This window comes from Elgaria multicarinata, chromosome 1 (genome assembly GCF_023053635.1).
Source record: "Elgaria multicarinata webbii isolate HBS135686 ecotype San Diego chromosome 1, rElgMul1.1.pri, whole genome shotgun sequence".
Taxonomy (NCBI): domain Eukaryota; kingdom Metazoa; phylum Chordata; class Lepidosauria; order Squamata; family Anguidae; genus Elgaria; species Elgaria multicarinata.
Genome location: NC_086171.1, coordinates 122757027 through 122901205, shown reverse-complemented (window position 1 = coordinate 122901205; position 144179 = coordinate 122757027). Strand labels below are relative to the sequence as shown.

General features: G+C 40.5%; 2 protein-coding genes across 4 annotated transcripts; one reads left to right on the top strand and one right to left on the bottom strand.

Annotated features, from left to right (window-relative positions):
- The first annotated feature begins 54018 nt into the window (after positions 1–54018).
- F3 (coagulation factor III, tissue factor) lies at positions 54019–62724 on the top strand. Its single transcript, XM_063132686.1, has 6 exons — positions 54019–54124; positions 55898–56012; positions 57753–57934; positions 58998–59179; positions 59978–60137; positions 62203–62724. Exons 1-6 carry the CDS (start codon positions 54019–54021, stop codon positions 62349–62351), a joined length of 894 nt encoding a protein of 297 aa, XP_062988756.1. The 3' UTR covers positions 62352–62724.
- A 19898-nt stretch (positions 62725–82622) lies between these two features.
- Positions 82623–123123, bottom strand: ABCD3 (ATP binding cassette subfamily D member 3). Of its 3 annotated transcripts, none has more exons than XM_063136029.1 (23): positions 122933–123123; positions 112245–112278; positions 109827–109925; positions 107719–107807; positions 106704–106773; positions 102330–102427; positions 102027–102150; positions 99535–99591; positions 97790–97932; positions 96902–96971; positions 95726–95795; positions 94986–95083; positions 94795–94886; positions 93967–94055; positions 93808–93880; positions 92546–92609; positions 91071–91148; positions 90250–90315; positions 90077–90166; positions 88102–88221; positions 87327–87431; positions 86035–86091; positions 82623–85463 (listed from the first exon to the last, which is right to left on the bottom strand). In XM_063136029.1, the coding sequence occupies exons 1-23, from the start codon at positions 123049–123051 to the stop codon at positions 85386–85388; spliced, it is 1983 nt and encodes a 660-aa protein (XP_062992099.1). In that variant the 5' UTR covers positions 123052–123123; the 3' UTR covers positions 82623–85385. The 3 variants fall into 3 exon arrangements, with proteins under 3 accessions (XP_062992099.1, XP_062992096.1, XP_062992108.1); XM_063136026.1 differs by lacking the exon at positions 106704–106773 and adding an exon at positions 105068–105137; XM_063136038.1 differs by lacking the exon at positions 106704–106773 and adding an exon at positions 105068–105137 and having other exon boundaries at positions 93808–93874.
- Positions 123124–144179: the final 21056 nt, after the last annotated feature.

Below are 144179 nucleotides of genomic sequence, written 5' to 3'. Positions count from 1 at the left end.
GAGGCCTGCCTTGTGCGAACATTGTCATCTTTTTGGTGCCAGATGAAAACTGCTCTCTACTCCCAAGGATTTAGCAGCATATAATGAGTTTTAATTACATCTTGGCTTGTGTTTGGCTGATTGTTTAAAAAATGGTTTTTAGGTATATGTTGTCCATGTTTGTTATCTACGTTTAAATATTTATACAAAATATTAAATATTTTTGTACTTTGTGTAATGTATTTAATGGTTTTTAATTTTTGTGAACCTCCCACAGAGCTTTGGCTATGTGGTGGTATAGAAATATCATAAATGAAATTAAATTAAATGTCATATGTGTGCCATTCATAAAAGACACTGATCATTTTGGACACAAAGACTAATTTGAGCACAAAAAAACAACATAAGAAGTGTTCTGGAAAGAAAGTGTTCAGAACAAACACTCGGAGTACAACGAACCAAACAATGCTGCAATGGACAAGTAAATGTGTGTGGGTTCTTTTGCAAAATATATAACACTGGATGGTACAATCAAACTGAATTATTTCTCAGAACAGTCATATCAATAATGAACAATCAATAGGTTTTCACACACAACAATATCAGTAAATGTCTGGCAAACAAACAATCACAACAAAAAGTTACATCTGGCAGTTTACAGTTGTATCTGACAGTCTACAAAACAAATATAATTGCAGTCTACTACAGACCACCGGTGAAATTCCATTCAGGTAAACATAAATTCATAACAATTTACATCTGCTGACAATTTGCAAAGACTGATAATGTTCGAAAGCATTTTTTTTTGTATACAGGAAAGAAAAAGCCCATTCAGCTGGAGTCAGAAGATGGACGGTTGAGGCAGTTTCACCTCTTCTCCTACCCACCAATTGTTCCTCTTCTCACCACTGCTTTGCCTCAGAGAAGCAATAACCATACTTCCCAGACATGCAAAGGCTTCTGTTCATAGACAGTCTTTCAGAGATGTTCACTCAAGAATTCTAAGAGGAGAACGATCAGAAATTGACAATGAGTGCTGTGGGATGGTTTGGGGGCAGGGGATTCAGATGGCACTAGAAGACCTAGCAAAATTAGGCTTGCCATGAATGGTTCCTTTTTCATCAGTAGGAAGTAATGCTTAGGAGACAGGCTCCTGATACTTGGGAGAACCTCTCTATGATTTTGAATGAGATACCCACAAGGGCTTGGAGAATGGGACACCCTTCCAGTTGAGGGGAGGGTACAGATCAGTGTGTGGGTGTGTAAGTAAAAGAGTGCAATGGCCATTTTGGAAGAGATGGAGGAAGACCTGACAGTTTCTACCTGAAACTGGGGACACAGCCTGGTGGATTGCCTGAGGCTGTAGTCCTGTACCAACTTACCTAGGAGTAATTTAATGGGATTTACTTCTGAGTAGCCAGCTATAGGATTCCACTCTGAGTTCCTTTGGGGGAGGGGGGGATCTGCTTTGTAGGAGTGCCTCTTTGTCTCCACATGTTTTACTTGTAAACTTGCAAGTAAGGCAAATATTACAGACACCTCGAGTCTCCAGTGCTCTTTAGGTTTACAGTCCACTTTCTTTAGAGATGCCATAGCACTGTGTCTCTCTGAGCAGTCTCTGGATTAACAGATTACCTTGCAAGAAGGACAACGCACCATTTGCCCTGGCTCACAAAGGGTCTCTAAACATAAACGGCACAAATATTTGCAGTTGTATTATTGTACACATTGCCACAGACGCTACAGTAATTTTAACAACCAAAGAATGATCTTAGAATCCCACAGTAATGTTCATCATAAAGCAGTAGGTGAAATGTTTGGGTGTATACAGGGTCCCCAGTCCTAAATATCTCCCAGCCCTTAGTCCCATGCAGGACCATGGCGATATTTACTTTGAAATGCTTTTCAAAGGCAGCCACATCACTCAGCATTATTTTGTTATCTTCTGAGAATCCAAGCTCTCTATACAGCTGCCTCGCACTATTAACTCCCTAAAGTTGGGCTTTTGTGGGGCCATAACAGCCAAGAGACCCCCATCAAAACACAGATTGCTAGCAGTGCTGTTTAGATCCACTAAAAAACACCTTTTCTTCTGCACTAACTGGCTGTGAAGCAGAGTACTTATAACTCTACGGCCCCATCCTCCACTGTTATGGATAACCAATACATTTAGGTGCAAAATTCCATGAAGTTTGATCTCCTCATTGCTCTGCACAAAGTCTGCGAGGTTTTCCATCAGATCTGAAGCAAGCAGGGGGCCCCTGACCGTCCTCATAGTGAAGAGACAGTCATTTAGTCCACCACCATCTAGACGTAATTGAACAAGATCCCCATCATGTAACCTCACATTAAGGTCATCATCAAGCAGGCCCTGGACAGCCTCTCGGATTGCCTCTTGCACCAGCAGCAGATGGTTTAATTGTTCCAGGTTGGCAAACCTGAAGGTTTCCCCATATCGAGAAAGAGGTTGGTGTGGCGAATGCCATTTCCACCTATTCAGCCCCTCCAGATAAACTCTTGGCAATTCATCGGGTGTTGGAGGGCTTTCCTCAAGGGGTTCTAGGGTGCCTAGTCCGGGGTCTGTAGGGGAAGCCTGCACAGAATCATCTGCGCTCAGAATGGATGACCCCACTGCCTCTAAATCAGCCATATGTGTTGCTTGTGGAGATTCCACATTGCAGGAGGTGGTTGGGGCTGCCTTTGGGGCCATAGCGTCATTGATTTTTCTTAAAATTTTTAATATCGATGGGCTTCTTCCCCCCCCCCCCCGCTTCCATGTGTTTAGCATTCCTAACACACTTTGGTATGTACTTGTATTTTAATGCTAGATCTTGTGGGTGTCCTTTGCGTGTACGGCAACGACTCCTCAGCTGAGGTATGGGATCTCAGTAAGCTGGCACTCAAAGAGACCGTAACCTCCTCATCACATTGCTGGTACTTTGCGAGTCAGCTAAATTATAAGAAGCAGAGGAAGTGCCCAGTTTCTGTTTTTTAGATGGCTCTAAAGTGTTCGCAGTGAGATGCTTGAGTTTTCTTTTGGCTTTACCGTGGCCTCCAGATCTGTCGGTCGTCTTTGAAGCTGGGGGGTCCTCATGTGCCTTTGGTGATGGCTCACTCTTTGAATCTTGAGGGTTGGCATTCTCATTGGGTGCAGGGTCGATATTTGAAGGGATGGTGCAGTCTGGTTATTCTGAAAAATAAACATTTAAAATGGTTCTGTGAATCCAATGTATGTGATTCAGCTAAGGCATAAGGACGAACTGAATTTGATTGACATATAAATGGTAATTAAGAAATTAGTTAGCATTTCTGGCATGAAGAGGGCCAAAAAATGTACTTTAACCTTACCCTTAAATGTTTTTATTGTAACTATGGTTGTTTTATGTATACTTTTGTTTGTGTGTATTATATGTGATGTCTGTGTTGGTGATGTTTAAAATAATAAAAAAAGAAAATTAAAAAAAGAAGAAAAATAAACATTAAACATTTACACAATATTTTCATGAGAGACTTTATAACAAAACGATCCTACCCCCAAAACAAAAATAAAATAATAATCATGTTTGTCTTTACCCTGATTTTCAGCAAGGGTAGGCCCAAGAATGGGGCTCTGGCTCACTGGTTGAACGATTTTCTTTTGGGGAGATGTTTCACGATCGCCAGGGATGTCTGTAGCTGAGGAACTACCACAAGGGTTGGGGGTGCAGCTCCGAGTAGATGCTCGAAATGCTGCAAATTTCCGAGAGAGCCTGCTTGGTTTTACAGGAAAACCTACATCAAGAAACATTGCAAAATTTCCAATTATACACCAGATGCAAAAAACCCAAAACCAAACCTAAAACACTTAATCATGTTTGTCTTTACCCTGATTTTCAGCATGGGTAGGTGTGACTTACCAACCTTTACACTAGGCCCATTGCATAAACCCTTCTCAGGCCAAGCACCACCACTTGAAAACCTGAGGGAGGGTTAATGAAAAACTTTCCCCTAGCTATGAGGGAAAAAGGTTTAATACTGGATCTCTGAATATACTGTGGGTATAATCTGGTGTGGGTGTTTAATAACTGTAAGGCAGGTAAATAATGCCAAGCTGACACGTGGTATTTGGTAGCTAAAAAAATAATAATAAGCTTTAAATAAAAATATAAAACTTTCAATCCTGCTTAATCTAAACTCTCCACACACCAACCACCTCACTGTTTTCACACCAATCCTAAATCCCTAGAATCCAAACTCCTCAATAAACCACTCTCTCACTCACTCATTCCCCAAACTCACACACATGCCTCACAAACTCCCAACACTCTCTTTATATACTCCCCCCACACCTATTACATCATAAAATGCACCCACTCAGTTCTAACATTCCATATTTACCAGACATACTAATCTAGACATATACAAGATACTCAATTGTGGAGTAAAGCCACATATTCCCCCCCTTCTTTTAAAACCTGAGTAAGGAACTGGTTTAATGCTGAGTCCTCGATGCAGGGTTTTGGGAATGTAAATGTGTAAACAAAACTCAAACAACAATAATATATATATATATATATATATATATATATATATATATATATATATATACATACATACATACATACATACATACACATACATACACAACCTGTAAAGGAGGAAAAAACATGTTAATCGGTAATGTCCCAAAGTTAAGGTTATTAGCTTCAATTCTAGTCCGATAGCACAATAATGTGACCCAGGAAAAAGTCTCATTTGCCTGCTGTACTTGAGGATTCTCTGTGAGACAGTCCATCTGCCACAATGTTCTCATGACCGGCCACGTGCTGGAGGTCTGCATGGAACTCCTGGAATCGCCACAACCATCGCTGCAACAGTCAGTTGTGGTTCCGCATTGACTGAAGCCACAACAATGCCCAATGATCCGCCTGCAGGATGAATCTCTGGCCCCCACACGTATGGTCTAATCTTGTCCAACGCCCACATGATCACCCAATACTCCTTCCGCACCGACAAATAGTTCTTCTCCCGTTCTGTTAGCTTCCTGCTGAAGTAGGCTACAGGATGCTTAACTCCTTCTAAAGTCTGCATCAAAACAGCTCCAATTCCAACCTCTGAAGCGTCTGAGGCTAGAATGAATTCTTTATCACAGTCTGGTGCTATCAGCACTGAAGTTTTAAAAAATCAAAAGCCCTCCGTCACTTCTCTGACCATTGGGTCTTTTCTGGTCCTTGCTTTTTAAATAGGACAATTGGAAAAGCTTAGGGGCTATTAGATCGTTGAATAACCCCTAGTTGCAACATGTCCTGTACTTCGTTTCTAACTGCCTCCAAAACCATTCTATTCACCCTATATGCAGCTGATCTAATAGGGGAATGAGACCCAGTTTTGATTTCACGTTTTATGAGGTCAGTTCATCCAGGCTTGGCACTAAACAGGTGTGAGTACTGCTGCAGTATTTCCCAAATTACTTCCTTTAATACATGTGTCATTGTCCCAGCTTATGCTCCCAATGCCACCCTCTTCCTTACTTTCCAGCAATAGATCAGACTCGCTCACGTTCTCCTCTTGGAAAGCACATGAGACGTGATAAATGGGTACTGCACATTGGTAATAGGTTTTGAGCATATTGATATGCACCACCTTGCACTTTTCCCCACCTGGCAACCCGATTCGATAAGTGGTTGGGTCTGACTTATCCTAACTATCATGTTCCATCCTGTACTCATGACCTATTTACTCCCCTTCTACATTGGGACAATCAAAAACATGTTCATATTCATCTCCTTCAGATGATTTAACCTGAACCAGATGCTTCCCAGCTCCTGTAGGCTTTCAATTAAGTCCATAGATTTGATGAAGAGCTTCCTTGTGCAAACTGTTATAACTGAAACGAAGTCTTCTTATACGCCTCCTCTCACACTCTCTCCTTGTATCCAAATAAGGACCTGTTGCAAACCGAACAATCTAAATCATTTTGCCAATGGCACAGTCACTTATCCAGTAAAGTTATAAACACATCATTATGTGTCATTAAGCAAGAACAACTATCTCTCGTAGCATTTGATGTTACTAATGCCAAAAGCTTGCAAACTCTTTCTAGTGACACACACACACCCTTGAGTGTCTCACAGAGCTTAACTGTTATGACACAAGCACATGACATAAACATATAACACCTCTGTTATCTAACACATATTGAGGTGTGATTTACCCATCAGTCTTAATCTGAACTCAGATATAATAACCTCTGGATTGTGCCCCATTGGTTTCAACATTTTATCATAATGTTCTATCAGTGAGGGCCAAAGCAGACATCACTCACACAATTAACAGTTGCATGAATGGCTTTTTTTAAAGTTGCAAGGAGTGGGGAGACTGCTCCACATCGAGACATGGCATGGCAGGTAAAGGGACTTTAACCCTCTCCCAATGGGAGCTTTCTCTGACTTACCCACGCAATGAAAATAGCAGATACAGGGCTGGATCCAGACCTCAACATGGCCAAATGGTTAAAGACCCTTAACCCTTTTTCCAAAACCCTGATCTGAATTGGGGTCCCTGCATATGCATTTTCAAAACCCATCCACACAATTGCTAATTGCATGAATAGCATCCAGTTTGGCCATGATATTTCCTACACTCTGGACTAGAAAAGGATGCCAACATTACTTATAGTATGGAGTGGGGCTGGGTCATGGGAGGAAAGAGAGTGAGCGGATGGATGGACAGGGGGGCGAGGAAAGGGGAAGGCGCCTCCCACACCCTGGGAACTCGCAGGGGCCTCTGCCGGCGTGATCGGGTCTCCCTTTGCTGGCTGCAGAGGCGGAAAAAGAAACACTTACAGTATGCACCCATTTTTGTATTACATGATTTCAGTTAACTTCAAGGTGTTTTAATTTCTTTGTTTTAACTTTAAGATTTCTAGAGAAGATTGAATATGTTATTTGAAATGTATAAGGAAAAGAAGCCTCTGATAACGATATTGTCTTGTTGGACCAGTATCTCTTAGGGAAAAACCTGCAAGATTTCAAATTACAGATAAGCTTTTGAGTCTGAATTAAAAGATACTTTATTCTGACTCTGCAATAAGATGGCATAACTAAATTTCTATTGGCTCATTCAAAAGACTTCTCTGTAGCTCAGTAGCTTGCAAATGCTGCTCATGGCTCAAAGTTGGTCCAGTAAAAGGTAGGGCCTTTTCTAAAAATTAAAAGAGTCATTTAGGGCGCAACCCTATGCATGTTTGCATAACTGGCTGGGGAATACTGGGAGTTGTGGGACTTACTTCTGTCTAAACATGCATAGGATTTCACCCTTAAACATATATGTTGTTAAGTGATGGCTACAGAAGTTTAAAATAGAAGGCGCTGAAATAGAGAAAGGATAATGAGATTGATTTTCTATATAGATAACGCCAAGTGCCTGAGAGAGAGACATTCATGGGCAATGAAAAACAGTGATGTTGCAATAGGTATGGAGATTAGAGCAAACCAATCAGCGATAAGCATTGGCAGCGCAAGTTTGAGCAGGCTCTAAGGACATAGAGGCATTAAGTCAACCTGTATATGATGGTTCGGTTGAATTGCTGATTTCTTTTTCAAGGGAATTGTCTATTTCACTGTAACATTTTTTAAATACTCAAAGTGCATATTTACACTGTTTTTTCAAGTTTGGGCAGGTAATTTAGAAAATTAATCCCTTCAACTTTCTTCAACCTTGATATACTGTAAATCTAGCTCAAAGGAAGTTTAAAACAAGTCCCTTATTATCCAATGCCTATCTGCAGCTATACATTTCAGTGAAGATCAACAGCAGTGGGCAAGATGTTAGGGAAGCGTGCCTATTATTATCATCATCATCATCATCATCAATAATAATAATAATAATAATAATAATAATAATAATAATAATCCCTGATGAGCTTAAAAGGAGCCCCAAGGTCCACTGGAACACCAAAACCACTTCACTAGTTCATTGATCTGAAACTGACAGCAGCTGAATTCCCATGTGCATACAACAATGTAGGTAGACACTAAGCATGCTTTTTAAGGGCAGAATCCTGTGCATGTTCAGACTGAAATAAGTCTTGCAACTCCCAGCAATTTCCAGGAAACATGGTTGGCTGGGGGATACTAGGAGTTATAGAACTTAATTCTGTCTAAACATGCACAAATTGCTCCCATAGAAACTTAGGCGGCAATCCTATCGATTGCACCCTCAGTGATCGGAAGTCCCCAAAGTTGGAGGCGTCTCATCATCCAACGCAGGGTGGGAAGAGGAGCAACCTTCACCTCCCCATCCTCTCTCAATGCAGGTTTTCACAGAGGGAAGGAAAGAAGCTGGAAGATGTTCAGGATAACTCGTGTCATAGACTCTTCAGTCTCCTGCCCTCCTCGCCCACCAGAATGCTGCCTTTCCCCCTCCTCTGAGGTCACTTTTCTGAACCCCGGAGGGCAGGCGGTTCTTTCCACGCCAGCTGTAGGTGTTAGGGCAAGGGGGTTGCATTTTTGACTCGCTGTTCCGAATTCACAGCGTTGTCTCTGACCTCGGAGAGAGAATCCAAACAATCCTATGGTCCCTGGAACACTTGTCCAGGGTCCATAGGATTGGTCTCTTTAGTTTTTAGATTTTGTGGCTGTATCTATCCTTGTGCCATTTGTCATTTTGGCAGGATGCTATCAATTGTCCACCCCTCTGGCGTAGCCCCCTCCTCTCTTTCAGCGTGAAATGAAACACTTCCTCACAAGTTCAGAAGTCTGCGTCATTGGAGATCCATCTGCCCACCCCACCCACGCAAGTCAGTTATATCCCCATAAAAGCAACAGTAACGTTTTTCTCATTTGTGTATACACTTCTCTCCTGTGTGTATGTGTGCGTGAAGATTGAACAGAAAATGCTAAAAAAATTCCGGGAGGCACACGCAGAACAGCCCCCATCCCATTGCTAAACGCTGATTCTGCACAAGTTCAGAAGTCTGCATGTTCAGAAGTCTGCATCTTTAGAGGTCCATCTCCCCCAACCAGATATTTTTCAAAATCTGGCATAATCTAATCTAACAGTAGCTAAAAAAATTAGCACTATTTCATGCAGTTTGATAATTGCCACATGTGTACTTAAGTAAACATAATAATGGGGTCTAATGGATTGAAACATTTAGCATATCTAAAATAGTTTGCATTACTATTCTCCAAAAGTTATGAGTTTTCCTTTCAACTCTACCACAGATAGAAGAAATAGTGACTCACTTCACATCATCAAATAACATATCATGTTTGTAAGCATGTGGGAATGAGCGAGCATTCTGGTTCCCACCTATTTCTGCTTTGATAAACAAAAACAGGGTGTTTTTTTTGGTTAGATTAAAATTCTGGGTTGTTTCTGCCTCAGTAAGCCAGAGTTCTGGGTTCACGTGTAACAATGAACAACCCAGGAACTGAAGAACTCAATACTGAATTGAACAACCCAGGAACTGAAGAACTCAACCCAGGAACTGGGTTGCTTAGCAGTGTGGCAGCAGGTGAGGAGGCAGGAGGCAGCACTCTCACTCATTACTGACTGCTTGCAAGCAACCCACAGTTTACAAATGGTGGGTTGTTTAATTGCCAAACTGATCGCTTCCATCTTGTGATTCAAAAATGTCTGCTGCCCTTAGAGTTGTTAGATAACAGCATAGCCATTTTGTAGCAATGGGATTTTACTAAATATTTGTTCTATACTGATTAGTTCTATCATACTGTTCTTATAACCAATCATAAATCCACATCATTTTAATAGCAGTGACTAGGAGCTTCCCCTATCCCATTTCCCTTTCTTTGCAAAGTCTTAAAATTTATTCTAGCCCTTTTTGCTAAATACTGGTGAACATTCTGCAACTAGCACAGTATTTGTTTACCCATGGGGCACTTTTCCCAAGAGAGATAGAACCATGGCTGTAAGATAATTAAAGTCAATCAAGTATTTCCCTGTTTTGGAAATTATTTTTCTCTTTTTAAGGACCTAGAAAACCCCTTAATATATTTCTAATAACAGTAATCATTCTACATTTGAACGTATATCCTTTTGTTTTATATTTTGTTTGGATTACCTCTTCAGATATATGGACTCCTTATAGTAATGCATATATGTAAGACCTGAGTGCTGAATGTGTGTTAATGTAACTATGAATAGACATGGAGCATCATCACTTGGGGGGAAATCACGTTTCCTTACCTTCGCTTCTCCACCCCCACTTTTGTCCCTCATTACTTCTTTCTTCCCAGAGGGGAAAGAGGAAGTAAACAAAGACCACATCGCCCATTCAGAGGTCATTTTTATTGCTCCACTTTTCTAGCACAAAGCAGGAGATTGCGGCACATTCGGTTTTGAAAAAAAGCTGCATTAAAAGGGGTCTATTTTGCAACGGAAAAATGAGCGGAAGGAGCGGGAGGCACGTGGGAGGCAGATGTCATCATCTAAATGTGGGGTTGCCTTTGAAAACGGTCCGGAAGCTTCAGCTAGTACAAAACATGGCAGCCCGTTTACTAACAGGGACTGGCCGGTGAGATCACATTACGCCAGTACTTTTACAACTTCATTGGCTGCCAGTCCAGGTCCGTGCCCAATTCAAAGTGCTGGTATTGACATTTAAATCCCGAAACGGTTTGGGGCAGGTTATTTGAAGGAACGCCTCCTCCCATATGTACCTGCCCGGACCTTAAGATCATCTACAGGGGCCCTTCTCCGTGAGCCCCTGCCAAAGGAAGTAAGGCAGGTGGCTACTAGGAGGAGGGCTTTCTCCGCTGTGGCACCTCGGCTGTGGAATGAGCTCCCCAGAGAGGTCCGCCTGGCGCCTACACTGTACTCCTTTCGTCGCCAGCTGAAGACCTTTTTATTCTCTCAGTATTTTAACACTTAATTTTAACTTAAATTTAAATTTTACTGTTCTAACTCTGTATTTTAATCTTATATCAATTTTGCTGCATGGTTTTTATCCTGGTTGTGCTTTTTATACTGTATTTTGTAATTGTGCTTTTAACATGTTGGTTGTTTTATTATGGTTTTAATTTTTATGAACTGCCCAGAGAGCTTCGGCTATTGGGCGGTATAAAAATGTAATAAATAAATAAATTAAATAAATAAAGAATGCACGAACATCCATAAGTTGGCATGTGATAAAGCACTTGTTTGATGACACCCATGGTCTTTTGTTATTTCTTTGTGTGTGTTCTATTTGCAAACCAAAAACCAAAACCATTACTAATCCTTCTGTGTATGGATGGGTGGCAAGAAGATGCCTAGGTTAAACAAGTTATAACTCGTTTGGGAGCAGCAAGGAGCTTATTTTCATGTAAATATGTTATGTACTTGGAAATAGGATAATTGCCTTAGGTCCAAAGCAAGATACTGCCTTTTTTTTTCTTTATTAATGAGCGATACTGACTATAACTGAAATTGCAAACTTCAGGCATGAGAAAATAATTTGTAATGGATTAAGAGCTACCATGAAGCTACCTTGTATGTTGTTGACTGCTGAAATGTTTCCAAATGTTCCAAGGACATGTCAGGAACAGCCAAAGATCCACAAAGCATCCTAAGTCCCTTCTTTCTCTCAGTACATTCCTCCCTCTTGGATCGTTCTAAGTCAAACACTTTCAAACACATCTGTTACAATTTTGCCCATGTCCTACTCTATTTTTCCTAGACTCTTAGGCCTAAGAACAAAGGAACATACTTCCTCTCATTCAGTATTAGGAGCTAATTCGTTTGCCTTGAGAAGGGGCAAAACAAGCTGATGTAGTTTCTTTCTTTTTACATCCCCCAAAAGCCATATGCCAAAAAGTACTATGCAAAGGAGTGCATAGAACACCAATTATCGTTCACTATAATCCTCTCCCCAGTCATGCAGAACCTGCTTCAGTGCATAAGAAGCCACCTCCTAATGCTAAAGCAAAAGGGCCAAAGTCCTTGGGAGCCCTGCGCCCAATGCTTTGTTCGGCACATGTAGCAGATCATAGAAACCAGCCCTAAATCCAACTTTTAAGTTCGGGTCCAGGAAGAATGCTTGTTCACTTGCTATTATTGGTTACCATATCCTTGCTCACATCAGGAAACAGAGCCACCTTGGCAGAGATGCCTCCCCTCTCCCCACCAGATTTCGAAAGCCTGGCTTTTCAAAGATGCCAAGTTTTTGAAATAACACTTGATTACGTTGAAACAACTTTCCCTTTCCTCCATGAATTATGAAGATTAGAAATTGATCTTCAGAGAACAGTAAGAACCAACCTAAGGTGTTTACTCAGTTGGGTTTTGTTTTGTTTTAGAAAGGAGAACTTTTGAAGTTTAATTCCAACTTGTCTGATTCATTGTATTGGCACAAATCAAGAAGGCAGCAGCATGTTTATTCAGAAGGCCCTCAATGGGAATTACTCTCTAATAAGCAGGTTCAGAATAGCAGCTAATCCTAAGCATTGCTACCATCCTAAACAAGGTCCAACCCAAACTCAGTGAAACGTACTTCTAAGTAATCATACATAGAATTGTGGTGAAGGTTTACCAAACAAAATCATAGTCTGGGGGTACTCCTAGATAAAATCAGTGTCACAGAAGGCCCAAGCGGCTGTGACAGCCCAGAATGCCTTTTGCCAGCTTCGGTGGGCTCACCAGCTATTATTATTATTATTATTATTAGTAGTAGTAGTAGTAGTAGTAGTATCCTGCCTTTTGCCCAATACTGGGCCTCAAGGTGGCCTTACAAAGTTTAAAACATACATTGTAAAACCTAGGAAAAGAAATGTACAATATATATTTTACAGCTATGGCCTCTCCTGGACAGGGATAGGTTGGCTACAAATGGTACAGGCACTAGTAACCCCAAGACTGGATTACTGCAATGTACTCTATATGGGGCTGCCCTTAAGGCTGCTCTGGAAGCTGGAGCTAGTGTAGAATACAGTAGCTCAGCTGTTGTTGGGAGCTATCCTTGGAGGGGATCTACACTAGTATATGAAACGTTGTTTTTACAGTCATTGGACGTTTTGTTTTTGAACAATTTAAAATGTAGCAGTTTTCAAAACGTTTACTTACTTTTCTCTTTCCGTGGGAATGCATTCCTTTTGGCCACACTAAGAAAATAATCCATTTGTTCTATTCTGCCTATTTCTCCTCCCACTTCCTCTTCTCTCCGACACAAATCTCCACCAACAAACAATCCAGCAAGCAGCCTCCCAAAAGTGAAACTGGAAGTGTCTGCAAAAAAAAGGCTTAAAAGAAAAAAAACGGCTCCAACTTCGGGCACGGAAATTACATAAACATGCCCCCAGGAATGCGATTGGCTAACTAAGAACTACAGGAAACCCATTTAATATGATGAAATCGGCCAGATCATAACAAATAGAACAACTTATTTCAGAGAAGTTCAAAATAAAAATGGGAGAACAGACAACAATAAAACGTCACAAACTATACGTCATGTAGCGAAATACTACCAAACGCACACTTAAAAACGGTAAGACACGTTCTAACTTGACTAGTGTAGATCCCCTCCTATTTAGCATGTAACTCCTTTGTGGAAAGAACTGCACTGGCTGCCTATTGGCTACTGGCCAGTTTACGATTTTGGTACTAGTGTATAAAGCCCTAACAAATTGGGCCAAGGATACCTGAGAGAGTACCTTCTCCCTTATCTGCTGGTCACTGAGGACATCAGACAGCATGTTCTGGTGGTTCCGTACGGACGTATGGCCCAACTGGAGTCCACCCAGAGAAGAGCCTTCAGTGTGGTAGCCCCTTTTCTATGGCACTCTCTACTTCTGGAGGTCAGGCAGGAGCAACACTGTGCTGTTTCCTGCACCTCCTGAAAACATCTGACCAGCCACAGTTTTATCAGAATTCTATTTCTTTCTTTTTAAAAAAAAAAAAAAAAAAAAAAAAAGGGGGAAAGGACTTTTATACCTTTATCTTATGTTGTATGTTTTATTGTTTCACTGCTCCAGAATCTGTCCAGATGTGGAGTGGTATATAAGTGTTGTAAATAAATAAATACATTTTCAAAGAGTAACAGAAAGTACAACAGCCATGCAGATTATATTTTCTCAGAAGTTAATTGTTGGTTGACAGAGTCATCATTGGCCAAGGTTTACACAGTTGTCCACAACCATTGTTTCTGGTCAGTTTTGCATTTTATTTGCAATGGTTCAAAACCTTGCTAATCCTCTGGATCAGAGAGAATTGCAGTGTAAAAGAAATGAGTGGTATGGAAAATGGACAGAGAAGAAAACTATAAGAATCTTTGTATCTGCAAATGGCAGACCTGTCATCACATTCTTAGCACCTGTGGAAATACACAAGTTCTGACTTAACAGGACGGCATGAGAATCATCCACTCAGTTATCACCTTTTATTCTTCCCTGGGTTGGACATGTGTTAACAACAAATCCCCATGCCTACATGCAGCTTACCTCAAACTTCCTTCAGCACTCCTGAGTGGAGGACTCCCTTCTATCTTTCAATCTCTTCCTCCGACTCTAGGGAGATGCAATGGGGCTGGTTTTCCTGTGAGAGTTGTCTTCCATCAAACATCTCAAAGGGAGCCTTGCACTTGAAAGTAAGGGCCTTGCTAGACCTACCTGATAATCTGGTGGGGAGTAGGGGCGACGCCGCGCTACAGCTAGCGCGGGCTGTCGCCCTTTTCCACACATAACACGCGACGGGGTAAGGGAAAGCCCCGTCGCATCCTCCATTATTTTTTTTTGCCTTAAAGGGCCATGTGTGCAGGAGCGCACCAACGGAACAGTAAGTGGTTTTTTTTAAAAAATAAATAAATAAAGGGTTCCCCGCTCCCCCTGCCCCAGCCGGGCCGTAAGCAGATCCGGTTATCCTGGGTCAAGGGAGGACTTAGCCTGGCCTGACCCCGGGATCCCCTGTGCGTCATCTGGATGCACAGCAGGGAGCCCGGGCCTCACACCGGGCTAACTCCTCATCTAGCAACGGCCTAAGTTGCTGATTCTCTCTGGGCAAAATCTAACAGGGCACTTCTGCCCCCACTGATTTTCTTCTGGCCACCGATTGCATTGTGCAAGTGGCCTCCACCACTTGTGGAATGGCAATTTCACGCTTCCAGGGCAACCCAAAACTAGTGTAAATGCTCATTTCTGGAAGGAGGCAGGTCGGCAGAGCTCGAAAATGGGCGCTGCATCGACCTACCTCATTCCAGAAATGAGCATGTCTGCTCATTTTGGGGCTTCCCCTACAAAGTGCAAAGTCCCTTGCATAAGCAGTGGAACCTGCTTGTGCAATGCAGTTCATGGAGCCACTATTTGTGGAAGGGAATCGATGGGTCAAAATAGATTCAAGCGGGGTTTAAGCGCCCAGTTGGATTCTACCCAGAATGATTGTCTGATGAACTGTTTGTTTTTTAAGGCTACTTTCCTGTTTCTATAACCCTTATCATCACCCTTAATAAATGCTTTGCTTAGAACTTCCAGATCACCTCTGTCCAGGCTACACACTTGGGAACAGGAGTTGAAGCATCAGATTGGTCTCTGCTAGGCCATGATCAGGGTGCTTCCAGAGAGAAGATTCCTAGTGCTACCAATCAAAAGGCATTGTGCAGCTATTCCACCTTTTCCTCCTTCAACCCTAAATAACCCATGGGTTCTGGGTGGTTTGTTCACCAAGCCAACAATCAACCCTCACTGGGTTTGGATAATACGGGAACCTATGAGCATGGGTTACAGAATGGGCACTTGTGGGCACCTGCAAACCATGATGGCTTATTTAAGCCATTGAGGATCAATTTGATCATGGGAACTGGGCCATTGGTTGATCTTGCCTTAAGTCAGCTCTCCACTTTGCCTCCAGATCCCAACCTATAAAAATGAAAATAGTAACAACCCTGCAGTTGTGAAAGTATACAGTAAGGTAGGCCTTCATGCCTTGTGAACATCCAAGTCAAACAGATACTCACCAACTCAGTAATCCTTCTGTGATCTGCTACTTGCTTGGGAATGCAAAAACAGTAGAAAACAATTGCCCGTCCAGCAATTAGCCTTGTGAAAAGCCTTCCATTGGCTTCATTCAAGGTTGCTTTGAAGCCTAATTGCAACACAAGAGGGTGATCTGAGGTAAGGCAACAGCTAGGGAGGGAAACGTTAATCCTCTCCTCCCCATGCACTGTAAACACCACCACCACCCACCAAAAAAAACCCCTCTCACCTTCACCACTCACTATACTGCAATAAGGCTTGGAAAAAGCCTTCTGTTGAAGCCAATGGAAAGCCTTTATCCATTCTAATTGTCGTGGCAGGACAGGGTGAAGGGTGTAACGTGTGTGAGAGAATGTGTTTATGGTGTGCGTGTGTGTGTGTGTGTGTGTGTGTGTGTGAACAAATGGTTGTGTGTTATGTGTGAAAATGAATGGATGTGCATGTGCCATGGGTGTGAATGAAGGGTCTGTGTTATATGAGAAAATATGTGTGGGTGTCTGCAGTATGAATGAAGTGGGCTGTGTATCAGGCTGAATGCAAGCTTCAAACAGCAAGAAGCATTTGATCTTTTGACCCTGAAATGGGGACACTAAAATAACATTGCTTTCCAGTAAGTGCATGGGTAATCACTATTTGATGTAGGAGTGAAGTACAGGCTCCATCTTGCCAGCCCCTTTTCACTAGCTGCTGAACTATCCTACCATGCCAAATCCCTAATACTACATTGCACTGGTCTATGTCAAGGTAATTTCAACAACGTGCCTGAAGGCACATCGGCTCTGACAACTGATAAAGCTATAACCTTTTTGGATTTTTTACAAGCCGCATCTCCCCCCCAGCTGCTTTCAGCTTTGTGTATTTGCTCAAGCAGAGCATTCTTATGAGGTTTCACGATAACAATGTGAACGTTTAACCTTTCTTACAACAATAAAAACATAACAAAACCATTTTAAACACAAGCCAAACATTTTGTGTGTGTTTTTATGTTATTTCCATTTAAGAAAAAAATTGTCTTCCTCAACAGACAGCTGCACTTGTCCTCACAAAATAGAATCCCTATAGAACAGTGCTTATCACTTTAGTTAAGGGTAGAGGGGAGAATAATTTGAAGGCATGTGGCAACGACCTATTGCCTATGATAAGAGGGTCTAGCAATGTAAGCTGCCTGAATAGGAGATGATCTGGGAGCCATATGTAAGCCATGTCAAGTTTATTGTTTAACCAAAATATCATAACAGGATAAAGACATAAACCAAGAAAAAGGCCTAAGTCAAATGCAAGTGTTACAATCTAGATCATGATTATCCAGAAGTATTTGTCTCAGTTCACATGTAACGACAACCCATGGGTTGTTTAAGCCATAGGTGATCGGAACTGTGAGCAAGGGAATGAGCATGATGACTACCTGTTTTGAATCAGCTTTAATCAACAACCCAGGAATGCCCCATTCCTGAGTTGTTTGGCGTGACATCCAAACATAGAACTGTGGGTTGTTCATGGTTAAACAACTCAAGAGTTTAACCTAATAATCACCCATTTTTTGTTGTTGGGTTAAAACTCCCAGAATTCCAGTTCAGACATCACATCAAACAACCCAAGAATGGAGCATTCCTAGGTTGTTGATTAAAACGGATTGAAAACAGAAGTGACAAGCATGCGGGAGGCTGTGTGCTTGCTCCCTTGGTCATGGCCCTACCAATTCATGGCCAACATAATCCATTAACTGGTGTTACATGAAAACCAGGTCAATCTCTGACTTGGCACAGCAAATGTTACCTGTATGTATATGACAAATTTCTCCCAGTTTGACAAAAGGAAAGCAACGCTTATAAAATCATCAGTTAAGTAAGGCCACATCCTAGGTTCAGCATGAACAGTACACTGATATATGTAATGACAATCATTTTCAGTTCATTTGGCCCCATATACATCAAGATTATTCAACCAGATTTTTCTTATTACTGCTATCACAATATTGGGTCTGATGCAGAGTTTTAGAACTCTGTGAACTGTATGATCTATGAGCAGAAGGGAAAGCTATTTTTCACAATTCCCTTCCTGCCTATGCTCTGGAGGATTGGGGGCTCCAAACAATTATGTTAAGTATTACTAGGGACTGAAAGGAGAAGGAGGCGTTGGCAAATATTGCCATCCCAACCCCTTCCTCCAGTAGAGAGGCTTTGCTGGTTCCCAGTAAGGAACCCTTCCATTGGCAGAGGGTAAAGTCTAGATCCAACCCATAGTGAAGGTGTTATTTGAAGCCCTGACACAAAGAATCCTTTATGAAGGAAAGTGATGGTAGGTCATTCAAATAACTTTCTAAAACTTTTCTAGCTTTGATAAAACACAAATATTGTGAAAATGTTAAAGTTCAGGGTGACTCCTTATCCAAACTGGGAAACTCAGTCTAGTTCTTCACCCACGTTTTGGCTTAGCTAGGCTCCACTATCTTACATTCTGAGAACGCTCATGCCTCCAAATTCTTTTCAGATTGGATTTTCTAATTACTGCTATCACTGGCTTCTTCCAGAAAGCATGTCCACACCATTTTAGAAAACTTTAATTATTTTATGGTATTTCCAGTTGGTCTATCTTCATCAAAGGCACAGATCTCAGCCTTGCATGATAAATCAGAAAGAACTTTCCATCCATACACTCTTAAGGATGTGAAGACCAGTTTACCCATGTTACTTCTAGTAAAGCCAAGTTCGCCTCTTACTAGGGAGCCATGATTTGTGTGGGTGCACTGGCAGACATGAAGGGAGGAAAGGCTGGCGAGCGGTGGCTGCCCAACTACAGTGCTTCCCCAGGGAGAGAGAGTAAGCCAAGTGGCAGACTGATGGGCTTAACAGAGGTGGGGCCAAAGGGACAGACCCAACAGAGTTCTCAGTTCAATCTGAAGCAGGCCTCTGCAACAGCTGCAACATTGCAGTCACTGACTTAGTTACCCACTTTACTTCTAGCAAAGCTAAGGGTAACTTTGGATCTATGCGGGGCAGCTTCCAGAGCAGCTATAAAGGCAGCCCCACATAGAGCGCATTGCAGTAATCCAGTCTTGAGATTACTAGTGTGCGTAGCATTGTAACTAACCTATCCCTGTCCAGGAGAAGCCATAGCTGGCAATCCAGCCAAAGCTAGTAAAAGGCATTCTGAGCTGCCATGGCCACTTGGGCCTTCAGCAATAGAGATGGATCTAAGAGAACCCCCAAACAACAAACCTGATCTTTCAGAGGGAGTGCAACTCCATCCTGAACAGGCAATGAACCTATTTCCCAGACTTGGGAACCACTCACCCACATGGCTTCCATATTGCCAAGACTCAGTTTCAGTTCATTGGCCCTCATCCAGCCTATTACTGAGTCTAGGCACCATTCCCAGACTTCCAGAGCCTCACCTGTTTCAGATTTCACACGGAGATACTGATGGCATTTGGCTCCAAATCCCCTAATGACTGCTCCCAGTGGCTTCATATAGACGACATTGGGGACAAGATGATACCCTGTGGAACTGCATAGCTCAACTGCCAGGGGGCCGAGGAATAGTCACCCAATGTTACTCTCTGAAATCGGCCCCATAGGCAGGACTGGAATCACTGTAACACAGTGCCTCTGATACCCATCCCACAGAATCAATCCAGGAGGATATCATGGTTGATGGTATCCAAAGCCTAGAGAACGAGAAGAATTAACAGGGTTGCACTCCCCTGTTCCTCTCTTGATATAGATCATCCATCAGGGCAACCAAGGCTGATTGAGTCCCATAACCAGGTTGAAACCCAGACTGGAATGGGTCTAGATAATTAGTATCCTTCAAGTGTGCCTGCAGTTTCTCTGCCACAACCCTCTCAAGTACCTTCCCTAGAAACGGAGTGTTTGTGCCTTATTCTTCAAGGACTTTTTCATACAATCTTAATTCCTGAATCACCAAATAACAGGAGAGGTGGTACAAGATGAAATAATCAGTAAGGCTTATCTACAAAGGTATTTGGCAGATATAAGCCTACTTATACCATACCAGACCTTTAAGCCTAGAAAAAAAGGACCATGTAGGCAGGAACAATGAATCGCCTTTGGTTCAATCAGAAAAGAACAACCTAATAGAACAGTAATGTAGACTGGGGCAATGTTGTGTTGCAACTTGCAGACTGCAACTTCAGTACAGTGAGTATGTAACTGAAATAGAATAGATTTGGCAACTGGAATAGTTGTGATCCCTACTTTAATACCAAAACGCATATGGGGATGAAGTTGTCATGATTGACGCATCAAGGTCATCATGAGTCCCAACTACACCAGTCTCAGTATTTGTGGGTGGTTGAATAAACTTCTCAGGATTCTTTTATGTCTAATCCGAAAGAGAGAATATACGTACGTGTACATGTGCATGCACATGGGGATGCACATGTATCCTTAACCATATTACACAAAGTTCTGATCAAATAAAAAATTCCTTGTATCTGAGCTAGTTATATTACACAACACAAGACACTCAAGATAAAGGCAAACAGTGTTCAAAACAAACAATAACATACAATGAGAACATACCCCTTCTACCTCTTATTTCTCCATGTCCTGCTGTAAGTTTGTTTAAGGAGAGGCCATAGCTCAGTGGTGAACAGATTTCCCAGGTTTCCTGGCATGTCTAGTGTTTTTTTTTTGTTTTTGTTTTTAAGGATCAGACAGCAGGCGATTAAAAAGATGTCTGCTTGAGACCCTGGGAAGCTGCCAGTCAGAAATACCAGGCTAGAGGACCAAAGGCTCTAGTATAAACTGACTTATTATGTTTGTAACCAGATACAAAGCCTTGCATAACATATTCTTTATTGCCCCACCCTTTCATCAGACTGGGTCAGGATTTATTCACTGCTTTTTTTTTAAGCAGTATCATTAAAAACTATTATTGGCAACAGAAAGAGATGCTTGTTTTCAATTATTTTTAATACGTTCTTTGATTAATGTGAGAAAATTGAGGTAAGGAGAGAGGAATTTATTTTCAGAGAGCATAAGGATGCCAGTATGAAAGGAGTACAGAGTCTTGCATGCCAACGTGTCATCAAGCTAGATTGAAAAACATTCCACACACACACACTCCCCACTACTGTGCACCTGAAGATCAGCAATTTACAGAATGTTTCTTAATGTGGGTAATTTCTACCATAAACTGTCCAAACACATCTACATTTGTAGATAAATAGGTCAATTCACAAATACATGTACATTCACAGTATTTGATCTCTTGCAGCTGAATGTGTGGTGCTATAAAAAACATCATCATGTTTAAGGTGATGCATACTAATACGGAAAATCTCTATGGTTTGTTTGTTTTTTATCTGTGATGTCTACTTCCTACATTCAAGATGTCACCACATGCTGTAGTGATGTATTTGCATGCATGAAACACACCAGTAATGACATATAAATAAATAGTTGACAACATTTATAGGAAAATAAAACTCTATTGCTGGTGAACTTATTTATTCCTGCACAGAATAACTTAATCATATAAAGGTGTCCAATACTGGGTTCGTAAATGTTGAGCCAGGCTCAAGCCCTGCCCTCTTTTGTATCTGGTCTATACTGCTGCAGCTTTAACTGTTGTGATGAAGAGGGAATTTCACCAGATGCTGCATGCATACAAATGACATCTGCTGAAATCCCTTTTCTATGCAACTGATAAAGATGCAGGAGCCCTGTCCTTCTCTTCATATGGTCACCCCAGGTTAGCATTATATAGCACTTTCAAAACTTCAAAGTATTTCATTAACAAAAGTATTCTTTGCAACATAGGGAAATAAAGGGAAAGGAAAAGGAGGAAATAAATCAGATGTTGTACTTGATGTTTTGTCAATTTGCGGTTCAGGTTTTAAAATGAAAAGGATGGATGACAGTTGTCTCTTGGAACTTTGGACCAGGATAGTTTTTCGTAAAAAGCTGTTAATCTGCTTAAATTGCAAAGGAAAGGCACCAGAACCTTTCAACAGGGACGTTGGCTATAAACAATCCAGCTTACCAAACACAAGACAGCAGTCCTGTCTATAGTGCGTCAATGAATGATTCATTTCTCTAAACACAGCCATTGAAGGTCCATGCTGTGTTCAAAGTATGGGTAAGAAAATGGTAAAGACATAGTTAAGTTGTAAACTAGTGCTGCAGAATCCCCGCCCCCTCCAAATTCATACAATTTACTTGGGGCCAAACAACATTTTACCCAGACCCAGAAATAAAGAGGCAAGAGACAATCTGAGGGTTAAAATAAGCAACCATTTTTATTCAATTACAAAGGAGAGATCTGGATATGCAAGTCAACAATTAGCTAACTGCTTAACTCCATCCTCTCCACCGGGCCCCTAACAACTAAAGAAGAATGCAATGTTCTTCTTCCTCAGCCCTTCATGGGTCTGCTCCCCTGGCTATGACTACCTATCTTCTGGCCATGACCACCACACAGTCCCCACCTTTAAGTGCCTAGGAGTGTCTAGCAGCTCATCCATGGCTTTGGATGCGAGTCAGGCGTACACCAAGTAGCCCATAGAATCATAGAACAGTAGAGTTGGAAGAAGCCTATAAGGCCATCGCATCCAACCCCCTACTGAGTGCAGGAATCCACCTTAAAGCATATCTGACAGATGGCTGTCCAGCTGCCTCTTGAATGCCTCTAGTGTGGGAAAGCCTATGACCTTCCTAGGTAATTGGTTCCATTGCTCTACTGCTCTAACAGTCAGGAAGTTTTTCCTGATGTCCAGCTGGAATCTGGCTTCCTTTAACTTGAGCCCATTATTCTGTGTCCTGCACTCTGGGGTGATTGAGAAGAGATCCTGGCCCTTCTCTGTGTGACAACCTTTCAAGAACTTGAAGAGTGCTATCATGTCTCCCCTCAGTTTTCTCTTCTTAAAGGCTAAATATGCCCAGTTCTTTCAGTCTCTCCCCATAGGGCTTTGTTTCCAGACCCCTGATCATCCACATTCCTCTCCTCTGAACCCCCTCTAGCTTGTCTGCACCCTTCTTGAAGTGTGGTGCCCAGAACTGGACACAATACTCAAGATGAGGCCTCACCAGTGCCGAATAGAGGGGAACCAGTAACTTGTGCAACGTGGAAGCTATATTTCTATTAATGCAGCCCAAAATAGCATTTGCTTTTTTTTTCTTTGCTTTTTTTTTGCAGCCACATCACACTGTTGCCATTGACCCTCTAACCACGCAGCCCTAAAGAAGCCAGTATAAGAACTCTTCATACATCCCAAAAGATGACTCATATTATTCACCAACTGACATTGTTAATGTGCATTGCACTTGCCACAGTGTGTGGGACTAGCCTCTCCTTTGTTACTTACCCTCACCCCTACCAAAAGATCTCTCTCAATCCCACCTGCAGACCCCTCAAAACACATAAAAATAGGTATCTGACAAATGTACCTCATTATCCCAGTACAACTGTGGCAAGGAATGCACAATTTCTGAGTGGTGAATATGTCTTCCGCAAACAGAGACTTACACAGAAATTACTTGGCTTTCCTCCTCACCTATCCATTTGGATTGCCCTCCAATGCAAGGTTTTCAAATAGAAAAGCAAGCAAAACACACCCTAACCTCCCTCACCTGACTGCTTACGTCAATACCTTTCCTAATCCCCCAAATCAATTTCCCCCAGATGGATCACTCTAATCTGAGGTGGGGCATCTGTCTGCAACTGGAAAAACAAAAGTGAAAAAGGTGACCATAAAGCAAACCACACTGCCCACAACATTCAAAACTTGCAAATAAACTGAGCTCAAGCTGGGTTCCAATTGTCAAGACACGTGCCCTGCGGAAGGCCGGAATATAATGCTGTGTCTATAGAATAGATTGGTAGCCACTTGTGTTCACAGCTCTCCTTGAAACCTGCAAGGAAAAGTGCATCAGAAAACCATGTAATACAAACAACAGTAAATGCTAATCACCTCCCAAACTGCCAGTGTGCTTTTTGAAAGAGTATAATATATCATCCTAAAGCTTCAGAGTATAATATACCATCCTACACCACCTCCCTAATTAATGAATGCAAGAATCCCCTAAACAATGGGTGGGCAACAGAAGGCCATAATACTGGCAGATGCTTGGGATTCTTCCACAGGCCACACCCCTTGTCTTCTACCCTCTGGCCTGAAGGCTACCTGTCAGGAAACTTTGAAGGAGGTAAAGGAAAGACTCCCCTTGTTATCTGATGAAGACTGACGGTGAGCATCACACAAGGGAATCTCCTTATCTCCGATCACAGATTGGCAATAACAAGAGAATGGGAGGAGTGGCAGCTGTGCATCCAGCATTTGCAGCAGCTCTTGCAAACACGGATAAGTGAGATTTTCCCATCCTTCAAGCAAAGTCAGGCAAAGCAGCTTTGCTGTCTGTGCGCCTTCTCCAATGCGTGACTCCATGCATTCTGCAAAGTTGTTTTTTGGTTGAAGTGCTGGGACTGAAATGACATCAGAGGTCATGGTCACATCCTTTGATGTCTTTTGGCGATGGAGGGCTGGGTGCAGGTGATTTTGGTTGCCCATGCCTGCCCTAAACAATATGAAAAACCATAGAAGCAGCCTCGATTCTAAATTAATGGGTTTCAAACTCCCTGCATAGCTCCCTGAATAACCCTCCAAAACTGGTAACAACTTAAAGGAGTCAAGTTCTCGTGACTGAACTAAAAACCTTCACCAGAATCCCACTTCTCAACATATGGCTTTAATATTGAAAGAGGACATAACTTTGTATCCTTGCAAGAAACCAATACAGTGGAAGAAATCCTCTTATGCTGTCTGTTATGGATCAATGCAATCAAATAAAAAGGCCTCCCTCCACGGAAGTCACCTCATTAAGTTTCAATGCCCTGACCTATGTATCTGACTTAGAGAATATTACTGTATTTCTTCGATTCTAAGGCGCCATCGAATCTAAGGCGCACCCCATTTTTAGACCTGTTTATTTGGGGGAAAAAGATACACACTAATTTCAGTACCACCAACAGAAAACCCTAGTTGTCACTGAGCAAGCTCCACTTTAAGGACTACGGCATAACCTGGGTGTGAGGAAGTGATTGCAGGCAGAGCAACAGGAGAGACTGCCCAATTCTTATTGGGCAGCTGGATTTTGGCGCCACTGGGCTGAGAGGGGCTTAGGGGTTAGCAAAAACAGGAGCTTACCCTCCCAGCTCCTCGTCCCGGCTCGCGGCTGCTGCAGGAACTTCCTCTTTTGGCTGCCTGCCTGCACGTGGAGGAGAGAGACAATGGAGCTGGAGCTGCCGCGTGACAGCAGCTTCGGTGGAGCAGAACAGGTTTTTCTGCGGGCGTGAGGGGTTCCAGGCGGGACGCGTGCTTCCCAGCGCGGCGGCTGGAGGGGGGACCCGGTGCTGGGGGTGTGTGAGCCTCCTGACTCTTGGAGCCTCTTGTGTCGTCCCGGCGCGGCTGACGAGGGCCAGAGCTGCACGGGGCGCCCTGTAGGCTTCAATCAGCCAGCAAAGCAATTTTACCGTATTTCTTCGATTCTAAGGCGCCATCGAATCTAAGGCGCACCCAATTTTTAGAGCTGTTACTTTAGGGAAAAAAGTGTGTCTTAGAATCAAAGAAATACGGTACTACCTCCCTCACTTGCAGAGCACCAGAAAAAGCCATAAACATTGCCACCCTAATGACCAAGAATTTATAGGGAGAGTAACATGTTCTCCTCCCCCATCTGTTAGACATCTAGTCTTGTGGTAGGGAGCCTTCAGACCTTTCATATCATCACACAATCTATGCAAAAAGTACTTGGAGCTCATACTTTGCAGGAAAAATTGAGATGCCCAATCAGTTTCTGCAAAACCCTCAATGTATTTTTCCTAAGCCTCAATGCTGAGTCTAATTCAATCCCCAAGAAGATCAATTGGGCCAAAGGCCCTTCTGTCTTTTCAGATGCTGATGGAATGCTCAAACTTTTCCATAAGTGAAGTATACACTTTTGAACCAGCAGCACAATTAAAAAATAATAATCCTCAAAATAACATTACAAAATCACTCCCTGTCCTTCTCTTAACTGCCCACTCCAACATAGTGATGAAGATTGCAAATGCTGCACAAGAAATGGAATATCCCATAGGAAAATCAATTTACATAGTATGCACCCTCAAAAGTTGACAACAATGGATCAAAATCCCTAGGCTGCACTGCCAAAAGATGGAAGACAGACAGTATGTTGTATTTCTCCATCAATGCTTCTTGCTCCTACCTTACAGTGATGAACTATGGCCACAACACAGCAAAAGAGGAGTACCTCACCATGCAAAGATGATCCAGGATTGCATTATTCACTGACTTCCAATATGGGTCATGAAAAGTGAATACAGTCATGTTTTATTATGGTTTTAATTTTTGTGAACCACCCAGAGAGCTTTGGCTATTGGGCGGTATAAAAATGTAATAAATAAATAATAAATCTAAATATATAATACAACAGGAACAAGGATTTTAGACTAACCTTCTCCCTGACATGCTAGTTTTAACACCTTCCCCTGTCCATCATAGTCTAAAGTGTTATAAATCTGGGAGATACCTAGTCTTGTGTGGTGGTTAGAGTGCTGGGCTGGAACTTGGGATCTGGATTCTAGCTCTCATTTCGCTATGAAGCTTACAGGGTGACTTTGGGCCTGTCACTGACCCTCAGTCTAACCTACCTCACAGGGTTGTTGCCTTAGGTTCATTGCAAGAGGAAAAAAGAAGGCAAGCTATAAATGTAATAATAAATAAATAAAAGCTTTCTGCTCAATGAATAGTATGAATATTTCAGACAACACCACCACATGACCATAATTAAGGCCTCATGCAGATGTAGCATTCCTGATCTCCTCACTATGGTTAGGAGAATGGGGGCATTACACTATTCCTCCACCCCTGCCTCACCACCATTTCAAAGGATTGTTTCAAACTCTGATTAAAAATAAATATGCACTGCTTAGCATTAGCACTGATGAGACACATGATGCTACACTATGGCCATAGCTAGACCTAAGGTTTATCTCTGGATCGTCCAGGGATCAAACCTGTTCATCTAGGTGACACACAGGGGATCCAGTGCTCAGGCAGGGGCGAACCCTGGATGATCCCAGGATAAACCTTAGGTCTAGCTGTGGCCTATGTCTAAAGTACAAATGATGGATGAGAGGAAGCAATTCACTCAGAAGAGGGGAGAAGGGAGGAAGGGAAATGGTGTAAGTCTGTGGCATATGCCCAAAGTCCTAACCACGGTTAGGAGAGTATGAATGTTACTTATGCACTGGAAGAAAGTATTAAGGTTAGTGTAGTACCGTCTCAGAAAAGTCTGGACTGAAGAATCTGGTATACATTCTGTCCTGCTAGAATGGTGCTTTGAAATTCACACAATTCTGAAAACAAAAATAATACTGTGCATAGTGCTCTCCAGACCGCCTTGCAAAGAGATGAACAATTACATCGGATTCCAGAACAATTACATCAGATCAACAATTAATCATATGCTCTACTGCTAATACTGCTCTCATATATAAAATAAGGGACTGATCATGAGTCACTCCATTTTGGTAAGACATATTCAATTATTTTATAGTTTCACTCCATTTTGGCAAGATGTATTTAATTATTTTAGTTTGACTACAGGCATAGGCTATTCATTTAGCTTTATTAACATAATTCTATGTATATGAAAATTAAAATGAAAGCAAAGTTGTGGTTATTTAGGAGTTTCCTAGTGACCAAATATTTAATTTCGCAACATTAGAAATCTAATTTTGTGCCAAATATGGATGAACATATTGGCAAGAACAGAATGCATCATGTCCCAAAAAAGAGGGGAAACTATAAACTTTTAATAAAAATTGGCAAGATTTTCTGGAGAATTTTTCTGCTTAACATTATTGTCTTCTCAGATATCACCCAGTTCTAACCTTTGTTGGTGTCTCATTCTATATCTTATGGATAGTTCTTCACAATTTAAAAGGGGAATATGTCAAGAATAAGTTCTGCTCTTTTAATGAATGGGAATTTATTGCTTATAGAATCAATGTTATATTATCTTTATCTAAAAAGGATAATCATCTAAATAAACTACTGAAGGGGAAGGAAAGATACTGTAGCAAATACAGAAAAGGGCAAATGTTTTCTTTCATTCACTCCAGCAAAAACGTTTTTGCATCAAAATTCTACTCAGGCTGTCTCTTGACAATTTTATTTATATTTAAAGATTAAGATGCAGTGAGGCATGGAATTTGTGTAATTAAAAAATTTTCTTAAACAGCACTGTGAAACTTGAGAACACTGGAGGAACGTCGCTGTCAGCAAAAGACTCCCTGAAACATGATCAGAGAACCACTCCAAGATAAAGAAAGAATGGCTGAAGAAATAAGCTTTTATGATAAATCAGCAAAGGATGTCAGGGTCACAAGTATTAGCAGAAAGTAAAAGGGTTAGTAGATATAGAAGCAAAACATATTGGTTTAAAAAAAAAAATCAGAGAAATGAATGTACCATTCATTAAGTAATTGCTCCTTGATTTAAACTGACTGGTTTAATATGGCTGATTAAGAGGTAAAATCTGAGCAATGGTTTTCTGAATTTGGTCAGTAGAAAACATCCCATTTTTCAAACCACTTCTCCAGTGCAAAAACCATTGGACTAACTAAGCTGTTCATTTCCAAGAATGCCCAGAAACTTCCATATTATTCAGGATGGAGGGTTAAATTCCCCACCAACCGCCATCATGAAACACATACCATGATAACTGCTTAAAACAAGGACCATGACCCTTACTTTATCCAAAGAGATTCCATTCGGTTCTTTTTCACCATGCCCCAGTTCTCTGTTTTCATTGTTCCTATTTGTGTACTTCAGGCTTTAAATCTTGCATTTCCCAGATTTTGTAGCTTCTTTGGAAATGCTATACAAACAAGCCCTCACCCCAATCACTCTTTGGCTCTTTTATATGAAATGTTTTCTTATCTTGTGTCCACACATTTCCACAGAAAATGGCAAACATTAATCACAAATAGAAAACTCAATAATTTATGCCTGGAAATGGACATCAGAAAAAAGAGGCGGGGTTTGTATGTCATTTTTAAGCCATGGTGGTTTATAAGATACTCATAGTGGCTTATAATCTACTGTATCCCTCACGTGATTGGGCAAATAAACTACTAGGCGTAACTTATTTCCCCCACCCTCACCTCTCCTCCCTCTACAGTCATCCTGCTCTGCAGGTGGCAGCAGTAAACCCTTGGAAGTTTGTGAGATAGGGCGAAAATCTGATGCACAGCTTCCCTGGAGCGGAAGCACCCCATGGTCTGTCAAAAGGGGTGATGCAAATAAACTCTTAAAAGTTTGAAGGATTGAGACAAAACCTGATACACAACTTCCCCAAGAGGGGAGGCACCCAATGATTCATCAAAACCCTGTTAATTCGCATTTTTGCTTTCCACTATACTGCAGTAGCAACGATTCTCTGTTTCGCTACTTCTCAGTGTTTTGCTTCAACCTCAGATTGTAGGTATCAGACAGTTGGCGCTATATAATGTTAATCTGGTGCTAAAAGGGTTAAATTATGCTGCATGGAGAAGGCTACTTCAGGTTAAATATGGGTGATTTGATCTGGAATGGTGGAATGGCTTGAGTGAGGGTTTGGGGGAGATTTACAAGAAGACCCCCTAAAAGACCCCAGACTCATATCTGAAAGACCCCCAGAGGTATATTCCAGACCCCTGAGCCATGGATATGAAGACCTCGAAGTTTCGTGGGGAAGCCAGCGATCTCGCAGGGAAGTCAGCAATCGCGCCTAGGAGGCGATCACATTGGCAAAGAGGAGGCAATGGTGGCGGTGAAGAGGAGGCAATGGTGATGGTGAGGCCCTGGTACATTCAGCCCTCCCATGCACTGGATGTTGGGAGTTGTAGGCTGCATGGGGGCCTACCAGCCTAGGACTGTGCAAGAAAATGGTGGATCCGTCATAAAATTGCCTCCGTGCTTCGGACTTCAGAGTCCGAGGCTTGCACAGCCCTACTATAAACTGCTGTAAAGCAGCAGATGATAAGCTACCATGGTCTAAATAAGACCATGGCTCCAGACCATGGCTTATCAGTGTGGCTTATTTTGGCTTAATAAGCCACCCTGATTGGGGAAAAGCACTCTCAGATGACACAACAAGCCATGGTGATTTATAAGCTACTGTGAGTAGTTTATCAACCATCATGGCTTATCATGATGTGCGAAACCAGCCAGAGAAACTGAGAAGGAGACTGAACATCTGAAATTTCAGCTCATAGCCTGAGACTGGGAAACCCTAATAATAAAATCCAATAATGCATTAAGCATTGGTTTGTCTTATAGGAAAATGTTATTATCAGTCTACGAACACCACTCACTTCAGAAGCCAGTACAAGACAGGCTATTATGGGATCAGATTGCAATGCAGATATGTGTTATAAGGAATGTAACTATGGGTCTCAATCCTTGGTGTGACTGAAATACACATTTTATCTGTGAAATGGTGGGTAGGTAAGCTCTGTATTTGAGAAGCAGATTTGGCAGCTGGCGAAGGTGACAGGTATAGCCTAGGAATGAAGGCAGCAGCAGCAGATATTCCAAAATTGGAGCAGGTCTGACTCAATATAATTATGGAGTGACTTTAGTTGAGTTCTAGGGGTATAACTATAACAAGTAAATCTAAAACCCTAAACAACTTAGGGCCAGCCAGAATACTGAGCTGACCACCTTCCCCTATCTACACCCTGAAAGGCCCTGAGATTTTCTAAGAAGGCCTTATTGGCCATTCCATGACCTTCAGAACGTCACCAAACAACAGCATGTAAGTGAGCCTTCTCGGTAGTCGAAACAACCTTCCGGAACACTCTCCCATGTCTTGTTTGAGTCAGAAGCTGTGGTGGGCGTTAAACACTGTTTGCAGACATATTTGTTTATACAGGCTCTCCCTGACTTGTAATGGACTATGATGCAGCTCCAATTTATTATACTTCCTGTAATGTTTTCATTTATTATTTTATATTGTTCTTACACTATTTTTTACATTGATATTTATTTATTTATATATATTTATTTATTGCATTTTTATACCGCCCAATAGCTGAAGCTCCCTGGGCGGTTCACAAAAATTAAAACCATTCAGCATAAAACACAGTATAAAATCATGATATAAAATACAATATAAAAGCACAATCATAGTTGTCAGGGAACAGTTTCAGCACTTCAGTAGGCCTTGTATTTGTAGTTAAGATTTAATTAGAAATAGTCTGGAAGAATTCAGGCCTATTCAGCCTGTGGAATGTCAGAATCTGTGTGAGCTTATCTCTGTCAGTGTTTCAAAGCAGTACAGGGGGGATGTTGACATTGCGACATTGACAAGAAGGGAGGCTGTCAGGTTCTCATGGCTGATCCATGAGAACCTGACAGAAGTGGAGTAGGGTTGCAGAACGGTCACCCAGATTGAAACATCATCCTGGCGACCTGATCAGTGACACCCTGTTTGGACAGGGGCCTTGCTGAAAGGCCAGAAGTCCTTGACTGTCAAGTGGCCTGGAGAAGGTGTCTTACAGTCACATCTTCCCATTTAAGCTGATGCAAAGGCAAAAAGCCTTTGCTAGGAACATCTTGTCTGCATTGCCCAAAGTGCTCTCTGTTTGGGTCCATCATCTGGGGGCTCTGGAGGCATTGTGTACATGGACTCTCCTATCTGGAACTTTGGAATGCTAAGGACTTGCCATGAAAAGTACTGTAAGACTTTTTATAGACTTGAATTCTTGTTTGCTGTGGATTGTGTGTCTTTATTTGTAGTCAACTCAGTGTACCGTCAGACTGGGTTTGATCTATGGCTTTTGGACTCTCCTCTGCCTGGACTCATGCAGTGTGGAGATGCCAATGTGAAAGTGGTGGCATGGGACTCCTTGATATTGATTTGCCTCAACCATGTAAGCCTGGAGTTACCAAAGAACCATGGAGATGGCAACAAGGAAACCACATTAATCTCAATCATGGTTGTAATGATTAGCTTTTGACTTTTCTGGAATTTCTTACGGCCTACAGCTACTGACCATCAGCTTCTAACCATCACACATTTGTCATGAGATTTTTTTGCAATAAATAAGTCTCACTGATTTTGGTGCCCCGTGTCAGTTTGCTAGAATGTGTGCTTCCCTGAAGACTGGGAATCCTGACAATTCTGCTCTGAACCACTTAAAAGAGATTTTAGAATATTAAAAAGTATAAAAGTAGTATACCGTATTTCTTCGATTGTAAGACCCCATCGATTGTAAGACACACTCTAATTTCAGTACCACCAACAGAAAAAAAACCCTAAGAAACACCCGTGATTCTAAGATGCACCCCGTTTTTAGAGATGTTTATATGGGGGGAAAAGTGCATCTTAGAATTGAAGAAATATGGTAAATAAATTAAAAAATAAAGCAATTGTAATTACAATAGACGGCAGAGAAACTACTAAATCAATAACAGAGAAACCAAGATGAATATCAGACATCTAGGCCAACCCATAGTAATCAAGAATAATAATTTAATTTATGTATCCAGTTCACATACGTGAAGCAATTACTTGCCCTGTAAAAGATCAAACAACCTATTAAAACACACCTATATTGCTTCAGTGATAATTCTCAGTATGTTGCATCTCTCTCTCTCCTCATTTTATTAGACTCAATATCCCTGTTTAACAATCCTACAGCTCCCAGCAATAAACCATGTTATTTCCTTAATGAACCCTAGTTATTTGCACAGCCAACAAGACTGCTAAATAAACAGAAAGCATGGGGAGGGATGTTTATATATTCAGTTTTCAGAGATATATGATGGTCAATATTCATTATTTTAAAACACATCTTTAAAACTACACCTAACTTTACATGTATAAGTGATTTGTTTGAGGGATGTGAATTACAGGCAAACCAGGGTTTTGCTTTGTTTTGTTTTTTCATCAGACCAACATGTGGTTCAATTCTTCCTGATAGCTCCTGGGCTAAGAAGCAGGATAGAGAGTTGAGGTTAAACTTTTCAGCAAACTTTCAAGTAATCATCTCTCTCAAGCAGAACTAGAAACTTCCAAGTCATTTCAAAGCATATAAAAGGGCTTCTTTTAGATGGTTCAACTTTCAGTCACTAAATGCTTTTCAAATATATTTCACATTGAAGCTACAATCTTGTGCATATTTCCCTCAGAGTAAGCCCCACTGAACACAGTGGGGATTACTTCTAAATAAACATACTTAAGATTGCATTGTCATTCATCATCGCAACTAGAACAAGATGATCAGAGTTGCTAATAGAAAGCAAGCTGGTCAGCCAACATTATGGAGGGGGAGCAGGGAATTTTTTAAAAAAAACATTTCAGGAAAAAGGTATCTGCATTTTAAACTCACATGGAGAAAAGGTTATGGAGAGGGTGTGTGTGATTCCCCACCCCCACCCCCACCCCGGTAGTAAAATGGCAAGAAATGAAACTGTTGAGATGCCTCTCTTCTCCATTTCATGCCTCCAACCCCCACTTCTGTTCTGTTTGGATTGCAACCTCTGTGGCTGTGTTTGTAAACAACACCTCCCCCTCTACACAACCTGCAGCATCACATGTAGTTTGGTTCCAAGAATAGATGCGCAGACCAATGAAATACATAGGAATAATTTCAGATGCAATTATTTAGTACTGAAGTTTCCATGTCGTGGCATGAAACTCAGCAGTGAGTAATAGAAGTCATGCAGGAGAGCCACCAGGAATACTGAAGGCTAACTCCATTATTTTTTTAGTTGTGTGTTCTGACTACGTGTCACTCCATTTGGGCCAGGCTGCAATGGCACATAGTGTTGCAACCACCTGCATGCCTGTTATCTTGGCAAGACCCTGACCTTCAAGGCCAGAGCCAGACTCCATTAATTAGGAAGAATTATCTCAGCTGTGTTCTTGTGAGAACCTTCGCTCTCCCTGAAGTGGTTGGGAACCCTACTTCAACCAGTCTGTGATTGGCTAAGTAAGAGCTTCATTGAGTTGTCAAGAGTCTGAGCATAAAAAGAGGAGGCTTGGAGTCACCCTTTTGTCTTTATTGCCATCTGCAACTTGCCTTCGGGCTTGTGAGTCTTTGGCTCCTGGAGTGGGCCTTGTTCTATTGGAAGACCCATAGTTAGGTAAAGTATAGGGCAGGCTGGGTATTTGTTATTTTTGCCTGAAGCATATTTCCAAAGGTTACTCTGATTTTTGTAGGTTTTTTACCCCTCCCCCCATGCCTTATTTATCTCCCCCCTCCCCATTTCTTCCTGCCTTAAGAACTGTGAGTGCTTCCTTCCAGATTATTTATTTATTGCATTTCTATACCGCCCAATAGCCGGAGCTCTCTGGGCGGTTCACAAAATTAAAAACATAAGATAAGCCACAGTACTAAATCCAGAGCCTAAGTTCCAGGCCTAGGATTTGAAATAGCCAGCTTGGCCTCCCATTTCTAACTCCTAGGGGTGACCTATAAGGTCTGAGAGTCGCTTGGCTCAAGCTGAGTTGGACAAGAGGTGGTAGCAATCTGGACTGACTTTCAATCTGAGCAATCTTTTGTCTGTGCCTACACTGCCAGGAGTTGGGGCACCCCCACTTCCTCACTTCACAGTAAGCATTAGATAAGATTAGATAATAGAGATGAAGTGTAAATCACCTTAGTTTAAAACAACAATAATAGTGGTTTGCCACAAAGCAGGAAATAGCTAGTTAAGTGGTATGTCTGAAGGGAGGAGAGGAATGGGAAGCTTGTGTGTCCCAAGTTCATTCATACAGCATCAACCCATCATTTAGCACTGTGTGTGAACTGACACAGCATATTTTATTTATGTATTTCTTTATTCATTCCCCAGATTCCCAGGCTTGTTTTTATCAAGTTGGTTTTGCTGACAGCTTAATTTTTAAAAATCTTACGCAGTTTTGCCTAAGGCTTCAATCCAATGTACACTTACTTTGAAATGAACATTCAAAGGACTGTGCTGCAAGTGATTTATTTTCTTAAAGACTGAATGGTTCCTTCCTCCCTCCCGCCCCCTGAGTAAAGTTGAACAATATTGTGTTGAACAATACACTGCAAAAGAGGAAAAGCAGACAAGAGATGTTTAGTAATACTGTCTCTTCAGTGGGAGCGCATATTACTAAAAAGGAGCAGTGTAACAGGAAGAAAACACAGCAGGCTCTGTTTCATTTTTGGCAGCAAGCCCAAGTAAGCACCATTTCACAATACAAGATGATGATGATGATGATGATGATGATGATGATGATGATGATTGTTGGGCTCCAGTTTGTATATCCCCATGTCCATAGAAGGGAGATGCCAACTCACAAGTCCTTCTCAAAAGCAAATTAACTGGATATTCAAGCATGTCAGAATCCAATATCTAGATTGTTTGGAATGTACTATCTATGCATCATCAGTTCATAGGACCACATTCTGTTCTTTGGAAATTATAGTCAAGGTAAGTACCAACCTGCATGGAAAGAAGGCTGTAAAGACTTTACATCCCCCAAAAATGATTTTTGCTCCCATACTTAGAAAAGTTAATATTCTAGAAGTAAAAAATCCCAATTACCCAATCAAAGCAAAAGGTTTTCTACATGAATATTTTCAGTATACTGTAACTTACAGGAAATCTCTACAAAAGAGTTAGCTAAGCAAAGATGAAATGCTCCTTGGACTTTTAAACTGAATGGATTCTGCAAACACAAACACACACACACACACACTCCAAACCACAAAGTATTCAATAGCATGAAAAACGCTCAAGAGAATAAGAGATTAAAATCAAAAGAAGTGGTTTTCAAGTACTGGGACATAGTTTTGCAGAAATGCTTAAGATAACTCGTCTGGACATGAGCAGGGCTGATAGATTCCAAATTCCCCTTCAGAACCACACCCTGACATTTTTCTAGTCAATATTAAAGGGAAAATGTACTACTTCCAAGGATTTTATTTTCTTTAAATAGTACAGTTTAATTTTTAGTGCTTTAGCCTGCAATCCTATATACACTTATCTGGGATTAAGTCCATTGAACTAAATGAAACGTACTTCTGAGTAGACATGCATAGATTGCACTGTTAATATTGCAGAGTAATAGCAGTCTGGGTTGAAATATACATTCACTAATGCTAATTTGCCTTCTGTTAGTATATGAGTGGCCAAAATCTTCAGGCTGAGGAGCTGTATTCTTAGGGTGACCATATTTTGGAAACCAAAAAGGAGGACAACATGGTCGCCATGTTAAAATTATTTTTAAAAAATAATTTTAAAACGTCATACTTAAAAAAAAAAAAATCCTAAAACTCAATGGATTGACAGATCTGTTTCAAACTTGGCATAGCTAAAGTCCTTGTTAAGAGCAATCATGGTGCCAAGTTTCATCTATTTATCTTTAAAAATAACATTTTTTAAAAAATTAAATCCTCAAATTTAAAAAAAATCCTAAAAATCAATGGATGAACAGATCTGTTTCAAATTTGGTAAGGCTAAAGCCCTTCCTAAGAGCTACCATCGTGCTAGTTTCATGTCTTTATCTTAAAAAAAATGATGGAGTTATAAGCATTTTTGTTAATTCCCATTAGAGCTGCTCTTTGGAAAAAAATCCAGATTTCCCCTTCCCCTCCCGGATTTGTCATCAAAAACCCGGACAAATCTGGGCAAATCCGGTCATATGGTCACCCTAGTATTCTGTACTCTGCTGTTCAGGTGCTAGATCATTACAAATGGCAATGCATATGTGCACCACAGAATTAAATTGGTTTAGTAGTCATTCCTTTTTCCCAGGGAAACTGCAATTCAGTGAGAGGGGCCAGGGATTTCTAAGGGCGCAATCCTATACATGTTTAGACAGAAAAAAGTCCTACAACTCCTAGCACACCAAAGCCAGCCATAGCGGGAGTTGTACTGTTTTTCTGTCTAAACATGCATAGGATTGCATCCTTGCTATGTTGCTGGTATCCTTGACCTTTCTCAAGGAACTTTGCATAAGAAACTGCATGGAATCTTGTTTAGCATATCTCTTTATATTCCTATCCTTTTATCTTTAAGCCTAGATAAAAAAGAAGCTTGGGATATGGTGGCAGAAGTCGCTCAATCAAATAGCTGAGATTCTCTTTCATTAGTGAACCCAAAATTACAAGGAAAGAGGTGGAAGCTTGGTTATATCTGTAAAGAGCAATGTGGATGTATTTGGTAACTTCTCAGAAACATCTGTTTCAGTTTTGGTAAAACCAAAAGAGCAATTAGTAATAATCACAGGTAATATTATAATTGAGGAAACACAGGGTGGGTAGATTATTTCCTTCTTGTTTGTATATAAACTCAATGTCTCGTGTAATCCTCAGAAATATTCCTTTTGGAATTGTATTTTATAGGTTTCGTTTACAGTACAAAAGAAAATGCTCTCATGACCTTACTATTATGAGTCCTTATTTGTGTGTGCCAGATTACCTTGCATATCTATACAATGAAAAGGCAGAAAACCCACAATTTATGCTGGTGGATACTCTGTTTGGTGGTCTGTGAATCTAGATAACAAATTATTTTGGCCAGTACAGTACACATTAAATTATAACACACACGCCACAAATAATTGTAAACGCTCTAACGATAACATACAAAAACAAAGACATGTACATTGCATGTTGGCTGGTTCCTGCTATTATACATTTATCTAATCTCCAGAATGCCAATAAGTATTAATTGGCCTATACAATTGTAATAAAAATTAAGACCACTTTCATTATGTGAGAGAAATTTCTACAACTGTTAACAATTTCCCCATTATTTTCATAAGGCTGCCACTTCAGTCAGTTGTCCTATTTTCAGTCTCTGCACAATCCTTCAGTGTCCCCATTTTATCTACAACTATCAATATTTTGAAAATCCTAAAACCACAATGTTTGCATATCTCAGCCTACTTTATCGCCAAAGGACAATATATAAACTACAATAATTTTGCTTCAAATGGCAAAAAAAACCTTTCCACATCTTCCAATCTCAAGTCCCAATGTCCACTACCATGCTGTACTATTACTGTTGTCCTACTAGCTTAGAATTCATATACCTTGCCATCATCAGTTCTAGTCAGCATCTTTAGCACAATGGAATAGATACTTGGGTTGGTTGCACTGCCATATTCCTCCCAAAACCCAAATTACTGGGTTTTTTTATGCTATGTATGCTTCAAGTTACTTTTAATTATTCTTCCCATGTACCTACCCTACCCTTAGTCTTAATAAAGTCTTATACTTCACAATTGTGAGCTTTTTGTGTCTTGGCTTGGGTCCATGCTAAATCCAGTGGTGACAGGTCATGGAAGGACTTGCTCAACCTTTACAGTTATAAACGTTATTCACGGATCCGTGCAACACCAGGCATATCAGCTAGTCTGCTATATAAGAACATCAGGAATGAAAGATAAAACTGGAATCATGAAAATCAATAGGTAGAATATATGCACAGTTATTAAACCATAATTGAGCCTCAGTGCAATTTCTCTACATCTGTAACAAAGTAACTAGAAGAAGAATTTAACCCAGCTTTAACAAATATTCCATGATGTAGTGATGAATTATGGAAGTATCCGTGGAATAAAATGGTGGTAGAAAACATGGCATTCAGGGTGTGACATGAATACCATCCTTAGATGTTTGCTGGAGAACTCAGTAATAGAACAGGTTTGTGTTCCTATCAATTACACAGGCAATAGAGAGCGGGGACATTATGATTACAAAAAGAACAAACAAGCAAGGCAGTATTTAGAATATCTCCCTCTATATTTCCCAAGATTGAGTTTAATGAGTGCCAGGATTTCATTCATGTAAACTGAGACTTATCCTGCTCATTTAACTCGCCTCCAAGATATAAACATATAAATTATTCTTTTAGCATGTCTGAACTGACCTGAACAAACATCCACAGAAGAGTTAAGCAACAGAATGTAATATTATACATGAATAGCTCACTTTTGACGAGTATGTAAAAAGCCAATTCTTTGTTAACACAGTAATTAACTAAATGGAATAATCTGATAGAGTTTCTATAGAGAGAAATATGATACCGGGAATAAAATCTGAACACAAAAGATAGCCTTGCACTATTTTAAAAAGAGTTTATACCTGTCACTGAAGCCCATGCCACCTCTATGGGGGCGCTCCCCTCAGCTCTACAAGCCTTGCACACTCCACAAGTCCCACCCCTACTAGGCATTGGTGAGGAGAAAGGATGAGGAATCCCACTCTTACGACCAATCACAGACTGGAGATAACATTGGGGATTCTCCTGTGCTGCTGCTTTGCTGTGTCCCCTCTGCTAGCAAGTTGGCCAGGAAGCAAATGATGTGAGATGGGCATGGCCACGCCCACCTGACATCATACAGGTCACAGAGGGCTAGAGGAGTCACCCACCCACCCACCCGTTTGGTTTTACACCGTAAGCTGGCTATTCGGTCCAATACCCGTTCTGCTGAATATGGATTGTTGTTTCATCCTTTGCCTTGCTATTGTTACATTTATTGCCTTTTCCAAATCATATTATTATATCATACCCTGGAAGTTTCTACTGAAGTGTGACATAAAATATTTTAAATAAATGAATATTTTCTCAGCCTCAGCAACCCCAGCTGTAATACAAAGATAATACCAGCAAAACTACATGTTATTTCGAACACTATTTTTCAAAAGCATGCTTAAGTTTGCCGGTTTTATTTTGAAGGAAACACAAGAACATGGGAACCAGGACTAGAAGGTGTGCCCACTCTGGGTCAGGGCTTCTACCATGAGTAATGGAACTACGTGTAAAGATATAGTAAAGGGACAGGAAATGCTGGGACAGGAAGTTGGTGGGAGCAGAAGGCAGTTTCTACAGTGGGCCTATGCGGGCTGGTTGTGCACACTTATAACTGAATAAAGGCGTTTTCTCTAGTCTAAACCCTATCAGTGAGTTGTGTTAATGAAACGGCCCCACACAAATTTCCTCAAAACAACACATTTTGGGGCAAATACCTATGATTTTTGGCACATACAAAAAAACGGAGGGCCCTGGTTCCTTTTTTTAAAAAAGTTATCACCCCAGTACTAGCCCGTCTTATACAGTTGTTCGAATGATTACTGAAATATTTTATATCAAATGCTTTGAGTGCTCAGAAAGAGCAAAATATAAATATATTTATTATTGTTTCATGTGGAAGGTGTATTTGCTATTTCTTTCAGACCCATGATGCCTTCTTTTCATAAATTCATTCTGGGAGTTATTCAAAATATACCAAACTAGGTGAAAATGGTAAAACTAAATTTCGATAGAATTTAAACTGCTCTCTGAACTGCCTGATGCAAATGAATGCTCAGTTTCCCAATAAAGCTATTACTTTTAAACAAATCCATGATCTATTGGAGTTTATTTGTATTCAGCTGAAAGGAAAATGTTCCTGCTTTTGATCTCACACTGCCGTGAACCAGAACTGTAAATCACTGACAGTTCTGGTGTGCCACAAACAATAAGCCTGTGTCTAAAACAGACCAGTACAAATATTTGTGACCCACCAGGATAAATGTAGCCCACAATAAGAAAAGTGTAGTCATTTCTGCAAGGGAAGGGCACTTTTGATCAAATTTGGTTTGAAGAAGCAGACTGCCTTATAAGGAAGCCAATGCATGTACATGAGGTTGGTGAGAAGTATGTTAAGCCCGTGCTGTGTGATGGCACAGCGCGAGAACACTGCGAGAACTGAATTAAACATGCGTAGTAGGCATTGTTATAGAAGCTGCACATGTATACAAATCTTTCAGTACAGCGACAAAATGCAGCCAGTGGGCTTCTGGCAAATGCAATAATCAAAGTATAAACGGGAGGTGTGCTTCTTTGTCTGCAGAGCTGTTACCTTGTAACTCTCTCCAGCATGCTGTTGAATAAACCAGGTGTTCAGAATAAATTCAGTTAGTTGAACTTCGACAAGTTTTAGGACTTGGTCTACACATGAAGCAGAATGAAGTACTAGAGAGGACAATACCATTTCACAATTCAGTTATTCTTTTTTCAAATGTTGCCCATGTTTAAAAAGAACCCCCTTGTATTAAGAACATGCACAAAACAGGCAGAAACATTCAAGATTCAAAAATAACAAAATTCCTCCCCCTGCTGTGCTGTTTTTTTTCCCTTTAAAAGAGCTGTTTACTGCTTTTAAAGGCAGCAATTGATACTGCAATTTGAATTTGTTATACTTTTTCATGTGGAGCCAGCTAACCACTTAATTTTGTTTACAAATAATGTTGGATTGTGTTGTGTTCTCTCATTTAATATAAGTGCTTTTCTGTGCAAAGCGACATAGCATTGAACAGCAGGGAATAACTTATTATGGCTGACCAACAAGGACTGAAGAAATGGAGAAACCTTTGGCAATTTACAGTCTACAATCCTGCTGGAGCAAAAAGAGTAAGAAATTAGGGGGAGACAGGGGAACAACTTACCACTCTCCTCTTACAACCTAAATGCAGTCACAAAATGACCTCATTTCTAGCAGTGATGCCATTTTTCTAGCAATTATGCTATTATGAAGTGCAATAAAGTGCACTTGGTAATGCACACTTGTTCTTCAAACTGTAGTCCACGTCACACGTTTCCTGTTGTGGAGATTAATCCAACACAAGTGTATTTTTCAGTGCATTATTTTTTTTTAGAGGGGAAGGTAATGCACTCATAAGGTATAGAATTATTTATCGCAAACTATTTGGCTGGGCTTCCTTTCAGTGTCTTTAGGAGCTAATTAAATATGTTTTTGTTCAGATACACCTTTCAGGAAATGGTGTTATAACCTACTGCTCTCATGAGTATACTGCTATTTTTTCTTTTTTAATGTTGTTGCTGTGTTCCTTGTTGACATTTTAATTATATTAATATATTGTTGCTTATTGCATTGATTATTATTTTTATTAGCATTGCAAATCACCTTGGGGTTATATTACAAACTGAAAAGTAGGGTTTAAATATTTAAATAAATATCTTCCCTATCCATGTGCCCATTCAAGGCATTTTTGCTACCCTAAATATAGTATGCATTTATTCTGACATGGAAATGAATCTCTATTGTTCTATCTCTGATCTCTCATAGACAGACTGATACCATCTTGTCTTTGTAACTTTGAACTTTTTAATTCAGCCTTCCAGGATTTTCTTTACCAAAGTGTGTAGTGCCCTGGGCGAATGCATCCTTGACTATTTCTACATATTACATCAGGAAAATGTCTTCAGGAGCGTGTGCATTTCTGTGTGTGTACATTTTGGTAAGCTTGTTTACACATAAAACTACAGATTTACCGGAACGGCTATAAAGAATAGGTCTGGCTGTAGCAGAATATCTATGAGGACCTATGACACCTATTCCAGTCACAATGCGCTGACATGAAACCTTTTTTAAATGTGGCTATTTCCTGTTCCATGACTAATTTATGAAAGTCACTTCAGCAATTTCCAAGTTAACACCAAAAGAATGTTTCCAGTATGGTCAAACCTGGAATGTCTGAGGATTAATGCCACAAATCCACAATGGCAGTTTCTGTATCCATGACAAACAAGAACAAGTGAGAAATCAACACATGTTTTGATAGCTGAAGTTAAGGTTGATTTTTTAAACAGCTGGAGTTAAAGTTGACTGTATCACACATTTATAATGTGGCATTCTAAAATTAATTCATGCAGAATATTTACCATCTGATTCTAATTCCTCCTCCAAGATGGAGCAGGAGAAGCAGCAAATTGTGCCACCCCCACCCCCACTGCCACTACTCCCCACTGCCTCCATCGGTTGCTCTGGAGAACTCTGCTACCAGCTCTCCCACCATAGCATTTGCTACAGCGGGAGAGCAAAGCTGATGTGACTCTCTTTAGCAGCCACCTACTCTGTGTCACTAATGGGTGCTGTGGAGAGCCCAACTGCTTTCACTCTCCCACTATGGCACAGGTCGCAGTGAGAGAGTGGCCAGTGGGACTCTGCAGAGCAGCCGCCCACCCCCTGGCTTGTTCCGAGAATCCTCCAACGAGAGCCAGACAGTGAGGCAGGCAGAGTGGCTTGGAGGGCTCTTGCAAGAGGCTTGGTGGGCTCTTCCTGCCACATGGCTCTCCAGAGAGTTGACGTAGCAGCAGTGATAAAAGTAAGGGGAAGGGGTGGCTGCGACGTGGCAGTGGCAGGGCTTGTGCTCTCGTGCCGCAGGTGGGGGAAGAGCTTGTGCCAAGCAAGATTTTTTCTAAGTACTGTGATCTATACAGAATTGAATTTATGCAGCAATAAAAAGGAGCACAAATTGAAACTAACATAGCATGATCCTTAACTGTTTATTTTCTCAGAAGATTATACAGAAGTGACTGTTTAAAGAATTTTACATCAAAGCACATGCTGAGCCTGCCAATAAAAAGCAACTATCAAATACTTAGATACAAATACCAGGGTTCTCTGTCCTCTCTCGTCCTCGTCCTCCTTTCTCTTCTACATTCCAGGAATTAATCTTCATTTAACTCATTTTTTATTAAATAGGAGCCCATAGAAGTTTCAGATCATTAGGTTGGTCTTCCGTCCCTTGCCCTCTCTACATATTCTACTATGGGAAGTAAGGCTTTTGTTTGAGATTTTGAAGAAGATATTAAGCCACCTTATAATAGCACTTTACTTTCTTCGCTGTGTTTCCTGCAGTATACACACACAAGTTTGGAAGCAATATGTCCAGATATTTGCATCTTTAAACACCCACATACATTCATCTGAGAATCATATTGGTTTAACACCGGTGGTCCCTGTACCAATTATAATGTGTAGTACTGCACTTACACCAATGTCAGACCTAGCCAAATAGTGCAAAGCAGTGAGACTGTCTGTACAGTAACATTATCTGACTTCTTCAACATACTACCATTACAAAGCCTGAAAGTTCTATTTGTTATAAAATCAAGATGATTTGCCCTATGAGATTTGAAGCAGGGAATTTACGTGGTGATGACAGGTGTAATTTGGTCTAATTTCAAAAATATCTGATCAAGAATTGCTAAGAGTAAAACTAGATGTGACATTAATTGCACAAATACATGTTTAAAAATGTAAATAGCAGCCATAGGAGAGTCATGAGCAGCATAAAGAGCCACAGTAAAAGAGTTTAACCCTTTTATCCCCTGCAGTTTTCCTTCTCAATGTTGCTATTTGCATTGGAAGGAAAGCTTCCACTGAGGGACTTTACTATATTCAGCAGTATATAAATGCTACAAATAAATAAAGTAACAGCGACCTGGGAGCTTAATGTAATAGCAACTTGGAAGAGGGAGATTTTCATCAGGGTTACAGCAAGGGTAAAAGGTTAAACTTCTGTAAACATGCACATTAATTTCATTCATGCAATTAACATCATTTTTACTTTGGCCCTGAGCTACACCATTTAAAAATGTTTGTTTTGTAGTGCCCACACAGAACATACCATATATTGCGTTCTCTTACAACTTGGCTTCCATTGAGCCTCTTCCTCTGCACTGCATATTAGGGGCAACACTGAAGCTGGGGTCAACAGTATGTCAATCTTTAATTACATTTTAAACTCTAAACTCTTAGCTCTAACAATCACATTCTTGAAAAGCTTATATTGAGCTGCAGAGTATAATCCTGCACATGTTTAGCCAAAAGTAAAACCAATGAAGTAAATATTTTAAAAGTAATCAGAACATCACTCACCTTCTGCTTGTAAATCCCGACAGTTAAATTAATTCCTTTTAAATAGAGACGATCTGTTGTAAACATTTATGCATGTATGCTCATGAATGGAAGAAATACTCACCTTATTATTATTTATTTATATAGCACCATCAATGTACATGGTGCTGTACATAGTAAAACAATAAAACAGCAACACCCTGCCACATAGGCTTACATTCTAATAAAATCATAATAAAACAATAAGAAAGGGAAGAGAATGCACTAAACAGGCACAGTGGACAATAAAACTAACAATGCAAAAGTAAGATCAAAATCAAGTTCTAAAAGCTTTAGCAAAAAGAAAACTTTTCAACTGAGCTTTAAAAACTGTAATTGAACTCATGGTCTGCAAATGCTCTGGAAGACAATTCCAGTTATAGAGGACAGTGAGAGAAAATGGACAAAGCCAAGCAAGATAAGTAGAGACCCTTGGACAGGTAAGAAACATATCATTCAATGAGTGAACAGCATGAACAGGGCAATAATGTGAAATAAGAGAAGAAAGATAGGAAGGAGCTAGATTGTGACAAGCTTTGAAAGTCAACAGGAGAAGCTTATATTGGATTCTGAGGTGAACTGGAAGCCAATGAAGGGATTTCAGGAGTGGAGTGACATGATCAAAGCGATGAGCCAAGAAGATGATCTTAGCAGCAGAAAGATGAATAGAGACCAACGAACTAACATGAGAGGAAGGAAGGCCAGTCAGGAGAAGGTTACAATAGTCCTCTTCCTTTCTCTTGCTGAATTGTGTCACTTCATGGTGAAATGAATACTTGCCTCAATGTCTATGTGCCCACATTCTGTGTTCCTCCTTTGTCAACTAGCCCTATTTCTTCCTACCACTAGTTTGTTACTACTAATATATGCCAATTTCCCTACACCAGATGAAAGCATAGAAGGAAAGCAGGGTATCAGTATGCAGATAAGTGGTCAGTATCTCCATAATGTCCTAAATTTCATCCTGCAGAGGAAAGTTGGATCTGCAGAGGAAGAGGCCTGGGGCTAAAAGACCAAGGAAAAGTGTGAACCCAGGTAAAAGGACAAACTACATTCTACTTGTAGTTCCATGATTGTTTTTCCGCTTTATATATATATTTCTTTATCCAAAGTAACTATAGGTGACTTTAGGCTGAGGGTGCTTTCAGACGAAAGGCTCCAAGTTCTACAAAATCACACACTTTTTTTTGGTGAATATATTCTTTTCTGTTCAATCCACACCAGTGGGAGAAGACATTACTATGTGGACAGCAAAGGACAATTGCTCCTTCTTCTCCTCCTTTACCTAATACACTTGCAGGCTTTTCAGAACGGCTCTGCTTTAAAAAAAATGAAAAAAGTTGTCTATAAGGCAAGGATGGGTGCTGGCCTACTTTTTATACTTCCCCCTACCCCTCTCCCACTTTACCTTGCTTTGCACAGCTAAGAACTGCAGTTTTGTCTCTGCCAAAAGCGATACCAAAAGTGATATTGGGAGGGAGAAAACTGCAGTTTAAAGCAGCCATTTTTCTTATTTAAAAGCAGGGGGCTTCCTATTGCAGAGAGACTCAGAGATTTGAAAAAGAAAACAGCAAAAAGAGGCTCAGAATTGAGCAGATTTCCACCCAACATGAGATCTCTTACATCTTTGTATCTGTATGTGAGTCAGAGAAGGCTCAAGGGAAGAGAATTCCCATATTTATTGAGTAAAACAAAAAGCCTGTGTGCCCCACTCCCAGAGTACTATGCAGCCACAAACAATTTTCTTACAGTACATGCACAATTCTGTTTCAGAAAAAACACAAGCAAACTGTAAACTTGAATCCTGTAATTAACACATCTATGTGAAGCTGTATGGTGGCTGGTTGCTAAGTACAAAAAACTTGACTTGGACTTGTAATTAAATGAGCAATTTCAATCCAGGAATTGTGGACAACTCTTCTGGGAGAGAACACGTTCAGGAAGCAATTAATTAAGTAGCTCGTAACACTGGTGCAGAGAGCCAGAAGAGGACATTGTTTAAATCATAATAAAAGCATACATACATCTTCCTATTTTTTAGGAACAAGCAAATGATTAATAAAGATTAAAAGCAAAAGGGAAAACTCTTCAGGGGGAAGGTCACAAAATGGCTTTGCAATAGGAAATGTGTGGTAAGCAGTCAAGAAAGGAGGGTTATCTCTAACATCTCATTTAATTTCCCAGGGACCCCTCCTCCTACCTTGAATTAGTTTCATATTTTCTTATCCACACCTGCACGGGTGTTGCGCTGTTATTCTGCTTTTTTCCTCCTTATAGTTTTTTCTGTGGCAAGAAAAAAGATGGTCAGACTACAGAGAAAACACCTGCTAATTCCAAATTGATCATGAACTCATCTGAAACACCTCCCTCCATGAAATCATGGTGAGTGCCCATAAACAATTTGAGCTTTTCTAGTCAAGGCTTTTATTGAATACTCATCACAGTTGTTTTAGATGACATTGTCACCACCCACTTCCGATTTTTAAAACCAATTTCGTAGGGGTTTCGGAGGGAGGGAAATCCAGTACTATTTGCGAAAACAAAACAAAATGCTAGTCCCCACTAGTGTAGTTCCATTATTCTGCTATACCACAGTGTACCCTGAGTGGAGGACAAGCAGCTGTTTAGGTTTTTTTTTCCTAGCCAGTGGCCCCACTCCCTGCAGCTACTTTTTCCGAAGTGCAGAAAGATATAGGACACCATATCTTCCCCAACCCTAGGTGAGAACACAACTAGAAGGGTGGAATTTGAGTTGAAAAATATTTGGCAGAGGAAGGTTAGACTGCCACTCTCCACTGGTCCACTGCTCAGCCTTAAGCCAACCGCAGCTGCCTCACATTTTAAAAATGATGTTGGGGCAGGTTGGGGGGAACAATAGTGGAATATTGATACTGGGGAATGAACCTGCATGCAAAGTATGTGATCTACCACTGAGTGGTAGCCTCAGCCCTAGAATCCTGAAATCCTTAACTATGAAAAATATACAGTGTTGAAAAATGTAGCCACTTGAAGTGTGAATTCCAATCTATTGACTATGTTATTGAGCAGGAGAAAAGAAGACCCACACTCTTAATATAGGGTGACCATATTTCGGAAATCAAAAAGGAGGACAACATGGCCAGTCCTCAAGGAGATGTGTCTACCCCAACATGCCCAGCCCCCAAGGGGGCGTGCCCAACCTGACATAACTGGCCCCCAAGGAAGCATAGCCTTGATCACATGTCTGATTCTACAGCTCACAAGACGCAACTGTTCTATATAATATGTAGTCAGAGTTTGGAAAAAGAAGGGGCAGGACTATGACATAATGCCTAGTTCTACACCTAAGAAAAAGAAACCAAATGCACACTTACAAGATAAGGAATATTTGGCTCAGCAATGCAATATTACAAGCGAGAAGAGTCTTGGAATTGTTGTAGATCACAAGCTGAATATGAGCCAACAATTTGATGGAGCTGCAAAAAAAGCAAATTCTATTTTAGCATGCATTATTAAAAGTATAGTTTCCAAATTGTGCAAGGTACTGGTTCCCCTCTATTCAGCACTGGTTAGGCCTCATCTTGAGTATTTCAAGAAGGATGCAGACAAGCTGAAGAGAGTTCAGAGGAGGCAACGAGGAGGCACGTATTAAGATCATGCAATTTGGCCAAAACCTGTACATATTAAGAACACGCTGCACATTAACAGTAATTTAATCTGCATCCATATATTTTAAAGTCAGTTTCCAACACATTCCATCCTGACTCCAGCATGATCAAGCAGCAGAACCTGAGATGGGAGAAGGCAGGTAGAAGCAAGCTTGATTCTCAGTGACTAAGGTCACTAAACATCTTAAAATCTGTCCTGCTGGAACTGATACCTGAACTAATACAGGGGATTAATATCACCTTTTCGCTACATTTGGTCTAAAGCCAGTGGAGAAAAATGTGAACAACTCCTGTTTGATCATTTTCTGGAATTACATTATACCCCGGCTGTGGCACCCCGGCTGTGGAATGAGCTCCCTATGGAGGTTCGCTTGGCACCTACATTATATGCTTTTCGACGCCAGGTGAAGACCTTTTTATTCTCCCAACATTTTAACAATCTATAAATACATTTTAACATGGTGTTTTAAATTTGTAATTTTGCATTGCTGCTGTTTTTATCTGGTTGAGCTTTTATATTGTATTTTATATTATGGTTTTATACTGTTGTTTTATACTTTGAATGGTTTTAATTTTTGTGAACCGCCCAGAGAGCTCCGGCTATTGGGCGGTATAGAAATGTAATAAATAAATAAATAAATAAATACCAGAGAAAATTTGGATTCAAGGAGAAAATGCACTTTGAGGCAAGGGATGCTCATAGATTGCATAATGATCCTTCTCTTCACATACATGATGAAAGATACATGATGACATCATCCCCATCCAAGCATGGGCTACCTTAGATGAGAAGAGGTTTGTTTAATTAGCATTTTGTCCTCCTTTCACCCAACCACAATAAGCAACTGGCAATTGAGCATTCAGTTTATACATTTTAAAAGATTTTGTTCTTGCTGTTATAAACACATAGATTTTAAAAGGTGAAATGTTTCAGCATCAAATGCCACCTTTGGTCTTCAGTGACTGAAGCTGGCATTCGATGCCAAAACGTTTCACATTTTAAAATCTGTTCATTAAAAAAAAATCTCATAAAATTTGTAAACTGGATGCTTGATTGCTAGTTGCTTATTCTGGTTTGGAGAAACATGTAATCCGAAAAGCACTGGGTTAGGGGAAACTTTCCTCAAAATAAAAGAAAAAAAGGTATTGCCTAGTGTCAGTTTGGGCACCTTTGGGAACACTCACACATGATGAAGTGGAGGCTGGTGGCTCTGATGTCAATGGGGTGATAAATTCTCTCTGGTTTTCAGTCAGTACTTTAAAGGAGCCCTCCAAGGTGCACCTTTAGAATTCAGACTGGTTCCTACTGAAGTCCGCAGCAGATGCATTCCCTCACTGACATCGGAGCCACCAGCCTCCACTGAAAAGCTAGGAAATGAAGGCTTTAGTGGAGGGAGGCCAAACAGGCGAATGTGAGTGGTGAACCAAAGGCACGACAATCCATATCCAATCATCCTTAAAACATTTACCCAAGTCAAGGCCAAAGGCTTGCACACTATGAGTGCAGACTGGATCATTAATATAACCCCCCCTCCCCATGTGCTCCAGCAGCTTGGAAGCAATTGCTGGGCCAAGGGCTATGTGATCGAAGGCTAGAGTTGTCTTCTCCTTTGCTTCCTACCTAGGCAAGCTCGGGGAGTAGAGGCAGTCCAAGGGCCGGCCCAAGACATTTTGCTACCTGAAGCATTCCAGCCAGCCCCAACTTGGTGCCCTCCCAATTGCCAGTTAAAAATGTTGGGACTTACTTTTAAGTAAACACACTGAGCCTCTCCTCTTCACCTAAACTTGCCTTCGATAAGGCAGCCACAAGCCTGCCCACATAGCTCCTTCAAAAACTGCAGTAGGAGGAGGAAGAGGACGACGACCAGCCAAGCAACAGGGCAGGCTAGGGGGGAAAAAACAGAACAGCATCGGCAAGGGCTGTTAAGCCTTGCCTTGCTGTGTCCACTGAGGCTGCCTTGCTCAAAGGATAGTAAAATAATTTTAAAGAACAGTTTCTTTAAACTGCTTGCGTTGATAGGTAGGTGGGGCAGGGGGGTGTAGGGCCCCCTATTATTATGGGGTGGAGGCCCCGATATAGGCATGGGGGGGCAGGCCAGAGATGCCCCAATGGTGGGCTGTGAGAGGAGAATCCCCCCCGCCTCTTGCTTCCTTATGTGGGTGGCTGGGGAGGCCCTGATTGTAATGGGGGAGTCCCTGATATAGGGATGGGTGGCAGGCTGGGGAAGCCTCTATGGGGTGAGGGAGAGAAGAATGGTTTGGGTTTTTTTTAGCTTCTGCTAGCAGACGCCAGAGTGGAAGGGGGGACCCTTGCACATGGCATCTGCAATCCTCTTATCTTCTCAACGACCCAGCAGAAGCCCGGAAGGTGATGGTGCCATCCTTTCCCCAATGCTATTTAATATTTACATGAAACTGCTGGGTTAGCTCATCCAGAGGCATGGGGCGGGGTGCTATCAGTATGCTAATAACACCCAAATATATTTCTCTATGCCTTCAACAACAGCGTCAGCTAAGGATAGTGTGTCTCCTCTGAATGAATGCTTGGAGGCGGTAATGGGCTGGATGAGGAAAAACAAACTGAAGCTGAATCCAGACAAGACAGAGGTGCTTGCTGTCAAAGGCTGCAACCTGGGTTTAGAGGTGTGTCAACCGGTTCTGGATGGGGCTACACTCCCCCTGAAAGACTGTGTTCGCAGCTTGGGGGTGCTTCTGGATCCGTCACTCCAAATGACAGCCCAGATAGATGCGACGGCCAGGAGTGCCTACTATCAGCTTCGGCTAATACACCAGCCGCGCCCCTTCCTAGAGTTGGAAGACCTAAAGATGGTAGTGCATGCACTCAACTTCTGCAATGCACTCTACATGGAGCTACTTCTGTGCCTAGTCTGGAAACTTCAATTAGTCCAAAATATGGCAGCAAGGCTGGTCACTGGTACACCTAGAGGTGACCACATTACACCAGTTTTAAAATCTCTTCACTGGCTGCCAATTAGGTTCCAAGCAAAGTACAAAGTGTTGGTTATTACCTTTAAAGCCCTACGTGGTTTGGGTCCAGGCTACCTGCGGGATCGCCTTCTCCCCTACAATCCGCCCCGCACACTCAGGTCCTCTGGGAAGAATCTACTTCAGCTAGTACAAAGTAGATTAACAACTGTTACCCAGAGGACCTTCTCTTCTGCTGCTCCCAGACTGTGGAATGGCCTGCCGGAGGAAATTTGTCAACTTGGTCTTTTAGAATTTAAAAAAGCAATAAAGACTGATCTATTCCGGCAGGCCTATCCAGTGAAATTTTAGAATGTTTTAAAGATGTTTTAATGTTTTAAAGATGTTTTAATAGTTTTTAATGTGTATTTTATATCATGTTTTTATACTATTTGTTTTATACTTTGAATGGTTTTAGTTTTTGTGAACCACCCAGGGAGCTTCGGCTGTTGGGCAGTATAAATATGCAATAAATAATAATAATAATGGGAGAGGCTGGGGAAGGCTCATTTCCGGAAACACGGTCCGAAGAAGACACCTTTTTTTTAGGTGCCAATGATGACCGTGGGGGGGGGGGGGGGAGCAAGTCCTGAAATGATATGTATTCCAAAATGCCCCATACTATATACCCCCATGACCAAGACACTGTCATCATTCTTATACTACTCTGTGCTGAATAAGGAAATGGAAAGGAGCCAGGGCTCCAGACAAAATTGTCTTCCACTTGCAAACATCTTGTTTTCCCATTGCTTCTTCCATTTTTCTTTGCACACCCACACCCACACATGAATGAGGAAAAACTGAAAAAACTGCAGAATGCTAAGAGCCTTGTTCTCTAGAAGCACTCCACAAAACATGACGTGAGAACCAAGTTCAGTCCAGAAATTTTGTGACGTGCATAATGAGGAAGCGACCCAGAAAAGGCTTAAGAAATCTTAGAATCCTAAGAAGTTCCTCCACATTTCTATAGAAGAAAGTCCCTGTATAAGCACTGTAATAGGAAGTAAACATACAGCATAAATATGCTTATTATAATTAGCTCATTCAGGAAAGTCTGGCAACCTCCCTCCTGCACGTCCCAGATGCTATTAAGGAAGGAGGGGGAGAAGAAGAGTCCTTTAAAAATTGCCTGCATGGGACTACATTGTCCACCCCTGACAATTCCCCTGTTCTTTAACAGCTGTGTGGCCTGGAGACATTCAACAAGTGCAACTTTCCTCAGTATAGGGATACAGCATGATACTAAAAGGAAAGTACCTAAGTACATAATTCAAAATACTATTCGAGTAAGCCCTAGAAAACTATGTTAAGTATCACAGTCTTCTCTGTTTACAGCTAAAATGGTAAAGGCTCAGACTGTGTGAACTTTGCTGCTTCTGCATAATTCAATGACACAAAGTTAAAGGATTCCCTGCATTAGTAGGGAGTTGGAATAGATGACCTTTGAGATCCCTTCCAGCTCTATGGATTGGATCCCAACTTCCTACATGAAACATTTATTGTCTGCTTGTGACTGCTCACACATGGCAGTTTGCAGGTCATTTACATGGTGTTGTCATCCTCTAGGGCCTCTCCTGTGCATTACGACCATTATCACATTTTTTTAATGGTGAAAGTGTGGTATTTTTTCCTGAATGGCCTATATAATGCCTTAGAAATCTTCTCTAACTGTGCAATTCTGCTGTACCACAGCAGTACCTAGTGGTTGTCTAATGGAACATGTAGGAAGACGCAGAAAGCAAAAATCCAGGTGAGGGGAAGTTTAAAGTAGTGAGCGGATCTCAATCCCCCAAGGAATCCGTAAGCAGAAGCTGCAGTAAAGATGCAGATGTAAAGCTTCATGTTGAATAGCATATTCTTTGCATAGACCCTTCAAAACCAGTGGGACTTACATAAATTATGTCATACTTAGAGTAGACCCAATGAAATTAACAGAACAAGTAAGGACTGACTTAAGTTAGGGCTAAATTTGAAGTCCCATTTATTTCGGTGGGAGTTGTTAGGGTTAGCTTCATTGATTTCAATGGGTCTACTCCACGCATCGCTAAGTCTGAATCCAACCCGATGCTACCAGACAGGACAGGCAGATCCCGCATGGCTGCAGTTCATTGTGTCAACTCCTCTTTCACTCTTTCCCTCGTCTGCACGGAAAGGAAGCGAGGAGCTGCCGCTTCCACGGCGTCGGGGTCGTGTCCTTTGCAGTGCAGCCGGTCATGGGAAATAACAAAGGGGCGCGGCTAAGGCAGAGAAGCAGGGCCGGCGGGCGGCAGCAGTTCCCACCCCTCCCTAGGGATGGTCGTCGCGAGCGTCTTCTTCGGATCCCCTCAAATCCTTCTCTTCCCTCCACCTCCTTCTCCTTCCCCAGTCAAAGGTACCTGGGCAGAAGGCGGGAAACCCAACGCCGCTCACCTGGCCCCATATCCTGCCCCAAAGGAGCGGCTCTCTGCCTAACCGGGCGTGGGAGCTGAATCACAGCCAGCGACGAGGTGACTCAGACTCTCGCCATCCACTTGTCTGCTAAGGACTTTCCGGGGGGCTGGCGGGCGGAGCCGGTATTATAAAAGAGGCGGCACAAGCTGCTTCTTGGCTAACTTTTCTCACAGACACACACAGACCCGCGCACGCCCAAAGCTTTACGCGTCTGCAGCCAAACCGGCTGTACCCGAGCTTCGCACTACCGCCAGACTCACCTTTGCTCCTTTCCTGCAGCTAGACGGGATGGCGGCGGCCACACGGTACTTTGGGGGGGCGGTGTCGTCGTCCTCACGGCATAGCCGAGCGCTGCTGCTGTGCGCGCTGCTGGCCTTGGTACGCCTCAGCTCCGGTGAGTGAAATGGCGCGCCGAACGGGAATCGCGCGCTCTGCTACCTGTGCGCTTCACCTACTGGGATGGCGGGGATGCAGCAACCCAACCCCTTCCAGGCTGTCCCCCTATGCTAATGGGCGCGCTACGCTTCGTAGAACTTCGTGAGGTTTTTTTGGATTTTCCTGCCTGTAGAGTTGACCTATTTTCCATACCATTGTTAAAAGTTCACGACACAATAAAGGTGTTAGTCACTGAGGTGTGCCAAGTTTTTCAAGTGTTTGTTGGAACACACATCCGTCCTAAGCACACTTTCTAGGGAGCAAATCCCAATGAAATCAGTAGAGTTTAATTTCAGAGATCAGTTTAGGGTTGGATTAAAATAGGAATATTTATTCTTCTCATACTGGAAGCTTATTAAGTGCATGAATGGTAGGGGCTATCCTGGCCCGTTTGTAATATATTGCAAGCATTATGGGAGAAGTTAAAAGACACTTGTGAACAAACATTTTAGCTCTACAAGCCTTGCAACGTAAAAAAAAATGTATGACTCCTTTAAGGATTTACAGATTCCCATCTGTGTTCTCTGGATTATCAGCCATTTTTCCTTCTGTCCATTCATTGACAGAATCGGATTTTTTTAGGGATGTATGAGAATTTTGCTCCACTTGGACATTAGCACAAGTATTGCAAAGTAACACAAGTGTACACCAGCACTAATGTGGATTAGTTCTAATGCGCACTTGCACTAATTCTAGAAAGAATTGTTAAGCACATTTATTATACTTGGTAAACAGACACAGTATAAGAAATGCTCATAGTAACTGAAGCAAAATACACCATTTTATCAGTGAGTTCACATTGCAAAATACAGCATAAAGAGAAAAGTTTGTGAAAACATTTTTAAACAAAAAGCTTGCTGACTTAAACAAACCCACGTAGAAGAATTTCATCTGAGGAGTGAGCAAAGTCTAAATTACTGCTTCGAAAATTTGGGAAGCCTGTTCAAAAACATTCTTGTTAAGCATTAGAATGGGCTTAAGGCCTTAAGAAAATTACAAACTATTCTCAGAATAATACAACAGTTTTGTTGTGTGGTTGTGGTTGTGAGGAGCATACAAATGCAATGAACAGAAAAGAAGTGGAGCATAATTAAGTGGATACTCAGCATTGAAAAGGGATTTTCTATGGCACCAATGTAAGAGCCAATGTTCCATCAAATACAACGTCCCATTTCCCAGAATGACCAGTCTCAGAAGCCAAAAAAAAGCAGGGCACAAAGGCAGCACCCATCTTTTTTTTCTGTCCAGCACTTGAATGTTTTATATATCCATCATAACAAATTATATAGCCAATGGTACTATATCTTCTGACATGAACACAATGAGACTAAATCCTTGAGTTATTTTGAGCATATCTAACCTGCAGACACTACGGTTGTGCAGGAATTCCCCTTTGCACAGTGCGAATATTCTCCATGGAGTATTTTCCCAAATAAACCTCTACTGTTGTGTGGCGTTTTCCCACCAGACAACGCGTTTCTCAATGCTGACATAAAAACTTCACCATGGAATTCTGAAACCAAACTGACCCTGTAGTTCTATGAGAGGGTTTACATGTCTCAGCACTGTCTGTAAGCTTTGGGGGTAGCCATTTATTAAATAGATGTAAAACTAATGTTTGTAGTGTGGTAACACCATTAGTCATTTGTGGCTCACAGAAAATACTACAGTACGTGGGGCAAGTCAAACGCTACGTGACTGATTATGGTTCTTTTCTTTTCTTTTTTTAAAGGCAACATTAGATTATTGCCAGCCACTAACATTACTTGGTCATCCATCAATTTTAAGACACTGCTGCATTGGGGGCCTAAGCCAACCAATTATGTTTACACAGTTGAACTAGATGGGTAAGTTGCATTTGGTAGCTTAGCTTGGGTGATTTCTTTTCTTGGGTGATTTCAAATCTTATTTAATTGTGTGAATGTGTAGATGAAAAACTATAAGAATGTAAATATGAAGAATGCTATGACAAGTCTAGCCTGATTTTAGCCATATCTATTGGGAAATAAGCACAAATGGTTTTACTGTCTTCTCCTAAGGCTACAGTTTGATGCATACTTACACACACACACACACACACACACAGACATTCAAATGCAAATTTCAGGAAGACAGATCTGATATTTTCTGATTCCAAGTTCAAAAGAGCCTGCCTAGAATTTCAATTTGGTTCCTCTTTATGTAAAAGGTACTTCTGATTTCCATGAGACTCTAATTAAATTTGTTTCCTACATCAATTCAAGTAGGATTTGACCCTAAATGGATTTATATTTTCTTTCTCTCCCCCAACTTCCTGCCACCAAGGCAAAGTAGCACTGTTGGCTTTAACAACAATACTTGCAAATGGATGCCAGCTCATAGTTTGTTAATCATTGGGATATGCACTGACCTGTAGGTTTGTTATATATAAGATGTTCACCAGTATGTAACTGAACCACAGGATCCAAGCAGCAGACTTGGCAGAATTACGAATGTGAAAATGCCTATATACTCTGTATGGGTTTCAGAGTCCTGCATTAAGTGTCTCAAAGCTCATCCTTCTTTGTAAGCTACCCAGAGAGCTTTGGCTATGGGGCAGTATATAAACGTAATAAATAAATAAATAATAAATAAATCCTGCTATAGCAGATCAGCTAAATGGGAAGATATAGGTAAAATCCATAAAATTAATGCTTTTATCATTGGGTTTGTTTTTTAAAGGTGGAAGTAAATAATGGTCTTGTCAGATAATACTAATTTAAGTAGTGTTGTACTTTCTAACTTGCAAGGAATGAATGATAGTGTTTACCATTAATTTTTGATGAGTTAATAATTACACTAACTCACCAAACGTTAATGCCAAGCACTACCACATATTCCTTGCCAGTTGTGATTAAATGTTACTACAGTCAGCCAAGTATTGCCAACATACTATTGATAATCTTCACTAACAACGTGCTATTCCTGGAAGGAAATGGTATAACTATTCTGATAAATATAGTACTGAGTTTATTTCGGATCTTTGTAGTTGAATGCCTGCCCTTTCAGGAGACAGTTATTCTGTAATAAAAGTCCTGTCCCAAACCAGCTGATTTTACTAAGATGAAATTTCAAGCTTGCTTTGTGTAATATCTAGGAATTACACTACTCTTGTTAATTGTTAATTACTAGTAGTACAGAAAATCAGCAAAAGTATCAAAGATATGCATTTTCGAACTAGCTAAAGCTTCTTTAATCAACAAAGTTGCACTATAAGTACACCTATGAGGGTACTTCTAACCCCACAGGTGCTTAATATTCATTCACGGGCATGACAACAATTTATGCTGAGTTGGTATTTTCTTGAGTATAGTCTTTCTTTCATATTATAACAGACTGGCAGTATCACTGCCGTTTGTTTGTTTTTAATTGGGTTGAGCCATCTTTCAGAACACAAACAAGCATGCTTCATGATTATACAGATCAAGATGAAAATGATCCATGTGGCTGGTATGAAAAGAGAGCCATTTCCTTCTGACCCCCGCAGTTCATTGAACTATACCCTCCCCTCGCACATACTTTTGGGGATAAATATGACAATGTCTGCATTACTCTCTTGGTCTTTACAGGGATCTAGCCAATCGGGTGAAAACATGCATTTTTATTAACAAAACAGAATGTGATGTTACTAATCAGATGAAGAATTTAAAAGATACATACACTGCTCGCATATACTCTGAACTGCCAACTTGGGAAGATGATGCTGACATCATTTATGAAATTTCTCCACGGTTCACACCTTACACTGAAAGTAAGTAGAAAATTTGTCCTGTCCCCCCCACCCCACAGGATACCAAGACTTGCAAGGAGTGGACTTTTGAGATACCTATCTGTGTACAAGATCTGTATGAAGGCACATAGGGAGGCATTTCTTCCTGACTGTGTTGCAGTTTTGAAATTTATTGTTAAGGGCCAAGATACACATCAAGTGCAAAATCCATGAATGGATCTACAAATGTTTAATTAAATGCAGCTGTGGGGTAGGATGAGGGGAATAATTTGATAGGAGTGACAGTAAGGTGTGTGTGTGTGTGTGTGTGTGTCTAACTCTTTCCTTCTGTGCCATTTTCCAAGCCAATACTGCCCTTCCTCTTGCTGCTGTTTTTTCCATGGGGTGGTGAAAGTACCAGTACTTTCAATTTCCCCCATGCATTTGTGCAAAACAGCAACAATTTTTATTGGGAAAACAGCACAGAGGGAAAGGTTTAAACATCTATTTATCCCTCCACTCCAATCTCTGTGTATGTATTCTAGGTTCCACATCTATTTGAATCTTTCTATCTATATGTCGTGTTTCTCAGAAAACTCCTGCTTTCAATGGGAGGCAAATGACGAGGCCTCTTTTAAGCAACAAACATCTCTTCCACCTACAAGCAACAAACATCTCTTCCACCTGAAGGGAGTCTAATCTCTTGGAGACTTCCCCCTAGACAAAACTATGCAAACTAAGCGAGACAATTGTCCGATCAAGGAGAACAGGAAGCCTTTCCCCAAATGCCCATAACTTCAGAGAGCCTGGTGCGGAGGCAGGTTCTGGCACAATGCTAGCCGGACTGACTTTCTCACGCTTTCCTTTCGCTCCGTGCGTTTTAGCTTCTGGCGGACCCTAGCATCAACTAGCTTGTCGGGGCGCTCCTCCGGAAGAAAGCTCACTTCCCACTGAGTGTGTAGGATTTGGCCTTGAGGAGATAAGCTCTGGAGAGGGCTTATCTCCTCAAGGCCAAGGTAAACTTATGTGTTGGTAATAAAAAAATACATTAGGAGTTAATTTTTAATCTTACTCTGGGCATAATCTCAAAATGTTTCTCTTCTAGCTGAGATTGGAATGCCAACAATCAAAAACTTTGAACAAAAAGGTAAAACTTTGAAAGTGGAGATAGAGGATCCATTAACACCAGTACGATTTGATAATGGAAGCTTTCAAAGTATGAGGGACATATTCAAAACAGATATAGAATACACACTGACCTTTTGGAAAGACCAAACTACAGGAAAGGTGAGCATGTATTTTCAGTTTCTTTCATCGTTTCTTAACATTTTGTAATAATTCAAATACAGATTACAAGTTGTCAATATATACAAAACTTCTATTCAAAAGAAATTAGCTGTAGCACTAGAAAAAAGCTCAAAAGAAAAATGGTCGGTACTTAGGATCTTTATCAGGGGACTTTCTCCATCTGAGGTATGGCAAGTGACTATTGGAGAGAGGGGCTTTTCAGTGCTGTCACTCTGACTTTAAAAGGCACTCCTCAGAGAGTCTAGCATGGTGCCCACTCTGATGTCTTTCCAATGCCATATGAAGACCTTTTTTATATTTTCCCAGGTTGTATAGGTTTTTAACTTCTGAGGTGTATTTGAAAGGTGGGCAATACATCTAAATAATAAACAAATAAATACGAGTTGCAATAAATATAGCTCACAACTAATATTTTTGGATAGAAAGTGAGAGTCCAGAGTGAATATCTATTTTTTGTTTTAAATTTCTGTCTTTCTACTTTTACACACATTTTTACAAAATGAGGTGCCATACATTGATCACTAAAGTATATATGTTGATGCTAATGTTCTGCCTTTAATATGTTCCAATTTTTATAAGCAAAACTATCTTAGTGGGTTTATCTTAGGCAGGTATATAGCTACTTCACTCACATTTTAAAAACAAACCTACTTATTTAGAATATTTAATTAGGAATCTTTTTTCCATTATGCACTTTGGTTTTTTGCAATATGTTCAACGTGAAGAACTGAAATACGTGTAAATATATCTTCAAACACTTTTTTTTCCTGTTTATAGAAATGGTTAACTAGAAAAAGCAACCAGTTTGAATTTAGCATTGACGAAGGGAAGAACTACTGCTTCTTTGTCCAAGCAACTATTCCATCACGCAAAACTAACCGAAATAGTCAAAAAAGTGCTGAAAGTTGTACCAGTGTTCAAAGAGAGGATTTGGATGGTATGTATCAGTTGACCCATTAAACGTTGCCTTTAATGTATAAGGCATTCCTTGTGGATGGATTTCAGCTTAAACATTTTTCTGACTACTAATATGCAGTCATATAAAGTGAGCCTTAAGTGCATTCATCATTTTATTATTTCCCTTTGCTGTGAAGTTTGTACTGCAGGGTTTCCTTTTGAAAAATGATACTATTATTGCCTGACTGATTCATTTCTTTCAGAAGGAACATCCAACTTTTCCCCCCTAAGTGCTCACCTGCACATTCGAAAGCATCACAACCCTAGAATTTGGGGGATAAATGTTCCACAATTTAACACTGTCTTTTTTGTACAGACAACTAGATTGTCAAGGAAAAAGATAAGCTCCCTGATATACTATGTGTGCCACAGTACTGTGTAAGCTTACTCAGAACTAAATCCTACTGGGTTTAATGAAATGTTCTCCCACATAAATGTGCATATGTTTGAAGCCTTAGATGTGGAGATCTATTCAGCTGTGCAATCTCTTCTGAAATGGCAGAGTCCTAGAAGGGCTGTTTCATATCATTTCATATTTGAATGTTTCGTCAAGCTCTCATAAGAGTCCAACATCTCTTGCACTGGAGCAAATCTATGTTACATGTTGTTGTTTTTAAATTATGACATGGTTTCAGAAAGTATATCATGTTTAACAGAGGGTTTGCTTCTACTCTAAAGCAGTGTGGTTTCAGTGAGAACTAAAGACCAGTTAGACACGAATGATAGCAGCAGCTTTTTATAGTTGTTCTACATCAAGGGTGCACAGCCCATGGGCTGCATGTGCCCCTCCTCTGCTGCCAGTGAAGCCATGTGGACCCAGAGTAGAGTTTCCTTCATTAGCGCTAGGCCTAGCAATGGAAAGTCTGGGATTTCCCTTGCTGACACTGGGGCCTTAGCTAGACTGGGCGAAATCCCGGGGCGAACCCCGGGATCGTCCCTGTGCGTCCACATGATGCAAAGGGGATCCTGGGATCAGGGAGGGATGATCCCTCCCTTGCCCCGGGATCTTGCCCTCCCCTTTGGGCCTACTTTTTCCGCAGTCCCAGGCTGAGCCCGAGACGGCGGAACGTGTGGCCCATTGCCGCAGGTTGATATGGCTCTGCGTGATTCCTTGCAGTGCTCCTCAAGAGCGCTGTGCCCATCGGAGGTAGAGTGCGGAGAGTGGGGAAATTAAATTATTTTTTAAAAAAGGACCTACCTTTGCACACAACCGTTCATGCGCTGTTTCTTTAAAACTAAAAATGTCGGGCGCAACGGCTCTCTTCCTGAGGTCGTCGCGCCTCATGTGTAAATGGAGGAGGGATCTCGCATTAATCACAACGTGAGATCTTCCCTGCTCCCCTCCTCCATCGCGGACTATAAGGTAGGACTAGCTGAGGCCTACATCTAGCAAGGGAAACCCTTCCCTGAGATACAGAAAATAAGGGAACTGTTTCCCTCACTGGCACTAGTGTTAGCTAGGAAAAGCCTGGGATGTCCCTTGGCAGTATTTGCACTAGCCAGCCTTGTCGGGAGGAGGGGAAGAGGTAGGTGTGTGTAAGAGGGGAATATGAATGCATACATGTGTACAGCCCCTGAAAGACAGGCAGACACCAAATGTGGCTCTCAGGGCCAAAAATGCTGTATGCCCCCTGTTCTACACATTTATTCCCTGTATGTAGGGTGGGAATGTCAACAAAGTGTGTTGGTGAGCAGAGCTGAAACTTTCCCCCCTCCTCTTAACTGCCCATGCTCCACCATTTTAGGCCTTTTTCTCCCAATACTGCAAGTGACCAGGGCTGGGGAGAAAAGTGACTGAAGCAATAAAACTACAGTGGGGAAAGGCTCAGTTCCCCTTACCCACATGCCTCTTTTCATGTTAAAATAGGACCACTGCTTTATGAATGTTATAGACATTTAATTAAATGATGGTGTGCTGCCCAAATGGCTCAGCATATTTCATGACTAGAAACCTGTTTCGTTTTTATTCCAAAAATACAGCTACAGGCTACTGTATGAAGGCATTATGTTTTCCAATTGACCTTGCCACCTTCTTTCTTCTCCAGGTCTTCAATTTGAGTCGATAGTTATAATAGCAGCTGGTGCAGTTGGAATCTTGATTCTAATAATCGTTTTGTCTGTGGTTGTGTACAAATGCACAAAGGCAAAATCTGCAAGAAAAACAAAAAAAGAGGATATGCCCCCGAATTTGTAGGGTGTGAGAAAGCTCAAGTCTGCATTATCACTACAAACTGTTCTTCAAGACTCCATAAGAAACTCTTCTCCTACCTGTGGAAGCAGAAACAACTTTCAATCAAGGGACACTTATTTTTTCTGTGAAGTTCTTAGTTAAAACACTACTTTTAAAAGCCAGCCTGCATTTAATCTGTGAGTAACAGCTACAAGAACTGTCTAAATATGTTAGCTGACAGATGTGATGAAAATCCTGCTGTTTGTTTTGCACTTTTGGTGTATTTTGAGATCAGGTGTTCTGGGTACAAAAGTTGGTACGGGTTTTAAAACGTTGTAAGAAAAGGTTTTTAACAGCCTAATAGACTTAATATAAGGTGTTACGGTGCAAATCAATATTAAACACTGGAATATACCAGAACCAGGTACCTGTTAACCACTTTAAATAGGAATTTTTCTCTGTTTTAAACAGACTTTTGTAAATGTTTATGAAATTGACAACTTGCATTGTTGGCAGCCACCTTTACTAGGTATGATATTTACTAGGTACATATTAATTTATGTATCAGGATTTAGCACTTTAAATATAAACTGATTATTAACTGCTGGACAGAGACAAACCTAACTTCTTCAAATGGCATATGTCTGTAAACATAGGTGAAGTGATTTTGAGGTTCCTCGTACTACTACAATCAATGTTAATATATTTATGATTTTTATGAATGAAAATTTATATTTGTATATATTGAAGTAATTTATTTTATATAATATTTACAGAAATAAAGGGGATTGGGAATAATTGAAATGTCATGTTTCTTGATTGGGTGAAAAAGGTCTTTCATTGTCAAATGCTAAATAATTTCAGTGCATGCCTAATATGTACTAGTTATTATTGCACATTTTAAAAGTCAAGAAGGGCCCTGCCTGCAGGTTTACAGCTGAAATACAGAATTAAATTAGAACCGAGATGGTGGGAAAGCATATTTATTTCCTCTTTAAGAACCGGAATAAGGCACTGGGCTGTGAATTCATTAACAGGCATCTCTTCCGTTTATTCCCACAGTATGAGCCAGCTCTACATTCTGTACTGAAACCATTCCATTGTGGGGTGGAGTAGGGCTCCCTTGTAACAAAGGAGCAATTTTGCACTAGCAGAAATGTATAACAAACTTTTAAAACATTGTTTTTAGCGTAAAATAAGACAAGAGTGGAACAACTGTGTTCCACTTATTCCCACTACTCACAATTTCTAAGGTTGGCACCTCCAGCACACAGAAACACTTGCCAAGCATTATTAACCACAGTAATAATTTATATAGCACTGAAAACAGAATGTTGTACTTTTCTAGCAAGAAATAATGTATTAAGCATGTACCCTACACCTGGTGACACGAAATTCATCCTGCATTGGAAATCTTTCTGGATATAGAAGAAAATTTATTGAGCTCAATCTATTTTATGGTGTGTGTGTGTGTGTATGTATTTAAGTTTAATAGATTAATAGTTGCTGTGTGTAGCAACATTCATAGAAATTAAGATCTTGGCCCTTTCTACACCGATGGATTATCCCAGGAAAATGGAGGGATCGTCCCTGCCTGCTTCTGGGATCTCCTGTGTGTCATTTGCATGCACAGGGATATCCCGGGATGATCCCTGGAAAAAAGGCAGGTGTAGAAACGGCGATAGTCCCATTCAGCTACACTAGCTCTTTAAAAATGAAGTGAAATTAATATTAAATATTGCCCTCTGTTTTTGTTAGTGTCCTTCAAAAAATGTTGTAAGAATGTAAGATGTCATTAACGATTATGGGTTTGTTTGCCTTAATTATCGAGTCAATTTGTTGTAGACAACTGGTTGAGTGCCTTTAAAAATAACGAGAGGCTTGAAGTAAGTCACAAAATGGGTTTATGAACCCAATTGGGGTTTACATTCATAGAAATTAAGATCTTGTTTAGGAACAGTGGACATTAATGTGTTTCTAGTAGAGTAAACTCAGCTCTTGATTAGACTGAGGCTGTTGCCAAAAGGCATATAATCGTATAATGAAAAGAATGTGCTTATGAGCTTAACTTGGAACATGGTCCATGTGACTACATAGGACAAATAGCTTATGACATTGCACAACTGACACACACACACACACACACACACACACACACACACACACATATAATATCAGCAAGCCGGTGCATTTCACTTCCTTGCCTCACACTCCCGATTCTGAAATACTGCCCTGCTTGGTGCAAAAAACTTATTAGACCAACATATTCTAGAATTGCTTACATTGTAGTATCAGTGTAGTATCAACATTGTTTCAATGCTATTAACAGCTGGATTTCAGATACCTCTTTCTTTTATTGCTATACTTGCTGCAAAATTCTGCACTCTGCAGTGAAACAGTTCTAGTGGCTTTGAAGAAAAATCGGCCCTTTTTTGTCGCCACACCAATAAATCATCACTTTTCCCATTGAGCTAGTTATGTTGTACAAGTGTTATGCATCATCATTAATACTAACACCAGGACAATGACTACTGTCAGAACTGTTCTCTTGTATTTGTTGAATTTGCCTCTATTTTAGAATCAGTCCAAGAACACCTGTTTTTGAAAGTGTATATATGCAAAAAGTGTGTGTGTGGGGTTATCCTTATTTCAGATACTGCTTGAAACAAGGGTGGGCAGTGTGGTGTAGTGGCTAAAGTGTTGGACTGGGAGTCAAATCAATACAAATCACCCCACTTCATTCTATGGCCTGATTTGAAGGGGGAGACAATGCAACATGATGCATTGCCCCCCTCTGCTCCTCTAAAGGCAGTTTGTAGATTGAGGGAAACATTTCCAGTGTTCCCCAGTCCAAACAGGAGATGGTTTGTTGAAGAGAGAAGGTAATGGATCTTTGATATATGCTCCTCTCCCTCTGCTCCTTGGTTAGGGGGACTAAAACATTAGAAATGCATGAACATCTCTCTTAGCGGAAGGTATGAATCATACAGGGTCAATGAATTTTGACAACTCAGAAGTGTCACAGAGAATGTTAGGAGCTAGTTATTCTAAAAATAGATACCTAGGGGTTATTGTTGCAATCATTTAGCATGTTCCCATGGTAGAATGACTGGAAGAGAATATCCAACCCAGCAAGCAAGGCAGATGCAGAATTACAGAAGAAGTATTCTGGTATTCTAGATATAATCCACAGTCCAACATATAGCGCTTTCAGAATTGGGATGACTTGTCTTTTATTCTCTCTCTCTCTCTCTCTCTGTGTCTCTCTCTCTTAATTTCCTAGCTGACCATGTTTTGAATATTTCTAAATATTGTACCTGCTTTTTACAAGCACAAAAGCTCATGGGGCTGGAGAAAAGGTGTCACCAGAACATACATTTCAAGCTTTTCCTTACAAATAGGTTGTTACCCAGATGTCAGGTCCACTCTACTGACAGAACTGTTCCAGTTGCAGAAATCATGCACCTCTCTACAATCTAAAGATGCATATTTAAAGAGCTCTTGAAACACAATGGAAGTAATGTCCTAACCTCTTTGGATTCTTTTCCAGTTAGCATATATGGTCAGATAACTTTTTATATGCAACATCATTACTAGGCAATGACCCAAGAGAACTTTAGGTTGGGAAAGAGGTGACAATACCTTCCCTGGTTGATAGCTGGTTCACCATTCTGTGAACAGATTCCTTCAAAATCCCACAGCCTTGCTGCTGTGAGGTGGGAATGATAAAGTTAGACTGCAGGAGGGAGTGTGGGCTATCCCCGGCCAGAAAAACTGCAGTGCCAGCAGCCATTCAAATTGTCATGCCCGCCCTCTGCCCTGCCTTTCCTTGCTTGCATGGACTTACCCTGTGACTTGTATCCGCCCCCAGCAATGCCCACTGACTTCACCCGAACCAAGGTCGCCACTGACAGAGAAACAGCGTGGAGCTCATCTACACCAAGCAGGATATTCCACTATGAAAGCGGTATATAAAACGCAGGAGCCACACTACTGCTTCGTAGCAGTATTGCAGTGCACTGCAGGATCTACACTACTGCTTTATAGTGGTACTGAAGGGCACTGACAACTTTTGAGGCCCATGCCACATCTACACCAAGCAGGATATAACACTATGAAAGCAGTATATGGTATGTGTCAATGGTCCCCAACAGTGGCAGTGCACTTCAATACCACTATAAAGTATATGTGTGGCTCCTGCCTTTTATATATCGCTTTCATAGTGGAATATCCTGCTTGGTGTAGATGAGCCCACAGTGAGCAACTAAAAGAATTGCAGTAAAACACTGCGAAAAAGCAGTTTCACATGGCTGTGAGTGGGCAGCTGCGCCATATAAACAGCACAGCCCCACCTCACAGCCACAATGGGGGTAAATAGGTCATATAGAGACACACACCCTTCTCTCTCGCAAAGTGTAATTCTGTATCTGCTCTGCTTGCTGGGTTATGTAGCCTCTTCCAGTCACACTACCATTCTCATTTCTGATCAGTGTTTCAAGTAGAAAACATATGTGCAGCCTGATTCTATGCATGTTTACTCAGATGCAAGCCCCAATGTGGTAAATGGGCTTTCCAGGTAAGTGTGCAACTGTGCACAGGGTTGCAGCCTTGGTGATCAATTTCATCCCAGGAGGAAGGGTCACAATTCTAGTGTTTAGTCTGTGAGCTTTAGTTCTCTTCATATTCTGTACAATATTATACAAACAGCGATGAAACTTAAGCCACAAATGGCTCGTTTGTTTTTCATCTCAACTTTGTGAGAAAAGTTTTAGAGCTGTGTTCTCTCTCCTGAATCAAGCCATTCCAGCTAAGAGTCCTCCTTAGTTTACCAAAGACACTAGTTTTTCATTGGGTTGCATAAGCAATTTGAATTTTGTCCATTTCACAGAAAGTAATCACAATCCATCACCATAACTTTCTGGAGAGTTGAACATTGGATGATAAAATGGAGAGGAGGAGAATTATGTACATCACCTTGGGTTCCTTGGAAGAAAAAAGGCAGGATATAAATGCAATAAATAAATAAACAAACAAACATAACATTAGTTTTGTACCTTCAGCTAAGCGTGGCAATCCAGCTCTTTGTTCACATACATCAGACTACTACTTCCAGGGCTGTGTGCAATCTCCACTAAAAAAGAAATGTAAAATTCTGTCTCAAGAACATCCAAATAGCTCAGCAAAAAAGATTAATTCTGCAGACTATTTAAATTATGCAAGTTAAGATATTTATGCAAATGATCTAATTTTGCATAACTTATTCTGCAGTTATTTGCATTAGCTTGCATACATTATTCTGTTTCTGCTAGTCATGGGAAATGGCAAAGAGCAATGAAATCCCACCTATGACTACTGGGAATCTTAGGCCTTAGCTAGGCCTAAGGTTTATCCTGGGATCGTCCCAGGGTCGTCCCTGCCTGCTCCTGGGATATCCTGTGTGTCATTTACATGAACAGGGATGACCCCGGGACGATCCCTGGATAAACCTTAAGTCTAGCTAAGGCCTTAGTTAGCAACCACTTTGGGTACTGAGTTTTTATCAGAAATTGCTCAGACATTTGTCAGGATATCTATGGAACTATAAATAAATGAATAAACTATAAGGACCATGCTGTTTTTGCACATTGTGATTATGTCTTTGTCATGTGGAACATAAGTTGTGCTTTTTATACTATATTTTGTAATTGTGCTTTTAACATGTTGGTTGTTTTATTATGGTTTTAACTTTTGTGAACTGCCCAGAGAGCTTCGGCTATTGGGCGGTATAAAAATGTAATAAATAAATAAATAAATAAGAGCCATGCTGCATTAGACCAAGGTTCCATCTAGTCCAGCATTCTGTATACACAGTGGCCATCCAGCCGTCAACCACGAACCCACAAGCAGGACTCGGTGCAACAGCACCCTCCCACCCATGTTCCCCAACAACTGGTGGATATAGGCTTACTGCCTCTAATACTGGAGGTAGCACATAACCATCAGAACTAGTAGCCATTGATAGCCTTCCTCCAGGAATTTATCCATCCCCCTTTTAAAGCCATCCAAATTGGTCACTACATCTTATGGTAGTGAATTCCATACTTTAACTATGCACTGTGTGAAAAAGTACTTTCTTTTATCTGTCCTGAATCTCCCACCAATCACCTTCATGGGATGACCCAGGGTTCTAGCATTATGGGAGAGGGAAAAAAATGTCTCCCTACCCACATTCTCCACACCATGCATAATTTTGTACACCTCTATCATTTCCCCTTAGCCTCCTTTTTTCCAAGCTAAACAATCCCAGTTGATCTAACCTTCCCTCATAGGGGAGATGCTCCAGCCCCCTTGATCATTTTAGTTGCTCTTTTCTGCACTTTTTCCAACTCCACAGTAACTTTTTCTGTGGAGGCCCAGTATTGGGCAAAAGGCAGGATACAAATAAATATGATGATGATGATGATGATGATGATGATGATGATGATGATGATAATGATGATGATAATTTTTCTTAGGTGCGATGACCAGAACTGTAGACAGTTTTCAACTGTGGTCACACCACAGATTTGTATAAAAGCAATATGAAACTGGCAGTTTTATTCTCAATTCCTTTTCTAGAATGCCTAACATTGAGTTTGCCATCTTTACAGTGGCTGCACAGTGGATGACATTTTCATCGAGCTGTCCACCAAAACCCCAAGATCTCTTTCTTGTTTGGTCACTGCCTGCTCAGAACCCATCAGGTTATATTTGGTTGTGGTTTTTTGGCCCAGTGTGCATCACTTTACACTTACTTACATTGAACTGCATTTGCCTTTTGGATGCCCACTCTCCCAGTTTGGAGCGATCCCTTTGGCGTTCTTCACAATACCTTTGTGTTTTAATAACCTTAGATAATTTGGTGTCATTGGCAAACTTGGCCACTTCATTGCTCAGACCTAATTCCAGATCATTTATAAAAAAGTTGAATTGGTCCCAATACAGATCCCTGTGGGACCCTACTATTCACTTCCTTTCATTGGTAGAATTGACCATTTATCCCTACCCTCTGCTTTCTGTTCTTTAACCAGTTACTGATCCATAAGAGGACCTCTCCTCTTCCATGACGAAGTTTGTTCAGGAGTCTTTGGTGAGGGACTTTATCAAAAGCCTTTCAGAAGTCCAAGTAAGCAATGTCCACTGGATCACCCCTATCAACATATTTATTGACATTCTCAACTCTAAAAGATTAGTGAGGTAGTGCTTACCTTTGCGGAAGCCATGTTGATTCATTTTCAGTATGACTTGTCCTTCTGTAGGCTTACTAATTTTGTCTTTAATAACGCTTTCAACCAATTTACCGGGAACAGATGTTAAACTAACTGGCCATCTTCCAGTCCTCTGGTACAGAGGCTGAGCTCAGGCACACGTTGTATTTTTTGGTTAGAAGGTCCACAATTTCATATATGAGTTCTCTGAGAACTCTAGGATGGATACCATTCGGGCTTGGTGATTTATTTGCTTTCAATATGTCAATAAGGTTGAAAACTTAATCTTTTATCACCACTATTTGCCTCAGTTCCTCAGACTCCCTTCCTGAAAGCATCAATGCAGGCACAGGAATCTGACCTATATCTTCTGCAGTAAACACCGATGCGAAGACTTAATTCAGCTTCTCCGTAATCTTCCTGTCCTCCTTTAGTAATCACTTAATTCCATTTTCTGAAGGAAGCCCTCTTTTCTATAATACATTCCTTGACACTGCTAGTCAAGCATGCCGGTGACCACTTGGACTTGGTGCTACCTTTCCTAACTTGTGGTATATATTTTAGCTGAGCTTCTGTTATTGTGGTTTTTAGTAATCTCCACACATTTTGAAGGGATGCAATTCTCTTGATTCCCCCTTTCAACTCTCTTTTCACCAGTTTCCTCTTTTGAAGTCAAATGTGACTGTGCTGGACTTCCTGGGGAATTTCCCACTAAATTATATATTGAATCCGATAGCATTGTGGTCTCTGTTTCCAATTGGGTCAACAATATTTACACCTTGTGCGATGCAGTTAAGATTAAATCCAGAGTCACCTCCTCTCTGGTTGGTTCCATGACCAACTGCTCTAGGGCATAGGCATTTAGGGCATCGAGAAATTTAGCCTTTTTGTTCTGACTAGAATTTACATTTATCCAGTCAGTGGGGGAGTAATTGAAGTTACCCATTATTATAACACTTCCACGTTTGGAGGCCTCCCTGGTTTTGTTTTCCATCTCAAGGTCACCCTGAGCATTCTGGTCTGGTCTGTGGGAAAATAGCATGTTCCCAACACTAAATTAGTTTTGGGGCCCTGTATTGTCATCCAGTGTTTCTGTGGAAGAGTCTACTTGACACCAGGTGTTCTAGTCTACTTGACACTATGACCTTTTTGACATACAGAGCAACATCACCCCAGTATACCCTTCCCTGCAGTATGGAGTCTTCCTGTTCACTGTTCCTGTGAGTCGTGCTCTTTTCCAGGATACATCATTACATTCCCCTTCCTTACTCAGGTTTTCTGTGTTTTACCTCTCTGAATCATTCTTCAGCATATTGTCCCCCACCGAGCATGCTGATCATTGGTTGCTTTGTCCCCCTCATTAGACTTTTTCTTTCTAAGGGCTTCTCTAAATAAGAAATTTTTAGCATGCTCGTGATTGGCCACTCATGAAGTTTGCGGGTCAATTTCATGATGTCGTCAACAGCCAGGACGTCTCCCGCAGTTTCCCCCCAGTAATCCTGTATTTTTATAACACAGAGTTAATCTGGCATCTATTTATGATGGGATTTATTCCACCATTTGAAGGCACTACTTCATTGCAGCCTATTCTTTTCAATGGCATTCCCCTTTCAATTCAAAATCACATGGTCATTGTTGGTTGCTGCCTGAAGGATCAAAAAGATCTGAGACCTAGTAAGGATGTGGGTTCTTTTTTCTAAACGTGGTGTGTGTGTGTGTGTGTGTGTAACTTCTGAAAACCTTGGGGTTCTCCCAAGACTGTTGATAACTCCCTTCTGTATGTGGATGGTTTTATGTTGGCTGGCTATATAAGGATCAGCAATCAAAAAACTGTCTTTGCAGGTAGGTAAACTACTTATAGCAGTAAAAGAACAGCTGAAAGGGCTAATACAACAGCCTGGTCCATGCGTTCAATCAACGCTTGAGCGAGTAGCAAAAGCACACTAGCCGAGAAACTTGCATGGCTGGGATTCCTGATCACATGGAAGCCATGTTGCTGGAGAAAAGAGGAATGTAAGTTTAAGAAGAATTAAAACAAATAAAAGCATTATTTCCTTTCTAAAGAAATCAAGCCAAGAATTCTGCACCCAATATCCCATCTTAATCACCCACATGTTTAGTTTTTTAACGGTTTTTAATGCTTTATGTGTGTATGTTCTGTGTTTTAGGATTTTAAATTTTGTATACTTGTTTTAATCTTAATTTTAGAATTTCTGTAAACCGCCCAGAGAGCCCTGGCTATGGGAGCGGTATATAAGTGCAATAAATAAATAAATAAATAAATAAAAATAAATAAATTGTGCTTTCTTCTGCAACCTTACAGCACTGGCTACCAGAGGGGTAGCCATGTTAGTCTGTCGCAACAAAAACAACAAAGAAACTTGTGGCATCTTAAAGACCAACAGATTTATCATGGCATGATTTATGCCACAATAAATCTGTTGGTCTTTAAGCTGCCCTAGGACTCTTTTTGTTGTGATTGTTTATGATGAAATATATTTAATTCCTATTGCATGCGTTTTTTTATTCCCCTAAACAAAGCTAGTTCAACCTTTTCCCCTTTCAGTTTTGCATGCAGTACATTCCATTCATTCGCTTTCATTTACTGTCAAGTACAACAAGCAAACCTCACTACATGACTGCTTTGGGCAATAACGGCAGCAACATCGCGTTACAATGCACCTAATTATTTATTACCTGACCTCAGAGATCGGCCATCCGAGATCACTGGATCTAGATGATGTGTTCTCCATAGATCCAAAGTGTGACATTCCTTCTCTTTCTCATGAGAAGAGCTCGGACAAAAGGATAGCAACGCAATCTCTTCTGACTTGTAGAAAGAAGTTAATTTGGAGAATAAAGTAAAAAGCTCTACATACATTATCCCAGAGTTCGCTGTTGTATGCACAAATGGTGAGATTGGCAAGCTCTGCCCCCTGCTGGCCCTGCATTAAAATGCACGCTTGCAACGTGTGTGTGGTGGTAGAGCTCCATCCCATTGTGCTCCATGCAGCTGGTAGGAACCCCGCTTCCTGATTATGTGAAGCTCTGCCTAAGCATGGGTGATTGTACATAACGATGCACACTACTAGTACCACATGTGAGGTACTGGTTCCCCTCTATTCGGCACTGGTTAGGCCTCATCTAGAGTATTGTGTCCAGTTCTGGGCTCCACAATTCAAGAAGGACGCAGACAAGCTGGAGCGTGTTCAGAGGAGGGCAACCAGGATGATCAGGGGTCTAGAAACAAAGCCCTATGAAGAGAGATGGAAAGATCTGGGCATGTTTAGCCTGGAGAAGAGAAGATTGAGGGGAGACGTGATAGCACTCTTCAAATACTTAAAAGGTTGTCACACAGAGGAGGGCCAGGATCTCTTCTCGATCCTCCCAGAGTGCAGGACACAGAATAATGGGCTCAAGTTAAAGGAAGCCAGATTCCGGCTGGACATCAGGAAAAACTTCCTGACTGTTAGAGCAGTGCGACGGTGGAATCAGTTACCTAGGGAGGTTGTGGGCTCTCCCACACTAGAGGCATTCAAGAAGCAGCTGGACAACCATCTGTCAGGGATGCTTTAGGGTGGATTTCTGCATTGAGCAGGGGGTTGGACTAGATGGCCTTGTAGGACCCTTCCAACTCTGCTATTCTATGATTCTATGATTCTACAGACATCCCATCCATCACACAGATAGTGGAGGCTACTTCCTACTGTCCAAGAGCCTATTGTATGAAGAGAACTCTTCACTCCATGAAGACTGCATGACTCCTTTTTGACATAGCAGGAAAGCTCATGAGTTCTAATCCTCCACAGTAATAATGGGGAACACTTTTTAGCCTAAGGGCCCAATTCAATTTCAGAGCTCCTTTTGGGGGGGGGGGCACATTCCAGTGGTGTGCACCACCAAAGGGGCAGGGCCAAAATACCAGGATATTCTAGATTCAAGCTCTTACTTCCAGGAACAAAGCCTTAGGAGAGGCATTTCAAACTTTCAGAATAGAGGAAAACTGCACAAAATCTAGGAAACCCCCATAAGATAGGTGGTCAGATGAAAAAGGAAATGTGGGCATGGCCAGGAAAAGAGAGTGTAGCCATCCAGGGAACACACTGAAGAACCAGAAATGGCCTGCAGTTCCCACCCCTGCCCTACAGGCAGATACAATTGTCCCTGAAAAATCCTCTTCAGGGCTGTCTTCACAGGGTTTTGCCTGCGGCTTGGCTGCTTTGTGAGGTCCTTTGTGGCACATGACATTGTGGCCGGCAACCTCCCAACTCGCTGCTTCCTCCTAGAAAAACTGTAGTATCAGAGAGTACTTTTAACTCCAATCTTTTTAGTTAAAGTGGCTCCCGGGTGCTTGATCTGTAATGTGCCCCCTTGCTTCCGCATTCAATCCTGGCGTGCCTGTGACCAAGCAGTGATGTGGGCTGGCCCTTCCCCCATTCACTCCTTTTACTAGCATCCCCATTGAGATACATTTATGCTCTTCTTGCATTAACTTCAGAACTTTGTTAATTTGCTTCTCTGATGTGTTGTTAACTCCAGAGTTGCGCAGCTCCAGAGTTACAAACAGGAGACTGTGCTAATCCACTTTTGTATTCCTTCTGGTACTGTGCTGACTGGGTTCTCTGATGTAGTGTTAGGACTAGTGAGATACTTTTTGGAGTGGATCTTATTTGTGCCAGTGGGGCGCTCTCATGGTGAGCCAATATTGTGGGTTAGTTAATCCCCATTCCCATGCAGAGGCAGGGGTATCTGGGACAGGGGCAGGTAACAAGCCCCTCTCCGGATGACATTGGTTCTACTCTGTCTCCACCCAAAAGTATGTCTTTTCCAGCACTGAAAAGATGGATTTTAGTAACAGCTGGCTCTACTGTGTAACAATGATGGTGCAGAGCCGTTTTCAGCATACTCTGGAGAATAACAACAATGAACGCTCCTCCTGTGCTTGTGAAAATTAGATCTTGGTTGCTCCTGCTGCTACTTTTGGCTGGTAAGGAACAACAGGTAGGAAGAACAATTTCAAATATGTGTGCGCAGACACGTCCCACCACTGAGTCAAAGATTCATGGTTTATATGTCATAATAGAAACACAGCAAGTATTGCAATAGTACGCCGGCTTTTTGGCTATGTTGCTTTCTAGGAGGCCATTTACAGGAGGAAGTGACTAATGGCAGATACATGAATAACAAATAACAAAGTAGTTTACAGTCTGTGGTCTGCTCTGAAAATTCTTATATGTTCCTTTATTAGGGTTTCTCTAAACGAGCAATTGATAGCATGCTCATGACTGGCCACTCACAGAAGTTTATGGGTCTATTTCATGATGTTGTGAACAAACAGAACGTCTCCGGTGGTTATCCCACCCCCCTGCCACCTTTATTCCATTTCTAAAAAGATCAGAGATAAGATGGAATAAACTCTTAATGGTGTGAAATGAGCAGCGTGTAAAGCTGGCATTGCACTATGAACTTGACAAGGAAGGACTTTCTGTGTCTGTAGTCAAAGGGAGAAGAGGGTAAAATGCCTCCCTGCAATAAAGGACACCAAGAGCACCCCTTTAAGTTCAATGGGATTTACTCCCAAATAAGTATGCCTAGGGTTGGAGACTTACAGCACAATCTTACATCTACTCATGTAACGATACATGTTATCGTTAGGTAATCTTATTCATTCTCATGGCCTCCAATATCACCTGTATGCAGACAATACACAATTGTATCTCTCTTCTCCCGAACTTTCTTCTGACGTTCAGGCTGGGATCTCAGCCTGTTTGTCTGATATCTCAGCCTGGATGCTTCAGTGTCGCTTAAAACTAAACAGTTTTGCTTGTCTTCCCTCCCAAACCGTCCCCCCGCTCTTCATTCTTTGTTACTGTTAATAATGTCACACTTTATCCGGTGGAAGAAGCTCGTAGTCTTGGCTTCATTTTTGATTCTTCACTTTCTTTCTCCTCACATATCGAGGCTGTAGCCAAGTCCTGCCGTTTTTTCCTATATAACATTGCTAGGATCCGTCCGTTCTTATCTGAATCTTCTGCTAAGACCCTTGTCCATGCTTTGGTTATCTCCCATTTGGACTTTTGTAATCTTCTTTTGACTGGTCTTCCTTGTGCTCCTCTCTCCTCTTTGGTCTCTCTTCACCATTCTGCAGCCAAGATTATTTTCTTGGCTTGTCGTTTTGACCACGTTTCTCCTTTGTTGAAATCTCTTCATTGGCTTCCGATCCCATATAGAATTCAGTATAAGCTTCTTTTGCTGACATTCAAAGCGTGTCATGGTCTTGCACCTCCTTATCTTTCCTCTCTCATTTCACTCTGCCATCCCCCCCTCGTACCCTCCGTTCTTCAAATGTTATGTTGCTCTCCCGCCCAAGAGCCTCTATCTCTCTTGCCCGGCTTCGCCCATTCTCTCTGGCTGCCCCATTTGCTTGGAATGCTCTTCCAGAGCAACTACGTACCACGAGTTCCATTGCAGATTTTAAAACGCATTTGAAAACTCATTTGTTTTCAATAGCTTTTGGTATTTTAGCTTGATTTACTGTTCTTATTACTATGATTATTCTCTTATTTCTGTTTTGTGAACCCCTTTCCCCCTTCATATGTTTTAATGTGATTTTAGGTTGTAAGCCTCTAGGCAGGGTATCTCTGTTTTATTTGTATATTTTGTACAGCACCAAATACATTATTGGTGCTATATAAACAAACAAATAAATAAATAAATAGTAAGTCCTGGTGAGGAAACAGTATAGCACAATTTAAGTGATGAAAACAGGATTCCCCCCTCCTTTGTACACGTGCCAGGGTGGAAGGAAGGCGCTCCGTTGATTGAAACCGGGGGTGGGGGGTAACCACCAAAGCAGAAAGTCATGGTAAGGATGTGGATTTTTTGCAGGGGTTTTGCTTAATGTAGAGACACCCTTAGAAGATTTACTCTATGGGACAAATCTCTGCTAGATATGAGAATATGAAACTTGTAGCCTAGCCTTTACTAACTTGGTACCCTCCAGCTATTGTGGACTTCAACTCCTATCAGCCCAGCCAGCATAGCCAATGTTCAGGAATGCTGGGAGCTGTAGTCTACAACATCTGAACTGAAGAAGGCTCTTATAGGTCTTTGGGTGAGCATGTTCCCCAGAGCCAAGCAAGTTATCTCCACCTGCCTTATATTATATTCTGTCAAATTACAGGTAGATCCTATAAAGCATAACTCCCAGTTCTCTTGTTAATGTTTCCCATACAAATGCCAGGATGAGATGTGTGGTGGCTTCAGCAAGATAGATAAAATATTGCTTTCAATGTGATGATGGTGTTTGTTGATGGGATATGTGTTCATTCCCTATCTTCCCAGGTCAAACGGCTTTGCAGGTTTTTGTAATGATTAAAAAAACTTAAAAGTTGGCTTCATCCAAGTAAAGTTTATACCAAAATAAATAAAATAAAAATGCATGTGTACATCAAGGATACTCTACTTCTACCATACTCTGCACTGATTTCCTTGAAAACTATTGCCTGTCTGATTGCATTGTCAATTGGATATTGCCTGTCTCCAACCTTACGTATGAAAAGAAAAAGGATACATATATATGAAAAATTATAGTGCTATTAGCACACATATACTTCATGGTACAATTGCACATTAGATGAACTTCGCTACTTCTGAAACTTTTGTGAATCTGTCCCATGGAAGAGATCCCTTCAATTTGCCAAATTGAAATATGGAATCAATGTTGGCTCTGAATTGCAACATATGCATTGGCGCTATGAATTGTGTTGCTACACATAAATAAAACTTCAGAAGTATGGAGTATTGCTAATTTTTAAGTTGACTTAGAATCAGATTGCCTTCTTTCCGCCATCTGTTGGTGGTAACCTGGCTTTGGGTTCAAGCTGGAGGCATAGTGTGGTGCAGAATAGGATGTGGTAGGTTGGGCAAAGGGTGGGCTCAATGAACCAAATGGCCACCAGCACTGCGGCTTTTTTAGCTGAAAAGCCCATGCTCCCTCCTGCAATAATTCCCACCCCACAGCTGAGATGCTGTGGAGTTTCGCAGGAACGAGCAGCAAGGAGTCATTGTCAAGACACGCCTTGACTTGAACTGGGTCAAATTAGTCTCCTTCTCCTTCTTATTAATATTTCTTGGCCGCGCTTCAGAGTAGGAGCCCTAATTCAGCTGCAGCATTACTTTTCGTCATCTTTATTGCTACTAATCATGCATTTAGTCATTATATGCTGATCAGGTAGACAGGATTATCCTTTGACTGTGACCACTGTGGGTCTAAATCAGTGCCCTGGTAGAGTTTGTATATACAAGACATCACCCGCCTCCCTTCTTGATCCCTCTTTCTAGAATGTAGACTCTAGGAATGTAGGCTCTGTTTTGCAATCTGATCAACTTTTATGGGAAACTAGGGTATATGAACATTCCTGGAGTCATTAGAAAAGATTATCCCACCTTCATTTGCATGCTGAGGCTGATGTCTGTGAAGAAGAAAAAAGCCCTATTAAATTCCCTTTATAAACAAGGGGTCTGGTTTCTTCAGATACTTTAAACAAGAAGTCGTTGTTCAAAAGGCAAATAATTGTGTCATCATATTGGCATTTGCTCATACAAAACACTTCTTCCTACAGCGCCTCAGCATGTTTTAAAAGCATGCTTCACCCACAGCTTTTACCGTTTTAAAACGTCAGTCAGTCTTAACAATGCTTGAGGGGGAGGGTGAAACAGCAGCTGCAACTGACAAAAAATGAACATAAAACTTGTATACTAAAAAGTGATGTCTTAATCTTATTTACTAAAGAAATAAGCATTAAGAAAAAGATTGTTGTTCTACTTTGTCCTGCCCCACAAAAATGTTGTCTGGTGTCTTGGTGATATGCTAACAAGCAGACGCAACGGAAGGAGGAAATGATTGTTTTCCTAAGGGCTGTAGTTCATGAAAGCTTATGCCAAAATAACATTGTTGTCTTTAAGGTGCCACAAAACTATTTATTGCTTTTAATATGAAGAGTGCCTGTTTGCATTCTCTTCCCCTCCTTATTGCTTTATTATGATTTTATTAGAATGTAAGCCTATGCGGCAGGGTCTTGCTATTTACTGTTTTACTCTGTACAGCACCATGTACATTGATGGTGCTATATAAATAAATAAATAAATAATAATAATAATAATAATAATAATAATAATAATAATAATAGTCTGAAAGGAACCCATATTGTGGGAAGTGATAGGAATCTCAGCTGGGGGCATGAAGTGGAAGTGCACCAAGCTAGGGGAGCACCCTGGTCTCTATGTGGGGCCATAACACCCTGGAGCTGGCCTTCAAAATGATCATGGTGATGGTGATGATGTGAGGAGATTATCACTAGTAGGTCACTAAAGATATTACTAGTCCAGTGAAGAAGACCAATTCATGGTCAAAATATATTTGATGTTTGTAATATATAACAGGGACATCATGTTAATTTGCTCGACACGAATCAAACTGCTTGTTTTTAAATGCTTGTGATATACACAGATGCGAGCACACACACACACATATCATAACCTAATTTGATCGTTTGTCACGATCACATTCTACTCTACATCATCAGGTAGTACTAACGGATTCAAAGAGTGTTCCTTTCTTCTCTGCATGGTCTAAGATGGAGCCAGCAACCCACTTTTTAATTAAATGTAATTTTAAAATGTTTTTTTTAAAAAAAATCTGCTCCGATTTATCCAATTCATATTGCAATCATATCTTGTCCGCTCAGAAATAAGCCCCACTGAGTTCAACAAGTCTTACTTCCAGGTAAGCAGGAACAGGATTGCAGCTCAAATCGACTAAACCATAGAGCCCCAATTCAAAGCAGGGCAGACTCAATTTCTATCAATTTCAGAGGGGTGACCATGTTAGTTTGGTGCACCAAAAGTGTCTTGTGGCATCTTAAAGACTAGCAAATTATGACATATGGTTTCATATCTAAAAGCCAACCCATTCGAATTAGTGGTAACACTTGTGAAATGCAGCTCTTACAGAAGAAAGCAGCCAGCATAATCACAAGACAATGGGGTTATTCGCACATGCTAACCCACACTCAGTGATTGAGTGTGGGTTGTTTTGAACTGTGGGTTTGTTGAACTCTAGGTTAGCGTGTTGTCTGAATGAAGCCAGGGTGGCTTGTTAACTATGCAGTGTGGTTTATTTTCTTGAACAAGCCACCTTGAAAACCCATGGTTTGTTGTTGGGTTATTCAGGGTGGTTAACAAGCCACATCGCATAGTTAACAAACTCCCCTGGCTGCGTTCATTTAACGCGCTAACCCTGCTGTGGAAAACGTGCTGTGTTCAGTCAATGAACAACCCACAATTCAAAACAACCCACACTCAAATCACTGAGTGCGGGTTAGTGCTGTGTGAACAGCCCCTTTTATCAGCTTTGGTGGGGATGACAGTCTCATCTTGCATTCTTCCTACGAGATTATAAGTGTAAAATTCAAGTGACAAAAGGGGAGTAAGTATTTCTGTACATTCCTTTTAGTTGTTAGAAAAGGTGCAGAAAAATCTCCTTCTAAACACTTTAGCTCTAATACTTTTAGGATTTCCCCCCAAAGCAGATAGGAAAGCTCTGTTTGGCTTAGACAACAGTTAGGCTGTGTGTCTCTGAACTTTTCTACACAAGGCTATTAATTTGCCAAATCTGATCCTTTGGTGTGGTAGGGGTACTACAATCCTGTAATACTCATCCCAATATGATGTAACACATTAAAGTTAAAAGGAGAAAAAATGCAGCTGGTCTCCTATAGATGTCTGCCCTTTTAAAGTTGGCTATAAAATGGGGAGCTTTGCCCTAATCTCACTGAAATTTGACAAATCTGATGCAGAGAAGGCCCTGTCTCTGATAACCCCTCCCCCACATATCACCTTAGCTAATGATGGAGATTTGGGAGATTAGCAGAATCCCCAACAATTTCATGCCTCTTGGATAGAAACCCATTTGGATAGAAAGTTACAGGTAGAAGACTGACTGGGTCTCCCATTGAATTCAGGGGTGGGGGGAAGAGACTGAAAAACTAAGAAATTTACAATGTCCAAAAAAACAAATGAAAATTTTAAGACAAAAATGAATGGAAACAAAGACAAATCCCACCCCCCACATCACCAAAATTTATGCTTGGCTTTATAACATCTACTGAGATGCCTACGCTTCTTAAATGAATGGAGAATTCCAGAAGAAAACACTTCAGTGAAAAATCATGTGCTCTAACATATCTAAAGGACATTTGAACAACTATTATCCAAAATTGATGACATGATCAGAAATGCCCAGTCATTACACTGTGAATGTAGTGTCTGAAAATAACCCAGTGTTTTAAGTCTTTTAAAACCAGTAACAAAAGTGCATCAACAACTCTGGGCCAGCATCGAAAGAGCTACTTCAGGCAAGCCCAAAAATTGTGAAGTCCAAGCAGGTATGTGTGTGTGTGTGTTTCCTTTGGAACAGCAGACCCCATGCTATTAAAACCATTTGTACAAAATCATTTGCCATTTCAGCTTACCTTTTCCCAGCTCTTCAGTTTCAAGGAGACATATTCACAGTCCAGTGGTTGCACTCGTTATTTTACAATTTTATACCAACTATAAACCTGCCTCCCGCAACTTTGCTTTTATGTCGTTATGCTAACATGAGGACAGAAGGGAAGATAGCTTTTCAGTACTGATACAATGTTAGGAAGACTTAACTAAGCATGGCTGCTTAAAAGCTTACACCAAGAACATAATAATTCAGCTAATCTTTGCAAAATATACTGAGAACATCCATACCGCTATGGTTGCTGGTATGCTATGGGGAGGGGGATGATTATCAAATGGACTTTGAATTGCTTCCTCTTTCCAGTGATAAACTGAGCCATAATATGTAATTGCTCAAAAGACAGGAACTGGCTTTCAAGTCTTTGGAATATAGTATTGTGTCTGGTTTGGGTCCCAGAAGATGGAGAGGAAAATTGTATGTCAGCATTCACATCTTAACAGCTAGGGATCACAATGCTAAAAAACTATCAATTGATTTGAACATGTAGGAAGTCCTGCCTTAAATGATCAATTACCTGCCTACCCCAACAGCTTAATACGTAATCATTTTGAGGATCACTCATAGAAGAACCTATTTATTCACAAATGAATTATTTTGCCATGGAGCTTATTGAAAACCATGACTGGTACAGCAGTTGCACTTGCACAGAACTTTGTAAGGTAAACTTTGTAAGAAACCAGCTATGCTCACTTGGGGCTAGTGAAGAAAAATATACAATGCAGTAGATTTAGGGTAGGTTCATACCATCATTTACCAAAATTCTTGACATGCAGAGGGTAGTAGCAACATGTGGACCCCCAGTATACATACGAAGTAGAATAGTCCGAGGCATATACTCAGTCCCTATGAACCTTCTTGCTTCTTCCTTTTTCTCCCATGAGAGAAGAGATAGCAAGTCAGAAATTGGCAGGAGAAAAAAGTGGTTTTGGAGCAGGAGCTTGGTTGATGTAGGAGCTTGACATCCAGAATTGTCCTTCCTAGAGCAGATTCTTGGTTCGCTGCTAGCTGCATCACGTTAGAAAAGTGATTCATGGAAGGCACTTATCTTATTTCTTTGATTCTAAGACGCACTTTTCCCCCCATATAAACATCTCTAAAAATGGGGTGTGCCATAGAATCGCGGGTGTGTTTTAGGTTTTGTTGTTGTTGGTACTGAAATTAGTGTGTATCTTACAATTGATGGCGTCTTACAATCGAACAAATACGGTATTTACATTCTCTCTCTCTCTCTCTCTCTCATACACACACACACACACACAAACACACAGACTAAAGGTGACTTGATCTCAGGGCCAGGTCGAATATATCTTTGTTTTAGTAATGTAATGTCTGTAATTCAGACTTATAGGTAATCAAGTCTACTAACTTCTTTAGCTAGATAAAAAGTGTGACCATTTGCCATATTACAATATGAAAGACTAAAGAATGTGGCCACCTATTGGTAGGGTTTTAAAAGCTTTCTATATGATATCCATTTAAAACAAACAAACAAAGCCTAGGTTGTCTCAGATTTATTATTCAGAGGCACTTATATAGAAAAATCTTACATTTATATAGCGCCTTTCCTCCCAAAGTGCTTTACAAGCTACAATTAAAGTACAGCAATTATTTCCCATTGAAATGGGAGTCATCTGTGATTACCAGAGTACCAAATAATACCAGCCAAAATTATGTGACATAGAGATGCTTCATTTTTGCTGACTTCCCCATCATGTCAAAACTTCCAGTTTAAGCCATCACAAAAGCAGCAATCAATGTACAAGGTCATAGCACAAATCCATAGCGGAACCATATTTCTGGATCATTTCACAAAACATTTGAAAACATTTCCACTAAAAAGCATAATTTCAAAATACTGCTTCCCTTGAGCACTGCTCTACCTTCATACTTGCTTCCTCATGGGGTCAGTCTTTCTTTGATGTATGATTGATATTGAAACTTGAGATGTTATAAAGGACAGGCAATGTCTGAATACCCAATTACTCTTGATTTCTTATCTGGTGTTGAAGTCAGTGGACTGGTTTCATTGGTCAATGGCTACTGAAGTTAATCTGCTCTATTTGATAGACAAAATTAACCCAGTTTGTATTTAGTGTTGTTAGTAACCAGTCTTGAATGGTAATCCTTCTGGGCTTTCTGCAAAGGATGCTATATAAATAATGGGTGCTTTCTAGTTACTGACAAAAATATAACATTCTTTAAAAAACCTCAAGTCTACTACTAGTTAAGATTAGCACAGACCTCTCTGAAAAATGAATACAAATATTTAAAAAGCAGCAATTTCTGCTCTAAAAAATATAACAGTTCCTTAGAAAGAGTTGTGTTTGAGAAAGCCAGTCTCACTAGAACAGCCATTACAAAATAGTTAATCTGAAAGACAGGGATTATATGGAAAAAGAAGTTTTCATTATCAGCATAGCAACCTGCATCTCAGAGTTACATTCTAGATCACCATCCAATCCGAAACTATTGTGCCACTTTAACATCGGGTGTTATGATATGGTCTTGGATATATCATCCCACTGTAAGCATGGGTCAGCTAGCACAACCAATCTCAGAATCAGTCTGTAAAGTTCTTTAAACAAACATAAAACAGGTATAGAAGGGTAACTCTTGGCCAGATTAAATAAGAAAAGTGAGAAGTGATGACAGATAAGAGTTAGTTCTGTGATAAGTTGCTTTTAAACTCACTGCTAGTTTACCCTGTTGTAGCTCTCCACTGATGAGTTGCATAAAAGCATGACGTCAATGGCATTTATAAATGCTGAACTTGGAAGCAGTACGAGAAGAACAAATCCAATTGGTGGTTTGGAACTTTGACAAGTAGCAGCCTTACTACGAAAGGGGGCTAAAGTAAGTCTGACATATAATCACTAACAGATTTTTAGTGGGGGGAAACCAGCAATCACATTTATTTGCATATGTAGTGCATGACTTAATGTAGTGCATTTCTATATTACATCATAGGGACAAAACCACATACCCAGACTTTTGTTGTACTACAGAGGATTTCAGAATTTTTTTATAGGCTAAATGGCAGCTTATTACACAGCCAGGCTAGCCAGCCACTGTCTTCCCATTCCCAACTATACAGCTAATCCTAGGCAATGATCCCATATCATCATGTGGCAACCAGAATTGCTTCCACCAGAAAATTAATACTTTTGGAAGTCTCTGTTATATGTGGTCTTGCCAGAATGTAACAGTTTGCAATTGCTTCATACCAATTTGGGAAGTGCTCATATATGGTTAAGAATTAAGTAATTTTTATGGAAGTCATTTCTAGGATGCAAAAACAATAATAAAAAACATAGTTCAAGTAACAAAAATCATTTCTAAAAGGCTTTGAACTGCTATAACTCAGGCATTACACATTTTAAAAAATCACACATGTGCACACACTAAAAAGAAAAAATCCAGTAGGCAAAGTTCACCTTCTGAGATATCTGAATCCATGTGGCAGATGTCCATGGCAATTTATTTAGAACTTGTATACAGCTTCCCAGAGCTATCAAATGGCTCAGAACCCTCCTAAATGAGAACAAGGCAAAATGGAACAGCACTGTTTATTTAGGTTTTGTTGAAGAACAGGATCCAAAGAGCAGTGGGAAGCTATGCAGAGAGAATGGGATGCAGGATCTCCCCTGGAATGAGCTCATCTTATAAAAGCTGATTTGGGACACACTTTTGCCCTGAACCCAGTACTATTGCAAGCAAAGCTTCACCACAACCTCAGGCAAAGGAAAGGCTCACTGCTCTGTGCAATGCTGCAGTACATTTGGCTAGTACTACCCTGAAAAGAGTATGATATTCAGTATCATAAACTGATGCAGCAGGATATGACATAAAAATTCATGTCTCCTGTACTGGGCTGAGAGGAGGTAGTGACCTTAACTTTAATAAGGGTTCTTCCCCAGAGGAATTGGAGGTCAAATTAATTGACTTCAGAATGTTTACATCCCAAGATGAATCAACGTTACAGTGATTTAAGCCCAATTTAATTTAGGCAGGTTTTTTTTTTAAAAAAACAACACCACAAGAATAAGGACATTCTTAGTACATATTAATAATTAAATCAACATATACACAAATTAGTAATAGTCTACATAATAGTAAATGCATTGACGGCTTGTTTTGGATGGCATGTTATCCTATTCCTAGTTATTGGTTTGAAGTAGCCCAGTAGCTTTGTTATGTTACAGTGTACTCTGTCTTTCTATGCACTGTGCTATTATCAGTCACTGGAGTAGGTTGCAGGGAGGTTTAAGAACCAAATTCAATGGTGTCTTCAGTAATCTTCTTGAATTCATAGTTTCCTCTTCCATCCATGTGAAGGTAAAACTGAGAAGAAGAAAAACATTAGTGAACTTTGATTTTTTTTTAAAGAGGAAAAAAAACTGTTTAGATTAGGACTGCCTACATTATAGGAATTTACATCAATCTATGTTTTCTTGGAAAGAACAGTGTAAAATGTTGTGTATGTTATACCACTATCTGGTGGCATTAGCAAGGTGCTGGAGTAAATAGTTGCTTCTCTTTTAAGGTGTTTTTAATTGATATGCCTAAATTGTTTTTGCATTTCCCCTCTTTTTTCCTTGCTGTTTTAGCATTTTGAAGCTGCTTTATTGTTGCAGTGAAATTGTTTTATAAATGGTTAATATAATGTATTAATTTATTAAATGGTTAATTTGTTATTTTAATTTATGCTTTTAGCTGCCTTGGACTCATTGAGGAAAAGCAGAGTATAAATATATTAAATAAATCAACATTCAGACATCTCTACAATTATTCAGTGAATTTTGCAAAACCTACCATAAAGCTATTCATTTTATTCTTAAAACACAGATGTAGGAAATCAAGGCATCTTAATGAGAGAGGCATGTACTTTATTTATCAATAAAATAAACCTTACTTCATGATGCTTCCAGAGTGACTTTCTGTGAGAAACTGTGAAAAGAGTGATGCCAACCTAAAGTAACACAATACAGATGAAGTTAAAATAAGCTTTCCAATGTTAGTCTTCCATTAAACTTTATCCAAATTAAAAAACAAAAAACAAAAATTGAAGGGTCAACCTTCATGTAATGTGCGGAATCGGTGATTGAATCTTATAGTGTCTTTTTTCTTCTTCTCCCCGTTGGGGTAGGGAACAATTTGGAACACGGTGTCTCTTGATGCAATTGCCCCACTGCAGCTAATGAAACTATATTTTGGTGTCTGCAAATTTCCTCTCCACAGGTAATAACAGCTTGGAATGGGGGAGGGGGCAATTTGCACTAGCGAATCTGTATGGGAGCAAATGACCCAATCCAAAAATCTCTCAATCCCTGAAGCTGCTTTTGGAAAGAGACATTGAAAGTTCCAATCACAGATCTCCTGTGTCAGCTCTGATATGACTAATATCACATATGGACTCAATTTTTAAAATACCATTCATTACTATGGGGTAAATTTAAAGACATTCACATATTTCTTACCATGACTGAAGACTAATTAGCTTTAATCTGAATATCCTATAAATTGTTTTGCAACTATACAGGTTTTGCTAAAAATGTATCATTTAAAAAAATCTTTTCTTCAGTTACTATAGTTAGGAATATATAAAACTGTGAACTTGCAGCCAATGCATTGAAACATATTAAGTCATATCTGATTGTGTCCCTTTACTCAGAAAAGGCTCTTTGTTCCAGCAGAGGCCTCTATGCCTGAAAGGGGAAGGAGGTGATTTTGTTTTTGTTTTTTTGTGAATTCCCTATTTCTCCTCCTGACACCACGTTACCTCCCACATTGTTCCAAAGGGTCCCCCAACCATCTGTATGAGATGTTGCAGCTCTGGGGTCTGCAAAGGGAAGATGGAATCAGCAAAAATTGTCATCCCACCCCCTCTATTCATGCAAGCTTCTACAAACAGCTTCACAGGAATGAATAGGAGTGAAGAGCCTTCCATGAGGAGAGGGACACAATCACATAGATCCTGTAGAAAACGTCGGATAAGTGATTTGATAATCTGTCTTCTCTCTTTCTCTGGGCATGCATTATGTCTCCTGTGCTTTACTCTGTCTTTTTCAATATAAGTATAAGAACCCAGGGATACTACAGTTGAATATACTGTTACTTAAACTTCTTCACGTTGCTTTCAAAGTTAGAACTTAAACTGATAATGCAAACAGCTAGTGGACTTTGAACAACAGCAGGCATACATACTTTCCGACAATGGCTGTAGATATAACCTTCTACGTCAACGCTAACGGCACTAGTACATTCGTCCAGAATTGCAAACTGGGGTTTATGATAAAACAGTCTGGCCATCTGCAATGCAAAATCAGATGCTAAAAAAATAATCCATGATACCATAACATACTCTTCGTATATTTTGTTACAAAAGTGCACTAAAACTTCCACATACAAGAAAACATTTTAACGAATCATATAAATGAATTATATTATATATAAGGGATAGTCAAATTAAAGTACTGCAATGAAAATCTGAATTCATCCCATGTTCCTGATGATCTAAGGAGGGCTTCAGTGACTATATGCTCTTTGTATGAGGCACTGGAATAAAGCAGCTATTTATGTTTAGAATATAACAGATTCTCTCTCTCTCTTAATTTTCTGCCTTTCATCAGAAAATGGATGCAACAGTTCTCAATCTACTGCCATTACACAGATTTGAGGGAAGGAACACAGCTCACCGCTAGAGCATATGCTCTATTCAATCACTGAGAACCTGAAGAGCTGCTGCCAGTTAGAGTAAATACCGAGCTAAATGGAATAACATTAAGTAAGACAAGCTCCTCGGGTTATCATTACTTTAAAAATGTTATAAGGAGACAGCTCATTCGTTTCCTCCTTTTAACTGTTCTCAATAGCAGGCATTATGAAACATTTTGCTCATATTTAATTAAGGAACAACAGTTTTAATGAAGTTATGCCCATCCTCAGGGTGCTTAAAAATCATTGTGTGAAGACCACGTACTGCCATCCTCTGTTTCTCTCCTCCACTGAGAACATCCATCCAGTCCTGAACACTGTCCCAGCCTCCTTCACGTTCCAGGATCTGCCCCAACTGGACATTATCTAAGTACTCCTTTAGCACCTGCAAGCAAAACAGTAGACAAATATAGATCCATGTGCTTACAAAGACACTTGCTTGATGACTTCTCCTAGTTCATCTTAATATTCCCACCCATAAAAGGTGCTTAGAATGATTTAGTTCAACATGCTTCATCACATATCTATAGTAACAAACAATACCAAAACATATCAAGCAAGCTGAAGTGAGTACTTCGACTTCCATCCACCTCAGCATTGAAATCTAATGTAAGTTATGCTGCTCATTATGCAAAAACACACACAGTCCTTCTGAAAGTAGTTCAGCCTTCGAATCCATTATCAAGAGGAAGTCTGCCCACCACTTTCTCTGTGCTGTGTTTCTTTCACTTTCAATTGGTTCCCTGCCTTTTCATCTTGAGCAGGGTCATGAAACAGCAATAGCTACCACAAATGTGCTTGGGCTCCCAAATCACGGTAGCAGAAGTAGATAGTGGGATCTTTTAGGTACCTTGCCTCCTCTCATAGTTGGAAGCAGAGCACAGGGACCAGGGGGGTGCCTTCACGACGAAGCTTTATTATTATTTATTATTATTCATTACATTTATATACTGCCCCATAGCTGAAGCTCTCTGGGCGGTTTACGAAGATTAAAAACAGTGAACATTAAAAATAAATATGCCCTTTGGCTGCTGGTTCCCTCAAACCCCGCAGCATCACAGCTGCAGGGGGGAATGTTAAACCTCCACAACAGGAGGCTTTAACCATGGTGAACAAAGCAAAAAGCCTTATTCGCCGTGGATAAAGCCGTGGTTTAAGGTGTCTTCTGAACACAGCCTGGCTTTCTGACTTAACCACCATGGTTAAAGCCGTGGTTTAAGGTGTCTTCTGAACACAGCCTGGCTTTCTGACTTAACCACCATGGTTAAAGCCGTGGTTTAAGGGGTCTTCTGAATGGGCCCACTCTATGCAAATAGACTGGCAAGCTGGAGTTTTGTCCCCTCTCTCCCCCACCCTACCCATGCGCCCTGCCTTTAACATCAACTGTTCAGACAAAAAAAAATGTGCCCTGGCTTTACTTTCCTGTAGACATGGGTGCTTGCCAAGTTTGCTACCTGGGAGCAATTGTTACCTGCTCTAGGTAAGTGGCAAAGTTGAAATGAATCTACAACAAATGTATAGGGTTAGCTTTTCTAAGCAGACCCCTATAAAGTGCAAAATTACAACTGAGCAAATTAGTGCTTACAGCAGCTTGTGGCACTGAGGCCATAATCAAGCAATTGGCTATAAAGCATGACAGTAAACAAAGTAGAAATGCAAAGTAGATGTTAAAGATGGTAGCCAAAATTGAAAACTAGCGAGACAATTCTCTCTCTCTCTCTCTCTGCCATGTACTTGTAATCTGTCTTGTAATAGTTTCAGGGTTAGGGTTTCAGGGATACATGCATTTTCTTTTTCAGATTGTATCCCTAATGGAAAACGAGGGCTCAGAATTTGTAGAGTTAGCTCCCCACTCCCATCTGTCGTTTAAATCACAGAGACCCCTCTTTATATTTGCAGCATTTTCTTTTCCTCCTCCTCTGTTTGCACACATTAGAGTTGATCACAATTCCAAGTGTGTCAACTAGTGGTAATTAACCATATTGCAACTACATCACAATTGGTTGCATGAATCAATGCAACCTGTGTTCAGCCAAATAAGTTTCTCTTTAAAAAACGCACATACACAAATACAATATACCTGTGCTGAGTCAAATATTGTATAAAAACTATGACGTTTCTGTCATTTCTGATGATTGCATCATTTTTGTATTTAAGTTTATAGGGAACTTAACACTTCCTTGCTTTTGCTATAAAAGCTAACCTATAAAAATATTGAAAGGCCTAAAAAGGTTTTTCACCTGGTCAGAGATTCCTTTCCTTCTCTGATCTTCTACAGTATCTGGATAAATTACTTGGTCTCTGAGAGTTCCAAGGGTCATATATGGTCTCTGAAATTAAATTGTACGGGATTAGAAAGCTTGAACACACTTTAAAATTGAGAAATGTCAATTGCTGTGGTGGTTTGTATTACCTGGGGAACATAAAACAACTTTCCTCTTTCTGGTTTAGTTAGGCATCCACCGAATAGAGGCCATAACTGCAAAAAGAAAAGGAAAGATTCAGGTAGTTGTGCAATTATTATTATTATTATTATTATTATTATTATTATTATTATTATTATATTTATTTATATCTCACCTTTTTCCTAGTACTGGGACACAAGGTGGTTTACACGATTAAAACATGTACATTTATTTATTTATTTATTACATTTTTATACCGCCCAATAGCCGAAGCTCTCTGGGCGGTTCACAAAAATTAAAACAATAATTAAAACATATAAATATAAATTACAAAAGTTAAAACAGAATTAAACCTACAGTAAAATTAAAAACATGTTTTAAAAATTAAAAATTGTAACAGGTTAAAAGGGGGGGGGGGATCCAATACATTTAACACAGGTCCAGTATAGTTCCAAAAGCCTGCTGAAAAAAAAAGGTTTTTGCCTGCCTCCGAAACTGTCCCACAGAGGGATCCAGCCTAGTCTCCCTGGGAAGGGAGTTCCAGAGCCTTGGAGCAGCCACCGAGAAGGCCCTCTCCCGTGTGCCCATCAGGCATGCCTCGGATGTTGGTGGGACTGAGTGAAAGGCTTCCCCAGAAGATCTCAGAGCATGGGCAGGCTCATATGGGAGAATACGGTCTTTCAGATAACCTGGACCTGAGCTGTAGAGGGCTTTATAGGTGATAACCAGCACTTTGAATTGTACCCAGAAACAGACCGGAAGCCAGTGAAGCTGTTTTAACAGGGGAGTTGCTATTATTAAAAGAGTTCTTACTTCTGTGTTTGCTTACCTCACCAAGGACACGAAAGAGTGAACTCTTTCCACACCCATTTGGCCCACAAATCAGAACATTTGCTCCAGATCGTACCTGGAAAATAAGTCAAAGTAGCATGTGTTTAAATACTTTGAAAACATAGACTAAGTGCACTACAAGTGGTTGCTAAGTTTGCCACTGAGGCCTGCCTGGCGCCAACTCTGGCATCTTTTGGGCACCAGGTAAAGACCACCACCCTCTACTCATAGGCATTTAATGGTATATGCTGGGGCAACTGTGTCTGCTGTTTTAAACAGGTCTATTAGGGAATATATTGTTTACTTATATTGCTTTTAGCTATTTACATTATTTGAATTTTTCTGTGTTGAATTTTTTTGACATTTTTTATGTTGTATTTTGTAACACTGTCGTATTTTTATAAATTGTTGTAAACTGCCTAGAGAGCTTTGGCTATGGGTATAGAAATGAAACAAGTCAATAAATGAGAGGCCACCAGTGAGGGAGGAAGCAGCAGCCAGGCACCTCTCCACCGTGCCTGGGTCCAGCTCCAGCTGAGAGCCCCCTCCCTCTGATTTTATACATTCAAATGAAATTATCTCCCAAACTAATGGAGTTAACAAAAATGTGTAATTACCAAAAATAATTGTCATTAAATTTGAAACATTTCAGAAAAATAATCATCTCTGTAACGTAAACGGGTGTGAAGTTACGCATATTCAAATGTGGCAACTACATAATAGCGTGGCAGCCATGTTGATGATGTCATCACGCAGCCCCCCACTACTGGAATTTTGTAAGACTCACTTTTCTGAGACACTTAAGTCATATATAAACCAGAAATATTCACTAAGCTTTTGCACTCTTCGAGTAAATAAATCCTGCTCTGACTCCTGGACTATAGGTGGGTAGTCACAGAGGGTAAGAGGCATGCAGGTGGGCGGTGGGACCAAGAGGCAGCTGCTCGCTCAAGTGCCTCCCAGCCACACAGGGTGATTGCTTGGGCAACTGGCTGGCTGTGCCTGCTGGCTGCACTCACTGCTTCTTGGTCCCGCTGGTCACATGCACATGGCCAGTGGGACCAAGGGTTGGTGGGCGTGGCAGGTGGGCATGGCGTGCTGGTTGCCCAAACAAGCTGTCCAGGTGGGTGGGAGCCACCCAGGAGGCCTGCGAGAGCAGTCACTTCTTGATCCTGGTGGTTGCTTGCAGGTGGCCAGTGAGACCAAAATGTGGTGAGTTTGCGCACGGGTGCTGTTGCCAGCCCCAGCCCCACCGTTCTTTGAAAATTTTGCCGCCTGATGCACCTGCATCAAGCACCTTCATGGAAGGCCAGCCCTGCATCACAACCGTAGATCATGCTATGCCTGAGTGTCACCTGACCTTCTGGAGAAGGTTTTTGAGGGGGAGGAGACGATGGGAAAGTTTCTTTATCTCATGCAGACTTTGGATCCAACCAATTATTTGAAGATGAAATGGTGCATGTCAAAACATACCTCGAAGTTGAGATCTTTAAGCAAGATATCCCCATTTGGTGTCGCCAATGGAACATGATCAAATCTTTAAGGAAAACAGACATACCACAATTACAATCACAGTTGAGATAAGAGAACATGCTTACTGAATTATTACTACACAACAGACCAAAACTTTTGACATAGCTATACCACAAAACAAAGCACAGTTAAAAGGTGCTGTATAGAATAGATTAATATGATATTCTGTGCCAGAGTGCAGAAAAATACATGAAAGTCTCAGAATCGGAGAATGTGGAAATTGTAATGATTAGGAAGTAGACTAGTCTCTTCTCCTCTTTGGTAGTCTTTCTTCCCAAGAATGATGCAGAACAGGACTGGAGATGGAAATAAGCTTAACCAAAATGCTGTCACATTTTCTGTTGCCATCCCAGTTTAAGAGAATCTTTGAGAATCTCTAGGCAACCTGAAAACTCAACCACTATTTTGATCCCTAGTTCCCTCCCAATGATTAACAGTATAATTTGGACAAGCACTGACTTATTCCAACCACCATTTATTCTTTCACTATTAACAGCCACACCTTGAGAAAAGCTCTTAGGCCCAAGGGATGGTAGCATCTATAAACAACTAATTAGGGTGACGAAAAAGCTGGGCCTACAAAGCTGCCTCACAAAAAGCCATTCAACTCTTGCCCAGTACCGCCTACTTAAATGGCAGAAGCTCTGCAATGTCTCATGTGATACAAATTAGGTAAGCTTCTGCAAGAATGTATAATTTGCATTGAAATGTAACTTTGGTATTTATTTTATACGATTAGCATCTATGAGTGCTGCAGTTTCGTCACAGGATGTCTGGTAACAAATGCTGAAATCCTTCCTTACACAAGCCCACTTCAGAACGGTGCTCACATTATGGGAGAAAATGTGAAGAAAAGGGCTCTACCTATAGCTCCATTCCGAGTAATCCACAATAACTCGTGGCTCTGACATCCATGGATTTGTGTGGAGATCTGAGATGGGGAAACCTACTCACATAAAACCCTACATGGGTAGGTTTGCCCAGATCCTAGAATCTTGATTGCACAGCGAACAAGGGTTTTTACCATTGTTTTAATATGTTTGTTAGGTATTCTTGTTTTTCTTTGAATTGTTGTACCTTGCCTTGGTGACATTTGGGGAAGGCTGGTATGGAAATACTGATTAATAAATGAAAATAAGAAGTATGGGTAGGTGGAACTGAGGCCAATGAGAAAGGTATAAGGTACGAGGCCCCTTACGTACTTGATAATGTTATCAGCTATGAGAATTCGTCCAGCACCAGGAATCAGTGGGACAGTGTGCTCTAGATCTGAATCTTAAATTAAAAACAAACACAAACACATTAGAACATAGATCAGCATTGCCATGAGTTAAATATCTGTATTAAGGTTTGCTAGTTACCTTTTTCTTGTGTTAACATGGTCCGCTGGTATTTGCCACTGTTTAACTCCTTTAGAACTTGCATTAATTCTGTAATCCGAGCTGTGAAGCTAAAAGTTTAAAGCTGATTGAATTGAAAAGATATTGATTTTTCCCCCCTTCAAAATTAAGTTTCAGAGATAAATTTAATATCCAAAACTGTTAACACTGATATCATAACAATGCAAACCACTTTTATTTACATAGTGTAACTGATAGTTGTGAAACATTTTCCCCACAAGGCACAAAGTTGTTTCAACTGCTAACTTTCTTAGGTCAGGAATACTGAAACTTCTGGCTTTAATTAGAAAATTCAGAAAGGGCTTTGTATTTTCCATAAATAAGGCTCTAACAGTAAAATCCTATCCATGTCTAATCAGAAAGAAGTTCTATTGGGTTCAGTGGGGCTTACTCCCAAGTAAATAGATAAAGGATTACAACCTAAACCTTATTAATATCTGACACAAGACATATATTTCAGGTATTTATTTTTTTAAATACAATTTTTATTGAATTAAAAGAGGCTAAGCTCTGAGAATATTATGGCAATCAAAATATTATTATTATTATTATTATTATTATTATTATTATTATTTATTTATTTATTTATATAGCACCATCAATTTATATAGCACCATCAATGTACATGGTGCTGTACAGAGTAAAACAACAGCAAAATAACAGCAACTTCCTAGAACTAGAGTTGTTGGACTTTGAAAATTACTGCAAATTTTGTCTGCTGACAAGGAGGATACATTAGGATTTATTTTACAGAGATAGTCAATTGAACACATTATTAATCAACCTTACCCTGCCAGTCGTGTCATTTCACGACCTGCCAGAACTATTCTGCCAAGAGCTTGAGACATTCTCAGTAACATCCTTCCACTTTGGTAGTAATCCTTAAAATAAAATGAAATAAAAATACAGGGTTGTCGATGAGTGAACTAACAAAATGCACGTCATCCCCCTATAACTGCTCTCAAGAGCTTATTACTTACCTCCAGAAGTTCTGCATGGCTACTATTCTGATGACGAGGATGAGATAAGTTTAAAAATGGACGGCTAACAACGAGATAGCCAACTACAGTAGCAAGGTCTACAAGATGTAAATAAAACAAATATTTCAGTTAATTCTGAATGTAAACTTTAGCATGCTTTTAAAGATGCATCAACTCAGCCTTCCTCAACCTGGGGTTCTCTAGATGGACTGCAACTCCCACCATCCCCTGTGGTGGCTGGGAAGGATGGGAGTGGCAGTCCAATACATCTGGAGGGCACCAGGTTGGGGAAGGCTGAATAAACCCAACACTCAGGCCAGCAATACTATGCAGCCCTACTCTATTCCTTATCAATCCCACCTGCTAACCTCATTCAGTTACATTTATAGTTTAAACAGTGGTTTTGATCCAAAGAAGCAAAAGTGGAACTCTGCATGTGCAAGAGGGCTTTCCCTGCTCCTGACAAGCCACTCTCCACGGTTCAGGAAGCCTCTAGAATGACGTGGGATCTGACATAAGCGAGACATTGCAGAGGAGAAGAGAATACATGGAAATCAGGGGGCCACCTTGTTCAAGTGGAAATGCCTTTTTGCTTTTGCAAACCACTTTTGGATCAAAGCCAGGCAATGGACAGTGGAGCTATGGAACATCAAAGTATTCTATTTTTCCTCTTGGGACTATCACAGAGATCTGTGATAGGAAGAAAAAAAAGTAAGAAAAAAAAAGTTGCACACACTTACATTTGGCAATGATGGTATCTATAAAGCCCATAGTAAACCGGAACAAAATGAAATTGTGCAAGTGCTCTACCTAGCAAAAGAAAAATGTTGGGAAAGGTGTCAATACATTCCATATATTTAAATAAGAGAATCATTCGCTCATGTTGAAACACATTACAGCACACACGAAGGAAGTACTTAACAAAAGGTAGGCAATACACACCCAGCAGCCTACTTTTAGGAACCTTGACAACCCAAACTTTCATTTAAACACAAGTGGGACAGTCTTTCATGGTACATAAATAAGCCCATTTCCATTCTTAGTGCCCAATAGGGAGTAAAACAGTTGGGGGAAGCAGCAGGCAAGAGAAAGGTCTGTCACCATCCCGTGGAAATCCTGTCCCACCCCACTACTTTACTGTTGCTTGGTGGCAAGTCTGCCACCCTAATGAGGATGATCAGTGGTCTGGACACAAAGCCCTATGAGGAGAGAGTGAAAGAACTGGGCATGTTTAGCCTAGAGAAGAGAAGATTGAGGGGAGAAATTACTTGAAAGGTTGTCACACAGAGGAGGGCCAGGATCTCTTCTCGATCATCCCAGAGTGCAGGACACGGAATAATGGGCTCAAGTTATGGGAAGCCCAATTCTGTCTGGACATCAGGAAAAACTTCCTGACTGTTAGAGCAGTACGACAATGGAACCAGTTACCTAGGGAGGTTGTGGGCTTTCCCACACAAAACGTAATCTTCCTTTAAAGCTTGCTAACTTCTTTGGGTACAAAGTCAAACGGCTGGTTCACAAAAGCCATTCATCTCAGCACTCTTGGCTGGGCCGTTTAATCAAACATAGGCTATACACAAGAAAGGCTTGATGGTTTACAACTTTTTTCCTTTTATTTATTTATTACATTTATATGCCGCCCCACAGCTGAAGCTCTCTGGGCGGTTTACAACAGTACATCCCATGGCAATACTACTACATCCCATGGCAATACATTTCACACAGTAATTATGCACTGTGTACATGAAAAATATATATTTTTAAAAAAACCTTGGGACCATGTCATTAGATAGTCAACTGGTTAAGACTTCCCACTGGCGCTTGTGGAAAACGTCATGTATAAAGCACTTGGACAATAGCTCCAAACTTTGTAGAATTTATTGTTTACATTATACAACTACTTTATGCCGACTTACCAGTTTGTGGAAGGCTTTGTGAATTGTTTGTTTTTCTCTTTGATTCCCATTGTAAAAAGCAATTTCCTCACTATGAAAAAATAGAGTAATTTTTAATGAACAAGCTTTCACAAGACTGACCAGAAGTCAGAACTGAACTACAGATACAGCAGAAAGAGTCTAGAGATAGTAGAATGGACACTTCAGATTGCAGGTAAGAGATCACAGTTTTGAATGGTCCCCTAGGTAAAAACAACAATAAAAAACACACCTTATATAAAGAAAACTAGAATAGCAAAGAGCGAACTGAACTAGAATCTATCTCCTTGCTATGTTACCTTTCTATTTGCAGGGATTATTTAAACATAGGGCAGTAACATGATGTGTGACAGTCTACTCCACCACTTTATGATTTTTTCACCTCATTCTGCTGCTTTGGTAGCCCAGGCCTCAAAGCTGCTAAAGAGTTATTTTATAACAAAGAGGCAAAAATATCAACTCCACTAAAATGTTCTTTCTTTTGAAATGGCCAAACGATAGAGATAAATAGCTAAGCATTTTTAACAGAGATAAATAGCTAAGCATTTTATTTTAAATAATGCATTTTAAGCTACCACCCTGATATTCTAGGTCTATGTAACTGCAACCAGTCCTAGTTCTTAATATTTCCTTAACAAACTCATTTCTATAATAGGGACGGATATTACAGCTTGCAGAAGCAAACCACGTTGGGAGCTGCTTGGTAAAACAATTACAGAGGGAAATAAAATGCACTTGCAGATTCTGTGCATTCATTCTGGGGACTATAATCTTTCAAAATGGAAAAAAAAAATACAGAAAAGATCTTATGTCACCAGCAATAATTGACCTTCATGAACAACTGTTTTGCGCCTTCCAACAAATTCATACCTATTTGTAATGAGCCGTGAATTGACAAATCTGTATTCTCCTTCATATTTTTGCTCCGTGATAGTCATTTTACCAATGGGTCTTCTTAAGCGTGTAAGGAAAAAGCCTGAAAAAATCAAGTAGGCCATCATGGAAGCAGGACCCTGAAAATATTTAGGAAACAATTTTTTTATATATAAAAAAAATATTGATATATACACATGTGTATATGTGGAGGAGGTGTGTTCATTTTAAAGTAAGTTTGAAGTTTTCATTTTTTTCCTTATGTGGCTATCTTCCCAAATGTATCTGCATGGTAACTATTCGATTATGTGGATTGCAACTGATAGGTCTACTGGACACATGAAATCCACACAAGTGGACTGCCCCATTCTCTTCGAAGCTGGGGGGTCCCTTGCTTGCACTGAGCACCCCCCTCCTCTCAGTCTTGCAGCTATGGGGTAACATCTATTTGTACAGAACCACTGTGTCCATGCTAGAGCCATTCGGGAAACATACTAAAATGGCAAAAGGTAGTAACACAAGGTGCAGTGTGACATATTGTACGGTTTCCCAGGTTAAATAAAGAATTCAGGTGTATGCCTCATATAATAGCCCATTAATGGTATAATATATTTTAATTAATGGCTAGTTAATGAGTGTCTACTTGGGATTTTTGTGCTTAGAACTACGTAGCATACTAAATGCCTGTAAAAGGTTTATTGCATGTCATCTTGAAAATTACCAAGAACTTTTTTTCTAATACTGTTTCCTATTTGCTAAAGTTGATACAAGTCATTTGTACAGATATGAAAAATTCTTCCTTTTAAAGTCAACAAGTAGGGATAGCTGCAGGATTCTAGCCAAGGTTTTTAAATCCTTATCCAAAACTCAGTCAAGTGTTCTCCTTCAATGTTCTTGAATTTTCCTCCACTTGAGAAATACTACTTGCAGATTTTAAAAATGTTTGTGTACACTGCTCTCTAATAAGAGAGACTTTGTACAGGATTATTTCATGCAGTGCTATTTTATTGTTAATTTATTATTAGCAATGCCGCCATATTTTTCTGTTATCCTAAGGCTGCAATCCTATGCACAATAACCTGGGAGTAAACCCCACTGAATACACATCATGCTAAGCCATGGTGGGCTGTCATTAAAGGTGGCTGACGGATGGCATTGTGTGATGTCTGAACCATCATGGGTTGTTTTTCGCAAGAAGCCACCCTGAGAACCCATAGCTTGTGGCAGAGTTATTTAGGGTAGCTTGTTGTGACATCTGAACCCAGCAGAGTTGCTTCAGCGTAGGGTTTTGTTTAAATGACAAGAGAGTTGCCTGGTAAGTGTGATGAAAAACCCTGCTGGCTGCTCCTTGCCATATTGCTAACAATATCCCCTCTATTACACCTTGAAATGATACTAGTCAATTGATTCCTCCACTTCGTCACCTCCCTAGACAGCAGCACTTTTTGCACCTGCAGGAGGATTTATGCATATTTAGCCTTTTTTTTCACCTTCAGGAAGTTTTGTGCATATTTAACTTAAAATTAACCTTTGGGGGAGATTTGTTCCAAACTGCTAAAATGCAGTAACTGCTCTGCTGTACCTCAGATTGGAAGTGTTTGTGCACTTTCTGAATTCCTCAATTCCAAGTGCTTCTCAATAATAGCTCTATAGAAAATCCTTGATAATACATTCCTCAGATTGCAGACCATAGGAGTTATATTTAAAACCATTCCAGACCATAAATAAAAATGTGATTTTACCTGAGCACCTATTGCACTTGTTAGCTTGAAGATATATAGAACAATATCCAAAAATGGCTGAAAGAGAATATTAAAATTAATATTAAAGGTGAATTTCAAAAAGGACACTAAAAATCAATTGAATTGCCATGTTCTACAAACACAGATAAATCAGCCCAACATAAACACAGCAGTGTCAGAAGTATATTAATCTATATTTATACAAAGCAGACATTCCAATTCTATTTAGAAAACGAATTTAACTTATGAGGGAAACCAAAATAATGCAAAAACATGTCAACCTATCTAGTGAGCCTTTTTTCCCTTGGTATGTCTACTGCTCAATAGCCATCTACAAACAGAACAAAACCTGTCTTTAACAGGGACAGTAATCCTATGCCCCCTAGACAGTAACTGGAAGGCCATAGGATAGTTCGGATTCCTGGATCCAAGGTCAGAGTCAGCGCTCTGACCTCAGACCCAGGAGTCCAAGCTCCTCTCCCCTTTATAGTCAGTGCAGAGATAACTGTGGTGGCTGCTGTGGCGTTACACCCCACAAGTCAGTTCCCAAATGTATGTCTGCAATTTGTAAGTCTGTGGTTTTTAGAATGTTGGCCTGAGTGGGTGTAGTTAGAATGTCTTGGGAGGGGGGAGGAGTGATATATAAGGGAATGACTGAGGGGATTGTGAGGGACTTGTTAGGTACTCTTAGAGTCTTTAGTGCTCTCTGTGTTTAGGGTACTTTAGTTCTGCGAAATTTGAGAGTCAGTGTAAAGAGTGGTGTCTTTAGAGTGTGCACGTAGTTGATGTATATTAATCAATACTGATAATAAAGAAAGTTCAAGATTGATTGTGTGAGAAAAAGGAAAGCGTGTATGTGAGTGAAAGGATTGTGTGACAGGTTTCAAAAAGGTTTTTAAATGGTTTATTTGAAACAAAGCTTGTGTACTTTTGAAAATAAATTTTGATTGTTTTGTTTTTAAACTACCACAAAAATCCCACGTGTCTGTTTGGCATTTATCATCTAAGGTTTACACATTTAGCACCCACTCTGACAATAATTCACCTCAGCACATATAACTCACAGTGTTTTATTTTATATAGTGAAACCCTTCTCCATTTTAACCCCTTTCTCCACATAGTTTGGAGGAAGGTGGTTTTTGTCCCTTGCCTCAGGCGTATCAAGCGGTGGTGCTTGGCTTGAGCAGGGAGCAGCCGCTGCCGGGTCTGTGTTGTCAGAGCCGGTGTCGTGGCAGCTGCCTCTCCCAGGTTGCTTTTGGTGGTGCTCCTGTGAGCGGGGAGGGGAGGGAACTGGAGAGGCCAGCTTACAAGCAACCCTTCTGCCTGCCCAGCCTCCTTCCTTTCCCGATGTCTCAGCTAGATAGGTGAAAAAGCCCATCTAGCTGAAATGCAGAGCGAGAGGAGTGTGGAGGTGAAGATTACCTCTGCTGCTCTTCCCACTCTGCATTGGATGGCCATAAACCTCTGAGTTTGGAAGCATACTGCCAAGCCTATAGGACTGTACCCTAAGTCTTCCACATTCATGTGAGACAGCAGAGTCTGGACCTGAGCCAGAATGTGGGTCAGCTGACAAGAAGCTACAAACTACAAACATGAATCTGTTAGCTATTGACTGAACATGTCAAATGGAGAAGCAGCTGAACTGAACTGACTTCAGTTACATGCAAGATATGCCCCCGCAGGGAGACACCGAAGGCAAGTGTAGTTACAATGTCCATTGTTCTACCCAACATGTGAGCGTAGTTTAACTTTGATGTGGCTAATTCAACTCATAACAGACTACCTGGTAACTTGGACCTATATGCAAATAATTATGCCAAACATATATTTAACATTATTAAGCATGCTACACATTTATAGCCGTACTCAACAGTGTCATTCTGCAGTGTCAAATAGCACTAGCGGAGCTCTGCTAAAACTGGATGTATAATAACCGCTTGCACAAACATAACTTCAGTTGGATTCTCCTCTTGTACATAGTTTGGAACCAAGTTTCTGCTAATATAAGGACACCACTGGATACTACCCTTATTTTATGTATTTAGAATTCCTCTACTCCGCCCGTCCTCCAAAAAGAGCACAGAGCAGCTGACAATATTAACAAAACAAGTACCAATAAGGCAACCATAAACAATTATAAAAGACCACAATAATAATCTAACTTAAACACACCAAAACCAACAAGTCAGGAGCCAAATGCTTGTGCATATAAAAAGGTATTTAACTGAACTGACTTTTTACTCTTTAATTTACATTTAAAGACTAATTGTTTCTCTCCGGGGAGCGAAATCCTCAACAGGAGGCGGGCCCTGGGAAAGTTCTCCCTTGAGTCTCCACCCCAGTTGTAGGAAGACCACAAGCAGGGCATCCCTTGCAGAACAAAGAGCCCTATTTGGCTGGTTGGTAAAAAGCTTATGTCATACAAATATTTAAACCATGTTTATCAACTCAGATTATGATATTACGAAAGAAAGATTTTTCTTTAGACTTACCTTGCTAAGGTTTGAATATAAGTCTACTACGCTGTTACAAAACTTTTCCACATCTTGTGTAAGCAGCTGATCGGGATTACCTATCCTGTTGTCTAAATTTCCCATTTTGTAGTAAGTGTAAGTCCTAAAATGTCAAGAAATCAGCCATTTAGAATATGGAATTTTTACTGAAAACATAATTTTTAAATAATAATAATAATAATGGTATTTTTAAAAAAAATAGCACATGATTTACGTTTGATTGCAATTGTTTTAATATTATTTCAATTTGGCATTCAACACTGAAAAACATAAATCACTTACTGAAGATATTGATCATAAAGGTACTTGGTGAGTCGCACACGGAAACGCAACTTAAGTTCATTTAGTCCATACTTCAAGAAGTTATTCACAAGGGAAATCTATAAAGAACAGCAATATAACATGACATAAACTTCAATCAGCTAAATAAAAAATATAAAAGTACTTATCCTCATCAGTAAGAGCGTAAGAGCATAAAACCCACCACCTTAGGTTAGATCAGATGGCACATCAAAATCCAATTTAAGACTGATGCCCAATTAAAGAAACCTTAGGTTTCTTAGGTTGCAATCCAATATATGGTTGGAATAAGCCCCAATAAACTCAGTGGGACTTATTCTGAGTAAACATCTACAGGACTACACTGTTAGTGGATTTAACCAATCAACTGATTGACTGAATCTGCATAAATCTGCATGAAAAAAAAAACTAATTCTAAAGAAACAACACAAGCTTGGATCCAAAGAACTGTGAGCGGAAGGAAAAAGTATACTAGTGCTGCTCCATGAACCGTTCCACGTGTTATGGGGAAACTTCTCATAGTGCAATAATACAATGTACTGTGGGTTGTATGTTACAGCATATGAAACATGATAATTAAAGAGGGTACACGCTATAGCATATACACTCTAATGGATCATCACAAAATCTTGAGAAAAAACGTGTACAAAGACATCTACAAGAGCTCGCAAAAAATGATTATTTTCTCTGCATTTGAGCTTATTTTCCATTCCCAGAGCTCTTCTGCAAGGACAGAAAAAGAACTTCTGTAAGCAGAAAAGCCTTTCCACTACAGGAAGAGCACTTCTAAATACAAGCCGTACTCTTTGTTTTTAGACAACGCACACATGTGCTGCAGGCTGCTTTTTTCAAATGGCATTTGCCACCTGCAGTTTTTAAAAATATTTAAAGAATTGCAAAACTGCTGACCAGTTAATCCACTCACTATTTAGGTTTTTTTTAATTGATTAATCTGATCGATCAAATAAACATACCTGCTCTAGTTCAAATCCTGCAGCCACAAAGTGAACAGCACTGTTCGTGTGTTTGAAATATGTATGTGCTTTAAGGTTGAAGGATTTTTGCATTTTTATTTTATAACTTATTATTTTAAGGAATTATCACAATATACATGCTATCAAAATAAAGTATATGTTTTAAACATTAAAGCAAATGGATTATACATGATATAATAAAGTATATGGATATATTGGCCCCGTTCAGGAGACACCTTAAACCACAGCTTTAACCACAGTGGTTAAGCCAGAAAGCCGGGCTGTATTCAGAAGACACCTTAAGGCTTAAACCATGGCTTTAACCACAGTGAATAAGGCTTTCCGGTTTAACCACCATAGTTAAAGCTGTGGTTTAAGGTGTCTTCTGAATGGGGCCACTTTGTTGGAATGGATTATTCTAATGATTTACAAATGAACTCCTCTTCCCAAGGTTTATGGGATGTTACTCAGATGCTGAGGTAACTCAGTTGGAGGGAGAAGACGATACATACTTCGCCATTTTTGAGTTATAACAGGGTGCAAAGTGGCACCCCAGCTGTGGAATGAGCTTCCCTAAGAGGCCTGCCTAGAGCCTATGTTTTGCTCTTTTCGGCACCAGGTGAAGATCTTATTTTTCCAGGCATTTTAATGTATACAGTATTTTAAATCTTCATATTGCTACTTGGTTTTATCTTGATTTTTAATATTTTATACTATAGTTTTAAACTTTTATTCTGTATTTTATGTTACATTTATGGTTTTAATTGTTGTGAAATGCCCAGAGAGCTTCGGCTATTGGGCAGTACAGAAATGTAATAAATAAATAAATATTTGAACCACTGATCTAAATTGGCCATCAAGACTAATCTAACTACTCTAATATAAATTAAGCAGTTTGTGCTTATTTTTGACCATAAACTCTTGCAGTCACATTGCTCTAGAAGAAGAGATTGCCTTCAAAACAGAAAAAAGGTTCATATCAATGTGAAAGGCAAGGTACTAATCTCACATTAGGGTCAAACAGACCCCAATAGAATGATAAAAAAAACCCTTGACATGCATTTGACAAAATGTCAGATTTATAAAAAATACAAACTTTTATAAATGATTTTTGTTTACAGTACAACTACACAAGGATGGTGTCTTCAATCCGTAATTACCTCTTCTCACAGATTCCCAATACCTTATCATTTACTTTTTCCTTCAGCTCAAAACCCCCTGGAGGTATGGATACACATAAAAAGTAAATATATTATATTAACCGTATATTATATTACATCTACTTATATTAATTGCCAGCTGCATCGACAGTTACTGTATTGTTAAATGGGAAACTTCACCATATAGCCTTAAGCTCCTTGTAGGATAAGGAGACATAAATGTAATGCAATTCATTCCCTCAAACTTTGGATTTTGAGTATTTCGTTCCCTGCTTCAGTGTAACTGGACCCCACTGTATTTTAGTGAGACTCTCAAGTTAACATGTCCAGACACACAAAGGGAGTGGGAGAATGAAACACAGCAGAGCCACAGACACTTTCACTGTAAGAAAAAAAAGTCCAAGTACAAAGTGCCAGAGGTCAGAGAAAGTATTTCTTATATCTCTTAGGATCAGATATGACCCTAACAGTATAGAATTTTTCGAAACATTTTTCTAAAGTTGCTTTGGGGCTCGTCTGAAAAGTTGGAATTGGTATTTTCAACTACTTTTATCAAAGAGATGTCAACAACAAAAGCACCACTTACAGCAGGCATGGCAGCGATGAAGTTGAACAAGTACCTCTTGAAATCTTTTCTACTGCGGCCAATGATAGCACTGAAAACCACCACATGCAAAATGTTAGCGGCAAAGGAAGCAAGACCCATCCTGCACTGTTTCCACAAGGGTGTGTGGAAAACCATTAAAGGTGGACAAAGGAGAAGAAGTTCAACAAAGAAAGCAGCAGGACTCTATTCCACCATACAAGCATTACAGATGTGTTCCCACATCTGCTGACAAAGCGACAGCTGGTTTACTGAAACCCGTCCACCTTCTCCTTGTTCCTACCTTTGCTAACTTTTGGTGGGCTACTGGTTTCCAGATACACATTTACGTTTTCCAAGAGACAAACTACATGTTACAAACACAGAGCTGCCACTGAACAAGCTAACTGTTAAATTTCACCCTTCCATAAGGCCTACTAAAATTAACACTATATCCTGATGTCATCATAACATTAAATTCCTTGTCCACATGCCCTATCATTAGTTTCTGCTGGCAGGGAATCTTTAAAAGGCAGAAAATTTTCTTTGCAACAAATTAATACCTTCAGATCCAGTGAGCAGAAACATTTTGGAAAGTAGGATCAGAACTTTTTTTTTTTAAAGGCCGTATCAAAATGTGAAGAGACAAAGGCTCAGTTCAGAAAACACATTAGTCAACGCAGCATGAAAACTCCACTCAATGGTTGAGTTTTTAGGAGGTACTCCCCACACAACATGTTCTAACTGCACCATTGTGTGACTGTGAGCTACTGTGGAGTTGAGTAAAATCTATCGCAATATTTGATTGACACTTCCTCTGCCCTCTCTCCTCCCCCAGTCCTCCTGATGGTATCCCATCATCCATTGCTGCAAAAACAAACAAGTGGCTCTGCTAGAGCAGCACTCGCTCCTTCTACTGCTCTTGCCAAGGAATTCTGTAGCCAGTGGCAAAAGTCAACTCAACAGAAAACTCCAGGGAGCCCACCACACAACACAACAGTTGTTCAGGAACTCACCTCTGTGAATATTTTGCATGGAGTGTTTTCCCAAAAAACTCCACCACTGCATGGAGTTTTCCTGCCAGACAACACATTTCTCAATGGTGGTGTAAAAACACCACTGTGGAGCTCTAAAACGACCGTTGAGAAACATGTTGTCCGAACTGAGCCAAAGAAAAAGGAGGTTGGAAAAAATGGATATAAATTTAACAAGGTGAGGAATTAGATAGGTAGAATAATAATCGCAACAGATTAAAATGTAGTGGGAGGAGATGAGGTTTTTCAAAAGTTGCTTTGGTAATTCCTTCATCTAGATTTAGAACAAGAAATGAAGGGGGGAAATTGTTTATTTTGTTCTCGTTTCAACCTAGGTAAAGGATTTCTTTGGAAGAGGTAGAAAGCAACAGTGAAGATCACCAACACCATTCAGTACAACTTGTAAGAACATACATTCTGAAGCAATTAAGATGAAAATGAAAAAGCCATAGGAGCAACATAGACTGTACAATTTAGTTGATGTAGTTCAAACTAAATCTTTGAAAGCATAAACCACTGGAGATAAAAGCAGATTGCTTCAGTTATGCATCAGTTATGAGCATAAATATAGTAGATTCATGCTAATATTTACAATATCTGTTTACCAGTGGAATGGAAACTACAAATTTAAAAAAGAAATTCTTGAATAGCGACAGATCCCTGCTTACGATTGCACTGCAAGAAAAAAAATATACACAGTTTAACAACTTTGCTACTAACTATGTAGAGTTATCATATAATTTTACAGTACATAAGTGTAATGCAGTTATTATTGCAGAAGAGACAGACAAGTGACATTAACAGAATGTGTAAGATAAAAAGAATAATGTCCGCTAGGGGTTTGCATGCATTAAATTAATATTTTTAAAATAGTATTTTGAAAACAAGGAAACATCAAGAATATGTTGCTTTTTAAACACACACGCACACACACACACGAATAGACATCACTTTTGCTTAAATTTTGTATTGTATTTCTACAGTACATTCCACAGCAATAAGATACCCTGGAAAATGTTTCTCCCCCCCACCCCTTGCATCCAATTTCAACTCATAATGGCAGCAGCTTAATCAACTGCATAATGGACCATGGGAAACAATGGGTTTCTGCTCTGAGAATGAGCTGCAGTAAGCCTTGAGTTCGCACGTGCATTCTTTTCCTCAAAAAGAGGATATCAAAAGCTTCTCTTTTCAATGTTAAACTAAACCCAGTTTCCCATGACAGCTGAATTTAGGGAAGGGTAATTTGTTTAAATCAGCCTTCCCAACATGCTCCGAGAATTCCTGACCATTGGGCATGTTGGCTGATGGAGTTGAAGTCCAAAACATCTAGAGGGCAACCAATTGGGGAAGTCTGGTTTAAACTATGGTTAGCGTAAACAAACAAAACCATGTTTAGTTTAAAAGCTAAAGTTTCTCCTCTCGACAGTCACAAAAGAGGATGAGAGGAGGATGCCCAAGGCTCACTGTGATTCCATTACATCTAAATTGAGCCATTGTCTTTACACATCTAAGTCAAATATCAGCCAATTGTATGCACGCTTTATCCCTAGGTATCACAATCATCTTTTGATACAATATGCAAGTCAATGGTGGAGATGTCAAGTAAGTGACACTTACCTCTCAATAACTGTTCCATTCTGAATCATCCAAATATCACAGTATGTGCGAAGTATCAACATCATGGCAATAAGTACCAAATAACCTGTCTAGTACAAATAAAAATGAGGAGACAGCATTTTCAGATTATATTTTCTTTAAGCGTTTTCCACAAAAAGTTTAGGAACCTTGCTCAACCACAACACAATTATCATTAATTTCCAACAAAATTTTCAGCCAAATATTTCCCAGACCTGGTCTGTGTTGCAGATGAACACCCACTTGTACTACATCAACTACAACTGCACCAGGACTATATTATGTGGGTAATGCCTGGAATGTGCTCCATGTGCACTAAAAGATTCCCATTCATACCATAATAAGCCATTGCAAGTTTGCAAAGGTGGTTAAAGGAACAGGGATGCAACAATAGCAATCAGGATGGTATGCTAAAAGGCCAGCCACTTTGTTTGCACATCTTGAGCTAAAACAGTTAAAGTGCCTTTTTTCAGAAATAGTATCCTCACCTCTCCTATTCAGAATTCAAATACATATGCAATAGCTTTTACATTTCTTCTCAGCATGAAGGCAAAGCAAATAACAAAAAAGAAAACTGCTACACATGCTTTAGGAATATCCAGATTAAATTATTGTAACTTGTTTGACACAAGGCTGCCTCTGAAATGTGTTTGGAGCCTTTAGTTGGTCCAAAATGCAGTTGCGAGAGTTCCAACTGGGCCTTGCCATGTAGAGCATAAAACTCCAATTATGTATCATCTTTATTAGTTTGAAATTTGATTCTGGGCACAGTTCAAAGTGGGGGTGATAACCCCTAAAGAAGACAGGGCAGGGCAGCTATAAGGACCAACACCTGCAAAATGAACCTAGCTGCACACTCAGGTTTTTAGCTGCCCTTCCGTAATCTAAGTTGAGGTAGGTAGCCATATGAGACAGGGCCTTTTTAGAGGTTGTACACAGATTGCCCATTTGCCTTCATCATTCCTTTCATTTTCAGTGAATTGTAAGGATACTACTGCTTTACAGGAGCATAGTAAATTGAGTATGCCTTGGGATGCTGCCAATTTCTCAATAACTCCCTCATGAGGTTGTTATTGTTGTTAAAGATTATGCTGATTTTAGTACTATTTTTGCATTTGTGGTTTTTATATTGACATTACCTGTCTTAGAGACAGAAACGTAACACAGGATATAAATGTGTTAAAACAAACAACCAAACTCACTAGATTCCTGCCATTGAAAAAGATACAAACACAAGACCTGGTTTACTTAAAACAAAAAGGCGTGTAAACGTCTACTGTCTTTAAAATAAAAAAAATGAAAATGACATTTTTCATCTGGATCAAACAAAAGGCCAGATTAAAGGAAAACTCCAGAAACTGCATTATGAGATTCTTACCCATATCTACTGTATGTTGCTCATACAGGTAAGGCGTAGAGCATTTCCAGACAGGGGAAATTGCATTTCCCTACCGTCGCTTTGCCTCCTGCTTTTCTCCCACAATAGGGACGAGCAGTTTCCTCTTTCTTCACATGGGGAAGGAAGAGTAAGCAAGTAGCAACCAAGTGGCCCGTTCAGTGGGCATTTTTATAGCGCAGTTTCTCCTGCACACAACAAGAAATGGTGCCAATTATCATCAGAGCCAAGAAGAAATGGATTTTCCAGGTCTTATATTGTAGCGCAAAAAACAACAGAAGTGGGAGACGTGCAGGAGGATCACTGCATCGTCAAAATAACCTGCAAAGATCCGTGAGTGGCCAGTCACGAGCGTGCAATAATACGTCTGTCTAAAGTCACTCCTAATGCTGACAGCAGTCCTGTAATTCCTGATTATCTTGATGTTCTGGATTTATTCAAGGATGTTCCGGATTTAGGAAAAAAAAATCTACATAAATTTAATTCTATGGCTCTCAACTTTTTAATAGACTTATTAGGAATAACTTATATTGAATCCATTTCCTTTAGTTTAACACAACACTGGTAACTGTGAAGGTTGCACCGGAACAGTCTGGTATAAATGACACTGGCAAATGGCTAGATTTTCAGAACTCTGATGTCAGTTAAGAGCAACATAATTAGACAAGTTAATAGTTCTTCATTTGTAGCTTACCTCTTTACAAAATGTTCTAGGAACCATAACTTTCAGGATTTGATATATTCTTGCAAAGAAAACTCTGTCCACTACAGCTCGCTCTTTCTTGACTTCTTTCTGCATATGTAAAGAAAATAACAATTTTTGTTCTTTTGATTTTGAGTTCTATTTTGGTCAATTAACTATACAATATGAAGTGTCATTTACACAAGTGTATGTTAATTACCTTCAACAAATCTTAACCATTCTACTGTGAACTGCTATCAGAGTTCATAATAATAATAATAATAATAATAATAATAATAATGCTGCTATCAAATAATACCCAAGCTTCAATTTTTCAAAACGGTTTTCAAAAGGGTTGCCTCATTTTGTTATATGTTATGGGTTCTATCCAAAATTATGCTAGCAGAAAAAGTATAAAAACTGGATGTCATAATGACTTGTGCAACATATTGCGCAAATGGGAACAAAGGGCAAAAACCAATAAAAGCCCTACTTAGAGTAGACCCATAGAAAATGGGACTTAAGTCCCATTTATTTCAATGGGTCTACTCTAAGTAGGGCTTACATTTTTTTTGCCCAAATATTGAATTTAACACTTGCACAAGGATTTAAATAGGGTTTCCATGGCAGTATCCAACACTGCTGCTCCGCCTATGCAATTTATGTAGTGCCAGATTAAGCAACACTATGCCATTAAAATAAGATGGCGCAACAGATTTCCCTAGACAACCTAAAGCGCCACCTTATACTATTGTCATAGTGCTAGAGGTCACTTAAATTAGCACTTAAATCTACTTAAATTATGTAAGTAGAGCAGCCCTATTGGATACGGTCTCATAAGTGGTAGAAGCGCTGCAGTAGTGGCAAATTCCACCTGAAATTTTACAGGAGGCAAATCCAGCCAATTAATTCTCATCCAAATCATCTGAAATAATTAAAAAAAGGTTAATCTGCACACTGCCCCAGATAATCTCAAACTAATGGAAAATGTTTTTTAAATTTACTTGCCATTAAGAGGAAGATTTGCTGGGGGCTGAGGGGTGGTGTAGTAGCAGATGGGGAAGAGAGAGTTAATCCTTCCCTCCTAAAATGCAATCCCCTTTGAAAACTGCCCCCTGCACATCAGTTAAGCTCAGAAAAAAACCCTCTTCTATTGGCACCGATGGACACTAAGGGCTCTGTGCCATAGATCCAGGGCCACTTGAAATAGATTCAGGGCTAGGAGCCCAGTCCTGACAACATCTCTGACTAGCAGAATGAAATCACTGGATACAAACCCATATTTTTATATTATTACTGCATCAGTTATCTGCACTTATGTCAGGGGTAGAAATATGAAACTAAGCCTGTAATGCAGTGTTGGTGTGTGTGTGTGTGTGTACTGTTTAATAGATTACCTGAAGTGCCTTGAGCTGGATGGAAATAAATGGAAACAATGAAGTACTAGTTAAATTTGCCAAATAAAATGAGGAAAAAGTTGATTTATTCAAATACTTTTCCCAAATGAAAAAAAATCGCTGGCCCTACTTCTGCTCACACTCAATAAAACTCTGCTCAGTAAAATATTAGTACCAATTTCTTATCCACTCACATATGCATCCATTTGTCTAGCTTTGATCAATATCTCAGCTGTTGAAATATTTTAGCCCCAAAGGAAAGCTATTATGAAATGCTTGAAAAGCTTTTGCTTGTTGGAAGTAAACCACATATGAAGACATCACATTGCGCATTATTTCCAAACTACAGCTAGAAAGGGAAATGTCAATCAGCAATGGTTGCTATAAGAAATGTGGAGCAATACTGTTTTAAAGGGTTGTGAAATGGAAAGGCACCATCCTAGCACCAAACATTAACCACATTTTAAAAACTTTCCGTTGTCCATACCAAATGCTCCGCAGCATCTTCTTGCTTTTATTACAGTTGGCTGAAATAAACCTTTTCTAACTTAGGGAGAACTATTTCCATTCACAAAAGTCACAGGAATGCTTGACAGAAACAATGGTATCTTAGCTGATTTACTCTTATTGGGCTGTAATCATATAACCATTTTCCTGAACTCAATGGGGCATATTTCTGAGTAGACATTTACAGACTTGCACTATCAGTCTACCTACATCACTTAGAGAAACATGTACTACATTCTTTAAACAAATATAATTTACCATCTTCCAAGCTATTGTTTATAGCAGCAGTGGGCAGAACCAGGTATCTAGATGTTTTGAACTTCAAGGCCCATGTTTCTCAATGCTGGCCGGGGCTTCTGGGAGTTGCTCCAGAATATCTGGAGATTTACCTTCTGACCAACCCTACTTTATAGTACTGAACATACTACCAAAATTTAAAATAATTTTGTTGGAACTCTTCAGTGGAATTCCTGGATTTTAGTAGCCAGTGGATCTTTATTTAATATATAAATGCAAAAAGACTCACCTCATTGCTGGGTAATGTTTTCCCACTTTTCTTTCTGCAAATGGAAAATGTATCTTAGTTTTATTGGTTTAATAAACCATTCCTTGTTGTTATTATTATTATCCTGATGAAGAATTCTTCAAAAGGCACCAGATAAAAAGATTAACATCCTGAGGTTGTTCCCCCCACTCCCAGGTACAGCAAGAATAATACATAGCAGCTTGTAGAAGTAAAAGCAGCTTGGCACACTGCATATATAAGTCTATTTTCTCTCAGTTATTATTTCGTTGCAACACAAGGGCTAAACCCACCCTTCCCAAAATTCTCAGCCGATATTATAGTCCTTAACAGGATTACACTTCCAGTATATGTTACACAACCCTAATTTAAATGACAGTCGATCTCAGCCTTAAACCACAATGTTCCAAAAAAACACCTTCCCATGCAGAGGCTTCAGGTAAATCCTGCAGGTCAGTGAGCAGGCGAAGGGGGGAGTGGCTGGGAAGGGTGGGGAAGTCCAACGGACTCCTGGTTGGCCTTGTGCTCGGCTTTTCTGGGCACCTGTAGAAATGTCAGAAAAGTATGATACTGAACAATAAAGTATTTATTTATTTTTATTGATTTATTTATTACATTTTAATACTGCCCAATAGCCGAAGCTCTCTGGGCGGTTAAAGTACTAGATGCAGAAGCTCTGTCTGAGTCAAGCTAGTTAATTTTTAATTTGTGTGCATCCGGTATTTAATTTTACAATATTGGCATTAACACCACCAACAACAAAATACTTCAGGGCTTTAATATTCTTACACCTTAAGAACATTATGTTGTTCTTATACTGTGAGCACTGAGGTAAGAGTCAACAGCTTAAACAGATGAGATTGGCAAGGCAGGCAGAAGAGAACATGGAGCACATTAGGCCTGGTAAATGAGTTTCCTAGTCAGGGTGAGGGATGGGTGGAAAAGAGCACAACTGAGCACTGTTTGTTCCTTGCAGAGATATCATTTTCACAGATATCTTCTCCTCAGCTATATATTACCCAAAAGAAATAATGATCCAAAAGAAGCCATTATTTAAAGCACACAGAGATTTTGATGAATACCTAATAGAAGTTTAGAAACCAGTTAAGAATTCCCACACAAACATGACAAGTTATTATTAAATAATAAGCTCGTGCAAAATGCAGCGGCCAGATTGATTTCGGGAACCAGAAGGTTCGACCATATAACACCTGCTCTGGTCCACTTGCCGCCTGGTCCACTCTGGTCCACTGGCCGCCTGTATGTTTCCAAGCCCAATTCAAGGTGCTGGTTTTGATCTATAAAGCCTTACACGGCTTGGAACCACAATACCTGACGGAACGCCTCTCCCGACATGAATATACCCGGTCACTACGTTCAACATCTAAGGTCCTCTTCTGGGTGCCTACTCCGAGAGAGGCTCAGAGTGTGGCAACGAGGGACAGGGCCTTTTCGGTGGTGGCCCCAAGAATATGGAATGTTCTCCCTGATGAGGCTCGCCTGGCACCAACACTGCTATCTTTCTGGCGCCAGGTTAAGACTTTCCTCTTTGCCCAGGCATCTTAATCACCCACATGTTTAGTTTTTTAACTGTTTTTAATGCTTTATGTGTGTATGTTCTGTGTTTTAGAATTTTAAATTTTGTATATTCATTTTAATCTTAATTTTAGAATTTCTGTAAACCGCCCAGAGAGCTCTGGATTTGGGAGCGGTATATAAGTGCAATAAATAAATAAATAAATTGAAAAAGGGAACCATTCAAAGTTGCCTATGTTCCTTTGATTTCTTAATCCCTTCCACATGTAACATGCATAAAGGGGATTTACACATAGAACAGAGCAGGCATGTTCTACTGGCTGCACTTCCAATGTTGCACGCTGTCAGAAAAGCCCTGCCTCTGAATTCCACATATTGAGCTTGGACATCTGAAGAGGAGTCTGTATACATGACACATACTGAAGTGTATGCGCAATTCTTCTACAGAATCAATGGACTTACATTTGACTGCATCATGCCCGCTGCTGCTGCTTCTTCCCTCCCCCCCCTTTTTTTTAAGACAAGTACAATTAAAACCTGAAAACAAAGTAAAACTAACCCAACAATTACTGCAATACTGGGTGGCTCAAAGTATATGATGCCTTGATTTTGAAGCAACTTTATTCTAAACAATTAGCTGGAATTCAATAGTTAAAACTAGCTATTTTGTTACATTACATTTATGATCAGGAGGAACCCTCAACAATGTCGGAGGAGGAGAGTACAGCACTATATCAGGTGCAGAATGACACTGTCTTATCTTGTGGTGCAAGAGAAGTGGGGATTTATTCAGAATTTCTCACAGTTCTGCAGTTAATTGGTTCATGTGACTTCTCAATTCTTGCCTGGGGGAATTATGGAAGCTCTGTTAAACTTGAAATGTGGCTGACCAAACTTGCAAAGGGAACTGCATTTTCAGATTAAAAGTATATGTATAAGATGTACAGTTTACAACTGTGGTACAACCTGGATAATTGGTGTGTAACTAGTTTACAGCATTTTATGGCAATGTCACCTCTATTTTCAGCTGAAAACATGAGGAGATTCTCTATTGTCTTTTAATCAAGATGTAGGTCTTTGAGGGGGTGAGGGAGTCCCTAAAAGGTTCTTGATCTAAGTTTCTAAAGAACCAGAAGTTTAAATTCCACCATAGTACATAATACTTTGAAAATGGGTATCAATTTATTTGTATTTATGAAAAATTGCAACTGTTATAACGGTTGTGTTTTCTTTGTTTTAAACCAAATACCGTGAAAATTCAGCAAAGTATTGTCTGTATGAGACAGATTTTCAGCAATCAGATCCTAAACATTCCCTAACCAGGCTACTGATACATTGGCACAATAGTTAATTCATCCCTTCATATCCACTTTTGGCTAACTTGTGCATTATAGAATTAGGCCAGCAAATGATTTGGCTGAACTAACAGCGAACAATTTTGTTTTTGTTTGAGCCAACCAGTATTTTATTTTTAAAATTTAACATAGTTTAGCAAAATGTTTAAATATTTATGGCTGTGTAATTTAAACTACAATCTAATGTAGACCACTGGTCCTTTTAGCAAAGGACATACATTGGCCCCATTCAGACAACACGCTAAACCATGCTGCTTAACCACAAAATGGTTAACAGAATGCATTTTGCCTTCCATTAACCATTTTGTGGTTAAGCAGCATGGTTTAGCGTGTTGTCTGAACAGGGCCACTGTGGGGTTGCATACCAGAGCCTGGGGCAGGCTTCATGAAGCCAGAAAATGTCCATCAGAGGGGTGATGTTGGAGAGTTGGTAGGGGTCAAGAGAGAGAGTTTGATGGTAGAAACTTTTGTTTGGGCCAGAATAATGTCTTTTCATCCTTTGAACAAGTCAGCTTCCCTCTAAAAAGGTTCCCCAAATGGTATCACAAAGGAGAACACCCAGGGGGGGGGGGGCACAAAAAGAAAGGAAAACCAAAGCTATGAAGACACCTAATCACAAGTCTCACCCCAACTATCTCTTTATTGATGCAAGGCTTGCTTCAGGCAGTAATCTGTACCCAGAGGCTGGAAGGCAAAGTGCCTAGTACTTCCCACAACTTGGTTTGAGAGGAAGTTGATTTTGGCAAATCCTGTCTGGCCACTATCCCTGCAATCGCTGCTCTCTCCTTCCTTCCTTCCTTCCTCCTTTCAGCTGGTTGCTTCAATAGGAAGGAGGACTGATTGACAAAAAGGTAGCATTTCCTCCCCTTCCTTCTCTAAATTTCACCCAAATGACCAAGCCAAGTACAGCACAGCTAGGAAGGTAATGGAACCGTGCTTCATCTATGGCTGGGCTGGGCTGGTATTTGGCCTGGGGGTGGGGGACAGGGAGAGAAGGAATTTAAATATTTGGAAATATCTGAACAAAACCATTTATTTCTGTTTCTTGCCTTTTTATTATACATTTCTCAGCAGCGATGTATAATATTAATGAAAATACAATTTATTTTCTAGAGTAGCCAAGGCTTATGTATACCTTTGAGTGCTTTTCCGCATTTCCTTTTCTACCCTTGCAATACACTGATTACAGGAATCAAAGTGCAAAGGGGATGTAATATGGCAGTACATTACTTTTTAACTAGAAGGAATGTTTTATGTCAGAGGGGAAATGAGTATACAGTTTTATGTATTAACATACTGCACACTTGTTCACAACTACCAGTTCCTTTGACAGCCTCATTCCAAAGGCATTGTGCCCTTGTTGGACACATTTCACTACCCTCTATAAGGCTCTCTTGTGATGTTTTGTTTTCAAATCACTTTCTGTAAGAAACTAGGAAAACCGTGTGTTAAAATACACAAACCACTGTAACTAGGGCTGCTGCCTAATTTAAAAATATTAATAACAATTAACTATGAGCTTAGCTGATTCATTGATGGGATTGAATATGAATCGATCTGCATATAACAAAACAGTTCTAAATACAAAGTTTGTTTTTTCCAGTTATTTATGTGTGTGCTGCACAAAAGGGAATGCCTCTTCTAACTTACAATCTGCGGTTTGTACATATAGTTGCATTTAAAATGTTCAAATGTTAGAAATCTTTTGCCCAATTAATTAGAGCCACATTTTCATGTTTTGAATTACTCATTATCACTGATTAATCAACTAAAAATTGCTGCCCTAATTCTAAGAAAGAAGAATATCTTAATTACTATCTTACTTTCTTTCCGTACTTTTACTATTTCACTGCATAAAATAACCTTTGGGATAGAGCTTTGTACTTTACACAACACTAAGCTACAGATGCATACAGTGGGCCTTTGTATGAAGTTATTTTCTAAGTCCTCTGTACTAGAGTCTCATGATATTCTTTTGGGAGAGACTATAAAAAGGATAAAATGCAGGAGTGCCTTTCATGGCTGTTTTGCTACAAAGGATCTAGTAACCAGATTCTAGTTGCTGGCCCAGATACATGACTGAGAAGTGATGCTGGGGACAAACAACAAGGGAGAGTGCAGTTTTGCTTGTGTACTTCATGTTTTGTCTGTATACTTTCCAGAAACACCTGGTTAGCTACTCCTGGAAACAAGATTCTGTCTGGACATCAGGAAAAACATCCTGACTGTTAGAGCAGTAAGACAATGGAACCAGTTACTTAGGGAGGTTGTGGGCTTTCCCACACTAGAGGCATTCATGAGGCAGCTGGACAACCATCTGTCAGGGATGCTTTAAGGTGGATTCCTACATTGAGCAGGGGGTTGGACTCTATGGCCTTATAGGCCCCTTCCAACTCTATTATTCTATGATTCTATGATAATGCTGGGTAGCTAGACTGTCTACCCAGGGATGTCAGGGATGCTTTAACGTGGATTCCTACATTGAGCAGGGGGTTGGACTCGATGGCCTTATAGCCCCCCCTTCTAACTCTACTATTCTATGATTCTACGATAATGCTGGGTAGATAACCGTTGGTTTGACCCACAGAAATCTTACATTCTTACAGAAGAAGGGAGATAGGACCTACCAAATATATTTTCTCTTCTTTTTAATGCTCTTTAAAGAGTCAACTGAGATCTAAGAAAGCTTACACCAGCCTTCCCCATCTTGGCGCGCTCCAGATGTGTTGGGATAACAGCTCCCATAATTTGTTGCGGTCCCAACACATTAGGAAGGCGCCAGGTTGGGGAAGGCTGGCTTACACTGCTGATGATTTGGGCTCTCCCTTTCCAGAGCCCAGTTTGGTTTTGTCTTCATTGGAAGAACGCCTCTCTACATTTCCCCATATTTTTTATGCATATTGGCGGTTCTCTCATTTGCTACATTGGTAGCAGGCATGGTCCTACCATAAGGTGAAGTGAGGTGGCTGCGACAGGCAGTGGATTTTGGGTGTCATGAAAGAGAAGCAAATTGTTGCTTATTTTTACTGCATATTTTACTTCAAGAGAGACGAGCATATGGGAAGTTTCAGTTTAGGTACCAAAATATTTTGGCCAGTTTTGGGTACCATGCACCTTGACTTGTGGAAGGGGGAGGCACCAATTGCTGTTCCACCTCAGGCAGCAAAATGTCTTGGTCCAACCCTGAGTGACAGGAAAAAGCATTTGATTTCAAAGTGCTCAGCATTATCCATTTATCTGGATGCCATCTCCTCTTGACTGCAACAGCCTTGCAATAGGTACCTGCCTATAGGTCTACCCTATTTTTCTTTACTTAGGGGAGTTAATCAAGACAAAACATAAAAACCCCTACTTCTAATGAAATAATAGGAAATCTTCAGATCATATGTTACCTGTAAAGAATTCAAGCATGCAACACTCTGATTCAGAAGACTGTCAACATAGCATTTCTTCGACTTCAACTTTAATCTAGTTCCGATGCCTTTGGGAAGTGCATAGCATGACTCAAGTATTTCAACATTGTGAAAGTACCTCCTATAATCTAATAATCATACACCATTCATCTTAGTGGGACAAAGGTAAATAAGCATCCTTGTGCATGTTTCACCATTTTAACCTGCACAAACCCAGTTACCAATCTCTGCCAGGAGAACTTGTGCTATATAGTATAAGGTCTTTTATAGTACATGGCACAATATCTTTACACTTGAATTTTTTTTGAAATGTAGAATATAACTTTAGAGAACCAGTGTGGTGTAGTAGCGGCTAGAGGGTTCTAGGTTCTAGTCCTTACTTGGACCACGAAGCTCACTGGGTAACTTTGGCCCAGTCACTGACTCTCAATCTAACTTACTTCACAGGGTTGTTGTGAGGATAAAATGGAGAGGAGGAGATTGGGTAAGTCACTTTGGGTTCCCTGGGGAAGGCAGGATATAAATGTATTAATTAATCTAACAAGGACAATAGTCAACAGCGCAGCTCTCCTACCTTGAACTCTCATTTGACCTGTGGTTTGTGAAAGATGACTCTTGCACCATTTCTTATCTTTTCCAAACCTCAGTCCTAATCAGATAAGATCCCACCTCTTTCCTAAATCCTCTGCTTCACAGAGAAGAGAAGTCTCCTGAGACCTGTGCTGAGATCTGGATAAGCTAAGAAACAGCTGGACTCTCTCCTGTCATTTCTCACCTTCACGATAACCAGCCCAAAGTGAGAGATCCTTGCCTTTACCTTAAATCCTTTATGCACGCCACAGGACTTGGGGTAGAGAAGGGAACTGGTGAAGAGTACAAATAGTGGCTAGTAAGTCAAGCCAATATTTATGGATAGCTAACCAAATATTTTATTGTAAACTAAATCATAGCTTTTCACATCAAAGCCAAATGGGCTGGAAGGCCAAACTCCTTACTCAGCAAATAAAATAATAATACAGAAGGGACAATAGGAGCATTGGTTAGCTTCTAAAAATGTCCATCACTATTGAATTCCCATGCCACATTTTGCTTACTTGAATATCTTCATAGTCACCATCATTGTCCCACCATTACTGATTCACCACCATGGCCCTGTGCACCCTCCCAACCCCCCACCATTTAAGGCCTCTTTTCAATATTTCACTGCCTGCCTTTTAAAGTTGTTTTACACACCAAAAAAGTTGTCCTTCCAATCCCAACATTTTAAATATCCCTGTAATCCGAATCTCATACCCAATTGTCATAGACCATCACTATCCATTCCAAAACCTCCCTAATACAGACAAATTCAAGAATTCCTTCTTCCCAATGTACTATATACCTCCTATGCTCCTTGACACCCAGAGTTTTAGTTTAAAGCAGGTAGTGGGAATTGATGTGCGGTTTATGGTATTTAATACTTATTTTTTGAAAATTAAGAAATATGTATTTCATATAACAGTACAACTTAAACATACAAACACTGATATGGTAAAAAAAATGATTGTAACCATTACTCATCACATGTCAGTCCCTCTAAAAGCATTACCTTCCTAACCCTGAAGATGGTTCAATAATTTGTGTGAAGTTTTTTATGGATACTAAAGGGCCTGGTAAGACTTCCCAAATTTCACACTGGACAACTCTGTTCAATGAAATTAGTATTTATTCCAAAATTGTTACTCTGACTAGAAAAAGGCATTTTATGCATAGTAAAAGCAGTCTCTTAACAATTCAGTTTTACTACAGTTCAGTTGTGACATATACAAACTCTTATTTCTTTAGGACTTCCCCCCCTTAGAATACCTCTTTTGTATATTAGTAAAGTGCAATTTCACTAATTAGATTATTAATGTTAGCTGAGATATCATATTTTAAGTTGTATCATTTTTATATATTAAATAGTGTGTGTGTGTGTGTGTGTAAAGCTTGTTTTAGCATTAGTATGTTGCATACAAGCCACCACAACTCTTGAGTCGGTGATAAAGAATAACACCTGTTAGCTTCTAAAAGCAAATAGGTCTCAGTCATTAAAGATGAGGATGAGTCAGGAAGTTAAATAAAAACCTGCTTCAGACTTTGTACTACATCACCTGATAGGATAGATTTTGTTACTCTCAACTTGGCATTCAGGTCAATTTGGCAAACTTGCTCTGGAATTGAAATTAAGCTATTTTAAACAGAAACGTATTTATATTAAGAAAAGACTACACAGTCCTTAAGCAAATTTATCTTATCTGCCTCAGTTTTCCATATTCATATTCAGCAGATTGACATTTAAAAAAAAAACACCTTTTAGAAATCCAATTTGGATTTTAACTGCCTGTGTCTACTCCACTAGTCTTTCCATTTGGGCAGAGATCACATCACTTATGTGTTGGTTCTTATGTTTTTATTCCTGTAGTACTGCTGGTACTACACAAATATTAAATACTACAATACAGGGCCAACATTCCTTTTCTTCTGTTCTGCAGTATTGTCTGAGACACTTGTCTGAGTATTCTACTAAAAACCATATATACATGATTTGAAACCAAAATTGTTGTGTATACACACAAACTTTATAAAGCTTATAATTGTGAAATTCAATATGTATCTATATAGGTATCCCCTTATCGAATCACTGACTTTGAAAGAGCTACTGACGTCAGGAAATAACAAGTTATGACACTCAGTTCACTTGAACAATAAGGTGATGTATCTGGAAAAATTCAGGCTCTAGGTGTTAGCGGCTACTGTATTTTAAAAATTGCATAAAGTGTTGTTCATATTACAGCAATATAACAGCTACTTCCTGCAACGTACCCTTACTTTTTGTAAGGCAATATATAATTATGCAGCAGTTCTTACAAGGTACATCTTGAACAATATGCAACTTCATAAAAGTGTTTTGAAACCATTTACAGCAGGAGTGAGAAACTCAAGCCTGGGATCCCAAACCAGTCCTCCTTCTCCTGACCACTAACCATCTGGTGGTTTCCTGGTTTCTGTGCAGTTTTTTTTCCTATTTAAAAGGTCATAATGCCTCTCCTAAGGCTTACTTATGGACAGTAGGAGTGTTAAGCTAAAATATGCCGGCATTTTGGCTCCACCCCTTTTCCCTTTCCCCAACCACTGGATGCAGACTTTCCTTGCATACACATGTACACTTCTTGTACTTCTAAGGTGTCCAGTGCCCCTTTCTCTGTAGGAAACTGCCCAAGCAATTTGTATGAATAGGCTATACAAGGCATCTACCACAGCCTGTATTTTATGAAGGCTAATTACCAAACACCTATAACTTTAAGGCAATACAATATACATTCCTCTTTAAAGAGTCAATATAACAGCATTCCCTTTTCCTAGAAAAATGGGTGGGGACAGTCAGCTTGTTTCTTGAATGAAAGGTAGACTCTGGAGCAAGTTTCAGTATCACCAAGCAGCAGAAAAATGGGGTGCCACCCCCAAAAAATAACATATCAAAGCCTGACGCTCTGCCTAGCCGAATTCAGCTGTACCACCTTTTAAAGTGGGGCTTCTTTAACTGCTGCATGGCAGGCAACGTCAACACATGAGCTCTCTTCCTACTACATCTTGCCTCAGCCATATTATGGTCTTGATATGGTTATCTTAAATAAACCTCTTTGTCACATTCATTAAGATATTGCATGTGAAAATCTTTGAACAGTCTAAAGTAGTAGTAATAATAATAATAATAATAATAATAATAATAATAATACAGGTGCATCTGGTGACATAGCACTGTACAAGCAATGCAGGCATAGAGCTGTCGAGTATTTGGATGGGAGTCCCACGTGCCCGAAGAGCAGGATTCATAGTATAAAACAAGAGTTGAGAGTGTGCAGGGAAAGGGCACACCTGTTGAACTGCCACCTGTTCTGCAGGAATGTAATTAGCAGCTTACTGGAGACGGGCAAAGGAAAAGCGGAGGGGCTCTTACTTGATGGAAGAACACATGCTTTGCATGTTTAAGATCCCGGGTTCAATCCTCGGCATTTCCAGTTAAAAGGATCTTTGGTGACAAGGTTTGGAAAAGCGTTTGAACCCTGAACTCAATAAAAGACGAATGTTGTAGGAGTCTGACGCGGCATATATCCGCTTTACAGGTTTCTAAAGGTGCCCCCCCCCCCCGCTGAGCCCAAGCTAAGAAACACATCAGGTCTCCCTTTATAGTTTCCTTTGTTTACCCCCTTTCGACCTGAAATCATCCCCTTGAGTGTTGGGCAGGGGAGAGACTATTTATGCCAACCCAAACAACCCCCCCACCCCCGGTCAGCCTTTGCTGCGCCTTCCGCATCCCCGGTCTCGACCCCACACCCTTGAGTTGCCGCCGGCCTGGGTAACTTACTCGAGCTGGGCAGCCGCCCTCCGCCGTTTGCTGAGCAGGCAGATGAGAGCGCAAGCGGCGGCTGCGCCGCCAGCCATGGTGGAGTAACGCGCGGTGAAGAACTTGCTGTAGGCGGCCATGGCGGCTGCGGCGAAGGCAACAGCAGTCTCAGCCGAGTAAGAAACAGCGGCGGCCGACCGGGTAGGGACTCGGCGCAGCGCGAAGGATGTCGGGAAAAAGGAGGTGGTGTTTGTCAGCGAGGAAGGCAGGCAGGCGGGCGGCGGCGAGGACTTGGGCCCTGCCCTCCCTCTCAGCAGGCCCGCCCCGGCCCTCCCTTACGCTGCGATCGGGCCCTCGCCTGCGGAGAAGGAGCGGAGCAAGATTGGCCTATTTTCTGCTTTAGGCCGAAAGGCAATGAAGTGGCCTCTGAGCGAAATGGAGCGATAAAAGTGTTTGCGCTCGAGTCTGCTTAATTAAATTTAGATATCCCTTATCACTCTGTTACAAACACGCTTGTCATATGAGGATTGTTTCTTATTCTTTCCCCCCACAATCCTGTTAATGCATTCTTATCAAGGGTATATACTGTGTGGCCTGTTAATGTGTGAACGTGAAGCTAAGATCAGCAGTTACTCATGGCCGTTGTTATGACACGTGTATGCACGCAGGGAGAGCTTGTATAGTGCAAGGGGGGTTACAGTCACCTTTGCATTGTACACGGAGACACTTGCATTCTCCTGTGGACAGTCGGTGATTAGGGATTGGGCGGTGAATCACTAGAGTCAAGAGCTGCGAGTGAAAGGGCAGGTTTTCCCCTCAACATAACATGTCCCCAAGAATTGTGCTTTACTTTCCCCCAGTACTTTACTTTTCAGGTAAAGAACCATGGCCTGAAATCAGAAGTGAGTGGCAAATATTTTGATACTTGGAGGAATAGGCTGATCAAAGGGTTTGTATACAACTTGTTTCAGATGGGTTACACTTCTCTAAAAGATTCAGGTTCACAGTTTGGGGATATTTCTGGATCAGGTGCAGATCTGAGATGGGAAGGTCAGGTGGCAGTGGTGGTGGTCACACCAAGAGCACTTTTACCAACTTAGACTACCATACTTCCCTGGAAAATAAAAACCTGGCTGCTTTTGTACCATAGAGTAGTTTAATGTGCTCTATGTGGGACTGGTTTTGAAAAGCGTTTGGAAAGTACTCAACCAGAAAGCTGCAGTTAAGAGTTTTAACTGGAGTAGGCCTTAATTGGAATGCACCATATAACTCATTATGTTAACTTCACTGGCTCTCAGTTAGTTGTTAGGCCCAATTGAAAGTGCTGGTGACATAGCACTATTGAAGCAATGCAGGCATGGATCTGCTGGGGATTTGGATGGGAGCCTCAAAGAGCAGGATTTTCAGCATAAAACAAGTCAAGGATGTGTATAAAAAGGCACACCTGTTGAATTACCACCTGTCCTGCAAATATACCTGGGCACGGTAATGGACTGGATGAGGGCTAATAAACTGAGACTCAATCCAGACAAGACGGAGGTACTGTTAGTGGGTGGCTCATCTGTCCAGCGAGGTGATGTTTGCCCTGTCCTGGATGGGGTTGCACTCTCCCTAAAGGATCGGCTCCGTAGTCTGGGAGTGCTCTTGGATCCAGAACTGTCACTTGAGGCACAGGTGAACTCAGTGGCAAAGAGCACCTTTTATCTGCTTAGGTTGATATACCAACTGCGCCCTTATCTGGACAGAGAGAGCCTAGCTACAATTATCCATGCTCTGATAACCTCTCCTTTGGATTACAGCTATGTGTTATACGTGGGGCTGCCTTTGAAAACGGTCCGGAAACTTCAGCTGGTACAAAACAGGGCAGCCCGTTTACTAACAGGGACTGGCCGGCGAGACCACATTACGCCAGTCCTTTTACAACTTCATTGGCTGCCAGTCCAGGTCCGGGCCCGATTCAAAGTGCTTGTATTAACATTCAAAGCCCTAAACGGTTTGGGGCCAGGTTATTTGAAGGAACGCCTCCTCCCATATGCACCTGCCTGGACCTTAAGATCATCCACAGGGCCCTTCTCGGTGAGCCCTTGCCAAAGGAAGTGAGGCAGGTGGCTACTAGGAGGAGGGTTTTCTCCGCTGTGGCACCTCGGCTGTGGAATGAGCTCCCCAGAGAGGTCCGCCTGGCGCCTACACTGTACCCCTTTCGTCACCAGCTGAAGAGCTTTTTATTCTCTCAGTATTTTAACACTTAATTTTAACTTAAATTTAATTTTTACTGTTCTAATTCTGTATTTTAATCATATCAATTTCTGCTGCGTGGTTTTATCCTGGTTGTACTTTTTATACTGTATTTTGTATTCATGATTTTAGACTGTTTGTTGTTTTATTATGGTTTTAATTTTTGTGAACCGCCCTGAGAGCTTTGGCTATTGGGCGGTATAAAAATTTAATAAAATAAAATAAATAAAATATGTAATTAGGGGCTTACTGGAGAAGAGACAGGAAAAACAGAGGAGCTCTAACTCAGTGGAAGAACCTCTGATTTGCTGGTAGAAGCCCTTTAGAACTCTGAAATTCTAAAAAGTCTGGAGCCAGGATGCCAAAATGCCAGAAGGACTGCTCTCTTCTATAAAAATTTTCTCCAGGCACTCAGATCATCTTTGGATGCCCTGCTCCATGTGTGCTCCTGCTATTTGATGTATAGTGGGTGGCTATGTTGACAAGACCTTTTCAGCAGAAGCACTGAGATTGTAGAATTAATTCTTGATTTTGATCAGTTGATAGTTGGGAGAAATTAGACTGGGATACCTATAATTCCAGCCTTAAAAATCAAACCCAGCCCCATCTGCAGAATTTTGCATACTTCCATTCTGAGTACTGTTTTTGGGTTATACTAGTGTGTGATGGAATTCTGGGAAATGTCTTTTTATATATAGACCTGGTTCAGAGGACACTCTGAACTTTGTGGTTAGCGTTAACCACATGCGGAATGCTTGCAGACAACTTTTAACCCTTTTGTGGTTAAGTTTTGTGGAATATAGGGTGGATCAGTTGGAGGAATCAGGTACTCCGCTAACCACTTTGTGGTTGGTGTGCTCCACTAACAAAGTGGCTAGTGGAGCACCTGATTCCTCCAACTGATCCACCCTATATCCCAGCAGCCCTAGTGCTAGGAGCCCTGGTAGTTACAACCATCATTTTAGAGCAGGCACCAGTGAAACCAGCAATTACATGCATGCATCGCCCTGTTTAGTCTGGGCATCCTGGCTCCAGACTATTTAGAATTTAAGAGTTCTAAAGAGCTTCTACCTGCAAATCAGGGGTTCTTCCACTGAGTTAGAGCTCCTCTGTTTTTCCTGTCTCTTCTCCAGTAAGCCTCTAATTACATATTTGCAGGACAAGTGGTAATTCAACAGGTGCTTTCTGCACCTCCATGCCTGCTATACCTCTACAGCAGTGGTTCCCAAAGTGGACGGTACCGCCCCCTTGGGGGTGGTGGGATTGCATAGGGGGCGTTAAGAGGCAAAGGGACGCCAGGGGGCGCTAATGGGCAAAGGGGAGGCAGGGGGGTTTCTCAAGGTGGTTTCTCCAGGAGGTGCTAAAACCCAGGGACAGAGCAGGAAAGACCGGCAAATTCAGCTGCTCTCCCCACACCGCTCCTGCTCAGGAAGAACTTTCTCACTCACGCAGCCGCTCTCTCTTCCTATCTCAAGCCCACAGCGGCCCCACCAGAAGTAGGGGGTGGGGGAAGCGCCCACAGGAGGCAGCAGAGCAGGAAACAGTGGCGAATTCAGCTGCTCTGCCCACTCACTCTCCTCCTGCCTAGGAGGGCCCAGGGCTTCTTTCCTGCTGGAGCCACCGCCGCCCGCTCCCTCCCTCCCTCCCTTGGCCAGAGCTGCTCCCTCCTACAAGCTGCCCCAGCAGACCTCTCGCGATAGTTGCTGCACAAGGCAGGAGCAACAACCCTGCGGCGGAGAGGAAGAAGCACGTGGAGGATGGTGGGCAGCAGAGCAGTTGCCAAGAACAGTGGCCGGCTGGCTGGGTGGGGAGCAGGACTGCTTGTGCTGCTGCAAGGTATCACCAGGCTCCCTTCCCCCATCAGGAGTTGCAGGTTGAGGCCATCTCCCCTCTGAGCTGCTGCGCTCCGGCAGTTATTGTGAGGCTTGCGGGGAAGGGGAGAGAGAGAGAGAGAGATGCTGTGTGTCTGTGTGTGTGCGTGCTCCCACCCCCAAAAAAATCTGGACCACAACAGAATTGGTAGAGAAAAGAAAAAGGGGAGGGAGAGAGAATTGCAATTCTCCAGGTCCTTCCTGGCTAAAGAAGATTCAGCAGCACCTTTTTTCAGAATGCTTGCTGAAACAATCCCTATCTGCCCTTGCTTATTTCAGGGTGTCCAACCCCCTTTTTTCAAGCGTTCTTTTGGTAAACATGGTATGTGTGTATCTTGTGTCACCATAAAAACAGAGCTGCAGCACAATCCTAAGTATGTCTACTCAGAAATAAGCCCCACTGAGATCAATAGAACTTACTCTGAGGTAAATGCGCATAGGATTCAGCCTGAAAACGAAGAGAGGGTGAAGAAAAGACAGGAGAAAATGAATTGTAGAAATAGAATAGCAAGGTAGCTGTGGGATAATTAACCATATTTAACGACAATAAGTACAGTAAAATTAGTGCCCCTCTACTTCAGTCCCAGCCAGGTTTTCCATAGGAAAACTCTGTACCAGGTGGCAGATAATTATTTTAAAATTTTAATTAAAATACATTCTTTTCCTATAACAAAATGGTGCTTACTCCTAAGTAAGTGTGTTCCACTGAAGAAGGAAATCCTATTTGATTCCTGTATTCATGCTAGTGTGACATGATAAGTGAAAGGCACAATTTTGTGCATGTTTAGACAGAAAAAAGTCCTTCAACTCCTAGAATCCCCTCTAAATGGGAAGCACCCACCCCAGGCTTGCCAAAGGAGGGAGGGAAAAGAGAGCGAACACCTCTGTTTGCAGCCAGCGTGGCGGGGCACACCAATTGGATTTTGAATAAAGTATTCAATTAATTGTTACTATTTTGAATTTTATTGTTATCTTCCTTAGTGGGTCGTTGAAAACTGCTATTCTGATTTTTATAGTGTAGGGTAGGGGGTGCTGGGCATGAGTTTATGGAACCAAGGGAGCGGTTACCTGAAAAAGTTTGGGAACCACTGCTCTACAGTCATCACAGGGGAGGCAGAAGCCTTCCTGGATGGCTGAGCTAGCTGCGTCATCAGGCAGCGCTGCCACAGTAATCAGAACCTGTGGGATGTAATGGCGCTTCAACGAGGTAGGAGAAATGGACGCTTCATATGGGAAAATTGCAAGCAGGGATTTAAAAAGCTCTACTATAAGCATGCTCTGCTAAGAAGAGCAACAATTGCTAAAAAAACCCCTAATGTGGAACACAAAAAGACAGCCGCAGTGAGCGTATCAATCAGCAATCCAGAGCAGCCATAGAGCCTGCTGGCTAGAGCGGCCACACCTAGTTAGGCAACTCCGTACTGGAAGACTTAAACCTTTAACCACAGCCCCTTAACAGCAGACACATGTCAGACAACACTTTTAGCATGATTTAATCTTCTTTATTGTTTTCAAACACCAATAAATAAGACACTACAGAGCAAAAAATAATACATATAGACAGACACACCCACAAAAATAAAAAAAGCAAAAACAAACAAAAACACAAAAATAATTATTTCTTCCAATATTCTCCCCAGCAAAAATATGTAATAATGTTGTTATATTTTTTTCTTACTCTATCACTGTCAAATCCAAATCTCTAATTTCTTAACATTTTCTACATTATTGGTTGAATCCACAGATATACAAGTCATCTTTTTCTCATGCCTTCATAAAGTTCGCAAAAGGTTCCCATTCAGTTATAAATCTTAAAGTCGATTTTTCTCTCATTATTGCTGTGAGTTTTGCCATCTCTGCTAGCTCAAACATCTTCAGTAGCCATTCCTCTATTGTGGGCATTATTTTGCCCTTCCATCTTTGTGCATACAGTAATCTTGCAGCTGTCGTCATATATAAGAATATAGTCCCATAGTTCTTTTTCATCTGCTCATCCATAAATCCCAAAAGAAAGTATTCCAGTTTCAGTTGGATGTTAATTTTTGGGATTACATAATGAATTTGTATCCCGAAAGTTTTTGCTTTTTTGCAGGTCCATCATGCATGGTAGAATGTTCCTTCCTGCTCTTCACATTTCCAGCACAACCCTGATGCCCCTTTATACATTTTAGCCAATTTTGCTGGTGGCATATGCCATCTATACATCATTTTGTAAAAAAAATCTTTAAGGTTAGTACTTAATGTAAATTTTAACCCTCTTGACCACATATTTTCCCATTGTGCCATTGGTATACTATGTCCCATATTCTGGCCCCATTTTATCATACATTCTTTCACTTGTTCGTCCTCCATCTCAAACCTCAATAAAAGTTTATATATTTTAGCAATAACGTGTTCATCATTCGTACATAATGCCCTTTCAAATTCTAACTTTGTTGTTTCACAAGCTTTTTTGTCCATTTTAAACCTTTCTGACATTTGCATATATTCAAACAAATTCATTATGTAATCCAAAAAATTAATGTTTAAGAAAGTTCTAACGTTGTCTTTTAACTGTCTTTTTGGTAAGAAGCCACTCTGATCTTCATGAATTATCTCTTGAAGGATTTTTTTGAGTCTTTCTGCCAATATTGTTGTAAACAGTTTATAGTCATTGTTCAATAGTGAGATAGGTCTGTAATTTTTGGTCAAAGTAGGATCTTGTCCTTCTTTCGGTATTAATGTTATATACGCCATTTTCCAAGTGTCTGGTATCTTCCCGGTATCCAAGATGGAGCTCATTACGTTTTGTAGAGGTTGTAACAGCACCTTTTCATAAATTTTGTAATAAGCGCCTGAAAAGCCGCCTGAGCCCGGCGATTTTCCCAGTTTACTTTTTCTGAATGCCTCAACCATTTCTGTTACTGTTATGGATCTATTCATGATCTGTTTCTGTTCTTAGGTAATTTTAGGTAATGTTTGCTTTTTAATGTATTCATCTATTCTCTCAGGCGCAACCTCGTATCTTTTGTATAAATTCAAGTAGAAGTGGTGGAAGCTTCTTTGTATGGTTGTGTCAGACAACACTTTTAGCCATGATTAGTGGCGCTAACCAGGTTGCACAACATGGTTAGTGAGCCTAACCACAATGTGGTTAATGGGGCAGATGGTTAGGGAAAACATGTCAGACGACACCGTTAACCATGGTTAAGCATTCCGTTAACTATTTTGTGGTTAAGCAGCATGGTTTAGCGTGTCGTCTGAATGGCTCAGTTATAGATAGATAAATAAATAAATGCATGGTATAATCATGTGCATAAACAAAATAGTAACTTATAATGCAAAAATCATAGATATCTATGTTAGAAAAACATAGTCACAATAGGGTAGTACTTTTATTAGGACCAGTGTTAAAACGTCACGAGCAACCTTTCAAGGTTCCCAGAAATCTTCAATCTGGATATTAAACAAAATGGTGTGGGCGAGCGGGCAGGTGGGACACACACACACACACACACACACACACACCATGTTTGTCACAGTCTTAATATGAAGTTCAGGAGGAATTGTGCAATTAATTAGATTAGTCTCTTTTTAGGTGCTAAACAGATTTCAGGGCTCATCAGGGCCTAATGCAACTGTCTGTTTCCCTCATTTTGGGAAGTCATGTACTTGCCCTACTTGCCCTCAAATACTTCTTATAAAGCTTGAAATTGCATAACGCTTGAGAAAGGGTCAGATAAGAAACTTGTCATACAGGTTTTCTTCTACCTTTAATTTTGCAGTTGGCAAAGTTAGTAAGAGAGCTAGGTGGATTTTCCTGTTTAGCAGGAAATTCATATCTGTTCTTCCAAGACTTTTTAAGGGTTAGTTATTGCTTAAGCCGCCACTTCACCCCAAGTTCAGGCCTGCTTTGTTTATCTGGCTATCTTTCCACCATATGAATCTGTTGTAATCAGTTTCATGGACTTCAATTAATTACCATCCAACGCCTCCCTTTTAAAAGCCCAGCAGTGCTACACATGGACCGGATCTACACTACTGTTATAAAGCGCTTTGAAGCAGTAGTGTAGATCCTGCCATGTAAAACACATCCTCACAGGGACATCTGAAAATACGTGTTCATGGTGTCTTAATAAATTCATAAAAGGTAAATTTAAATACTGCATATCTCATGAACTTACAGTGCATCAAGCTTGTGCTCTCAAATTATCACGTGTTTGTTACATCTAAATTCCATGCATAATATTTATGAAATTTTAATGTTACTTTATATTATTAGGATCCATTTCAGTCTGGATTCAGGCCCAGTTTTAGGACAGAATCAGCCCTGATGGAAGACTACCTTCAGGAGTGTGACGCTGTCACTTCTTGATTTCTCAGTGGCTTTTGATACCGATGACCACATTATCTTCCTGGACTGCCTCCACAGGGCACCATCTTGTCCTCAATGTTATTTAATATCTATATGAAGCAGTTGAGAGTGGTCATCAGGAAATCTAGAACAGGGTGTCATTAGTATGCTGATGACACTCAACTCTATTTCTCTGCAACATCTGTGGACATTCTGAACCAGTGCCTGAATGCAGTTACGGCTTGGATGAGGGCTAATAAACTGAAGTTGAATCTTGATAGGATAGATACGCTATGGGTAGGTGGTCATCAGGTCCAGGAATTAGGCTATTTGCCTGTTCTAGATTCAGGTTCTCGATTCAGGTATCATGACCTCCAATGGCAAAGACAGATCCAGGAACATTCCCAAACTACATACCTACTCCTTCAGAGGGAGTTCAGCCCTATCCAGAACAGGCAAATAGCCTAATTCCTGTACTTGATGACCACCTACCCATAGCGTATCTATCCTATCAAGATTCAACTTCAGTTTATTAGCCCTCATCCAAGCCATAACCTTTGAACAAAACTTTAAATTTCTACCTATAAAGTGGAAAGTATGTGTGTGTCATGTGTGAAGAACGGCCAAAATGGCTGTGGTCTCTTGTTCAGCTAATTCTGCTCACTTTGGCTCAGGCCTCTGGTACCAGAAGGAGGGAGTTTCGGGGGAACATTCCTCAAGGTCTATCTCATGGCCTGGGTAATTGGCTGTGTGCCAAGCACTCCCTGTCTCCTGCAACAGCACCTGCAGAGTTATCAGCTTAGCCCGATTAGCTTATGGTCATGCTAATTGGGGTGTTGATCCGTTTCAGCTGTGGAAAGAAATGGCCTGGTGAAGGAGGCCCTGCCTGCGAGGGAGGGTGGCGCCAACAGCCTGAGTGGGGCAAAGGATTGGCTAAGGCAGGTCACGATACCTGCCAACCCAAAAAAGTATAAAAGAGGTAGGTAGCCAGGGGCCAGCCATCTTCCCAGAGACCACACGTGCGTGTGGAATGGAAGATCAGTGTCGAGCTGGGTGACGGCTTGGTTCTAGGAAAGTTTATTATGTTTTAAGTGTCTGGATGCTCCAAGGGAGGCTAGCCGCTGCTGCGGAGTGTTTTATGGTGGGGCTAATAGTTTTAGGGTGTAATCGCTTGCTGCTAAATTTTCCTCAACATTCTACCTCATTCCCACCTCCCTTTCTTCCTTCCCCTTGCTTTCCTCCCTCTTGCTTTTACTGCCTGACTGGAGCCTTATGAGTTAGATTTTAGTTTGTGTAAATAAACTGCTTCAGTCCTTAATACGTGTGTGTGTGTGTGTGTGTGTGTGTGTGTGTGTGTGTGTGTGTGTTATTCTCTGGAGGGCTGGCTAATACCGTTTTGGCACAGGGTTAGGGAGGTGGCACTCTGGGGAAATCAGATGATTAATCCAGGGCCTACCTTGCAGGAAAGTTGTGTGGACCCCAACTTACCTTCACGTCATGTATGTCCTGAAATGTTTACCCACTTCCACATATGGAACTGGCTTAATGCTGTTCACCCAGACATAAAAATCTAGGTTTATGTCTAAAACTCCCAGTATGCCTTGGGGTGGAACTCCCAGCATGCCTTGGGTGGGAGGCCAGACTTACTGGCCTTTGGCAGCCATTGTGATTCCTAAAGTCAGTCAAACTAATTCCACATAAAAGGAAACAACCCATATAAATGGGGCTGCATCCATTTGCGGTGCCTCCTCCCACCTGCCATGTATGGTTTTAAAATCAGAACTAGATACAACAGCATATCTTTGAGAGTCCAAATTCTGGACATGCTCAAAGGCACCCCATCCTAATATCACTGTTTTCTCAGAAACTGAGGGAAGCACACGTGTAGCCTTCTCCCTTAAGAAGGAGGGAGGGAAGGGAAGTATTTTGCACGTGCCCAGAAACAAGCTTGACAAAGGGGGGCAAGTGCCCGGCCCAGTCTTGGCCCTTCAGTACAGGCTCCTGATGGAGCACTTGGTGGGTGAGAAGTGCGGGCTGAGGCAGTCCCAGCAGGACTTGGCCAGAGTTGTGGGCATCCACTAAGAGCTGAGGATATGGGCACCTGAGGGCTGCCAATGGCATACTGGGAGGTGTAGCACTGGCATGTCACTATCTCTTAGTCCTAACTTAGCCCCCACTTTGTTCTCCTTCTAAATATCTTTCCCCAACTGCCATTCACCCTGCCCATCATTCCATTCTAGCCTCAGCTATCAGTCATTCCTCCATTCACTCTTCTGTTTCAATTGTAAAGTCAGGCTTTTACATAAAAATCATAAACTTTATTCAGTAATTCTTGCATCTGTCTTGGAATGTTGTTGTTTAGTTAAAAGACGGGAAAAATCCCCCAGCATAAAAAAACTCATCAAGTTAAAAGGCCCTGGGATTTTTTTTAAAAAAATATCACTTGGAACTTAAAAGCCATTAATGCAGTCACTAGGCAAGCCTGCCTAAGAAAAAGAAATCCTTAAGAAGAGTGCTACAACTAAGAAGGCCCGCTTTTCCACCACAACTCAGATGTGTTCAAAGATTAACATGTTATTCAGGGAGCTAGGCTTGCGCCTACAACTCCCAGCACGCCTTGGGTGGGAGGGAAGACTTGTCTGGCTTTGGTGGCCATCATCTGGAAGTAGCTCACCATCTTGGGCCTGAAGGGAGAGTTCCTGGGCTAGCTGGAACAGAAGGGAAGGAGGTCGCAGCTCTGGGCCCATCACCAACGGCAATGACCAAGCTACCCATCAGTCAGTCAGCTCCCTCAGAGGGAGAGAGCTGTGGAGGAAGAAACTAATTTAATTTGTTTTAAAGTTTTAAAGGCCTAGGACTAGCCTACCTTACAGGGAGGAAAAAAGAAATGAATTTAATTTTTTTGAAGGTTAACTCACCAGCCTAGCACCGGCCTGCTACTTTAAGATGATAATCTTGCAAAAATATATCTTAGGGGGCCCAAGCAGTGCTGGGTAGAAACTTGAAATTTAGCACACTGATAGGTCTGGCTGTACAATGTACCAGAAACATCTAAAAACATTAAATTTTGGACATTAACATTAAATTAAAAAACTGAGGCTTATGCATACAACTCCCAGCATGTCTTGGGTGGAACTCCCATGAGTCGTCTCTTGCCACCAAACTATGACTCATGGTCATGACCACTACAAAATCGTTATTATTCCTTCAGGACATTCCATGAATAACATTTCTTCAGGAGATATTGAAAATGGCTTTATCCTCTATGTGACTCCATAGCAGTGGCATGTTATAAACACTATTCACAGACCCGAGCAATGCCGGGCCTATCAGCTAGTATTAAATAAATCTATAGTCGTACTGCATTTCCAACATTCAAATAGATTGCTATGATACATACATTCTATTTATTCTTTGAAGTGTCATATACCCAGACTGGGTATCTTCTGCCTGGTTTTTTCCTGCCTACCACTTGACTTGCTCGATTTGAAATTCACATCATGGCATTCAAGTAATGGATGTTTTACTTCAGTTGTTGCAAAACCCATATGCCAATCACAGCAATTATTAGATTTCACAATGATAGCTGTGGTGAAACCAAATATGATGAGCTGGCATAGTATTATAGGGGAATGAACATAACATGATATTCTATTATACATGACCATATGCTATGTGGTTTTTAGGTGAATCAATTAGTCCTCGTTTCTCCATCTCATCAGCCCTTGGTACAACCTAAAACTATCTCAGCACCTGGTACAGCCTAATTTGAATGTCTGCTCCCACATTCCATCTAGCTTCACAGAATAAGCCATAGCACGTCAGTTTAATCATATAGTTCCCCAAATAAATTCATACTTAGAAGGTTTTCACCATCCATGTGATTGTCAAGTCAGATATGTGATAAAGTGCCACCAAGTTGCTGTAAAATCTGTAACCTCACCCCTGGAAGCACATATTGTATAAGTCAGTTTCTCAGAGATAGCAATATACATAACTTTCTTAAACCATAAATCTATGGAGCAGCAGGACACATTTTTCCAACCTTGAGTGATGACTAGTCGAGCAGCAATTAAGAGGTAGGTCACTAGGGATTTACAGAACAGTTTTGAATTAGACCCCTCAAATAATGATAATAAACATAATTGGGGGGATAATTTTATAAATTGATCTGTGATCATACTAATCTCGTCAAGAACTTCCCCCCAAAATCTTCAGGCATAGGTGCAACTGCACCACATGTGCCAGTACATCCCCCTCTTGCTTGGCAGCCTCGCCAGTAGGCATTGTTGCCCGTTCTAATAACATAAGCCATGTGGATTGGAGTGAAGTACTACATCTGAATTTTATATCATGGTTTTATACTGTTGTTTTATACTTTGAATGGTTTTAATTTTTGTGAACCGCCCAGAGAGCTTTGGCTATTCAGCAGTATAGAAATGCAATAAATACATAAATACATAAATTGCTTTTAAAGAGTTCTTACAGATATATGCTGATACTGAATGATTTAATACATTATAGCTGTATATATTTATTGTTTTATTTTGTTTTGATCTTATATGTACGCTGAGATCGCAGTGATATAGGGCGGGATACAAATGTTTAAATAAATAAATAAATAAATAAATAAATAAAGTTCTTCCATGGCATCCTCTGGAGACAGGTCTGATGACATCTCTCCTTAGATATTGGGTTCTTCCTAGTCGGTACCAGAGTTGAGGGGTTCAGTCTGCCCCCCAGGTTCCCCTAATGGTGGGATATCTGGGTCTTTCTCTGAAGAGTTGTCATCCTGGGTCAAACCAGGGCCAGGCATGACAAGTGTAATAATTATATTGTAACGTATTTCCCAAAGAAGCCAAGGAGGAAGACAGAGGAGCTCGAAGAAGTGGAGCCATTTCAGAAAAGCTGGTACTCCTGGTAGGTACATCAAAAGCTGGTACATCTGATATTAAAACATGGAGTGGGGAAATCCTATGAAAACTGAATTCTTTGAGATATTGGGAGCCCAGTCCATGTCAAAACCAGCAGCTTGAATTGAGCCCTGAAACAAAGTGTAACCAGTGCAGGTATTTCAAAATACTTACTCTTATCAATAGATTGCACATTTATTTATTTATTTATTTATATTATTCCATCTTTTCCCACCAGACCTCAAAGGTGGATAACAACAGTAAAATTAAAACAATTATAACAGCAAAACACTAAACAACAGAATAGAGTGATAATACACATACACACACACACAACTATTAAAACATTGTCAAGTCAGCTTCTAGTAGTTAAAACAATTCAATAAATGGGCTTTTTCAATATCATGGCCCAAAAGCCTTCCTAACATCGTGGAAGACTGTCAAAGAGAAGGCAAAGGAATCTTTCTTTGAAGGAATTCCAGAGCCTGGGCTCAGCTACTGAGAACATCCTTTCCCTGATCCCAACTAAGGGCATAATCCCAGGGGGGGAAAGGCCTAAATGGCTGCCTGGAGGGATGCTGAGAGTTGCAGGATTTTTTTCCTGTCTAAACGTGCATAATATTGCACATTTAGGGTGCAATCCTAGCGACTGCTGTGGCATTCTTGCCTATTCCCAGTAAGAACACCTCTTTACTAGATCGAGGCGGGGGACAACATCAAATATAAAAATACTATAAAATATATAAAACTGATTAAAAACATATAAAACTAATAAATTATTAAAATAACAGCCAGACATTGTCTGCAAGGTGTCAAATATCATCTATAAAACATATCTTGAGGTTCATACATAAAGTAGCTCCTGGTATAAAATTCAGAATATCCAGGTCCACACTTTCTTTCAGATGTACTTCCTAAAATCATTGTCCCATTTACCTAAATGGGTAGCATTTAGTTCCACCAGTAGCCTATACATCCTTCATCTTGTTTGTTAGCAATCAGCCTCTCAAATTTGGGTTTTCCCCTCCCGAGGTCATATCTCTATATATGGCCTCGTGGGAGGAAATCTGCAATCTCCTATGGCCTCTGGAATGCCCTTCCAGGGACCATAGGATTACTCTGTAAATGACTTAAAAGCTAAATCATCTAAAAGGTTCTAATATAACTGCTGAAAACAATAACAGTGAGAAGGGGCGTACTTGACAGGAGCCTCTTCCTAGCTGGAAAATATTTGACCCTCATCCATTTACTAATATTGAGGCAGTGGGTCTTGCATATATTAGCATAACCCAACTAAAAAATAATAATAATCTTGTAACATAAGAGGAATTGGCACTCCAATAAAAAGGAGAACATTCCAGAGCATCTTCGAAAGGAAAAACATAACATACTTCTTCTACAGAAAACATATCATAAAAAGAGAAGTGATACATGAGCATGGATAGGGGCCTACCTCAGTGCGCCAGGTACATTGAAGTAAAGAGTGATGGTGATTCTTTAGCAAAAAAAAACCTCTACAGGAAAGCAGAAGAAAATTTAAGGTATTTGGAGGAATGATATAAGTTCATTAGAGAAAATTTTGCTGACCTTGATGGCGTGTGGGCCCATGATGTGAATGCCCTCCTCCCTCTCTCTCCCTCTCCCTCTCTCTCTCTCACACACACACACACTGTCACACATATATTGCCCCTCTCCCACTGCAATCTGGCTTCTTAAAAAGCTCCCATGTTGGCTTTTGAAAAGCCTGATTGCAGCAGGGGAGGGTGATTTTTTTGTGGGAGGTGTACAGTGTTAGCTGTTCCCTCTCCAGCAGCCCCCCCCCCCATGCCTCCTTACTAGAATTAGACTTTTTAAAAGCCCCCATTGGTGCTAGTGGAGGCTTTTTTCAAGAATAAGGAAGCATGGGCAAGGGACCAAGGAAACTGCCTTACTTCCAACCAGTGATCCGAGATAAGACATGGAAGAATGGGAACCTCTCGCAGGCCATCTTAGGCTCGTCAGCTGGAGCCTCCCCATCCATACCCTACAATATTTAATGAGACAAAAATTCTAAAGCGTCAGCAAAGAGAATTAGAAGACAAAGTTCCAGAAACGACACATATGTGATTAAAAATAGTGAGGGGAAATTGTTATACAAAAATAATGAATTTGAATATAAAATATATATATCTTCATTATATAGCTCAGATAATCTAAACATGGAGCAGATCAAACAATTCCTGAAACAAAAACAATGAAGACTATTAGTGTAGAACATCAAGAATATATGTAGCAAGACATACTCATAGATGAGATCAAACAGATAATAAAACAAACAAACACAACAAATCCCTTCGAATACATGGTCTTCCAGGGGATTTCTCAAAAAAGAAAGAAATTGCGTCAACCTGAATCCATCATATGGCTACATCCTTCTAAAACTGGAGAGAAAGCAGGAGCCACAATCTGGAGAGGAAGGAGGCACTCCTGGCAAATTAAAACCAGTCTATCCTGCAGGCAGCCTAATGTTACCAAAAAGACATTGGTGGTATAACTAATGTGGGCAGACCTTGGGACAGAAATTGTATATCCTGTAAGTTGTATAACTTTCCCATTTGGGTAGAAATGATACTCATACCATATCAAGAGGCATGCAAACAATTCTTTTAAAATCTTTTGTATTCAGGATCTTAATTTCACTTTCTCTTGCTGAATTACCTGAAATTAAATGTAATTAGTAATGGTGGTCAGATTGCCACTCCTAATATATATTTTCCCGGCCTAGAGTGTCCTGGATAGCATTCCACCTTCCCAGTATGTTTAGGAGAGCAGCAAGACCTCGAGTATGAAAGAAATGTGTAGTTTAGCTCAACTGAAGTACACTTCTGTAGTCAGATTCAGGTACTATGATTCCTTCATGTGAACAGGCCCTCAGACTTGTTTCCCACAGGGAGCATATTACACCTAAGTTCTAAGTTGCACTGGATGCTGATTCAAGATGTTAGTTGAGAAAGCTAAAGCTTTTGATGAATTATGTAATGATCTTAGTTACTGGATAGCTTGATCTTTAAATAATATGTACCTTGGGAACTGAAATTAGGAATTTGAATCAGGAATAACTTATTAAGTCAGGAACCTGTTAACAGGCTAGACTTGGGAGTAATAAACATTAGAATAATTGCTAATTGATTTTTCTTCTTGTATTATGCTAATGTAGACAGTTGTAGAGTCAAGTAGAATGTTGGAGGTGGCAAAACATAACAAAAACTGTCTATTGAGGAGTCCAAAACAAATCTATATAAGAATACGGTAGTGTAAGGCTTATTACTAGAGATCTACCTGACTGATTTTGCTCATTTTTAAAAAAACACACAACACAAATTGAATCTTGATCAGTGTAGACATGCAGAAAATTTTGAAACTGTGAAAAGTTCAATGCTCAAGCTTTAATTACAAAACATTATGTTTCTTGGCTCCACGCCAAACAGTCTTCTATTCCTCTGGCAATGGAAATCTAGCAGTACCCTTTGTATTTCTGTTATTGTTGCTACTGCTGCCCATAGCAAATATGGCGGCCCTGGTGAGGCCTGCCCAGGTGCTGAGACTGGTCTAGGGCAACGCAGCACTTGGCTGGAGAGGGGTGTGCCTGCTGAGGAGGAGCCCAGTCGGCATGCTGTCCTTGCTCATGCAGGCACAGCAGCAACAGTGAGTCCTCCCCAGCCCCATTCAGCCCCATCCTGTGTTTATTTTGCAGCCCTGAGCCCAGCCTGACTTGGAGAGGAAAGCCCCCAAGAAAGTGGCCACAGCCAGAGGAGAAGCTGGAGCTGCACTACAAGCGGGCCAGGGCCAGCAACAAGAGGCTGAGGTAACAACGTCTGAGCGAGCAAGAGCAAAGCACTCTGGGAGTTTTAATTTTCAGTGGGTGGTGATGGGAGGAAATTTATGATAGGGGAAAATGAGCTTCAACCTGTGGTGGTGGTGAGTAATCCTCTGCCAAGGGGATTCTGGGCAAACATATTTTTATCCAGTTATTCTCAACCTACTAGTTGCTGTGGCAATAATAAATTAAGAACACTTCATGTTACTAGGGAAGGAAGAGGTGAACCCAAAGGAGTAATTCAAGAGTGTGACATGGTAAGAGCAGCAGGTGAGGGATAAAAGTTTTAACACCTATGCTCTGCAAGTTGGGAAGACATTGCAAAACTCAGGATCAACAAGATGACCATATCAGAAAATGATTTTAGTTACAAATGACAGGAAGGAAGGAATATCTTCTTACTATGTTACCAAGCGAAAGAAAAGTATGGTGTATGGTAACAACTCAAAGATATAATTCTGACAAAATTGGTGAAAATGCCAGAAAATGTAGGTGTTGTATCAGAGATTAAATTAATGTGTGGGCTAATGTGGCTATCAAGATGAAACATGAACTACAATGGAAATTGGGCAGAAACCTGAAATGTGCTATAAGAGGGAAAGATGAAGTGCACAGTGGGACATTCTGGTTGGCTAAGGAGCGGAGAATGTGCAGTAGTGTACAATCCCAGAGGAAGAAGAAAGTAACAAAAACAATCCAGACTTTTAGATCAGTGCATTTTTGAATGTGCTCAAAAGCACCAATTTTAAAGTCTGGATTGTATAGGAATTTATAAATGTGTAATTGACAATAACATTGTAAGAACAAAAAAAAAAAAAAAAAATAAGTTGTGCTGATGTATTAGAATTCTAATACACAGTCAGGCAGTATCAACCAAAGAACCAACTAAATATGCACAAAATTGTGGTCCAAGTATCAATATCTTCAGATCTCTTCATCAGGCATTCCAAAAGGTGAGAGTAAGGAGAAAAAAAGGCTGACCATGTTGAAGTCAAGAAGTCTGAATGGTCTTAAAATGGAGTGGAGGAGGAGGTACAGACCTAAATGGAGTAAGTGCTGTTGGGTGTCAGGCAGATGTCAACTTACATGTAGAACTTTTGGAAATGAACAAATAAACATAAAACAGCTGATTTCCCCATTATTAAAAATCATCAACAATTTTATTATGGTCACCGACCAGACTACACATACAAGAGAGTAGGGCAAAATTACATATAGATTTGAAAAGTATGCAGCAGAACCACTTCTGGAGAGACCTTAGTCTCATAGCATTCAAAAAGAATTTTGCAAAAGCCTTGATAGTGTCTCTGTCCTCTGTGGTCCTGAAGCAATGAAGAAGTGCATTAATTTCTAAACTGGTGTCAAGTAATAATTTCTCTCTAATCTTTGTATAAAAACAACAACAGAGTAAAACGTGGACAACTGATTCAATTTCATTGCTTCCACGTGGGCACAACCAATCATGAAAAGTGATTTTCTGAAACCTCTCCTGCAATAGAGTAGATGGCAGGACATTAAATCTTGCCAGAGTTAGTGCATGCCGATATTTAGGTATATTAAGCATTGAAAAATATTTTGCTTCTCCCATTCCGAATCTTGGGTTACTAACTAAGAACGGAGAGGAACAGGTTCTATCTGCTGCAGATCTTAAAATTTGTGTATCACAGTCTCTTACCCTTTGAGACAAAAGGGCCTTGGCCTGTTTTGCTTCCATCATTAATAGAGACTCGGGGCTGAAGCCCAGAGAGTTGATCTTATTCCATAGTAGTTTCATCCACTGAATGAGTCATTTTGTATCTTGTGGAGGTAGCCTGAAGAACCAGGGCCATACAAACGAATCCAGAATTTTAGTGCATTCAGCCAAGCTCTCGAGGTGATAGACTGTAAACCAGTCTCCTCTCCAGCAGGAGAGCTGGTGTTGCTACACATTTTGAGGGACCAAGGACAGAATGTACAAAAATAACTTGTACAGATTCAGTTGAAGGGTTAAATACTTTGATCCAGATTGAAATTCCACAAGTCAATTGCATAAGGGGTTTGGCCTCAAAAACATTAAGTGCAGCTGGTACAAATTGACCCCCTCTGGTGTAATAGAACCTTGTAATTGCAGCAGCCGTATTGCTGGCTGTCGCTTTAGCCCAGAGGTTCCCAAACTTTTTCAGGTAACCGCCCCCTTGGTTCCACAAACTCATGCCCAGTGCCCCCTGGGAGTCCAATGGGGCTGGGGACGGAGGGGGGAGCGCCCGACAGGGCCAAAATGCTGCTGCAAGAGAACGCATGTGCTTAAAAAGCAGGTCAATCACAGCAGTATCCTAATTTTTTTAAAAAAAGAAATCTCAATTTTTTGCAAACCTCTGCTAGAAGGAGGCACTCTGAGGAGGGCCTTAGATGTTGAGTGTATATTTGGGTAGGGTCATGCCGGGAGAGGTGCTCCATCAGCCCGAGTTGTCCGGAGCCATGCTGCCAACAAGACCCTCCTCAATCCACACATGTATTAATACCGTTTAAGAAGAGTCCTTTTAACGGTGAATTGAAATGTTTCAAAAGCACCAAAATGCTAATAAAGAGGGTGCTTCCCGTTTAAAGGGGCCTCACTAATCTGGATCCTGCTGGTCTGGGCGCCCAGGCTGAGCAGCGGCCGGGAGGAGGAGCTGAGAATGAAAAAGGGGCCGTACTGCAGGCAGCCCCTTTAAATGTGAAGCACCCGCCGCAGGCTTGCTGAGGGAGGGAGGGAGGACTAGAAGCAAATGTAAGTTCCCCGTCACTATCAAAGGGTGCCCACCCATTTAGTATCATTTTTCCAAAAGAACTCCTATGAGATTAACAACTTTATCTTTAGATCTTCGAGTTGTCTTTAAGAGATAAGGGGCCTCAGGCTCTGCTAAATGGAAATATTTGGGCTTGATAAGTTCAGTGTTACTTGCACCCATTCTGGCATTAAAGTCTCTCATTATAATCACCTTTGCTTTTGGGAATGGTCCTTCTGTTTGATTTATATATAGTTCTAATGCATTCCATTGCGGTTGAGCTATCGAGCCATTTTGCACAGAAGGAAGTTAAATATTAAACATCAGAAGCTGTTCTTGCCGAAATTGGAGTAACATGGCCATAGCAATAGGGTCACAGGTCACAAGCTTTCTAACAGTTACTTTTAAATTTAATGAAAACAGACATAGTAAACCCGAGCTAGGTTGACCTTTGCCTTTGTTTCTGCTAGTGGAATGACACAGTTGGATACTGCCTTATGTGTCCCTGAACTTTACAAACTTCCTTGAAGAAGTGATCAGCTACTTTCTCCCTGGCACTCATGACAAAGTGGGTCCCTCCCACTGTTCCAATTTTTCTGGCCGTGCGTTTACAGTCCAGGCTACAAGAGTGAATGCTCTTTCTGAGGCACTGTCACTGTAGAATTTAGTGAGGCTCTTGGCTGAAGTCAGGGTTTTCAGAATCTCACCAAACAGAGGCCAGAACCATGTAAAACCAATTAAAAATTATTAAAAATATGAAATTCTGTTGTTTCTCAGATTTGTCTCCAACCTTAGGTGAAATGCACAGGTTCATTGGTAGGGAGAGAACAAAAGTAAAGAGAAATGTAGTAGTATTTATATTAGCAATGCTGGAGACTAATTTTGGGTGGAGCATGAGGTTAAAAAAGCAAGTCAAATTGTGTGGTGTTGCCTAATAGTTGGAGGAAAGGTGAAACAATTACTTTGCTCACAATTTTATGCATATTTGGTTGGACCTGATAAAGGTATTATATGACAGTAGATTATGGGAATGGGATGTTCCCATGGGATGCAGTTTGAATTGCTGTTTAGATAGCTGCAGGCTTCACAGGAGACAGAGATGCAAATTGTGAAATTCTCTTCTTTGTATATATGGTTTGCATAACCATACAATTTGATGGCAGAAAATCCCGAGTTTGCAACCAAATTTTGGTGGTAAACTGCTACAAAATAAGCCCCATCAGGCTCAGCTGGACTTACCTTTAGGTAAGTATGTATATATGATTGCAGCACTGCTGATTAGAGACTGCTTTTAATTCTTGGTACATATGCTA

Bases quoted from the DNA above. Each gene is read 5' to 3' on its own strand.
- ABCD3 (XM_063136029.1), bottom strand. From the start codon at position 123,051: ATGGCCGCCTACAGCAAGTTCTTCACCGCGCGTTACTCCACCATGGCT. The intron at 99,592-102,026 runs GTAAGTCTAAAG...ATTCTCTTTCAG, and splicing joins TATATTCAAACCTTAGCAAG to CCATTTTTGGATATTGTTCT. The intron at 95,796-96,901 runs GTAAGTCGGCAT...TTCTTTTGCTAG, and splicing joins ACAAAGCCTTCCACAAACTG to GTAGAGCACTTGCACAATTT.
- F3 (XM_063132686.1), top strand. From the start codon at position 54,019: ATGGCGGCGGCCACACGGTACTTTGGGGGGGCGGTGTCGTCGTCCTCA. The intron at 54,125-55,897 runs GTGAGTGAAATG...CTTTTTTTAAAG, and splicing joins CTTGGTACGCCTCAGCTCCG to GCAACATTAGATTATTGCCA. The intron at 60,138-62,202 runs GTATGTATCAGT...TTTCTTCTCCAG, and splicing joins TCAAAGAGAGGATTTGGATG to GTCTTCAATTTGAGTCGATA.